Source organism: Tachypleus tridentatus, chromosome 5 (assembly GCF_004210375.1).
Source record: "Tachypleus tridentatus isolate NWPU-2018 chromosome 5, ASM421037v1, whole genome shotgun sequence".
Taxonomy (NCBI): Eukaryota; Metazoa; Arthropoda; class Merostomata; order Xiphosura; family Limulidae; genus Tachypleus; species Tachypleus tridentatus.
In genome coordinates, this window is record NC_134829.1 from 41,896,734 (window position 1) to 42,040,912 (window position 144,179).

At 35.6% G+C, this 144,179-nt stretch overlaps 1 protein-coding gene across 2 annotated transcripts; it reads left to right on the plus strand.

The window, feature by feature from the left end:
* The first annotated feature begins 36,044 nt into the window (after positions 1–36,044).
* On the plus strand, positions 36,045–114,905 carry LOC143251008 (uncharacterized). Of its 2 annotated transcripts, none has more exons than XM_076502283.1 (2): positions 36,045–36,110; positions 112,470–114,905. In XM_076502283.1, the coding sequence occupies exon 2, from the start codon at positions 112,485–112,487 to the stop codon at positions 114,264–114,266; it is 1,782 nt and encodes a 593-aa protein (XP_076358398.1). In that variant the 5' UTR covers positions 36,045–36,110; positions 112,470–112,484; the 3' UTR covers positions 114,267–114,905. The 2 variants fall into 2 exon arrangements, with proteins under 2 accessions (XP_076358398.1, XP_076358397.1); XM_076502282.1 differs by lacking the exon at positions 36,045–36,110 and adding an exon at positions 36,123–36,437.
* Positions 114,906–144,179: the final 29,274 nt, after the last annotated feature.

A 144,179-nucleotide genomic window follows, 5' to 3' on the forward strand; every position in this document is an offset into this window, starting at 1 on the left:
CCCAAGAGTTGGCGGTGAGTGGTGATGACTAGCTGCCTTTCCTCTTGTCTTACACTGCTAAATTAGGGACGGCTACCGCAGATAGCCCTCGAGTAGTTTTCGCGAAACTCAAAACAAACAAAGAAACATGCTGTTTCTCCGCGTGTTGCGATTACTGCTTTTTATAATCGTTAGGTGAGGTTCTCGAAATTTTAGTTGACAACACTTTGTATATTGTTGATTCTTACAATCGAGTATCTTCTACGACTTTAGTGAACAGGCATTTAACAGTGTAAGTTACACAAATATCTACATATATATTTAACTAAAACAAACCTCGATATTAAAATAAATAGTAAATCTATCTGAGTTTTGTTGAAATTTTCCTTTTATCCACTGTACTAGGCAGAGGAAGGATCCACACCGGAACTGTTAATAAAGATAAGACACTAAATTTAGTCACGTTGTAATGTTCAGTTTGACTTATTGCTGTAATCCTTTACACGCGCTCCAGGAAGGCTAATAACAATCATTTCAAATAATTTTGTCAGTGGCATCAAAATATGAAAAAAAAATCACGCTAATTATTAGTTTATATTTTGCAAGCTAGATGGCAGTAAAAAAACTTTTATGCAGGAGTGTTAATTAACGACTAGTTTATTTTAAAACAACAGTAACAAACGATGTTATCAATTAATCAACTTGAAAGTATGTTATTGATTTGTTTACGTTTTTCGTCAGAATACATTTGTGATATTCCTGTGTCAAATTGTTGATGTTCATGTAGTATTTCTAAAATATTTTTAAGTATCTTGAATTAGTTATTTTCCACTCTTCTAAGCCTAACGCTTCAGTATCCAAAAAAAAAAAAAAGCATTAAAAACTGATACTTGTGAATTCGAGATGGTTTTCTGACAATACCACATCAATGTACTATAGTCTAAATGAAAACAAATGCATTTCATTTTATATTTTTACATCTGGAGAAATACCTTCAAGTTTAGTGAAAATTTATATAACTTAAAAAGTTGTTATTCCACTGAGTAATACAAGAGAAAGTTTGTTTATTTTGTTGAATTTCGCGCGAAGCTATACGAGGGCTATGTGCGTCAACCCTTCATAATTTTGCGGTGTAAGATTAGAGAGAGTGTGTTTGGGTTTTCTTTCAGCAAAGCCACAACGAGCTATCTGCCAACTCTTGGGCTACTCTTTTACCAACGAATAGTGGAATCGACGGAAACATTATAACGCCCCACGGCTGAAAGGACGAAAATGTTTGATGTGACGGGGTAGTCGAAACCGCAACCCTCAGATTACAAGTCGAGCGCCTTAACCACCTGGTCATGCTGGGCCTACAATAGACAGATATATTTGGATTTAAAATCAGTGATGCGGCGTCGTCTATAGTTCTATGTGTCTTAATAGTACAGAAAAACAATGTAATTGGTATATTAACCTATTTTTTCACAGAAAATTACTGAATAGCAGTTATTATTTGTACAAGACGATATATGAAATTATTTAAAATGGAAATATAAGAATAAATGAAAAATTTGGCAAACACGAAATGTCGTCAGTAAATATTAATAAAAATAAAGCTGTAATTTAGCGTAATTTAAAAAAAATAATGGTGTTAAATAAAAAAAATTCACTGCGTTTAAAAGAATATTGGTTCGATAAATTCTTATAGGTTTAAGCCTGCCAAAATGTAACATATCTTGCTAAATTAATGCGTAAGTTAGCTGAGAGACAAATAAACCACGAAAGTTAAGGCCTAGTATCCGAGTTTTACAGCATCAGAGTAATGCCCGTTTCTCACATAAGTTCACACCTGCTCTCGTGGTTAAAGTCAGACTAGAGCTTTATGAGATTGTAGCTAAGTCAAACAACGCCTGGTGGCAGATGTTTTAAACACGAAGTATGTGGAAGAACCAGACAGAAGCCTAGATTAAAGCCACGTATTGCAGTGCCAGTAATTGTGTACGCTGTTTTTTTTTTTAATGATACTTTTTATGAGGCCTTTCTATTTTTCAAAACATTCCTCACGTGCACGCCACGCGTCAATTCATTACTGTGAGTTACGCGAAAACTTATGACGCACGTTCTTGTTTCGAGAAACTGTTATTTACCATTAACATAAAGATTTGATACAGTGACTGCGTGGCGCAGCTGTTTTTGTTTTTCCAAAATACGTGAAAATAAAAATATTACACGTGTTTCTCTTTTGTAATATATCAACGTTCGAGTCGTTTTCTATGTATGTTCAAACAAAGATCCTTCCAGGAGGTCAGTATTTCATTAGAAACATAAAAAAATATGCATTTTCATAAATAAATCTGACGTCATCCACAAAATAAGATGAAGTTTATTATTAAGTTAAATTAGTAAAATTTTTTATACCAACTGAAATTACCTTTCAAGAGATTTTGTGACCCCCAGTGGCATTTTTACGGACTCAGATTGGTAGAAATTGGGTTTTAATATCTGTGCTTAGTAGGACATAGATAGCCCGTTGTATAGCTTTGTGCTTAATTCCAAACAAACAAACAAGCAAGAGATGGGTGTTGTTGACCACATGTCTTCCCTCTAATAAGGGATGGCTAACATATTCATCCCTCAAGCATTGTTTTTGTTTGTTTTTGAATTTCGCGCAAAGCTACACGAGTACTATTTGCGCTAGTCGTTCCTAATTTAGCAGTGTAAAACAGAAACCGTGTTTTCAAACCCGTGGTGGACAGATCACAGATATCCCATTTTGCAACTTTGTCATTGATTCCAAAAACAAATAATCTTCCACGCTTTGTTTCTCCTGAACAGTTAACTATAGAAATATGTTTGTTAAAACGTTTCTTTTCGTTAGTAGGTTACAGAATGATTATCAGTTTTTTTTCAATTCCTTAAATTTCGTATCGATATTAACATTTATACATTAATTTTAGTATTTGATGAACAACTCAAAAATTGATTAAGAACAAACACGTTTCTTTTCGTCTGTGAACTTCGCGAAAGAAACCCAAATAAAACGGGACTTTCTTCCGCCTACTGATTGGAACAAAAATATTTCGAAGATATGAATACAGATGAAGAAAACGTATATGTAAAGGAAAGTGTTTTTGTATGTATTTTATTGTTGCCGATACGCTGTGCTTGAAGTAGGATCGAACCAAGTGTGCAACATGTAAAATACAAATTACAATCTCAAAGACACTGCAAATAATATGTAAACAAAACTTTATAAACACTTTACACACGTTGCTGCATAATAAACAAATCAACTGCAGTGTAGCGAGCCACCGAAGCACTTGAAAAAGTTGATAGTTTGTTTGTTTGTTTTTGGAACTTCGTGCATAGCTACTCGAGTGCGCTAGCCGTCCCTAATTTAGCAGTGTAAGACTAGAGGGAAGGCAGCTAGTCATCACCATCCACCGCCAACTCTTGGGCTACTCTTTTACCAACGAATAGTGGGATTGACCGTCACGCCCCACGGCTGAAAGGGCGAGCATGTTTGGTGCGACGGAGATTTGAACCCGCGACCCTCGAATTACGAGTCGAACGCCTAAACCCACCTGGTCATGCCGGGCCAGAAAGTTGATAGAGTAAAAACACACTTTACAAAATCAATCCGACTAACGTTGTTGGAGAGACATAACTCTCTTCTGCCTTCACCTTGCGTAAATATAAATGCACATTACTGAATTACACTACCTTGAATGAAAGCATATTTCTTAGTTTTACTTATAACTTTCTTAAAAGAGTAACCACTGTGAGTTACCCCTATATAATGTGCAGGTGTACAAACACTTGTACACATGTCCAACGTGCAGTTTTATCAGCGAGATAAAAAAACGTAGTTTACGTATATTCTCTAGGTTTAGGTTCTGACTGTGACCTAGCCTTTGAAAGTGAATTTTTCGGTTCTATACATGTGACTCGAATGTCCTATGTTGAATAAAGTAATTCTATCACAGCAGTCAATGCATTAGACGCGATAATCCTACGTGAGGACGAACATTACCACTGCCGAATCTGGCACAGCTTTGCTGGATCGCTCTGGACTGAAAACAAGAATATTAAATTGTATAATTTACCTCAGCATCGCTTCAAATAAGTTTGATCTATTGACAGCTAATGTTGTATTTGAAACAGTGTGGTTTTTAAAACATGCCTTTCAACGAAATACAACAAAAAAAAGTAGAAAATCTTATATTAGTCACCTTGAAAAGTTTTTATCCCAGTGATGAGATCATTCTATAATAATAGAAATTAGGGTAGAAACAGTAATGGTGAATATTCGAACCAACTCTCAGGCAATAATCCATCTAAAGAAAGAACAACCACTGTGGCTAGATGGAAGAACAAACTATAGCAATAATATCAGTGAAAGTCAAGAAATATCGTGATATAGCTTTAAGAAAGTTATGAAAAGGATAAACCTGGAGTCTAGTTACTATCAGACTTAATGAGAAGGATAAACCTGGAGTCTAGTTACTATGAGACTTAATGAGAAGGATAAACCTGGAGTCAATTTGCTATCAGACTTAATGAGAAGGATAAACCTGGAGTCTAGTTAATAAGAGTTAATTAGAAAGATAAACCTGGAGTCTAGCTGTTATGAGACTTAGTGAGAAGAATAAACCTGGAGTCCATTTACTATCAGACTTATTGAGAAGGATAAACCTGGAGTCCAATTACTATCAGACTTAATGAGAAGAATAAACCTGGAGTCCAGTTAATGAGAAGGATAAACCTGGAGTCCATTTACTATCAGACTTAATGAGAAGGATAAACCTGGAGTCCAATTACTATCATACTTAATGAGAAGGATAAACCTGGAGTCCATTTACTATCAGACTTAATGAGAAGGATAAACTTGGAGTCCAATTGCTATCAGACTTAATGAGAAGAATAAACCTGTAGTACAGTTACTATCAGACTTAATGAGAATGATAGACCTGGAGTCCATTTACTATCAGACTTAATGAGAAGGATAAACCTGGAGTCCATTTACTATCAGACTTAATGAGAAGGATAAACCTGGAGTCCATTTACTATCAGACTTAATGAGAAGGATAAACCTGGAGTCCATTTACTATCAGACTTAATGAGAAGGATAAACCTGGAGTCCAATTACTATCAGACTTAATGAGAAGGATAAACCTGGAGTCCAGTTACTATCAGACTTAATGAGAAGGATAAACTTGAAGTCCATTGCTATCAGACTTAATGAGAAGGATAAACCTGTAGTCCAGTTACTATCAGACTTAATGAGAATGATAGACCTGGAGTCCATTTACTATCAGACTTAATGAGAAGGATAAACCTGGAGTCCATTTACTATCAGACTTAATGAGAAGGATAAACCTGGAGTCCATTTACTATCAGACTTAATGAGAAGGATAAACCTGGAGTCCATTTACTATCAGACTTAATGAGAAGGATAAACCTGGAGTCCAATTACTATCATACTTAATGAGAAGGATAAACCTGGAGTCCATTTATTATCAGACTTAATGAGAAGGATAAACTTGAAGTCCAATTGCTATCAGACTTAATGAGAAGAATAAACCTGTAGTACAGTTACTATCAGACTTAATGAGAATGATAGACCTGGAGCCAGTTACCATCAAGACTTAATATATAAAATAAACTACGATACAAGAATAATAATTTTTTAAATAAATAAAATTAAGAAGGAGAAATGAGAGAACTAAAAAGCGTGGAAACAAGGTGGGAATAGATGGGATAACATTACAACACTTGATGGTCTTTATTTTACTTTGATTATTGATCCAGCCACCGATTTGTATTGAGTCTTATCAGAAGCTAGTTCTTTCTAAATACTGATCACATTTTAAGACTCAGCTGTTTTGATTCATTTGATGCAACCCTTACCAGTAGTCTGGACATAAAAATGTCTCCCTTAAGCAAAGTATGATTATTGGAGCTTCCTGTCTGACTTTTGGTGTCAAACACCACCCTTATGAAGTCATGCATTTCGTTAGGGTCCCATAATTTGGTTAAATACACGTACCTATACGTGGTTTGAACGATGGCCACACCCACTTTGAGTGTACCGTGTCAAAAACCACCAAGCGTAATAAAATTATCCCGTCCATTCCTATCCTGTTTCCTTATTTGTGGCGCTCCCATTCCACTTCCTGATCCTTATTTATGGGTTTATCATACATTGTCGAATAAATCGTTTTAAATGGAAATGGATATCTTCCCTTTAACACTTTTTATAGAAATAACAACAATCAAAAAGTGCTCATTTCGGTAGCCGTCTTTTTTGGCGCTCAGAAAACAACAAGGAACGGTGGCATCTAGCGAAGAAAATTCCCACAGCTACTTAGCGAACCTAAAAACTTTATTGTGTTGAATGTATCCATTGCATCGATACCCAAACATTTCTACCAACAATGTATCGTGTGCAGTCTCCTTTCATATTTATTATATATTTATATACACGTTTTATATATTTATTCATCACTATTTTTAGGAAAATTTCCGTTGAAATGTTTCAATAGACGTCTATTGGTATTATCATAATCAGAGCTGACGTGGTTCTGCCCGAACATTCAAAACGCTACAGGTAAACGAAATCTCTGACTGAAAAAATATTTCTCAAAAACATTTTCGCTCCTGATTAACCGTCTTTAATGTGAAAGAGATCTTTCTTCAATAACTGATGGTTTCAGTGTTAAATTTTCAGAAGTTTAGAAACTTTGCTGTTTTTACAAGACATGAACGCCATTCTGTTATTGTGTTGTAATTCACCATTTACAGAAAAATAAAATTCACGCAGGATGTGACATACCTGATAAACAGTACTTATATTTACTGGTATAGAGCATCAACGTAATAACATACTGACCCTGAAGGTTCAGTTCACATAATCTGTGTTTTGTGTGTGTCTGGAAATATATATATTCCCAGGTATAAATATATATCCTTCTTTTCTGATTTTGTGCTCTCAAGAAGTGATCAAGTCATTCCGCTGAATGGCATTCGCAAAATGTTTCTAGATTTTTGTAAAGTCCGCCACAGATGAACAACAACTTCGCTATTTGCTTGGCTTGTCATCACGTTCTGGCTCTCGGTCAGAGAGATAAAAATGAAACCGACAGCCTGTTTGTTGCGCCAATCTCAACTTGGGTGTTAAAAAAGAAAGAAAGGGCACGATGTTCAACACCAACTCTGTGTGTTACGACAGCCACTTCTAAAGCTTCCTAGATGGCGTAATTCTAATGTGGGATATGAGAACTTTTGACAATGTAATGCATCGTGATACATATTGAAAGGAAAGGGAAAAAAATACTGGGGTGACGTGGAGTTGTGAATTCATATATAAAATGTGTGTATCGATTTTGAGAACGTGATCTATTTTATTTGGGTTGTAAATGATGCTATACTGAGTTTCTTCTGATACTGTCCCGGTAAAACTGTACTGATTAACCCTGAACGAGATTTATTGTAAAGAGATTTAATTAATAGAGATAATTTTAGACAGTAGCTAGATGGTTGAATATTATTGGCCAAATACATTAAGGAAATACATTGAAATCTTGTACAATCTAAATCACATGTTCTTTCAATTTCTCGTACAAGAAAACAGTTTTAGCTTCAGCATCTTAGCATTCTACTCCGTAAACCATAAAAGATGCATGTTAAAGATGATACTATGGTTTTAGAACTGAGGGACAGAAATTCAAAATTTTATAAAATGTAATTATTAGATATTTAGACACGTGTATCCAGTCGCAGGAAACTGAGCCTGACTCACTTTAAATTTGTTTTTTAAGTTTGCGCAAAGCTACACTAGGGCTATGTACGCTAGCCCTCCCTAATTTAACAGTGTAAGACTAGAGGGGAGGCATTTGGGTGGGTAGTGATGACTAGCTGCCTTCCCTCCAGTCTTACACTGTTAAATTAGGGAGGGCTAGCGCACAAAGTCCTAGTGTAGCTTTGCGCAAACTTAAAAAACAAATTTAATAAAGTGACTATCAATCATATTACGGCTGAAAAGATAAGCATGTTTTGTACAACGGGGATTCGAACCTGCGACCTTCACCTTACGAGTCGAGCACTAACTACATGGCCATGCTGGTGCAGGTCGTGAAAGTTTAGATCTGTGTTTAAAATGTTATTTTTGTTATGAACTCCAATTATAAAGCGACCTGATCATACAACCTTTTATGAGCAAAACTAGTCACGAAAGGTATTTATTTAGTAAATTGCTTTAATGATATCCGAAAATATTTTAAATTACAGGTGAAATAGATTTCCTTTCATAATAAACTTCACATTTTTTTATATTCTAGCGGTGTTTTAAAATAAGCTTGTAAATTTATCAGTTTAAAAAAGGAAGCCTTAGAAAGTCTTAATCAGAAAAGGCGAAAATAGTAGAAACAAACATCCGAACTGATTATGCGTGAAACGTATATTAGGACTTAGAAAAAGTCGAATGTTTCGAGAAATAAACACCTAATTAAACTTGGATTTCCTGTTTCGTCTCTATAGTCTATAAAACACATTTCTGTAGAATATTCTAATCTAGCAAAATCTGCGCAACGTAATACTTAATCAGCTTTTCAAGAGGACTCGCTTCGTTTCGAACAATCATTTAGCTTGTCGTATTTTCAAGATGTGCAGTGAAGTCTTACATTATAACGTCAGCAGCACAATTAGGAGGCCCAACAGAATCGAAGTATGCTGTTATTACAGGCAAGTCCAAAGTGGTACATTTACACTCAAAGCTTACTGTCAGCTCCCGGAAGAGCAAAGAACTGTTATAGTTGAAGATTTAATCTTCTCTCAGCCCTATTGTTGTGAAGCCTCAGCTCGTGACTAAAACTGATTACGTGTTAGGCCTCGTTCTTGTAAGGAACAGTGAATGAGCATGATCCTGAGTCTTGGTAGAAGAGTATTGATTTAGGCCTAACCAAATGAAGTCATCAAACTATACGAATTATCAATTTGTCCGGTTCTCGAAGTGAGACTTAAAAGTCGATAATCGACCAGCGCACACACATTTCACAAATTTTACTGTAGTCTTCGGTCTTAAGCCTTTTATCCTTTCTATTAAAATCGACAGCCCCCCCGTCTCGAAATGTCACGTAGGATAGTAATAAAATTTAGAGACAGTTACTATTTGGCAAAGAACATTACTGTTAACCATCTGTGTGTGTGTGGATGTGAGAGCCGCATCATGGTTAACTATCTAGCTGTGTGTGGATGTGAGAGCCACATCATGGTTAACTACCTGTCTGTGTGTGGATGTGAGAGCCACATCATGGTTAACTAGCTACCTGTGTGTGGATGTGAGAGCCACATCATGGTTAACTATCTAGCTGTGTGTGGATGTGAGAGCCACATCATGGTTAACTATCTAGCTGTGTGTGGATGTGAGAGCCACATCATGGTTAACTATCTAGCTGTGTGTGGATGTGAGAGCCACATCATGGTTAACTATCTAGCTGTGTGTGGATGTGAGAGCCACATCATGGTTAATCACCTAGCTGTGTGTGGATGTGAGAGCCACATCATGGTTAACTAGCTACCTGTGTGTGGATGTGAGAGCCACATCATGGTTAACTATCTAGCTGTGTGTGGATGTGAGAGCCACATCATGGTTAACTATCTAGCTGTGTGTGGATGTGAGAGCCACATCATGGTTAACTATCTAGCTGTGTGTGTGGATGTGAGAGCCGCATCATGGTTAACTATCTAGCTGTGTGTGGATGTGAGAGCCACATCATGGTTAACTATCTAGCTGTGTGTGGATGTGAGAGCCACATCATGGTTAACTACCTAGCTGTGTGTGGATGTGAGAGCCACATCATGGTTAATCACCTAGCTGTGTGTGGATGTGAGAGCCACATCATGGTTAACTATCTAGCTGTGTGTGGATGTGAGAGCCACATCATGGTTAACTATCTAGCTGTGTGTAGATGTGAGAGCCACATCATGGTTAACTACCTAGCTGTGAGTGGATGTGAGAGCCACATCATGGTTAACTATCTAGCTGTGTGTGGATGTGAGAGCCACATCATGGTTAACTATCTAGCTGTGTGTGGATGTGAGAGCCACATCATGGTTAACTATCTAGCTGTGTGTGTGGATGTGAGAGCCACATCATGGTTAACTATCTAGCTGTGTGTGGATGTGAGAGCCACATCATGGTTAACTATCTAGCTGTGTGTGGATGTGAGAGCCACATCATGGTTAACTACCTAGCTGTGTGTGGATGTGAGAGCCACATCATGGTTAATCACCTAGCTGTGTGTGGATGTGAGAGCCACATCATGGTTAACTATCTAGCTGTGTGTGGATGTGAGAGCCACATCATGGTTAACTATCTAGCTGTGTGTAGATGTGAGAGCCACATCATGGTTAACTACCTAGCTGTGAGTGGATGTGAGAGCCACATCATGGTTAACTATCTAGCTGTGTGTGGATGTGAGAGCCACATCATGGTTAACTATCTAGCTGTGTGTGGATGTGAGAGTCACATCATGGTTAACTATCTAGCTGTTTGTGGATGTGAGAGCCACATCATGGTTAACTATCTAGCTGTGTGTGGATGTGAGAGCCACATCATGGTTAACTATCTAGCTGTGTGTTGGTGTGAGAGCCACATCATGGTTAACTATCTAGCTGTGTGTGGATGTGAGAGCCACATCATGGTTAACTATCTAGCTGTGTGTGGATGTGAGAGCCACATCATGGTTAACTATCTAGCTGTGTGTTGGTGTGAGAGTCACATCATGGTTAACTATCTAGCTGTGTGTGGATGTGAGAGCCACATCATGGTTAACTATCTAGCTGTGTGTGGATGTGAGAGCCACATCATGGTTAACTATCTAGCTGTGTGTGGATGTGAGAGCCACATCATGGTTAACTACCTAGCTGTGTGTTGGTATGGGTATGAGAGTATGATAACCAAACTAAAATATACATATATATATAATTATCTGTCTTTTTCTCTCTAAATATTTTAAAATATATTTCTCTGAATGCCTGTGATATAAAACCAGGTAAGACTGGTTCGTATTTGTACAACGTTGATGAAAACTCACATTAAAAAAAGTCAATCTATAATATGACCTTTGACTGTTTCGAATTTCGCGCAAAACTACACGAGGGCTGTCTGCACTAGCCGTCCCCAGTTTAGCAGTTTAAAACTAGAAGGAAGGCAGCTAGTCATCATCACCCATCGCTAACTCTTGGGCTACTATTTTACCAACGAACAGTGAAATTGATCGTCACATTGCAATGCCCCAATGGCTAAAAGAACAAGCATGTTTGATGTAAATAGGGATTCGAACCCACAATTCCTAGATTGCGAGTAGAGTTCCCTAACTCATATAACACTTGATCAAATCACGTAAAACACAAAAAAACTATTTTAAAAATAATACTTAACTTATTAACTTAACTAACTACTTCTTAACTAATAGTTTCTGGTTCATCAGTTAATAGTACTTAACTAATTAACTTAACTAACTACTTCTTAACTAATAATTTCTGGTTCATCAGTTAATAATACTTAACTAATTAACTTAACTAACTATTTTTTAACTAATAGTTTCTGGTTCATCAGTTAATAGCACTTAACTAATTAACTTAACTAACAACTTCTAAACTAATAGTTTCTGGTTCATCAGTTAATGATACTTAACTAATTAACTTAACTAACTATTTTTTAACTAATAGTTTCTGGTTCATCAGTTAATAGTACTTAACTAATTAACTTAATTAACTATTTTTTAACTAATAGTTTCTGGTTCATCAGTTAATAATACTTAACTAATTAACTTAACTAACTACTTCTTAACTAATAATTTCTGGTTCATCAGTTAATAATATTTAACTAATTAACTTAACTAACTATTTTTTAACTAATAGTTTCTGGTTCATCAGTTAATAGTACTTAACTAATTAACTGAACTAACTACTTCTTAACTAATAGTTTCTGGTTCATCAGTTAATAATACTTAACTAATTAACTTAACTAACTACTTCTTAACTAATAGTTTCTGGTTCATCAGTTGATAATACTTAACTAATTAACTTAACTAACTATTTTTTAACTAATAGTTTCTGGTTCATCAGTTAATAGTACTTAACTAATTAACTTAACTAACTATTTTTTAACTAATAATTTCTGGTTCATCAGTTAATAGTACTTAACTAATTAACTTAACTAACTACTTCTTAACTAATAGTTTCTGGTTCATCAGTTAATAATACTTAACTAATTAACTTAACTAACTACTTCTTAACTAATAGTTTCTGGTTCATCAGTTAATAATACTTAACTAATTAACTTAACTGACTATTTCTTAACTAATAGTTTCTGGTTCATCAGTTAATAATACTTAACTAATTAACTTAACTAACTACTTCTTAACTAATAGTTTCTGGTTCATCAGTTGATAATACTTAACTAATTAACTTAATTAACTATTTTTTAACTAATAGTTTCTGGTTCATCAGTTAATAGTACTTAACTAATTAACTTAACTAACTACTTCTTAACTAATAGTTTCTGGTTCATCAGTTAATAGTACTTAACTAATTAACTTAACTAACTACTTCTTAACTAATAGTTTCTGGTTCATCAGTTAATAGTACTTAACAAATTAACTTAACTAACTACTTCTCAACTAATAGTTTCTGGTTTGTCAGTTATACACTGCTGAGTGATTGCGTGTGTCTTTGTTATAGCAAAGCTTCCTCCGGCTGTCTGCTGTGTTTGCACCCCGCTAGTACAGCGGTAAGTCTACGGATTTACAACGCTAAAATCAGGGGTTCGATTCCCCTCGGTGGGCTCAACAGAGCAGGTAGCCCGATGTGGCTTTGCTATAAGAAAAACACACACACACACATTGCTGTGCTTATTGAAGTCGATCGAATTCTTGATTTTAGCGTTGTAAATCACTAGGCTTACTGCTATTCCACTATACGACCGCGGTAATTTAACGTATACCATATCGCATCAAATAATATCATGTCCACGTTGACTTAGAGTTATTAAGACATTACTAAAATCATACATGCGAGACCCCAACATACATTTGGAAACACAAACATTCATATATACAATAGACCACAACGTGATTCTACAATGTGATTGTTCCATATAAGTGTTAAATTATTCCATTAGGTAAGAGTAGTTTGAAAGTGATAAAATACGCCACAACACAGATGAGTTATTTGATTTCCGCATGGAGGAGGGTACAATTTTAAACTACGGGTTATGACCCAACACGAGTGTGTGTTTTTTTTCTTGTAGCAAAGCCACATAGGGCTATCTGCTCAGCCCATTGAGGGGAATCGAACCCCTGATTTTAGCGGTGTAAATCCGGAGACATACCGCTGTACTAGCGGGGGTCAACCCAACAGGCGATCACGAGTGATTACAAAGTGAGATCGCGTTCGATTTAATTGAAAATCTAATACAGAAAATTTTTTTTAGGCCTATTTTTATTTTGTAAAAATAAATCTTGTAACAATTATTAGAGATGTGATTCTATTGAATGTTCGTAACGATTATTAGAGATATGGTTCAAATGAGTGTCGTTGCTTCCTGGCATCTCCCTAATGGTTATGAGAAACGTAAGAAACATAGATTAGTAATATACAGGTACACAACTGATGAAACAAGTAATTCTGGTTTATTTAACTTAGCTACATTTCTTACTGGGTATGTTCAAAGTTCTGACCCGCATAGGTAGCTTGCTTTAATGAAAAGTTAATACGTCATCTCACTGGGACACTGAGTATTCTTTACTTCTTAATAATTCTAAATGAATTAACTTATAATAATGTTACTAAAGGGAGCCATAGAGTCGTGTTTCTTTTGTTTGTTTGTTTTTGAATTTTGCACAAAGCTACTCGAGGGCTATATCTGTGCTAGCCGTCCCTAATTTAGCAATGTAAGACAAGAGGGAAGGCAGCTAGTCATCACCACCCACCACCAACTCTTGGGCTACTCTTTTACCAACGAATAGTGGGATTGACCGTCATATTATAACGCCCCCACGGCTGAAAGTGCGAGCATGTTTGGCGCGATGGGGATGCGAACCCGCGAACCTCAGATTGCGAATCGCACGCCTTAACATGCTTGGCCATGCCGGGCCCCCGTAGAGTCGTGAGATCTCCAAGTTCTTTTCTGTTTCTGGCTTTTAAAGATTGTTTAAATTATTTTCGTTTTGCAGTCCACTCTGTGTTTGTGTTAAGTGAGAAACACTGTTCTCCTGTTTCAAGCATTTCTTACCAATAGCAACAAAGTTTTCTGTGGTTTACGTGTGAAAACATAATTTTGTTGATTGGCTCAGACAGTATCATTTTCGTGGATTCGATTCCCCGCCACACCAAACATGCTCGCCCTTTTAGCCGCGGGGGCGTTATAATGTGATGGTTAATCCCACTATTCGTTGGTAAAAGAGTAGCCCAAGAGTTGGCGGTGGGTGGTGATGACTAGCTGCCTTCCTTCTAGTCATACTCTGCTGAATTAGTGACGGCTAGCGCAGATAGCCCTTTTGTAGCTTTGCGCGAAATTCAAACCAAACCAAACCAGTCTCAGTTAAATAAATAGTATCAGTATTATCATATTTTTAACATAAAAATGCTTGAAAGAGAAAGTTTTCGTTTAGATTTATTACCTTTCCCACGAGGGATTTTCTTTAAAAAAATAAACACAACTACGGCAGTCACTTAGCCTATAATACGTTAATATGGAAATTGCTTTCGTAAAATATTAACATAGTTCCCAGTTAACTGCAGCTTAGTTGTAATGTTAAATCTTTTTAACATCGAGAATTGCTCATTAACTTTCGACTTCAGGTCGTTATCGTTTGGTCACGCGTGAAATTTAAAAACATTAATTTTTTACAGAGCAGTTAAAGACTAAATTTACTTGTATTATGGCTAAAAACGAAACGTATCAAAACGTATTACGCTGTGTGCATGCATGGTGGCTAAAGAGACAGTATGGTTCTTACAGTTTGGTTGATCTGAACATTGTGATTCTTTGGAGTGATTTGTAAGACAACATGGTGTTGCTTTCCACTGATTACTGTAAACGATACTATGCGGCGCCACTATAGAAGTTTAATAGTATTATCACTGTGATTTTCTGTCGCCGTGTTTGCCTAACAGTATATATGTATAGGGTGTTATATTACGTAACACACTTTTAGTATTCGTCAAAACCGTAGTGATATAGTGATAGCTAAGTCTAGCGAGAAACCTACGTTTTCTGAACTCTTAGTAGTCAGTTGGGGTGAGTCAGAGGTGGCCAGTGTCTAAACGTTTTAAAAATACTAGCTCAGGGTCTGGTTCTTTACAGTTACCTTCATTATAGTGGCGCCTCTAGTGTCGTTTCCAGATATTATTAGAATGCTGCAACCGTGAGTCATGGTACATGTATGTAAACTATTCGACCCCTTTGTTCAAAGGTACAGATTTTTTCAAACATCCTTACTGATTCTTAATCACCTCAAACGTGCTTATAACGTTACTTTATAGATAGCAGCTCCACTTAGCTGAGTCACACTTTAAAGAAATTAAAATCTCAAGGAAGAAGTAAAGATGATTTCTACTGTTTAGTGAAAAGTTCTTTTGCGATAACTCTAAAAGAGAAGTACAGATAAGTTATTTGTTTTCAACATGAAGTCACAAATGAAATATTTGTTTTTAGCATGGAGTGTCAGATGAGTTATTATATTTCAGCATGGAGTCTCAGATGAGTTATTTGGTTCCAGCATGGAGTCTCAGAAGGGGTATTTGGTTCCAGCATGGAGTCTCAGAAGGAGTATTTGGTTCTAGCATGGAGTCTCAGATGAGTTATTTGATTCCAGCATGGAGTCTCAGATGAGTTATTTGATTTCAGCATGGAGTCTCAGATGAGTTATTTGGTTCCAGCATGGAGTCTCAGATGAGTTATTTGATTCCAGCATGGAGTCTCACATGAGTTATTTGATTTCAGCATGGAGTCTCAGATGAGTTATTTGATTCCAGCATGGAGTCTCAGATGAATTATTTGATTTCAACATGGAGTCTCAGATGAGTTATTTGATTTCAGCATAGAGTCTCAGATGAGTTATTTGGCTCCAGCATGGAGTCTCAGATGATCTATTTGGTTCAAGCATGGAGTCTCAGATGAGTTATTTCGTTCCAGTATGGAGTCTCAGATGAGTTATTTCGTTCCAGTATGGAGTCTCAGATGAGTTATTTCGTTCCAGCATGGAGTCTCAGAAGGGGTATTTGGTTCCAGCATGGAGTCTCAGAAGGGGTATTTGGTTCCAGCATGGAGTCTCAGATGAGAAATTTAATTCCAGCATGGAGTCTCAGAAGGGGTATTTGGTTCTAGCATGGAGTCTCAGAAGGGGTATTTGGTTCTAGCATGGAGTCTCAGAAGGGGTATTTGGTTCCAGCATGGAGTCTCAGAAGGGGTATTTGGTTCCAGCATGGAGTTTCAGAAGGGGTATTTGGTTCCAGCATGGAGTCTCAGATGAGTTATTTGGTTCCAGCATGGAGTCTCAGATGAGAAATTTAATTCCAGCATGGAGTCTCAGAAGGGGTATTTGGTTCTAGCATGGAGTCTCAGATGAGTTATTTGATTCCAGCATGGAGTCTCAGATGAGTTATTTGATTCCAGCATGGAGTCTCAGATGAGAAATTTAATTCCAGCATGGAGTCTCAGAAGGGGTATTTGGTTCTAGCATGGAGTCTTAGATGAGTTATTTGATTTCAGCATGGAGTCTCAGATGAGTTAATTGATTCCAGCATGGAGTCTCAGATGAGTTATTTGATTCCAGCATGGAGTCTCAGATGAATTATTTGATTTCAGCACGGAGTCTCAGATGAGTTAATTGATTCCAGCATGGAGTCTCAGATGAGTTATTTTATTTCAGCATGGAGTCTCAGATGAGTTATTTTATTCCAGCATGGAGTCTCAGATGAATTATTTGATTTCAGCATGGAGTCTCAGATGAGTTATTTGATTTCAGCATAGAGTCTCAGATGAGTTATTTGGCTCCAGCATGGAGTCTCGGATGATCTATTTGGTTCAAGCATGGAGTCTCAGATGAGTTATTTCGTTCCAGTATGGAGTCTCATATGAGTTACTTGTTTAAAAAAGGGAGCATTAAAAGCTATTTGATTTTAGGTATAAAACTACGCCTAAGATTTTATTTTTAGAAGAGCAATACAATGAAGCCATTCAGTTCAGGAACAAAACATAAAAAATGTTTTTTTTTTCTATGAGGAAAATGTTTGCTTTAAGGAGAGAAACGCAGGAGCGTTATTTGGTTTTAGAACTTTAGGAAGGAGGTGCAGTTGAGTTATTTGGGTTAAGCAGTGAAATAGATGAGATATGATGCAGTTTTATTTTCAGTTTGCTATTTCGTGTTTAATCATTTTTTATCCCCTTAGAGGAAAGCTTAGTGGCTTCCAACGCTAAAAATCGGGTTTCGATGCCCCAGGTTTGCAGAAAGCAAATAGTTCAATGTGTAACTTGGCGCTTAGCAACAAATAAAACAATATTTTTAAGGTATTATATTGTTCTGAAGATGTCTGGCTATGCTAGTAGTGTGAAATTAAAGATAATATGAATCTAATTATTGTACATGTTTCATAGTTTCTTTTCTGTAGACACGTTTGTTTGTTTTTGACAAGGAGTAGTGTAAAGGAATGTAATAGTTATGATATCACAAAAGTTGCATGGATGCTATTAGCCTACGGTAGAGAGATTGAATTATCTAAAAACACTATATATATATATACAGAGAGAGAGAGCTACAAACTTATCAACTACTGACATACAACATACTTGCCGCCAAAACAATGTTGATAAGGAACTTTATAAGAAAGATTAGGAAAGGCCAAACTATCAAGTACTTCAGCTGTGATAACTTTTTTTTTTGTTCATATTCAAATAGGGGTGCCTAATGTTTCACTTCGTCATCTCATGGAAACAATGCTCGAAGTTGTCGTTGTTATTTATATGTTTTCACTTAACACTCAGAATCGTGTAACATTTATTTTTCACGATTATCAAAGACATTTCGTCGTATTCCATTGACGATAAAACGAGTGGGTAAAGTGTCACTCAGTATTTGCTCAGTGATTATTTTTATAATCAACTTTCGTGAGTCTCTTCTGAGACTCGACACATTATTACTTATTCACTTGCTGCTCATATGTTATGATTTTAAATCGCATTGGAAGCGTAAGACGAATTAAATCTATAACACTACGTAACACAAATTTTATTCCTGAATAGTATGTGTTACTTCTTCATTGCTTATGTTGAAAAAGTACAGAAAATGGCCATTATTCCCTTCAAACTTTGCTTTTGTGACTTGGATAACAAAATTTAGAAATTAACCTATTTTCTATGTAAAAACGGTCAAATTTGCACATTTTCATTTATATAAGGTCTGAATAAAACAACATATGAGTCAATATTTACATGTATTTATACTAATGTTATACAAAATGAACAAAAATGTTTAGAAGTGAGTAGTTTTTTGAGATTTGCGACTGTAATGTAAATCACTTTCACGTATCAGCCCCCAAATATAGTCTCCCATCATGTTTTCGTTATATGTTTCCAAAACACAAAAGCAAAGTTTGAAGAGAAAAATAGGTCTTTTTCATTTACTTTAGGCATAAGCAATTGGGAAATAACACTTTCTGCCCAGGAACAAGAAAAAGTAAAAATATTGTAACATAGTGTAACAATTAAAAATATCGATTATAAGTTAGCATTTGGGACTAGGGTTAAGACAAGCCAAGGTTCAAGATGTGAAGCTGTTGAACACGCTCAACACAGTCAACTGTAGACGTTTTATAAAAGTAGCAGTGAATCTCACTTTTAACTCCAAGGGCCAGAGAAAGCCCTTACAATGACTATCTCTGCTGGCTGTGTTATCTCTGAAGGGATGGCCAGGTGGGTTAAGGCGTTCGACTCGTAATCTGAGGGTCGCGGGTTCGAATCCCGGTCGCACCAAACATGCTCGCCCTTTCAGCCGTGGGGGGGGTTATAATGTTACGGTCAATCCCACTATTCGTTGGTAAAAATGTAGCCCAAGAGTTGGCGTTGGGTGGTGATGACTAACTTCCTTCCCTCTAGTCTTACACTGCTAAATTAGGGATGGCTAGCGCAGATAGCCCTGGAGTAGCTTTGTGCAAAATTTAAAAACAAACAAACCTCTGAGAGGTACATCAATATTAGAAAGAATACCTTTAATCGTAAGGGTTATTGATCTCGTTGTTTACTTTACATATGCATATGGTTCTGTAAGGTTGAATATTCCAACTAATTATTATTTTTTAAATATAAAAGTAGTTACAGCGTGGGTTAGGTTGAGACTGAATTTACATGATACAATCTTCCAATTTCATAAAGAATGTATAGTAATAACAAAAAGTAAAATATCAGAATATACAGACTCAATATGTAGGAAAGGTTTGTTGGTTTTTGAATTTCGCACAAAGCTAGTCGTTGCATTGCATCATGTTCCATACTTGTTGAATTGAAAAGTTTGAGTGAACAAAAATTAGGTGAGATGATTCTGAATTGAATAGCTAATGTGTAATCCAGATACTTTGGAAGAAGGCCTTTCAAGGATATGAAATTTGTAGTGTTTGATAGAAGTTTGTAAGAAACCAATAAGCTGTCTCACAGTAACTTTCTTAATGATATGAAATTATCCTCGTGGTAAATATCCGAATAATTAATAATCTGTCTCATTAGTAATTTTTAATAATATTATCTTTTTGGTATAGCTATCTGTACAATCAATACGCTATTACCTTCGTAATGTTCCGACAGCAGTAAGTCTATAGATTTACAATGCTAAAATTAGGGGTTCAGTTCCTCTTGGTGGACACAGCAGATGTCCCGACCAAATTCTGAATAACCAAATAAAATATAGGCATAGCAACATTCTGAAAGAAAAGAGAAACAAACGAAAAAATTACCCTCATCAATCATCTCTGTCTTGTCGCTCATACTACGTCTGAACAAACACCTGCCTTTCGACTGGTAACCACTGACCTGATACCGTGGCTGCCGTTAATCCTTTTATTAAAATTCATAGCCTGCTTTTATCACGCGCCATCTAGTCATCACTAGCAGTTTAAACAAGAATAAAGATAAGGCAACAGCAAGGAGAGATGTAAAATATTCTTGGACTAATTTGTTGTACTTTTACGTCATACTTTAATTACTTGGTTAATATCTTGGAGTAACAACGTGCACGATTATGTTTTACGTACAAGAGAGGATGGAATTTTAATTCGCCTGGCCAAGATATAACGTGTAGTGTAGGTAATAACCCTTACAACAACCTTCACGATACTAGTAAAGAATCTCCAATTTATATGACATCACTTATTATGCTTGTTACACGATGATTCGAAGTGTCAAAATTAATGAGTTAAATAAATGTGACTTATTATATTATATTATGTCTATTTATCAGTTTTTATAGCATATAGTTTTCAGTCGAAATGAATTGTTTGCCCAAAGCAACCACTCCATTTTCTAGAATGTATAGAACAAGATTTGCTTGCAGAAAGTTTCGAGATTACATTGTATAATATAAATGGTTTTAGGCTTCATTCTAAATGTATAAATCTCAGTATGTTTCAAAGAACACAGAAAAATTATAAAATTAGAACCAGTTTAACCTAATGCTCGATCCTTATTGGTTCAACACTAAACCTCAATACCGTGTTTCTCCGATAATAAGACCTACCCATACAATAAGACCTAGTGTGATTTTTGGGGATAGTTTTAATATAAGCCCTACCCTTAAAATAAGCCCTAGTTAAGAGTGGCAGGAAGAGGAAAGAAATAAAAAAAATAATTTATTAATTAGTTTAATAGTTAGTTAATTAGTTTGTTTAAGTATTAATCAGTTAGTTTAATAGTTTATTAATAGTTTATTTTAAATGGTTAGTTTAATAGTTTTACTTTGTAACTTCATTTTTTTAATATATCAAAATAAGACATCCCCCGAAAATAAGCCCTAGTGTCATATTTTGGAGTGAAAATTAATATAAGCCCTGTCTTATTTTCGGAGAAACACGGTAATATTATTCTTAATTACTCAAGTCGAAGTTAGAGCGTAATGCAAATCGACTTGTATTTTATTCCTAAGCTAATTAATAGTGGATTCATCCTGATTATGTTTTGGTCTTGTAGTTTCTCGAAACATTTGACTTTTGTCCGTTTTTTTTACCCACTTTTCCAGATGTGATGGATATTGAAGTGTGTTTGAAATTTAGCTCTGGTATTAAAGCCTTGATAAATATATTTTGTTTAACCCTAAGCGTCCCGTCACAATAAGCTAAATTCATGTCTGAAAACTCGTTGTTGTGAACAGGAATACTACAATTTCATGTGTGCTCTTGTACAGACGACAGCAAGTAGACCGTATTTTTAGTCTTCTTTCATCTGCGTCTCAACAGTTCGAACTTAAATGCCAATTAAGTTACCTTTTTTACGGTCACAAAAAGTATGTTGAGACAAAACTGAAACATAACACGTGTTATTTAAGAGATTGCGTGTGTTATAAGGTAAATTTCCAAGGTGATATGTTGAGAAATGTGTTTGTTTGTAGCAAAGCTACACGAGGGCTATCTGCGCGAGCCGTCCGTAATTTAGCAGTATAAGACTAGAGAGAAGGCAGCGAGTCATCACCACCCACCTCCAACTCTTAGGCTACTCTTTTACCAACGAATAGTAGGATTGACCGTCACATTATAACGTCCCCACGGCTGTTTTGTTGTTTGTTTTTTAATTTCGCACAAAGTTACTCGAGGGCTATCTGTGCTAGCCGTCCCTAATTTAGCAGTGTAAGACTAGAGGGAAGGCAGCTAGTCATCACCACCCACCGCCAACTCTTGGGCTACTCTTTTACCAACGAATAGTGGGATTGACCGTCACATTATAACGCCCACACGGCTGGGAGGGCGAGCATGTTTGGCGCGACGCGGGCGCGAAACCGCGACCCTCGGATTACGAGTCGCACGCCTTACGCGCTTGGCCATGCCAGGCCCCCCACGGTTGAAAGGGCGAGCGTGTTTGGTGCCACGGGGGGAAGAAATAAGTAAGTCAAGTCAAAGTGATCATTTTCGCGTCTCGAAAGGTGCATAAGACCAGCGTTTATCCTTGATTTCCTGTGGCACAAACGAATGGCGGAAGTGATAAACATTATGTGGATAAGGTGCCAGTCCATCATAACCCTCATCTACAAGCTGATAAGTGGTATACAACTGGATAGACTCAGAGGCATTTGGGGTGAAGTGTCTTGCTAAAGAACAGAACACTTAGCAGGCAAGTCTCTAGCTCACAACCTCTTGACTACGAGATCAAGACACTCACGACTCGACCACGATGTCTCCATTCAGAAATATCTTGTCCCAGAAACAATGAGAAAGCGATACTAGAATGACAGCAATTATAGATAAAACTCACTGAAGCTTTTATTTTTAAGAAAGAAGACGACTTTTAGTTTTTTAAGGTTTTTCTCTAAGCTTCATCATGAGGTTAACACTTCATCGGCTTCACTGAAGAGTCAGAACGATTGGAAAAGTAGCGAGGCGAAAAGTTAAATAATAAAATGTATTTCTCTATGCTACTATTTGTTTTCTTACGAAAGCAAAATTTGTATTCCAGTAGCGAGAAATAGCGAGATGAAATGTTTTGTTTATTCGTTTGTATTGAATTTCGTGTAAAGCTACACAAGGGCTATCTGCGCTAGCCGTCTCTAATTTAGTAGTGTAAGACTAAAGGGGCTACTAATAAATTATAATTTGATGACGATATGGTATTTAATAATAAAAAAACGAGTTTCGTTCTGAATAAAGCTAAATTAATATGTTCTTATATTCTGGGCTCACTTTGTGGAAAAATCAAACGTGAAGTTTACAAGGCACTGTTTAGTGCGAGTTCGATGTCATAAAATTGTTACACATAATTTCTTTATTTTACTTTTACGTAGCACTAGCAATGTACAGTCACTTGCCTTTTTCGAAAACACGGCTTACTCTATCGAAGCCTACAATGGTATGTATGTATTACTTGCAACAAATCATGGTCTACTCATTTACCAACGAATAGTGGGATTGACCGTGACATTATAATGCCCTAACGGCGGAAAGGGCGAACATGCTTGGTGTGACGGGGATTCAAACCCGTGACGCACATAGTGCGAGTCGAGCGCCCTAACCACCTGGCCATGCCGAGCCTGGTGAAATACTAAGTAATAAAATGTATTTCTCTGGATATGCTACTATTTCCTTTCTTATAATACAAAGTTTATATTCCAGCATAAACTATGTTGTTGAATCTGACTCTATTTGCTTATTAGACTTTTGATTTATACCATATTTTTTACCTTTAAAGATCAACATCAAATAATAGGCCAATTGAAACAATTTCCAGCACGTTGGAGGCCTGGCACAGCCAGGTGATTAAGGCGCTCGACTCGTAATCCGAGGGTCGCAGTTTCGAATCCCCATCACGCCAAACATGCTCGCCCTTTCAACTGTGGGAGCGTTATAATGCGACGGTTAATCCAACTATTTATTGGTAAAAGAGTAGTCCAAGAGTTGGCGGTGGATGGTGATGACTAGCTTTCCCTCTGGTCTTACACTGCTAAATTAGGGACGGCTAACGCAGATATCCCTTGTGTAGCTTTGCGCGAAATTAAATAACAAACAAACCAGCACGTTGGAGAGTTCCTTGGAAATTTATTAGATTTTGAAGTGAGAAAGAAAAAAAACTACTGTTTTCACAAACTCTTTATGAGTTACAACAATGGCAAAAATTATCAAAGTTTGCTGTAGCACCAATATTCTCCGACGTCGTATCGCACCAAGACGGCTGGACACGGCCCAATTCGCCGTCGAGTAGCGGGTTGAAAGATTATACGCTCAAGACGTGAAACAACTAAACAGGTTCACACTTTGAACTGTGGGTGAAATGAAACAGTGACAGTCGCTCCATTATTCGTTTGAAAGAACTTTGTAGCTGCGGGTCTTGCTGGACTGCTTTCCTCTCTATAGTCGCTAGTTCAAAAATAAAGACAAATATACGTAAACTTTAGGAGTTTCTGAACTAGCCATTAAGCCTACTTGCGAATAAAATGCCGTTTAGGTTGAAATAAAACTTAAATTTCTAGTAAAAAACTTAGACATTTAATTCTTAACCAAGACGTAATTCATGTGCCACACCGTTTAAAATTCAGTTTCAAATATACACATCCAAAGACAAAATTAAACGTGAAACGATTATATGGAAACGATGGTTATATAAAGCAGATCATTTGAATTTAAAAGTATCCAATTTCAAAGTGTTTTACTTTTCAGAGATTTTTGACAAAAATGTATGTATGTTTAAATTCTCAAGAGGTAAAGTTTCATCATTTATCGGTCGTTATAAACAAATACCGGAAGATGCTTATAACTTGAACTAATTTTAAAAATGTAAGTGCTTTGCAATATTGAATGTTTAACATGAAATATATCAACCGATGTCCGGAGAAAGACGAAAAGAAGAACCTCTTACCTACTAATGACAGAACGTTTTAAACACAATATTAGAAACTATACTTTTTGTAAAGTGTTCTAAACACAATATTAGAAACTATACTTTTTATAAAGTGTTCTAAAGACAATTTTAGAAACTATACTCTTTATAAAGTGTTCTAAAGACAATTTTAGAAACTATACTTTTTATAAAGCGCTTTAAAGGCAATTTTAGAAACTATACTTTTTATAAAGTGTTATAAGACAATTTTAGAAACTATACTCTTTATAAAGTGTTCTAAAGACAATTTTAGAAACTATTCTTTTTATAAAGTGTTTTAAAGGCAATTTTAGAAACTATACTTTTTTATAAAGTGTTTTAAAGGCTATTTTAGAAACTATACTTTTTTATAAAGTGTTTTAAAAGCAATTCTAGAAACTATACTTTTTATAAAGTGTTTTAAAGACAATTTTAGAAACTATAATCTTTATAAAGTGTTTTAAAGGCAATTTTAGAAACTATACTTTTTTATAAAGTGTTTTAAAGGCAATTTTAGAAACTATACTTTTTTATAAAGTGTTTTAAAGGCAATTTTAGAAACTATACTTTTTATTAAGTGTTTTAAAGGCAATTTTAGAAACTATACTTTTTATAAAGTCCTACTGAATAAATCGGTTGTTTTACGTATTACGTTATTGGCTATACATTTTAAGTGTTCATCCATTGGGCACTACTTCATTACTGTTGGTCTCCAAATTTATATAACAGATATCTCCGCAGATCATTCCCATACAACTCTCATTGTAGCAAACTGAGGATGTAGAAGTGTGAGGCTAGCAGCGCAGCCTGGTGGCAAGTGATGTTAGTTATGACCAACAATAAAAGAAATATCTTGTTCAATAATTTGTTGTTGTTTTTTCCTTGTATTTACAACTTTTCATGAAAAGTTGGTATTTGTTGATACTGTTAAGAAACTAGAAATAACTAAAGTAAAAATACTTAAATATTTACTGAATATTAATTATTCTATCTTCTAGATACGTGGTTTTAAATACTCTCATGACCCAGCCAGTAGCGCAGCAGTATGAATGCGAACCTATACCACTAGAAATCGGGTTTCAATACTTGTCTGTGATGGGCAGAGCAAAGATAGCCCTTTGTGTAGCTTTGTGCTTATTAAATACATATAAAAACAGATGTTTTATTATTATTTTATTACATCACTCTGTTTTTTACAACTAAAACGTAACTATGGTATGTATTCTAAAGACGACTGGCAAGGGAATTAGAACTTTAATCAAAATACAGTACAGAATGACGTTTCAACCTTCCTGGATCATCTTCAGGTTAACAAATATGATATATTTAATTATAATGCATTGAAAACCACACAATTTTATAGAGAGTTTTTTTTTTTTGACGTTCCCTTTAGTGTTCGTTCAATAAACAAAATCAATGTGTTCTTTTTCTTTTGATCAAGAGAAGGGCTGCCACAAACTCAATTCTGTTATGGTTCTATCTTGTGTAATATACCATCCCCATCTAGAGACACTGTTTAAATATAACACTTCAACATCTAGAAAAGTAACACGTCAAACGTTAGAAAAATACTATCAAACAGTCGTCCGATATAAGTAAGGAAATTTGTCAGTTGTAAAGTAAGATAGATTTTGCAATTAAAAAAACCATTTATCGTAGTACATTCAACAATCTAGAATATAAAACGATTTTATATGATAAACATAACTCAACAATGTAGAAATTAACTATTTAATTACTTTGGTTTTTACACTTTCATGGTTGTGAACATTTTAAAATATTGTGACATGTGTGTTTCTCGCAGAGCTCTATAGAAATTATTCTAAAAATCACATTTGATTACCTCACAGTTTTTATCTTATTAACTAAGTGAAGGTGAATATATTATTATTTTATCATAGAAAGAAATATTTCTTCTTTGAACTCTAGAAAGTTTTTAATTTGTAGTTTCAGCTTCTTCGTAAAGAAGCCTCCCAGTGGCTCAGCGGTAGGTTTGCGGACTTATAACGCTAAAACCGGGTTTCGATACCCGTGGTGAGCAAAACACAGATAGCATGTTTACGAACTCACAAACAAGATATATGGTTTTGATTCCCGTGGTTGGCGGAACAAGGATAGCCATTTGTGTGACATTGTGCTTAATTTAAAACAATATCTTCGCTTTTATGCCGATTTGATGACGTAACACCAAGTTTTATGAACATTAAAGATGGAAAGTTGTTTATTTGGTTTATTTTCACAAATTTACATAAGGACTGCCTTTTCCACCTAGTTCTAATTTTAAGCTAATGGATTAGAGGAAAGGCAAGTTGTCACAAACACTTACCGCCAACTCTTATCAAATAAAGGAATTTGACTGCAAATCTTATAACGTGCCCAGGGCCCCAGTTATTTGGGAGATATTTTGCTTCAACGAAATACGAACTATGGATATCCAGATTAATAATCCTGCATTCGAAAGACTAGGTCATATCCTGTCCAAGCTACTAGGTTGAATCGCTATATAGGAGAGTGGCCTGGCATGGTCAGGTGGTCAGGGCGCTTGACTCGCAATCTGACGGGCGCGGCTTCGAATCCCCGTCACACCAAACATGCTCGCCCTTTCAACCGTGGGGGAGTTATAATGTTATGGTGAATCCCGCTATTTGTTGATAAAAGAGTAGCTCAAGAGATGGAGGTGAGTAATGATGACTTCCTCCCTTCCGTCTAGTCATACACTGAAAAATTAAGGACGGTTAGCGCAGAAAGCCCTAGTGTAGTTTTGCACAAAAGTAAGAGAACAGACAATCCAAAAAAGTGATTTTAACTGAACAGCAATTTAAATAAAAACATATCTCGAGTAGGTAAACTGTTTATTTTGAAAATAATATTATATTATTTATTAAAATTTTTTCGTTGAAACGTAAGATTTATTTAAAAATGTACAATGGAGTTAAGCTTAGAACACCCCGCTTCAGAAATGTGTCAGTTGATAAACGTTTGAACTTTTAATATGTCTTATTAGGCCCGGCATGGCCCGGTGGTTAAGGAGTTCGACTCGTAATCTGAAAGTCGCGGGTTCGAATCTCCGTCGCACCAAACATGCTTATCTCCTTCAGCCGTGGGAACGTTATAATATTATGGTCAATTCCACTATTCGTTGGTAAAAGAGTAACTCTAGAGTTTGCTGTGGGTGGTGATAACCACCTGCCTTCTCTCTGATCTTACCCTGATAAATTAGGGACGGCCAGCGCAGATATCCCTTAAGTTGCTTTGCATGAAATTCAAAACAAACCAAACTAATGTTGTTTATGGCTACCAGTTGCCATTGACTGCATTTTAATTTTTTTTGCTTTTTTATTATTTTATAATTAAAGACAATCAATATTCCTTAATACGACACTTACATTATTGTGGTACATGAACGAAAGGAAAATAGTTTTTATAGTTCTTATGTGCTGATTTTTTCATAATATGATTACTTAATGTTAAACATCGTAATAACCAAATATACTCTTAAGATATCCTATTTCATAAAGCAGATTATTCAATTTTACCCATTCTTATTAATTATGTCTTACGTCATTCTTGTTTATGTTTCATTTATGATAATTCATCCAATTCAATCCCGTCATGTAATAAGTTTACGAGCGTAAAAATATGCTCTGACTTATTATCTTGAAAATTGAAATTCAAAATGTACCTCTGTGTTAAGCAGGAAGAAACAACAACAACTTGATAGAAACACCAGAAATTCGGGTCGATGACCCCTTTACCCTAATTCCTGAGAGACTGACTGACTTTTCATTTCTAAGAAATGGAAGAAAAAAATAATCGAATATTCCTTCCGAGCGCGTGCTTGCTATTTTATATTCTCGTGCTCACATTACTCAATAAACAGAAACAATTTCAGATCTGACACAAGTAAAATTGGGCACTAATCGAATTTGTGTTGCATGACTTTGACCTTTCAGTCCAACAAATTGAACAAGAAGCTCATATCTATTAGTCTGGTGACGAGAGTTGTAAAACTGTTGAGCCTTTTAACCATCCGACCTATGAAACATCGTAAGAAAAAACAAATGTAAGAAAAAACAGGCAAAATAAATCTGTTTTCTTCATGTATTATACAATTAACAGATAAATAACGTCTTGTGTTTTTTTCATTAAAAAAGACGTCTTAATGTCTGGGAGCAATTCAACAATTTTCCACTTTTCTAAGTCAAAATGTTCACCGGTTGCGGTGAAGTGTTAGAGGTGGACAGATTTCATCCCTCTACGATAAACTACCAAAAGTTTAAGTCAGATGATGAAAACCGTCATTTCGGTACCGTGTAGTTGAATAATTATAGAACACATTAGTATGATTGAGAAAAGTCCCCTTGAATTTTGTTTTGTGAAAAAAGCAGAGAGATTTGCTGTCTAACTATTAAAACTAATCACTATATTCAATATCTTCATTTAACAACAAAATAACTTATTTTTTCTAATCTAATACTTTCACGATTGTATAACATTTCTGTACAAGTAAATCCAATCTATTTCTTATTTATTTGTGTTTTTTTAACTTTATAGGTTACAAACAGTGTCGTAAGTACAACAATAACCACTTGAAATTCCTGTGCCCTTTCCTTCAGTACTTCAATATTCATTTTGAATTTCGTGTAAAGTTACAAGAGGGCTACCTGAGCTAGCCGTCCATAATTGTAATATTAGAAGGAAGGCAGCTACTCAGTATCACCCAACGTCAAGTCGTGGTGTGTATTTTATTAAGGGATAGTGGGATTCACCATTACTTATAACGCCCACACGGCTGAAAGGACGAGCATGTTTGGTGGGACGGGGGATTCGAACCCACGACACTCAGATTACGAGTCAAGCACTCTTTCCTATTTGATCTTTATTTTTGCCTCCGTTCTAATTATGCGAAAAACATTCTTTATAGATCCTGTCAGTTCGTCAAGCACTTCACAGTTTTTTAATTGATGGGAGTTGAGATTCACTTTATGTAACAACTTCTCGTTTATTATATACTTTTCAAAACAAGAAACGCAAAAGGGATATTTTTGTTATTTTAAAGAGAAATATATGTAATAATGTTACAAGCTCAGAGTATGTGATGTTACACGTGTTAAGGCACTGATTGCCAGACCAAAATGACAATAAAAGTTGTGCACTTTGAAAACGGAGGAAAACATCAGATTTTTCGCCAAAACGCATGCGTGTCCAATAAATTTGTTTGAGAGATCTGCATGTTCTGCAAGTGCAACATGTGCAAAATCCCTATAAAAGTGACGGGTTCTCGGTTTCCATAGCTCAGTGTTAAGCCACCAACACGCAATACAGTTACGCTAAGACTGACTGAATCACAACGCAACAACGTCATTGGTCGCTTGGAAGCAGGCGAATCTCGATCAGATGTTGCCAGAGCTGTGAATGTCCACCTGAGCTCCATCACAAGGCTATGGAATCGTCACCAACAACATGGATCAACTCGTGACCGTCCACGATCTGACAGACCTCGTGTGACCACGCCCGCACAAGATAGCAACATCCGGTTACATCACCTTCGGGATAGGACCATCACTGCGACGTCTACTGCCTCAACCATACCAGGGCTGCGTAGGATTTCCGATCAGACCGTACGCAACCGTCGACGAGATTCTTAGGCCCCATGTGCAACCCATCATGGTGAACGTCAACGACGTTTTTCAACATGACAACGCCCGTCCTCACACAGCCCGACTCACCACTGTCTTCTTGAGACACCACAACATCAACGTTCTTCCATGGCCCTCCAGATCACCAGATTTAAACCCCATCGAACATCTTTGGGACGAGTTGGACCAACGTCTGCGACGGCGACAACCTCAACCGCAGACTCTACCTCAGCTTGCAGCAGCTTTACAGGCTGAGTGGACAGCCATTCCACAGGATGTGATTCGTCATATCATCGCTTTCATGGGCAGGAGATGCCAAGCAGTTATTGATGCTCATTAGGGGCATACTCGTTATTGACGTTGAGTGACGTTAAACTTCAACTAGTGAGCGTGGACTTCGCCTTTGCAGACTTTAGATGTTCAGCAGTGAATGTGCAAAGTTTCACACATGTCATACAGAACTACCCTGAATAAACTTGTTAACAATTTGTCTCATATTTTGCCTTTTGCGTTTCTTTTTTTGAAGAGTATATTTGTGTTCTATAACTTATGAAAAAAAAAGAAATTTATAGTCAATAAAGATACGTATTATTTCCAGTGATCTAGTATTGAAAGATCGTGATTGAAGTAAAACAGGTGACCAAGGCAGGGCCAGGTGGTTAAGGTATTCGTGGTGTTTTATCCCATAAATGGTTTTTATTTCTTTAAAATAGGACTTATCAATATTTCCACAGTTGATGGGAAGAAGCACAGTGACCGTCACAATAAAATCTTATCCTCTCTGTTATGGCCCGGCATGGCCAAGCGTGTTAAAGCGTGCGAATCGTAATCCGAGGGTTGCGGATTCGAATCCCCGTCGCGCCAAACATGCTCGCCCTTTCAGCCGTGGGGGCGTTATAATGTAACGGTCAATCCCACTATTTGTTGGTAAAAGAGTAGCCCACGAGTTGGCGGTGGGTGGTGATGACTAGCTGCCTTCCCTCTAGTCTTACACTGCAAAATCAGGGACGGCTAGCGCAGATAGCCCTCGGGTAGCTTTGCGCGAAATTCCAAACAAAACGAAGTAAAACAAAGATTTGTTTAACAATTACTTTCTTAGAAAACAACTGCTTGGCTGTAGGAAATCTTACCACTAATTATTTACATTATTAATATAGAAAAAAAAAAAGAAGACATCATTTAACCTCAACCTACCAGTTCGTCACAGTGAAATGAATTAAACAAAAATAGAAGTTTGCCACATCACTTGATATCCACCCTTTCCGCTGATTCCGTGATGGAATGTATGGTAATTTATTTGTGAGAGTCATTTGAGGTCTGGTTTACGAAGAAAAAAAAAAGTTTGAATTAGTTTAAAATGTGAGAAGAAAAACGGAGCAAAACAATGCGAAGAAAGAAACAGAAAAGTGAAATTCAAATAAGTAAAGATTTATCAGTTTTGTTTTAATAGTTTGTATAACTCTATGTAATAGAAGCAACATTAGTCCTCTGTTAAAACATCCTTCTACCATAAGTACATCCCTTTTTACGGTTTGGTTTGGTTTTTGGAATTTCGCACAAAGCTACTCGAGGGCTATCTGTGCTAGCCGTTTCTGATTTTGCAGTGTAAGACTAGAGGGAAGGCAGATAGTCATCACCACCCACCGCCAACTCTTGGGCTACTCTATTACCAACGAATAGTGGGATTGACCGTCACATTATAACGCCCCCCACGGCTGGGAGGGCGAGCATGTTTGGCGCGACTCGGGCGCGAACCCGCGACCCTCAGATTACGAAGCGCACGCCTTAACGCGCTAGGCCCCTTTTTACGGAAGCACAAAAGTACCACAGATTAAAGTTTATAATTTTATTGTCAGCCATGAGACATTGTAAGTTGATTTACAATCATGATCAAAAAGCTATTTCGTTTTACACGACCGTTATGATCAAGTGGTTAGGGCCCTTTACTCCCAAAATGAGGGGCATTGGTTCGAATTCTCGTCACACCAAACGTGCTCGCCCTTTCAGCCGTGGGGCATTATAATTTGAGGCTAATTCCACTATTTGTTAGTAAAATATTACATCACAAATTGGTGGGTGATAATGACTAACTGCCTTCCATCTGATCTTACACAGATAAATTAGGGACGGCTAGCGCAGATGGTTCTCATGTAGATTTATGTGCAATTCAAAACAAATCGTTTCACGAAATGTGTAATATTGCATTTTCCACTGAATAAGAAAAGTTATAACGTGTAGAAACCACAAACTAAATCTTTTATTACTTAATATATGAACATAAATATATTTGTATTCATATATAACTGTTTAAACGGTTTTTAATTCACCCAGGTTTTTTATTCAGTCCTAAATGTACATAATGTGTTCATTCTAGGATTATGTCTCTTTTGTTAACGCTCAGAACTTTTCAACCTCACATCTGGATTGCTCATTTGATACTTCCTGTAGTGGGTCTTTAAGTGTTATCCAGGACGTCGCTTACACGTGAAAATAAAATATTTGGAAATTCTGGTCACTATTTTCTGTTAATGTGACTTGGCTAACGACGAAGCATAGAGTTGAATGCAACTCTTAGGAAAGTTATATCTCCTAATGTCTGTCAAGTAACGTTTACCCGATTGTCTGGCCAACAACTGTTAATAAATGTTAGGAGTTGACCAATCGTCATATTTTATTTAAGAGTTTATTTTACTAGTGTAGCTTACACAAAACTCAGATAAATAGCTTATTCTCTACTCGAGATAAAGGCAGTGACGAAAAAAAAAAGATATAGGCTGGAAAATAACCTAAATAACTGATAGATGCTTGATTGCTGGTCACGATATTTTCTGAATGATTACAGAAAAATTCACATCACGTAGAATTGTAGACTTCCACAGTTTATGGTTTAATAACGGCACAAAAGAGCAGACTCTTTCTTAAATGTCCCATTACAGAAACTACCGAATCGTGACATGCACGCTCTGTGCGTGAAAGAAGTAGAAACGGTAGCATAATAACCAACTTTATAAGAAAAGCCTCTAATATAACCTTAAAGTCAGTTTTTATGTAGAAGACGGTAAAAAGAAGTAACAAAATGAGGAATATTTACTGGAAATTATCACATATAATTAGGGCGTTTTAACAATTCCAAAAGGTTTTATTACACCAAATCTCGTAGCAATTGGAGGTGTGCTTTTTCCATTCTCGGAATGAACCTGACACAGGAGCTGTTTTTGATTTAACCGCCAGTTCAACTGGTTTAGTCCAAGTGTTTTCGTACTAGCTCAAGTTCTATTAGGTAACTTTGTTTACTGTTATTGGAATGGCTCTCTTATTTGTTGTTCAATTTCTATCTTTGCAAGAATTTTAACACTGTGTCAATGTTATTTAACACTATGCCAACTTACCTTAACATTTTGATAACATTTTTTTAACACTGTGTCAAATTTGCCTTAATAATGTGTCAAAGTTAATTTTAACATTATGTCAAAGTTATTTTACACTATGTTAAAATAATTTTAACATAGTGTTGAAGTTACCTTAACGCTGTTTTAAAGTCGTCTATGCCATGTGAATGTGTAAGAGGTTACTTATTTATCAAGGTTCACCTTGTCAGTAAGATATAAGGGATTTACATTTTAGTATTTCTTTTCCATTCACTATTAATTTTGGAATACATATCACGACTTTTATAAATTGGAATCTTTGTTCAATTACTGCTGACAAGCTCGATAGCCTTAGTCCAGTCTTTGTTATAAACTAGAAGTTCTGCCTAGAAACTACTGAAAAACTTTGTAACTTTAGCGCAGTATTTGTTATAAACTGGAAGGACTGTTTAGAAACCACTAACAAACTTGATAGCATTAGTCCAGTCTTTGTTATAAGCTAGGAGGTTTTCTCGGTTTCTGCTCACAGACTATTTGTTATATGTCATTTCAATCCTGATGTAATATACTAAAGTATGAAATCGTCATTATTGCTAGAAATACAGAATGACTTTCTCGCGCAGCTTCAAGAGCACCCATTCAGTGAAACGTATTAATCAAAGTGGTAATAATTATTTTCTGTAGCACTTAATAACTGAACACAAGCTCATTGAAGTCCATTAAACACGTCTACACAGACATATAGACAGTTATGTCCAATTACAAAACCAAAACCTTTACTTTACCTAAAATATACGCTATTTAACATTAACAATTAAGAAGCTTGTGAGAACATTTAACGAGATTTTCCTTTAAGAAAAAAGAAGACTATACAGGATATATTTTTATTCCAGCTTAACCGTAACTTCGATTTAAGAGTCCTAGTGGGTTTTTGTTTGTTTGTTTTGAATTTCGCGCAGAGATACACGAGGGCTATCCGCGCTAGCCGTCCCTAATTTAGCAGCGTAAGACCAGAGGGAAGGCAGCTATTCATCACCATCCACTGCCAACTCTTGGGTTACTCTTTTATCAACGAATAGTGAAATTGACCGTCACATTATAATGTCCCCACAGCGGAAAGGGTGAGCATGTTTGGTGTGACGGGTATTCATACCCACGACCCTCAGGTTACGAGTCGAATGTCTCATCCACTTGGCCATGCCGGGCCTTGAATTATCTGATTGACTTTTCTTTTATTAATATTATTATAAAATACAGCTGTCACGAGAAACATTCCTTAAAATCTTGAATAATGTACTTAAAAGACAATGGTTGTTGATAATTGTTATTGTTATCACTATGACGAACAGCTAAACATAGAGAGAGAAAACAATAGATTAATCACGAATCTTTTAAAAAAGCAAATTTAAATTTATATTACAACTCACTTAATTCTAATCGTAATTTGGATCGATTAATGACATGCACTTATTTGCATAAATTTTGAGTGATTCTTAGGGTAACATTTCATGTATATAAAAACATGTTCATTTTCATCATCTTTTACCTTAAAATATATTTAAAAAATGTCTCAGCTCTTTTCATGTCACTAACAAGATATTTTGTCTTGCTAAGTAACCTGTTAGATTTCGAGGTTTAACATGTTACACTATTTGACAAAAGACAGTGAGTTCGTGCCCGCTTATAACTGGCGAACAGTTAGAGCAATTGTCACCAAACCTGGAATGTGCGCTCAGAGTTATATGGATAGTGACAAAGAGTGGTTGTCGTTCGGATAAGATCCCATTAAGTTTATCTTTGGGTCCCGGTATTTTTACCGTGTGTTTGTGTTGAACGGATACATAAGTGTCGCATAAACGTCTGGAATATCCTTGGAGTTTTTGAATGTGTGTTACCGGGTTTGTTTGAAGTAATATATGTTATATTTAATAACAATAACAGAGAGGAACGGGCTATCCGTTCCTAATTTAGCAGTGTAAGACTAGAGGGAAGGCAACTAGTCATCACCACCCACCGCCAACTCTTGGGCTATTCTTTTATCAACGAATAGTGGGATTGACCGTTACATTATAACGCCCCTACGGCTGAAAGGGCAAGAATGTTTGGCGCGACGGGGATGCGAATCCGCAACCTTCGGATTACGAGTCGCACGCCTTAACACGCTTGGCCATGCCGGGCCATAACAGAGAGGATAAGATTTTATTGTGACGGTCACTGTGCTTCTTCCCATAAACTATGAAAATATTGATAAGTCCTATTTTAAAGAAATAAAAACCATTTATGGGATAAAACACCACGAATACTATTTACAACCTTATCTAATATTAAGTATAGAAATATGTTATTATTAAGTCTGGTTACAATAACTTGATGTATTTGTACTTTCGTCGTAAATAATTCCTTTTACCTAAAAACCACCGGTAGGTGGCTTACTTATGTGTTTTTGTATTCGCTTTGGAACTCGGCCGAACCTTTCCAAATACTCCAGTCACCAACACTGAGGAAAGAGGGAGACCCTTTCAAATACATCACGTGAGTACTATGCGTGAGCGCGTGCGTTCTTGTTCAGATGTGATAGCACACGTACAAGAGTTTGATATATCTACCTTCTTCAAACTGTGGCTCCGCCGCGTGCGTTAGGAATTCTCGCAGGCTGAGGAGAGAAAATCCTTACGTTCTAAACTTATTGACAACATAATTTCACGTATACTGCACTTCCGGTAATATCGTCCTGACGAATAGAAAATAAGGTCGTCTAATTGTTAATAAAAACTATTGTAAGTGAATTTAAAAAGTAAAAATAAGAAAGCACTTTAAAGATCTGTTATCGTACACAACCGAAAAGGAAAAAAAGAAACGGTAAGTTTGTTTATGATGTGCTACTTTAAGGTTTAATGTGCTTGATACATAAGTAACAGCTGCATATTTTAAACTGTAACAACTAATTTATAATATATTTAAATAGATGTTTTAGGTTAAAGTGAATGTGAAATACAGTTGCAGCTGTTCGCTTATTTCTTTTTGTCTTTTAAGTGAATTAAATTAGTACAATATGTTGTTTAAACAGAATATTTTGTGAAGTGAAATTCTATGACACACTGACCGGAAAGATTAAATAGCTTTTGGATAAAATCTTAAGATAAATTAACTAATACATCTAAACACTTTAAAATAGTCTACTGGATCAATCTCGCGGATAAACTGGTGATTCTACGAATTAAAACTGAAGGAAATATTGACTAGTAAGATTAAACACTTTAATTTAACTTGTGGATAAAAAAATTAGATAGACGAACCAGTAACGCTAAACAGTTCAATTTAGTTTGTGAGATAAAACTCAAAGGTAAATAATAGGTATGACGGAACAGTTTAAACTAGTTTGTGATATAAAAACTAAGTGATATGGTTCACTAAACGTTCTTGAAATATCTTGTCAGAAATAAAATTGTCACAGGAACCATGTATCTTATTACGGACAGTTTAAAACAAATAGTGATTCAAACATTTGGAGGAAATAGGGCTACTCATGTAATGGAAATTTTTTTAGTTAATACAATATTTAAGGACAGTAATCATTTTTAAGATACTCGCATAATAATGTTTTTTTGTGAACTGTGAATAAAATGTTTGTTGTTAAAAGTGACAGGTACCTTTAATGTTTGTTGTTAAAAGCGACAGTTACCTTTAATGTTTGTTGTTAAAAGCGACAGGTACCTTTAATATTTGTTGTTAAAAGTGACAGGTACCTTTATGTATCAGAAATATGTTTCATGTTAAGCATAACATTTTATCCCACGAAAATTGTGACAAACTGTTACACTTATTTGTCACTATCTTAACTTGCAGTTTTAATATTAACTTACAAAAGATATGTAAATAAAATTTCTATAAATAATAAATAAATTATTTTCATCATGAAACCTGTGAAATAACAATACATATCTACAATAATATATCTAAACGATTCCAGTCTCAAACGGTTCGATCGACCATGTCTGTCTATGCAGGTATAATGATAAAAGAAATTATGTCATCCACTAATTAAGTTACTGAGAGAGCAGTTTTGATCAACGAGAATTCTAGCATCGATCAATTTCCTACACGGTAAACTTCCAATGGATCTGCGTTTCAACATTTTGAGAAATAAATACAAGTTATAAAGACTGTTAAAGGTTATTTTTAATATCCTCTGAGGTCTGGATATTAAAGCTAATGCATCGCGTCTCGCCCCTCACTAGTACAGCGATATGTCTCTGGATTTACAACGCTAAAATCAGGGATTTGATTCCCCTCAGTGGGCTGAGCAGATAGCCCGATATAGCTTTGCTATAAGAAAAACACACACACACACGCTTCGCGTTTTCTACCATGAGTATGCACTAACAAGTAGTGTGTGTGAGTAAAAATTGAAATTATGTCGCCTAATCCGTTGTTTTGATCTGTGGATGATGATTTTAAATAGGTTGATAATTATAGAAGTTTATTTCTTGAAGTGCGTGAAAAACAATCAATCAACACGTTTAATTTTAACGATTTGTGTATCAAAATAACACTATGTAACAAAATTTTTACTTTTTTTTTGTTCCTGGGCAGAAAGTGTTATTTCTCAGTTACTTAGGCCTAAAGTAAATGGGAAAGACCATTTTTTTCTCTTCAAACATTGCTTTTGTGACTTGAGAGCGTATAACGAAAACATGATGGAAGACTATATATATTTGGGGGCTGATATGTGAAAGTGATTTACATTACAGTCGCAAATCTCGAAAAACGACTCGCTTCTAAACATTATTGTATAACTTTAGTATAAATACATGTAAATATTGATTCATATGTTGTTTTATTCAGACCTTATGTAAATGAAAATGTGCAAATTTGCCCGTTTTTACATAGAAAATAGGCAAATTTCTAAATTTCATTATCCAGGTCACAAAAGCAAAGTTTGAAGGGAATAATGACCATTTTCTGTACTTTTACAACATAAGCAATTAAGAAATAACATATACTGTCCAGGAACAAAATTTGTGTTACATAATGTAATCAACTTCAGTAAGATTATTTGTTTGTTTGTTTTGGAATTTTGCTCAAAGCTACACGAAGGCTATCTGCGCTAGCTCTCCCTAATTTAGCAGTGTAAGACTGGAGGGAAGGCAGCTAGTCATCACCACCCACCGCCAACTCTTTGGCTACTCTTTTACCAACGAATAGTGGGACTGACCGTTACATTGTAACGCCCCCACGGCTGAAAGGGCGAGCATGTTTGGTGTGACGGGGATTCGAACCCATGACCCTCGTATTAGGAGTTGAACGCCTTAACCCACCCACCCATGCCGGGCAACTTCAGTGAGAAAAGCTATAATTTAGCTGTATACGTTATTAGTAGCTGTATAAATACATGTAAATTTAATATATTGTTTATTGAATTATTCTGTTCTTTCATAAATACAAAAAAGTGTTTCCAATACCAGGAATAATTGGAATGACATTTAACGATCGTTAGTCAAACATTCACATTCGAGTTTTTAATCAAACAGACATTTTTAATTTCGAAATTATGAGTTTTCTGATACAAATATTCCAAATAAGTTTCGCCCCACGAGTCATTAGGTACAACAGAATTAGTTCGATATTATAACACCCGCTCTCTCTGTTCACTAGCAACCTTTTCCCTACTTGTTACAGTTCATTTAACTTTGAAGCAAATTCAACGTTGCTTACAAGTCTGAAGATTTTACACTCCACAGGGAGCTTTTCTGAACTATCATACCTACATCTAAAAGTCGTATTTAGTTTAACTTTCAGTTAAAATCACGAATAATATTACTGTCCGCTAGTATATATTTATAGTACTCACAGAATCTCATTATATTACTTTATATATTTGACTAAGGTCTCTGTATGTTTGTTTGTTTTTTGAATTTCGCACAAAGCTACTCGAGGGCAATCTGCGCTAGCCGTCCCTAATTTAGCAGTGTAAGACTAGAGGGAAAGCAGCTAGTCATCACCACCCACCGCCAACTCTTGGGCTACTCTATTACCAACGAATAGTGGGATTGACCGTCACATTATAACACCCCACGGCTGAAAGGACGAGCATGTTTGGCGCGACGGGGATGCGAACCTGCGACCCTCAGATTACGAGTCGCACGCCTTAACACGCTTGACCATGCCGGGCCTTTCAGAAAATAAAAAAACAACTTTCAAGATGCTAAATATAAACCAAAAGAAGTGCTGGAAGTGACCGCCTTTTTTAGGGGAAATGGGGTATATACCTTGATAAACTCTCCCACTCTCGAACCGAAATTCTGGATATATCCCTGGTTGAACTACCCAACTTTAAATTACACACCAATACCAGTAATAAATGGTCAAGCATGCAGTTATAATTAAAAGTGATATGAGATGGATATATGCTGTTACTATCCGTAGTCGGATTGATATATTAATTAAACGCATATTTTCACATTCGGGATATCCAGAACCACTTTTTCTTTCTCTCTTTTTTTAGTATTTTAAAGAACTTATTTGAACGAAGATCCTAAATTACGATAGCAACGAGCTCATAAATAAGTCAAACTCGTAGCAACACGCTTGGCCAAGCCGGGCCATAAGATCTCTGTAAGACTATTAATTATTGAACATATACTGCTTAGAATACTTTATTAATTATTAGGTCAAGCTGCCCCCCCCTCCAGTGGCACAGCAAAATGTTTGCAGACTCACACCGCTAAAAACCAGGTTTCAATACCCATGGTGGGCAGAGCATAGACAGTTCACTGTGTATCTTTGTGCATAAGACCAACCAAACCAAAACCAGGTCAAGCTATTACTGTATCCAATTACTTTTTTTTTTTTTTATCATAACCTTAACTTATTCCAAAGCTTTGTGTTATCGGTATATTTACATTCGTTGATGAACTTAATCGTGTGTGTGGTGTGTCTGGTAACTTGTGTTATTTAGTATATTCTGTTGTATAACATTGACTAATTTCATTATAATTATTACACTTTGTTAAACAAATACTTATTATTTCTTTAAATATACATAAATGTAAATTTTATTCAGCTTTAAGTGCCATATCTACTGTTAAGTAATGCCGGAGATAATTTATCTTTAATTTTTGGTAAATGTTACTGTTTATAGTAATTAAAATAATTTTTGATTTTAAAAAGATATATACTACATTTATAAACGATAATGGCTCGGCATGGCCAGGTGATTAAGGCACTTGACTCGTAATCCGAAGGTCGCGTGTTCGAATCCCTGTCACACCAAAACATACTCGCCCTTTCATCAATGGGGGCGTTATAATATGGCGGTAAATCCCACTATTCGTTGATGACAGAGTAGCTCAAGAGTTGGCGGTTGGTGATAGTGATTAGCTGCCTTCCCTCTAGTCTTGCACTGTAAAATCAAGGACGGTTAGCGCAGATAGTCCTCGTGTAGATTTGTGCAAAATTCAAATCAAACCAAACTAAACGATATTTTTCATTGTTCGCTTAGTATATGGGTATAGGACTAACTTATATATTTTAAGTTAAGGTATTATTGGGATTGCGGCCGAAAATACCGTCACAGGCTAAATGAATTCTAATTAAACAGTAATACACTTCATACTGTATGATAAGATGTTATGAAATAATTAGTTAGTCGCAAAATGACAAAATAAAACAAATATCATACTTTTCTCAATATTTCTATGAAGAATATACGTTGGTATTATTATGCTATTTCAATTCAACGAGTGCAGTGTGACACTAGTATCTGGAGCAGTTTGACTTGTGTCAGTGATAGTAAGAATTCCAATCAAAAGTGTTTTACCGATTTGAAGACGAAGTTGTTACCTTTGTGAATTCATTTCAGTATTATCCTCACTTCATTCATCAAACATGTCAACTGTAACATTCTCGTGTCAAATAAGTGGTTGACATAAATATAAAATCGAGCACTCAAACCATAATACATTTGTTTTATGTCGTTTTTTACATGTGACTGATGAAGAAATAGAATTTTCTGTACGAAGATTGAAATGGCTGTACTTCTAGTTTTCAATTTCCCTAGTAGAGAGGTTTGAAAACATAATCTGTTGGAATATCTGCGTGAACTGATGGTGTGTGGTAATTCTTATCCTTGTGAATTTTGAATAGAATGTGCGGTTGCGTAAAAATTTTCTTTGAAAATCAGTGAAATAGACGATAAAGAAAATTCTTAACCAATCACGCAATTGCACGTACAGTATGAATGCAGTTTACAGTTCTCGAGTTGGGCAGATACGAATTTCACGGGTTGTGATAGGCTAAACAAAGTGGTTCGCTCTATCATTGTCGTCCATATATTAAAACAATGTGTTATTATGCATTGTATTTATGATGGCGAGTTGTTAGCGAAAGACAAATAGAAAAACGGACATATATACATATATGTAAGTAGATGGTAATACATTAAACACAAAGGATGCACGAGAGCGACAACTACATTATAAACAGATACAAAACTAATAACACTTTACATATTGCATGGAAAGATAGATAAAAAGATAGACAACAGGAAACTGATCTCCTCTTCAAAAAAAAACCAAACAAACAGAAACAGCTAGTCATCACCACCCACCGCCAACTCTTGGGCTACTCTTTTCCCATAGAATAGTGGGATTGACCAAACATTATAACGCCCCCACGGCTGATAGGGCGAGCATGTTTGGTGACTGGGATTCGAACCCGCGACCCTCGGATGATGAGTGGAACGCCTTAACACGCTTGGCCATGCCGGGCCCAGGAAAATGGATCGAAAATAAAACATTCAATATCGATCACATGTAAATATTTTATTTAAAATTGGAATTTATTAAGTGACAAAAATACACAGGTGTGTGTACATAACAGAGAGAGGGAAAACCTTAGAAGCATTTTTTGACATCGAAGGTAAAACCTATCTGTAAATATTTTCTTATACAGAGATCAGGTTAAACATACAAGCTGCATAACAGTGTTATGCTCTACGACTATAAAGTGTGCACAGAGGTGTTTGATTGAATTCATGCCTCACCCCATGACATAACGGTATGTTCGTGGGCTTACAATGCTAAAAATCGGGTTTCGATATTCGTGATGATCAGAGCACAGATACTTTTTGTGTAGCTTTGTTGTGCTTAACTACAAACAAATAAACTGCTTTAGTAACACAAGCACAGAATGATTTTTTTCCAACATGTAGCCCCCAGTGGTTCAGCGGTATGTCTGCGGACTTACAACTCTAAAATCCGGGTTTCGATACCCGTAGTGGGCAGAGCACAGATAGCCCATTGTGTAGCTTTGTGCTTAATTCAAAACAACAACAACAATCCTACATGTATCTCTGTGTTTGTTTTCCTTAAGCTCTTGTCCAATTCCGCCCCTTCCAACAGGATGCTCCAGCCGATTCAGTCCTAAATATCTTACACCATACCAAGGGACTACACCGAGGGCTAAATAAAAACAACAACAATAACTACACATCTACATTACACAATAAAAAATATTCAACCTACAGTGAAATATTAATGTGAAATAACAAAGTATTTTCCAATAAACGTGTCCTCTTCCGGTGTCCAGGAGGTAACGCCGAAGATTTATAACACTAAAAATCGAGTCACGATACACACCGTGTGTACGACAGAGTTAGCCCATTGTATAATTTTGGGCTTAACAAAAAACAAACAAGTAAACTCTAACATTTCTCTTGCAAGCCTCGTTGTTGTTATAACTTTCGTTTTGAAAATTGTATTGAAGTTCTAAGTGTGACATATTAGGGTTCTGGTGTTTGATTACAGTTCTAAGTGTGACACATTAGGGTTCTGGTGTTTGATTACTTGAATTGGATACTTTGTGCCTAGAAAGTAAATGACGCATTAGGATTTTACTGTTCGATTCCTTGGTTTGGATACTCTGCATAATTAGTTTTAGTTTATGTAAACACTGAATGACACATTACAATTTTACTGTTTGATTCTTTGGTTTGGATACCCTGTGAAATTGGTTTTGTTTTATGTTAACACTAAATGACACATTACAATTTTACTGTTTGATTCTTTGGTTTTGGTTTGGATGCCCTGTAGAATTGGTTTTGTTTTATGTAAACACTAAATGACACATTACAATTTTACTGTATGATTCCTTGGTTTGGATACCCTGTAGAATTGGTCTTGGTTTATGTAAACACTAAATGACACATTACAGTTTTACTCTTCGATTCCTTGGTTTGGATACCTTGTAGAATTTGTTTTATGCCCATGAAAACTGAATGACACATTGTGATTTTACTGTTTGATGAGAAAATTTGGATATCTTGTACAATGAGTTTTGAATTAAATAAAAACTGAAAAGTCGACATAACTTTACAGCATTTGCTTATTTAATTTCAATTTTAGCGAAATAGTAATAGATAACAACAAATAAACATTTCCATAAGTAAAGATGCAAGTTATTTGTTATTTATAAACTCTTTATATTTTCAGCCGCGGTTGAGCGGCTTTTACAACGTCTCTCACTTTGTTTTGTTTTTTGTTTTTTCAAGTGCGAACTTTTAGCTCATAGTTCAGTCATCTCTTGACAGATTGAATAACTAATTACAGTTTTGGACTCAGAAGGTCAAACCATTTCGATTGATATATTTGCACACGTTAAATGTCTCATAGATTAGTTTGTTCTATTCCTTCCTAAAACAAATTTCAGTTTGTGTTGTTTGTTTTGAATTTCGAGCAAAGCTACTCGAGGGCTATCCGCGCTAGCCGTCCCAAATTTAGCAATGTAAGACTAGAGAGAAGGCAGCTAGTCATCAGCACCCACCGCCAACTCGTGGGCTACTCTTTTACCAACGAAGAGTAGGATTGACCGACACATTATAACGCCCCCACGGCTGAAAGGGCGAGCATGTTTGATGCGACCGGGATTCGAACCCTGAACCCTCGGATTACGTGTCGAACGCCTTAACACACTTGGCCATGCCAGGCCATTTCAATTTGAGGGTAGGCTGGTAGAGATCCTGTGAATAATAAAATCTGATCAGGTATATGCATGCTCCTTGACTGATATTGCTGGCGCCAGAAATGTAGCTAATAAAAAGGAAAAAAAAAAAAAGTTAAGAATTAGATTCATTTGCTCTAATCCTGCCTAAAAGAATATCAAAGTGCCGCCACTATCGAAGATTTCCTTTTGTTTTTTTTAGATAGTTTTCTAAATTCTTGTTAGATGAGATTTCCTGTATTGTTTCAGATACCTTGTCAAGAGAGTCGACCTTCGATAAAATTTCATAAAATATACGTTAAGAGTACATAAGATATCACCTATATTTTCAAAGGCATTAGTCTGGAACATACTTTAATTTAAGACGTTCATTTCCGGATGTTTACACTTTCTGAACGAGAGATCTTAGGTTTAGTGGGGCTCATAAACTTATGCAGCTAAAATAAGCCCAGTTAATGCTTGTGATAAAATCCAGGTACTCCTGTTTGTATTGAGGAAGAAATCCGTTACGCCCTCGTCATGACGCCTTCAGAACTTTAATCTGTCCGTCCTGTTTAACGATAAGAAACGGTTCTTAAAACCCTGCTTTACGGCCAAGTAGATAACACAGAATATAAGCTGCATACGTTTGTCAAGGTTTGTTCACACCCGTTCGTTATCGTCTGTTCATTTCAAAACTTGCATTTTAGAACTGTATTAGAAAAGGTTTCGGGTTTAAAAAAACAGCAACAAACATAATTTAGCATGTCTGGGTTCTGTCCCACCGCCAAGAATGTCGCCTACATTCTTTTGGGGCTGTCTCCTTGCTAATTATAGTTATAAGAGAAACGCATGTCGATTTATCTACTTATTAAATCTAATACTTGTGTTTCTTTAAAAGAAAATAACAGCTGGTTATTTTTCCTGCAATTATATAGATTTCGCAGTGAATCATATGATTTTTTTATATAAAATATGAGAAATAGCAAGCAAATATGCCTGAAACGCTCATTTTGATAGAAAGCCCAAGTTCCTAAAGAGTTAAATGGATCTGTAACGCCAATCACTTGTATATAAACCAAACATCTGTAGAATCACCTCCGTGTCTCAGCGACATAAACGAATACTTTATACCGTTAAATGTGGCCCGGCAGGCCAAGCGTATTAAGGCGTGCGACTCGTAATCTGAGGGTCGCGGGTTCGCATCCCTGTCGCGCCAAACATGCTCGCCCTCCCAGCCGTGGAGGCGTTATAATGTGACGGTCAATCCCACTATTCGTTGGTAAAAGAGTAGCCCAAGAGTTGGCGGTGGGTGGTGATGACTAGTTGCCTTCCCTCTAGTCTTACACTGCTAAATTAGGGACGGCTAGCACAGATAGCCCTCGAGTAGCTTTGTGCGAAATTCAAAAACAAACAACGTTAAATTTTGGTTTCAAGAGCCACAGAGGGCATAGCACAGATAACTGGTTCTATGGTTTAGTGCTTCTCAGTGACACAACGGAATGCCTCGAACTTACAACACTAGAAATCGAGTTTCGATATCCGTGGTTGGTAGAGCACAGGTAGTTTTGTGCTTAGTTGTTACAAACAATCTGCAGTTTAGTTCCTAAAAACAAATAACGTAAAATATCACGACAAAACTCCATAATTTTACTTTGTTTTAATTTACTATAAAACATCAATGCCAACTTTTATCTAAGATATATAGATTGTTTATAAGCTTCTACTGTACAATGACTACAGTTGACGTATTACTGGCAACTATGCGATTCCACAGTTCAAAAGTTCAGTAGAAGTTGTAAGAACATTCCCCTTATTTAGCAAATCAGAAGCTGTCTGTTGAAACGTTGTCTTAACCGCGTAAAAAAAGGTTCCAGTTTCGGTTTCTAGTGACTAAATTTAGATACACATTTAACGTATTTTTCATCTTCCAAATGCTCCTCTTCACATGTTATTCTATCCTCTACTTGGATGATTACTCGTAATGACTGATCTTGTTTCGTTTTATGATCTTTTATAATCAAATTAGGAGAAACAGAAATAATCAAACACACATTATTTAGCTATTTAGTTTACTCAGGCTGTAATAGAATATTAAAATAATAGAACAGTTGACGTCGAATATTTTGATGAGATACCGTGTTGAAAAGCGTTAATAACGTCCAGTGAGATTTACGTTCCTTTCTGATGATCAGTTTCGCTTTTTCCATCTTTGAAATCAACGCAGTCCTTTTTGTACTGATAATATTCTGGTGGTACCCGCTAAGAAAGTTCAAAGTCCATAAAATCAATGTTAGAAAATGTTTATCCTTCTTCCTCTTTCTCCAAATAACCTACAAATGTCATCAACAACCAAAACACGTGCTAAATAACCTACAAATGTCATCAACAACCAAAACACGTGCTAAATAACCTACAAATGTCATCAACAACCAAAACACGTGCTAAATAACCTACAAATGTCATCAGCAACCAAAACACGTGCTAAATAACCTACAGACGTCATCAACAACCAAAACACGTGCTAAATAACCCACAAATGTCATCAGCAACCAAAACACGTGCTATATAACCTACAGACGTCATCAACAACCAAAACACGTGCTAAATAACCTACAAATGTCATCAACAACCAAAACACGTGCTAAATAATCTACAGACGTCATCAACAACCAAAACGCATGCCAAATAACCTACAAATGTCATCAACAACCAAAACACGTGCTAAATAACTTATAGACGTCATCAACAACCAAAACACGTGCTAAATAACCTACAGACGTCATCCACAACCAAAACACGTGCTAAATAACCTACAAATGTCATCAACAACCAAAACACGTGCTAAATAACCTACAAACGTCATCAACAACCAAAACGAGTGCCAAATAACCTACAAATGTCATCAACAACCAAAACACGTGCTATATAACCTACAGACGTCATCAACAACCAAAACACGTGCTAAATAACCTACAGACGTCATCAACAACCAAAACGCGTGCCAAATAACCTACACATGTCATCAACAACCAAAACTCGTGCTAAATAACCTACAAACGTCATCAACAACCAAAACGAGTGCCAAATAACCTACAAATGTCATCAACAACCAAAACACGTGCTATATAACCTACAGACGTCATCAACAACCAAAACACGTGCTAAATAACCTACAGACGTCATCAACAACCAAAACGCGTGCCAAATAACCTACACATGTCATCAACAACCAAAACACGTGCCAAATAACCTACACATGTCATCAACAACCAAAACACGTGCCAAATAACCTACACACGTCATCAACAACCAAAACACGTGCCAAATAACCTAAACATGATCAACAACCAAAACACATGCCAAATAACCTACACATGTCATCAACAACCAAAACACATGCCAAATAACCTGCACATGTCATCAACAACCAAAACACGTGCTAAATAACCTACAGACGTCATCAACAACCAAAACACGAGCTAACTAACCTACAGACGTCATCAACAACCAAAACGCGTGCCAAATAACCTACAGACGTCATCAACAACCAAAACGCGTGCCAAATAACATACAGACGTCATCAACAACCAAAACGCGTGCCAAATAACCTACACATGTCATCAACAACCAAAACACGTGCCAAATAACCTACACATGTCATCAACAACCAAAACACGTGCCAAATAACCTAAACATGATCAACAACCAAAACACATGCCAAATAACCTACACATGTCATCAACAACCAAAACACGTGCTAAATAACCTACAAACGTCATCAACAACCAAAACGAGTGCCAAATAACCTACAAATGTCATCAACAACCAAAACACGTGCTATATAACATACAGACGTCATCAACAACCAAAACACGTGCCAAATAACCTACACATGTCATCAACAACCAAAACACGTGCCAAATAACCTAAACATGATCAACAACCAAAACACGTGCCAAATAACCTACACACGTCATCAACAACCAAAACACGTGCCAAATAACCTAAACATGATCAACAACCAAAACACATGCCAAATAACCTACACATGTCATCAACAACCAAAACACATGCCAAATAACCTGCACATGTCATCAACAACCAAAACACGTGCTAAATAACCTACAGACGTCATCAACAACCAAAACACGAGCTAACTAACCTACAGACGTCATCAACAACCAAAACGCGTGCCAAATAACCTACAGACGTCATCAACAACCAAAACGCGTGCCAAATAACATACAGACGTCATCAACAACCAAAACGCGTGCCAAATAACCTACACATGTCATCAACAACCAAAACACGTGCCAAATAACCTACACATGTCATCAACAACCAAAACACGTGCCAAATAACCTAAACATGATCAACAACCAAAACACATGCCAAATAACCTACACATGTCATCAACAACCAAAACACATGCCAAATAACCTGCACATGTCATCAACAACCAAAACACGTGCTAAATAACCTGCACATGTCATCAACAACCAAAACACGTGCTAAATAACCTACAGACGTCATCAACAACCAAAACACGAGCTAACTAACCTACAGACGTCATCAACAACCAAAACGCGTGCCAAATAACCTACAGACGTCATCAACAACCAAAACGCGTGCCAAATAACCTACACATGTCATCAACAACCAAAACACGTGCCAAATAACCTACACACGTCATCAACAACCAAAACACGTGCCAAATAACCTAAACATGATCAACAACCAAAACACATGCCAAATAATCTACACATGTCATCAACAACCAAAACACATGCCAAATAACCTGCACATGTCATCAACAACCAAAACACGTGCTAAATAACCTGCACATGTCATCAACAACCAAAACAAGTGCCAAATAACCTACACACATCATCAACAACCAAAATAACTTATATACTTAATTAGGAATCCCTTAGTTAGTAGTGTAAGATTAGAAAGAAGACAGCTAGTTATCATCACTCACCGCCAACTCTTCGGCTACTCTTTTATCAACAAATAGTGAGATTGAATGTCACATTACGACTGAAAGCACAAAGACGTTTGGTACAACCGGAATTCGAATCCGCAACTTCCAGATTGCGAGTCGAACGTTCTGACAATCTGGCTCTGCCGGGCCAGCAGGAAGTTGATACAAGTTTTAGATTATCTTATATGCAATGTCTTTTACATTATTCTCAAAATGTATAGTTAGTTATGTTTTTTATTAAGGCATGAAGTTGATATAAGTGTTAGAATCTATTATATGAAATGTCTCTTATGTTATTGTCAAAGTGTTTAGTTTCATTAGGTTATGTTTTTTAGTCATGCAGGAAGTTGATATAACTTTATCACTCTAACTTAACTTTGATATTGAAATATTTACATTTATGAAAAATGAGTGTTTTAGGATCACAAATCAGAGGTCCGTTATAAAGTCACCTTAAATACTACGTAATACGGAATTGTCCTACACTTTATAATTTTTCTTTTTTCATATACAAACTCATGAATGATAAGTTTGTGATTCATGGTTGAACAACTGATTATATGAATTGCACCTTTTGTAGACCAAAGAATGATAAGTTTTCGAATAATAAAATATTTTGAAATGATTGTGAAAAGCCTATTACAAACACACTTGGCTAAGATATGTGACAATTTCAACTTGTTCGGAACCTTCGGACCACATATGCTGGTATGCCATGTCAAAGGGTTAGTTGCCCGACAATTCAGTAGCATTCTCCACCCACGTTTCTACTTGAAGCCAAATAGCAGTATTAGCTATCACAATGTGACTCGAACCTCGGATGTTCCGATGCGCAGCCTGCACTCGAAGTACTAGACTACACATGGTTGTACACTGTGAAGAACATATAAACAGACATCTTAGATGTTTCAAAATGTATGATATTTATCTCATACAAAGTGGACGTTTTTAAAGAAATAAACCCATACATCGTTGCTTGTAGAAGTAACCAGCACTTTCCTTTCTCTGTTTTATTTATGTTTTAAACTCAGCAATGAAGAAGGTGATTTTACCACATAGGAGTTTCATTGTGTTATTTGTTAAGAGAAAACAATGAAAACATCAGAGCCAACAGTTTCAATAATTCTCTGAACTTATGTATAAAAACTATTTATAGAGTCCAACGATTGATCGTGGGCTCTTATTACAAATAGATAGAGTTCCATTGTTCAAATAACAAAGAATAAATAAATAGATGATTGAAATCTCTAGATTACAAACTTCCGTTGTGCTAAAATCTGTGTAACAACCAGTGTCAATTGTATAAAACGTGGTGTGTAACTATGTAATTATTTAACAAGGTTAACTTTCCAACAAAAGTGGGCATGAACTAAACTTTACACGGTAAACTTGTGCTGACGTTTGTTTCTCACGAGGTATTATTATTTGTGCGTTATAATAACTTTGTTTGTAAACCATGTGGGCGGAAAGTCGTCACGCCAAATCATTCGAAATGCGGTAATTATATATTTGCATCATTAAACTGTTATTTTACGAATTCTCTTAACTGCATAGTAACAAGCAATTGTTGGAATACGCTTTGCTTTCATACTAACAAAAGTAAACGAAATAGATTGCTTAACATGAAAACCTCGCAGGAGAATGTAGTTAAAATTAACAATGATTACGTCAAAAGTGTTTGTTTCGAATTTCGCGCAAAGCTACCTGAGGGCTATCTGTGCTAGCCGTCCCTAATTTAGCAGTGTAAGACTAGAGGGGAGGCAGCTACTCATCACCACCCACCGCCAACTCTTGGGCTACTCTTTTACCAGTATATAGAGGGAGTGACCGTACATTATAATGCCCCCGAGGCTTAAAGAGCAAGCATGTTTGGTGTGATGGGGATTCCCTCTAGTCTTACACTGCTAAATTAGAGACGGCTAGCGTAGATAGCCCTGGTGTAGCTTTGCGCAAAATTAAAACAAACAGACAAACAAAGCCAACAAATTATTCTATAAATACGTTTTAGGATGTAATTATCAAGCACATAATACCTCATGGTGCATCGTAGTCCAGTATAGTTTTTATATCTTTCTAGAGAATGTATAAAGCCAGTGAATTATCGCCAGCTTACGAAAAGCAACAAATTGATTGCACCATTCTGTTACTATCCATTTTTTTTCTTAATTCCACTTACACTAAGTTTTTCTTTTTTCGTGGGAATTAGAATCAACATTGAATAAGTTTCAATAGAAAAGTTTTAGTTTTCCAACATTTCTTGTGATTAACAAAAGTAGAATTTATTTCAGAAACCACGGTTTCCTCTAATGAAGAAAGAGATTTTCTTTCCTTTCGCTCATGATGCATTAAACGCACGTGACAGTTGTGTTTACTTTCTATCAAAAAATTCGCTCGCTTCCATCGACAGTTATGTCTTTATTCAAAAGGAGTATTAGTTAACGCTGCTGTGGATTAAAAGATGTATCAGTAAATCTACAGAATGAATTGAACAATGATTCCAAAATTAATTGTATTAAGTTGTTTTTCTTTACGTTTTTAGTAAAATCTGAGACCAAAAACTCACTCGGTGTGGTTATTGAGTTCTGAAAATATTAAAAGCGTTAGGGCCCGGCATGGCCAAGTGTGTTAAGGCGTGCGACTCCTAATTTGACGGTCACGGGTTTGCATCCCCGTCGCGCCAAACATGCTCGCCCTTTTCAGCCGTGGGGGCGTTATAATGTGACGGTCAATCCCACTATTCGTTGGTAAAAGAGTAGCCCAAAAGTTGGCGGTGGGTGGTGATGATTAGGTGCCTTCCCTCTAGTCTTACACTGCTAAATTAGGGGCGGCTAGCACAGATAGCCCTCGAGTAGCTTTGTGCGAAATTCAAAAACAAACAAACAAACAATAAAATTGACTTGAAACTAAAACACAATTATAATAAAATATCTTAAGTCATATTTGGGCATTCAGTAAGAGTGTGTGTGTGTTTTATTTTAGTAAAGCCACATTAGGCTATCTGCTGAGTTCACCGAGGTGGGTAGAACGCCTGATTTTAGCGTTGTAAATCCGTAGACTTACTGCTGTACCAGCGAGGTACTTCAGTAACATAAATGGTGCATTTGTGGTAAGATAACTTTCGTCAAACGACCCATCTCAAAACATTAATAGTTATAGCATTCATATTTAATCATAAGGTTTCATAATCATTATGGTTTTACAAGCGTGTTTCTTATAAGATAATTTTTTTTTAAATTATCGTCAGAAATAATTTTTATGGAATATAAAAAGCTAGCTAGTTAATAGCACCCACCGTTGTCGCTGGAACTACCTTAATCGATAAAGGGATTTGAACCCCGGCCCCAAAGCTCAGAGTATGAGTTTTGCTGCAGTGGTTTTTGTTCCTTTGTAGTTAAGCACAAAGCAATACAATTGGTAATTTGTTTTCTATTCGCTACGGGTAACAAAACTTGATTTCTTGGGTTATAAGTCAGTAGACGTTCCGTTGTGCCACTGGGGCGCAGCAGTTGGCCTCGAATTATAAAAACAAGCTCACAGTCCAGAAAGTTTATTCCTTCGTCACACCCTCAACTAAACACTGCGTAAACGACTGGGAATATTAAATATGAATATGTCTAATATAATTATTTAACATGAATTTGTCTCAACAAGTTAGGTACCACGTTCTGCAACCGTTTGGTCACAACCGACTTTTAATTATGGACTGCGTGATACACCGCTGGGTCTCATGTGAGCTAATTAAGCATAGCATAGTAACCAATGTAAATATTAGACACGTGGGTTGGTTGAAAGAAAATAAAAATAAACGTGCGGCTGACACTAGCGAAGTAGCAATAGTAAACGTATTAATGTATACTTTCTTAAAGATTGTAAAACGTCTTTCACACCGTTACTTAAAAATATATTTTTATACACTAAGATAAAATAATAGTAATTACTAAATAGGAACATTCATACACACATATAAAACTGAAGCGTATGCCAAAGGTTTTTGAAAACAAAACAAATAATCAGTCTCCAAAAGAAACCAAATAAAAAATCTTTATAATAACAAAATAATAAATGTTATTATTCATAATAAGTGCCATTCAATATTATTCGCTTCATATTTAATGTGAAAGTTTACTCGTTTATAATTTAACCTCTTGAAATCAGAACATTTATCCTAAGGTAAGGAAACATTTTTCGGAACCTCACAATTAAGTCCTTAAAGCTAGTTCAAGAGGCTTAACTTAAAATTTTCCTACCGAAAGTTCTCCTTTGTTAAGTTATACCAACTACAAATTAAGGAACACAAAGTTTTGAGATAAGTTCACTTTAATCTGTATTTTTTTCTTTCCATTTTACAGTAATAATTTTTTGTTTTGGCTCGGCATGACCGGGTGGTTAAGGCACTCGACTAGTAATCCGAGGATCGCATGTTCGAATCTCCGTCGTACCAAACATGTTCGCCCTTTCAGCCGTGGGGAGTTATAATGTGATGATCAATCACATTATTCGTTGGTAAAAGAGTAGCTTAAAAGTTGGCGGTTGGTGGTGATGACTAGCTGCTTTTCCTCTAGTCTTACACTGTTAAATTAGAGACGGCTAGAACAGATAGCCCTCATGTAGCTGTGCACGAAATTCAAAAACAAACAAAAAACAGTTTTGTTTTACCTGGGAGAAGGGGTAGAAGGGTCAGTGAAACATTATGATTTCTAATAAACAGAATACTGCCAGTAGTTTATAAGGAGTGAATTTAAAATTGATACTACAAGACAAAACTCCTCCTCCAAAGCTGTGACTGACTGATTTAGAGTTGGTTTACTCCCTTTTTTACGTGGAGATGATGGGGGGAGTACAATAAATTAGTGATTGACAAATATGTCTCCTCTAAGTACGTTGTACGGAGTTGGTTTAAGCGATATTTGTCTTGTTGTTGTTTTAATAAACATGATTTTGACCGACCAAAATTTTCTGGTGACTATTACTAGTAATCTCTTATGAGTATAGCTAAAATATTTCTAATTTTTTGCAAGGTGCCTTATCGTACTCGTTACGGAAATTTACAAAATATACCAAATAACACTGCACAACAATGTGTTACGGGAATTTACGAAATATACCAAATAACACTGCACAACAATGTGTTACGGGAATTTACGAAATATACCAAATAACACTGCACAACAATGTGTTACAGGGAATTTACGAAATATACCAAATAACACTGCACAACAATGTGTTACGGGAATTTACGAAATATACCAAATAACACTGCACAACAATGTGTTACGGGAATTTACGAAATATACCAAATAACACTGCACAACAATGTGTTACGGGAATTTACGAAATATGCCAAATAACACTGCACAACAATGTGTTTCGGGAATTTACGAAATATACCAAATAACACTGCACAACAATGTGTTTCGGGAATTTACGAAATATACCAAATAACACTGCACAACAATGTGTTACGGGAATTTACGAAATATACCAAATAACACTGCACAACAATGTGTTACGGGAATTTACGAAATATACCAAATAACACTGCACAACAATGTGTTACGGGAATTTACGAAATATACCAAATAACACTGCACAACAATGTGTTACGGGAATTTACGAAATATACCAAATAACACTGCACAACAATGTGTTACGGAAATTTACGAAATATACCAAATAACACTGCACAACAATGTGTTACGGGAATTTACGAAATATGCCAAATAACACTGCACAACAATGTGTTACGAGAATTTACGAAATATGCCAAATAACACTGCACAACAATGTGTTACGGGAATTTACGAAATATGCCAAATAACACTGCACAACAATGTGTTACGGGAATTTACGAAATATGCCAAATAACACTGCACAACAATGTGTTACGGAATTTACGAAATATGCCAAATAACACTGCACAACAATGTGTTACGGAATTTACGAAATATGCCAAATAACACTGCACAACAATGTGTTACGGGAATTTACGAAATATGCCAAATAACACTGCACAACAATGTGTTACGGAATTTACGAAATATGCCAAATAACACTGCACAACAATGTGTTACGGAATTTACGAAATATGCCAAATAACACTGCACAACAATGTGTTACGGGAATTTACGAAATATGCCAAATAACACTGCACAACAATGTGTTACGGGAATTTACGAAATATGCCAAATAACACTGCACAACAATGTGTTACGGGAATTTACGAAATATACCAAATAACACTGCACAACAATGTTTTTGAAAAGTTTTGCTTCCTGAAAAGTTGTTGCTGATTGTAACAGGTACCTGGTGGGTATGAACAAATATAGTTTTGGTTTTGCTTCATCACGTAGGAACTCTGAGTAATAGACAGTTAACTGTTTACCGGCAATAACGTATTTAATTGCGTGTATGTTTCTAATACGCTATTAAGTTCAAAGTAATTAAATGTGTTTTGCTCCTGATTTTCGTTTGTATTCAATGCCCGGTGCATCACGTTGCAGTATCCAACAGTAGTCAGCAAGCATTGACGGATTCTAGTTGCCCTGATATCGTTTTTCCATTGTAGCAATGTCCTGGTGAAACTGAAGATTTCGATGAAACGGTACGTGATGGACAAATTTGGATGTGATTTTCGTGATCAGCAGCCAAACTTCTATAAGGAACACCAACAGTGTTGTGCAGTGTTATCTTATGCATACTATACAAGTCTCATGATGAAACTAAACAAACCACAGGATCACTTCTATGTAATAACCAGCACCTTATTAAAACTACGAGGGAGAAATAATTTACTTTTTATACATTTACAGCTTCTAAAAGGAAGTTCTTATGCATAAGAAAAACAAAATCCATTCTCTTACACGAAATGGAAAATTAGTTCTGAAACTGTTTCATCTCTCCAGAGTTATCGTATATACCTGTATAACTGGACGCTCTAGAAAGGCTTTGCATTTGTATATTAAGTGATGTTTTGAACTTTTCTATTACTTTTAGTTTTTCTAGGAAGCTTCAATCTATTTTTGTCTGAGAAAAATTAAAATAATTATTTAACTTACTACTCACCAGAGGGTACGAGGGTAGAATGATTAATTTTATATTGGACAGATAGGCAGCAACTCGAAGACACGACTCAAAAGTTATCGTATCCTGTTTCGAATATTTGATTTGATTTACAAAAGTAAAAGAGAATTTGACATATAATAAATGCAACGTAGTTTCTCGTAACGAAAGTGACTTTACAAGAAACGATGAAAGTCCTTTGTTTTCATTTCAGAGATTTCCAATTTTAATAAACATCCGAAGGTCGCATCTCTATTGATTATAAATTGCTGTAACATTGAGCAAATACGGTGGCGCTGTTTGATTTGTTATCCATGATTCCTTGTGTTTATGCTGTGAAGATACGTTATGCCTGGTTATTAATGTTTAAGCTATGATATCAAATTAACTTAGATTGTTTGTTTGTTTTGAATTTCGCACAAAGCTACTCGAAGGCTATCTGTGCTAGCCGTCCCTAATTTAGTTGTGTAAGACTACAGGGAAGGCAGCAAGTCATCACCACCCACCGCCAATGAATAGTGGGATTGACACCACATTATAACGTCCCCACGGATGAAAGGGCGAGCATGTTTGGCGCGACGGGCATGCGAACCCGCGGCCCTCGGATTAGGAGTCGAGCGTCTTAACCACCTGTCCAGTTACAAAGTGAAGTAGTTTTAGATTTTAATGTTTTAAAAACATTAGCATTACTATGGTTTCCTCTGAAATTACACCTGATCTACGTTGTTAGGCGGAACAATTAGTCTCCTGATTGGACAGCTGTTAGTCTTCGGAGTTACAACGCTGAAATCAGGGGTTCGATTCCCCTCGGTGGAATCAGCAGATAGCCCGACGTGGCTTTGCTGAAAGAAAAAAACACACACACACACGCAGAACAATTAATTATGTTCGAGTCTTTGCACATTGTTAACTTGCATAAGTCGTCGAACAGATAATTTTGGTATTGTTTTAAGAATTATGCTTACATTGTTATTCTGTATGAGTAGTCGACATGAACATTTTGAAATAACAGAGTAGAACGATGCGGTGTTTTAGAGACTCGATTTGTTTGACCAATCTGGTAAAGAAAGTAATTATTATTATAAAGTTAAAAGAAACGTGATATAATCATCGAAAGGACGACAGGCGCATTTTTTTTTTTCATGTAATGAATGAGAAAAGTCGAACTTTCGTTTTTGTTGAAGAACATTATGGAATTAAATCGAAATTAATATGTTTATTTTGTGAATATACAAGTGTTTAGTTACGTACAAATAACAATGGAATCACTGTGATAAATGACGGACAGAATTAAAGCACAAATAAAGACAACTAATTACTTTGATATTTGAAATGATATTATAATTAGCTTAAAAGGTTTTGGTTTGGTTGTTTTGAATTTCGTGCAAAGCTACACGAGAGTTATCTGTGCTAGCCATTCCTAATTTAGCAGTGTCAACTCTTGGGCTATTCTTTTACCAACGAATAGTGGGATTGACCATAAGTTATAACGCCCCCACGGCTGAAAGGGCGAGCATGTTTGGTGGGACGGAGATTCGAACCCGCTATCCTCGTATTACGAGTCGAGTGCCTTAACCACCTGACCATGCCGGGCCAGCTTAAAAGGTAACAACGAATTTTCGCACGGGTCATCAGAGCTATTTGGACGTTTCACAATAAATTTCATGCAACACATTCAGTGTCTACAGTTCATGCAAGTTTAGGTTTAGGACACTTGTTTGAAATAATGTGTATTTTCCAGATATCCTTGGATAGCTTGGTCTGTGGCTACTGCTCTGAACTGAGGTCCGAAACGTCTGTGTTGGAGCCTACAGTAGTATGTTGTTGAAAATACTTAGCACTCCTAAATATGGGCGCGCTATGAAAATAACAGTCAGTCACGCTATTCGGTAAGGAGTAGTCGTGTACGTGGTTTGTTTGTTTGTTTTGGAATTTCGCACAAAGCTACTCGAGGACTATCTGTGCTAGCCGTCCCTAATTTAGCAGTGTAAGATTAGAGGGAAGGCAGCTAGTCATCACCACCCACCGCCAACTCTTGGGCTACTCTTTTACCAACGAATAATGGGATTGACCGTCACATTATAACGCCCCCACGGCTGAAAGGGCGAGCATGTTTGGCGCGACCGGGATGCGAACCCGCGACCCTCAGATTGCGAGTCGCACGCCTTAACACGCTTGGCCATGCCGGGCCTCGTGTAAGTGGTGAATACTGTTAAGTGGAAAAAATTCTAAATTAGAGACAAAGAGACCCTATTTTTGGGTTCAGGACCTGACTGGTTTGTTGTCGCTCAGGTTGAAATTATCCAATACGAAATTGTCCAGACCAGTTGAAATTGTAACTTTAAATGATTATAGTACTAACATCCAGAATGAATTTGGACATTTATTCCTAAAAACAGAAACTAGGAACTCCATCTTCACATTTTAGTTTCTTTGGTTACATTGGTGACAAATACATCTAGTAGAGAGATCATTTTCTTTTCTGAAATTAATAACCCATTCAATATGGCAGACGGAGTATTGAATTTCAATGTGAAAGTAACAGGAGTAACAAAGAGACTATTGGTGGAACACGTTTGAGGGTTAAAAGTAGAAGTCAAAATGTAACTAGTATTTCGGTAACTAATCTCCTGTCCTTATTTCCTCTGTCCCTTCTATTGATCATTGAAATGACTAGTGTCGTGTAGCTTCAGGCGACCAATGTTGTTTTGCCTAATATGACCTTTCAGCTTTATTATATTCGTGATATGAATGTGCATTAATATCCTTGTTGACGAATAAGAATCAACTTAAGCAATCTGGGAACAGCATCAAGAAACATGATGAGGATTCAGATTTGTGTAAAAAACAAAACACTTTCGAATATGTTTCTACAATGTTATAAAATAAACTATACCGTAGAAAAATATGGTTCTGTTTATTTCAGTTTTGTTCAGAACTTTTGCAAAATCTAAAGTAAAAAATTATTTAACCGAGACAGAGGACATAAGGTTGTGAACCATGATATTCTATAATCTGTGTATATTTCTTCAACTATAAATCACAGACTCGTCAAACGTACTTTAAAATTTTCGGACGTGATTAAGTTTGCTCATTCAAAAGAATAACTAGGTCTTAGTTAGATAATATTCTGATTTAAGAGGTTTGAAACGTACATTGTACAAAGCTGCTCTTCAAACGGATGTAGCAGTTGGGTTGTTGAAAAGGAAACTAACTGGGAAGCTCTTGCTGCTTTAGCTGACTTAGCAGAACCCTCACCTAGTGTGAGAGGAAGTACACACATAACGAGAAAAACAGATTACCACACCTACTGATAAGACAATGGTTTGAACTTCGTAAGAGTTACAGTATCTTGTTTTCCTAACTAGAACAAAAGCGCATAAAAACACTATAACAACGTTTTATCCATCATGTAAGTTTTTTTCTTGTTCGAGATTACTACGATAATTTACTGTAGAAATCAAACACACGCAAGAGAAATTATACAGGAAGTGACGTACATCAAATAATTTCTGACGTCAATACTCTATATCAATAGAGTTCTGGTCATCTTATTTTTACCGCGTTATTATTACTATTATTATAGTTTTGACTGCAGATGGTAACAGTAAGGTTCCTTCTACCCTTAGATTGCATATATGTCACTTAATCTTTAAGATAATCTACTGATGATAAAGTTATATTTTGCAAGACTTTTTCGTGTTGTTTTTGCCATCTTATTTTTCATCGCAAGAAGTAGACAGATAAATGGCGAGCGTCGCTACAGATTACAATAAAATTCTGGTAATTAGAGAAATTTAGAAGTTTACAAAATATCTGATTGATAATAATAATAATAATGGGTTTGTAGTTTCAGGAATTTACCTATTTGTTTGTGTTTTTCAACGTAAACTTTACCTTATGTAATGCATGGCCTAAACAACCAGATTAAATATTCCAGGACTCAGACGTAGCCATCTCTAAGATAAAACTACAGGCGCCAGGGGTAAGTCAGCCAGTTAGTAGCAGCCGTCCCCACTGGTGCACAGGTAAGTCTACGGATTTACAACGATAAAATCAGGGATTCGATTTCCCTCGGTGGACACAACAGATAGTTTAATGTAGCTTTGCTAAAAGAAAACACACACACGCAGTTTCAGTACCCACAACCGATACGACTGAATTAAATTTCGCATTTAAAACGCTTTTACAGGTGAAAGTGCGCAACGTATTCAATGGCTTTTCGCGACTCGATCTTTGGACCATTCGATACGCAGCTCAGTACGTTAACTACTAGACCACGCCTGGCCGGCCTTTTCATAACAACAGACAAGTTCTAAGTCCATGCGGTTTTATAAACTATAATGATGATAAGATTATTTTAACTATAGTATGAGGAAATATTTCATAACAGTTGCTTATAAATTAAGGAAATTATAATAGTATGAAAAACGAAGGTAATTTATACTCCGTAATTATAGATTATGCCTTCAGTAAATATTAAGTTCCGATAACTTAATATTTATTAGCCGGTTGATTATATCACTACTAAATAAACAATGTGGGTGTCGTAAACGCAAAGCTATATAATGGGCTGTCTGTGCTCTGCTCACCAAAGGTACAGAAACCTGAATTTTAGCGCCGTAAGCCTGCAAACTTACATCTGAGCCACAGATGTAAATAAATAAGTAGAATCAGCTAATATTTTCATTGTGATTCACAAGTACCAATTGTTTGCTGATTGATTATATATACGTGAATATTAAACTACTATGTATTAACTGTAGATTAATACACCTGCAAATGTTGAATTAAAATCGGATTTCTTTTTGCGCGTAATGAGCAAATACTAAGTTAAAGTTCAAACTAATGGACTGCAGATGGTGTATCACGTTTTTTTTTTTAACTTCGCGCAAAGCTACACGAGGGCTAGCCGTCCCTAATTTAGCAGTGTAAGACTAGGAGGATGGCAACTGTCATCATCACCCACCGCCAACTCTTGGGCTAATGTTTTTGCCAACAGATAGTGGGATTTATCATAACATTATAATGCTTCCACGGCTGAAAGGGCAAGCATGTTTGGTGTATGGGTAACCAAATTTGCAACCCTCAGATTGCGAGTCGAATGCCCTAACCACCTAGCCACACTGAGCCCTCATTATTATTTTTTTTTTTTTTGAATTTCTCACAAATCTACTCAAAGGTTATCTGCGCTAGCCGTCCCACTATTCGTTGGATTGACCGCACATTATAACGCCCCGACGGCTGAAAGGGCGAGCATGTTTGGTGCGACCGGGATTGGAACCCACGACCCTCAGATTACGAGTCGAACGTCTTAACCCACCTGGCCATGCCGGGCCCGCATTATTATTAAGTTAAAGTTAATAATGGCTGAATGTAAAAAAGTACATCACGGTTATCATGAAGGTAAAATAGGTTGACTATTTATTGTACAACAACTTTAAATGTTGAAACAAAACCTGTTAACAATAAATTGAAAGTCAAGTAAATATGAAGAGATATTATTATGAAACTTCTGATTCTACAGCCTAAAAGGAATAATAATATTTTGCGATTGAAATATAAAAACAAAGTATACATTTATGACTCAGTCCCTTATCGAAGACTTCTATCTTCTCATCACCTTCTTCGGTCTCTCCTAGTTATTGGATATTCTTAAGCTAGAAAGCACACACACATATATATATATATAGTTGAGATAAACCGAAAAGTGAACGCCATTATTCTTCGGGCCTCTTGTCACTTTACATAAATGAATAAATAAGTAGATTTTGTCAGTTTTGAACACTGAAGTTATTGAGATGTTTAATAAGAATTACCACATTCAACCGGCAGTGAGGGTAAGGGTGATGTAGCGACAAATGTGATTTGAACTAGTAGCTGAGATTGATGGTGTAAGAACACTGTGGTATCTCATTTAAATGATGATGTAGCACGCTTGATAAACGAATTTTCGGGAAAAAACTCTCTTCTGTTTTTTCTTGCATTAAAGAAAAAAGGGTTTTGTTTAACAAACGATCTTTCAAATCCATTTTCTGTGTATGGGTTTGTATGAAGAAAAAACAACACGTTAACAGAGTTCACATCTGAACATGGAGTGAAAGAGAGAGACTGAAGTAAGTTTCATGTATATTTTAAGTTTAGGAACGAATGTGAATATAGTCGTGTGCAAGAATGTGTTTCTAGTGTAATATTTTTTTTGCTTTATTCAAGTCGTTTTGAAACAAGTGTGGTGCGTCACTTAAAGCACGAGTTTTGTTTTGTTTTTATTCTTTTATTCTTTTGGCTAAACGTGCATTGCGAATGTTTTAAAAGACTGCTTAACCAATCTTGTTTTACACCGAATGAAGTCAATATTTTGTGTCACCAAGCTATCGTTTTCATGTTTTTCTTTGTTTAAAAGTTGTGTATCTAACATTTGTCGAACTCTGATATTTGTATCCAATCAGCATGGTTTATGCGCGATGAAGATTCTTTATTCCAAGCAACAACAGGAGCGATATGTTTTTTTTAACGTTTTGCTACCACAAGCCCTAAAAGGAACTTATCCAGAGACACGTGGTCTAAAACATCCATCGAGTGTAGTTTAAACTAAATATCTGTGCGATAATGAAGTCTTATATGTATATTTTCACTCCTGTTTCGTTCAGTTTTTTTAATTGTAACCATTAACTGGATTGGATTCGTATATTTAACCTGAGGGTTACCTTATTACATGCCATCAGTTAGAGCATATGTTAAGAACATTTATAGGGCATAACACTAGAAAAAAAAAAAAGCATTTCAACTGTAAAATTTACATACAAAAATTATCCCTCAGGAGACGCCCCCGTAAACAAACTATAAATTGGACATCTTACAAGTGAAACGTTTAGAAAGATCGTTTCTTTCTCCAGTGTTCTTCTATATATTTGGGCCTGGCATGGCCAGGTGGTTAAGGCGCTCGATTGACATGTAGTTTCGTTTATCTTTTCTCAGTTGACATCTGAAATTTCAAGACGCATCTGCAAACTTTCACGATTTGGTTGTCTGTTTGTAATTAAGAACAAAGCTACATAATGGACTACTTATTCTCTGCCCACCACGGGTATCGAAACTCTGGTTCTAATGTTGTTAGTTCGCAGGCATGTCCGCTGTGCCACTAGGGGCGTTCCTTTAACGACCTCCACCACCTATCGAGTGAAATATTTCTTTCAACATTTTAGATAAACATCTACTTGCATAGGTTTGTGAAAGCAAAGAAAAAAATCTTTAAATAGAAACACCAAAAACTCAAATTATCTGTTATGTAAATTTTTATGGTAAAAAATGCTTTTTAATGAAAGTTCTCTGATTTTTAAATAAAGGTAATAAAAATGAGCGTGCATATTTTTTCTTTCAATTTATATCTTGTGAGGTGAATTAGAATTTTCTTAATTAATTAAAGTAAATACTGAAAAATATAGGTAACTAAACATATCGAAGAAAAATATAGTCCATGTTATCAGAACTTTAAAATTATATATGTATATGTTGCTTGAACCGTACATACCTGGTATTGTGTAAACATCGTTCTGTGAAATTGTGTGGTTTGTTAATTTTTTTGTTTTGAATTTCGCGCAAAGTTACAAGTGGGCTATTTGCAATAGCCTTCCCTAATTTAGCAATTTAAGACTAGAAGGAAGGCATCTAGTTATCACCACCCACCGCCCACTATTATCAACGAATAATGGGATTGACCGTCACATTATAACGCCCCCACTGTTGAAAGTGCGAGCATGTTTGGTGCGACCGGGATTGGAACCCACGGCCCTCAGATTACGAGTCGAACGTCTTAACCCACCTGGCCATGCTGGGCCGGTTTGTTAATTTCCAACTTAGTTTACTTTTTAAACGAATTCATTATTAACCAAAAGTTCTGAATTTTATTAACACTGCACGTGCTGGAAACTGTTATTTCTTTCTATAAATTCACCACCAAAAAAAAAACAGAAAAAAAAGAAGTTTATTCTTACTTCAGAGTTAAGAAAAGAAATTTTGAAAAAAAGGATCAGAAAACGTAAATGAGCCAAAAAAAGACGAAACTGTCTTTCAGGTGGTGACATAATAAAAAGGTTTGGCTTGAGACGCCTAAGCCTAGTTCTTGTTCAAAAGGAATTGAAACCAGAAGGCAGACGGACTGGTATTGTTAGGTCTACTAGCTTCACCAGTTGCGACTATTAAGTGTCAACCATTTCTCTACACTGTCTTATTTTTCTTCCTTTTATGGAACGCACCCAAAGACGTTCTGACTCATACACACATATATAAAGACAGTATAATGTCATTTTACTTATTTTCGTGTGTGTGAAGGACTCAGACTACCAATAGAGTGAGTCTAAGAATATGCTATTTTCTGACTTGTTTTGAGACCATCATATATTTTACTTGTTTTCTTTCAGTGCGTAAATGTAGCTTACGAAATGAAAACAATCCATGTGTTAAGTGTTAATTTGTGTTGTGTTATTTTACTGTCAAAGATGTCACACACAGAAACACAAGGGCGTATCTGGGAGAGGAAGAAGTCACCCCAATATTGTAAACAGTCGTAAAGGTTCTCTCTGTCTTTTGAATATTTTTAATAAACGCCTTTGATGTAAGAAACATAATTTTTATATATAGACGAAGGTCCATAATTTTTAATTTAAAAAGGCATTATATTCCACTCTTTTGTGCTAGGCACGCTTCCTGTCACATTCATTTATATCTATCAATTAGTCCAGAGATTTACAGATTCGTTTTTTAAGGTATCGTGTAATTTAATGTCAGATATCATACGCCAAAAGAAGAAAAAAATCATGAAAGTTCTTAAGCCTAACGTCCGTGTTAGAAATTATGCTTGAATATTGAAAAAGAACTGCTATTTAATTTTGTTTTTTGTACATAAATGTAAAGCCACACAAGCGCTAACCAAACCTAAATTTGAACTCGTAGATTGGAAAGAGTGCAACTAGTCAGAAGCATCCAACGTTAACTTTATTATTTCCCTCAACAAATAGTTTGATTTGGCTGTTATTCTTGTAACGCATTCACAGCTGCAAAATGTTGTACGCAATTTTTTCGATAACAAGATGCAAACCATGGACCCTCTGAGTTCATAGTCTGTCACGCTAACCACTAGACCAGTTGTTTGATCACAAACAATAGGCCTAATCGTTTGCCTTGTTTGTAAAATAAATAGGTAATATTGCACGTAAAACTTTGCTTGGCTTCTTGGGCGTCTGATACGTTTAGCATTTCTAGGTTGTTTGTTTTTTGAATTTCGCACAAAGTTACTCGAGGACTATCTGTGCTAGCCGTCCCTAATTTAGCAGTGTAAGACTAGAGGGAAGGTAGCTAGTCATCACCACCCACCGCCAACTCTTGGGCTACTCTTTTACCAACAAATAGTGGGATTGACCGTCACATTATAACGCTCCCATGGCTGAAAGAGCGAGCATGTTTGGCGCGACGGGGATGCGAACCCGAGACTCTCAGATTACGAGTCGCACGCCTTAACCCACCTGGCCATGCCGGGCAGGCATTTCTAGGTATACTACATGTAAAGTATCTTATTCTTCCACCATTTGGACCGTGTAAAATAATAGTTTCGTCTTGCGTGTTGCATTAAAACCTATGCAGAAATGTTTACGTTTTTCACCGTGCGTATTTCAATCGTTATTCGTCCTTCTGAAACGTTAAGTGTTTGTTTGAGGATCTAATTTAATAAACACCGGAAAACAAAATCAATATCACAATCAACTGAAGTTTACGTTGAAATTTTACCAAATCAGGAATTCCTATATCATGGAAAAGAGTAAAACGATCTTTTAGAATTATAAGGTACAAAAAAAACACAACAGAAACAGTCGCCTGCCTTATACATACTGCAAGAACAATTACTGTAAAACAAAATGATTGTCACAAACTTAAATTTGAATGGACAGTCCAGAGAGGAGCTAGAATGGATGAAACATTAAATATCTTCCCTAAAGTGCGTAATCTTTGTCAGTATTCTCTCTTCTCAAAATATTCCATCAGATCCTCGTCTTGACGACGATAAACTATTGTAATATGTTAACAAAGAAAGAAATTAATCCGTTTTGTAACAGGCGGTCAATACAGCAAGAACCAAGTGATCATTAGTCGTTGTTCACAACATTTCCTACGCGATCAGAGAAATAGTTACGTGTGAAAAGTAGAGAACTATAATCAACATCATACAGATTAGACAGTTCTTATTATCAATTGCACACTCATACGTGCTCTCATCATAATTATAATAATAACAGTTCCTCCTACTTTCTGTGATTAAGGTTATTTATAGGCTGGAGATAAACTGAATTATTTACAAAACATATTTGCATGTAATACGTAGATAGTCGGTTGAAAATCAGATTCTCGTGACATATGGATAACTAGTGGTGGCAATTTCTCGTGCTTCTCGAAACGTGGGAGGTATTCCTTCTGACTTGAATGATAGAATTAATCTATAGGATAACAGTCATTTAGATGATAAATGAGGGAAGACATATTCGTAAGATATGAATTTAATTATACGAAGAGTTTTACGGCGTTTGGTTTACGATTGCAAAATACTCCAACAAATTTGATGCTTCTCAAAATACTTAAAGGAAATCGCGTTATCTTTGTTTTGAATTTGAATTTCGCGCAAAGCTACTCGAGGGCTATCTGCGTTAGCTGTCCCTAATTTTGTAGTGTAAGACTAGAGGGAAGGCAGCTAGTCATCACCACCCACCGCCAACTCTTGGGCTACTTTTTTGCCAACGAATAATGGGATTGGCCGTCACATTAAACGCCCCCACGGCTGAAAGGGCAAGCATGTTTGGTACGTTGGGGATTCGTACCCGTGACCCTCGGATTACGAGTCGAATGCCTTACCCACCTGGTCCTGCCGGGCCTCACATATATCTGCTTGATTTTATACCTTTCGCTATTGGACGATCCATATGTTGCAACACAGTCAGTAATTTTATGTTTTGCCTGTAACGATACATAATACCAAGAACAGAGCAAAAAGCTACACAATGGAAATCTGTGCTCTGCTCACCAAGGGTATTTAAACCTGATTTCTAGCGATGTTTGTCAGCAGACATACCACTGTGCCACTGGGGTGCACAGTTGGAAGAAATCTTTAATTTTCTATGAGAAAATGTTTAGGTAGTCAAACACTAATTAGAAGAATTAATTACGAAACAAACACAAAATTGGATAAATACTTTAGAAACTTGTTTTACAAAGCCGATTGGACCTCTTACTTAATTATACAATAAAGCTAATTTCTAACGTCTCAAAATAAGGCTTAGATATGTAAAAGTAGACAAGTGTACTGGTTCGATTAGCAGGTATTCAGTCTTTGGACGTATGTTTGAAGAGGTATCTGTAAATTCTTAACTTATCCAATCCCTGCCACAATGACTTAAAATCTTGAACTAAGCGATGCGCAGAGAAAGAACAACCGTCCTCCCAAACAACAACTTAATTAATAAGGTGATAACTAGTTCTTATTAGCTGTAATAAAAGATATACTGAATTGGTAGAATGAAAGATAATGTTCATCACCAATTAAAAGCAGAACAGAGTGTCTTGTAGAACTAACTAAAAAAACAAATAATAAGCAAGATTTAACCTCAATTGTAAACTCAGTGTTATGTAGAACTAACTAAAAAAACAACCAATAAGCAGGATTTAACCTCAGTTGTAAACTCAATGTTTGTAAAGCTAACTAAAAAAAACAACCAATAAGCAGGATTTAACCTTAGTTGTAACCTCAGTGTTTTTGTAGAACTAACTAAAAAACAACCAATAAGCAGGATTTAACCTCAGTTGTAAAATCAGTGTTTTTGTAGAACTAACTGAAAAACAACTACTCCGAAGGATTTAACCTTAATTGTAAAATCAATGTTTTTATAGAACTTGTCGATTGCATAGATTTAATTAACTCTTTTTCTTATATTGAGAGTAATGCTCCTCCTGAGTGTTAAGGTGCTTAGATTATGTTCTAAAAGTGGTACACCCTGAGCTCACGTCTGTTTCACGAAGGCCGATCTAAATCTATACATTTGACAAAGTGTTTCAACTACACCGTATAACACATGCATTTTAAATATCCGAGATTTTTTTCATCGATAGGTGAGAGCTTATTAGGTATTAACTTGTAACATTATAAACAATGTGCATGAATGATTACTTAACATTTCATATGTTTCTAGAGGACACCGTTGTCCCGAGTTCCTGAGGAATATGTTTTCGAAGTGTATTTGACTCGATAGTAGCCTATTGGTGAACAAACTATATCTCAGTTGATGTATTCACAAACCAGTTAACCCATAAATATCTATGAATGCGTTCCACTTACCATAAGTCAAGGCCCCAATAAAACTGATAATACAACCTACCTCTCGGACTGTGCCAAAGGTCAAGCATTATGGATGGTTTAATCAAAAGACGAATCCGCTTGGTTGATAATTCTGGACAAAAGTAAACCATAAAATATCTTGCATCTTGTTTATTTAACTCAGATTAAAATTTATTAATTTCTAAAGCAAATAAAAAGAAATGAGTTGATCTATGATCTAGTTTTCAGTTGAAAAAGAAATGCAAGTAAGTTATAAGTTATGTCTACTTCTGGATGTTTAGTTATGTGTTGACCAGCGTATAACCGTACACCACATACTTACTAATGTGCAAAATCATTCTAAATGTTTTATCAACGTATAAAATCTCAAGAAAGAACGATAAAACATTTGAAATATTAAATTTTTCATTTATATTTTCGTTATTGTCACTTCGTAATCACCAAAGTGTCTTATGACACAAAGGTTCCCACCACGGTGCCACTAGAGTTACTATAGCAGAACAGTTATCATTTTTACATAAACTAACAAAGATAGTTTACATGTCTCTGAGTGACAGTATAGTGCTTATGTTATTTTATTCATCGTGGGAACTAGTTCTTAATGCTTTAAGAAGTAGGTTTAATCTGCTATAAGTTGAGAAGCTTTAACGTAGATGTTATCTAAACAACTTTAAACAGCGTCATTGTTTCTGCAAGGTTATCACTCCCTAAGCTGTTTATGTAGAAAAGAGACGCATCCTTTCGTGGAATATATTAAGTAGCGTTTTTTTCTCACTTTAATTCCCATTAAAAATGAAAAAGAATACGGATGTTGAGTATCTTGAGTTTGTCAAATGGATTTTGGATGTACACCATGACGTTACAGTCCATGCTATCAAGTCCATCCATTCTGTATCTGACGACGCTTTATTTTAACAATAGCCCAGCCCTGCAGCGCCGTGTTTATTTCAAGAGATTTCGCCGTAAGGCTAACAAGTGTGAAGCACATCTCTCCTTGCTTGCGTTCCCTGAGCCATATACTATACGAGGACTGTAATTTCTCAGTGCCAATTTCACCATTCCAACAGTTTAGAAATTCATAGAATTTGCGTCAGATAACTTGACCAATATTTCATCCTGAGACATTGGACGAATATTCGTTTCATATTCCATCTTTTTCAGTTATATGACGGTTGAACGCACATATCGTGGAAGAAAATTGTGTACACGTGACATGTGTCGCTTGTCCAGATGAAAATCCTTTTCAATTGTGTTGTGTTCTGGTGTCTGTGGTAGGTGGACAGCTTTTACGATTGACCTTTGATTTTGTAGATTCTCAGCTGCTATACAACATTGTAATTGACTTATCACAACTGGTGTACGACTTGTTGCAGACCTTTCTCTGGATGATCCTTGTGTCCCAAATTGATCCACATTCCTTTATTTTACAATCTCATTAAATAAAAGAGATACATAATCTTTAAAATATAAATTACTGGTCTCTTTACTTCTTTATGATACACATTTAGCATCAAAAGAGCTGTTGCACATTCTTCTTCAAAATAACCAAATTTGGGCACCTCTACACCGAATTTATAAAATAATGTTAAAAACGTAATTCTGATATAGAGCGTTCCATTCCGACTTTATATCGAAAGTATGTGTTATATGACCTCCTAGTCTGCGTTTTTAAAATCTTTTAATACAATAAACTCAACCTTTTGCATTAAAAGTCTCATAGTTACCTTTGCTTCCCCCGTGGCACAGTGTATGTCTACAGATTTACAACGTTAGAAACCGGATTTCGATACCCGTGTTGAGCAGAGCACAGATAACACAATATGTAGCTTTGTGCTGGACTGCAGATAAACAAACAGTTACCTTTTATACCGATCTAAAATTTAAAAAAAATGGTAAACTTCATTTTTTTTTTACATATAAACTGATGAGCCATTCGGCCGCGGCAAAAAGTAGATAACCGAAATTAAACGTTTTTGTTTCTATCTTCTCTCCAAATTTTAAAAAGTTCGACCTAGGGTTATTTTTTGTTAATTCACTGGACTGGTTTCGTTTGCTCTTGATATCCGGTTAATTCATTCCAGAGAATAAAATCAGGTGGAAAGGAAGTTCTCAAGAGGAACATGTAAGTATTTTAACTACAAAAAATTAACTTATTACTTCTGAAGTGACTTAGAGGACTTGTGGTTTAAAGGAAATTACTACCTCGAGGATATTAGTTGTTGAACTCTTAAAAACAAACTAGGAAATCGGCATAATGTTTCAACTAAAAACTACATTTTCATGTCCCACAAGTGACATCTTCAAACTGAAAGACATTTTATGTGATACTCGTGACTGATTAATAACGAAGTGTTCGCATGACTAAGCCTAATCTAGAACTACTAACTAGATTGATGGCATTCAGTCAGCAGAACCCGTTGCCTGTGAATTTACTCTTAACCAAATAGTGGGATTGACTGTTACAGCTATAACGCCTCCAGAGCTTAAACTACAGATTCCGGTAAGCAGTTCATTAAGGTGTCTACTGGGTCACGAGCGGCATTCTAAAAAGTATAGAGTTAAAACAAGAATAAAAATTTCAAAAATTTGAAAACGACAATATTTGATCATGTCGTTATTAGAACAATTAAAACCAAATGTCTTAATTTCTACAGAATGTTTAGAATGAACTTCAGATTTATGCACGAGATCCTTATGTGTTTGTCTAACCTTATATCTGGACAATTCTTTATTTTATACATGGGTTCCAATGGCAGCTGGAAGATATATAGAATATGACGTAAAAAAGCAGATTTTTTAAGAAAAGAGAAACAACAACAAAAGCAATGTCTGACATTTCAGAATTTGTACAAGTCGACGGAACTATGATAATAGTGTTTAGGTTTTCCTGCGGTAGATGTGACGTACTTTAACTTGCTACTGTAGGCTGCCAGAAACCAGCACGAGGGGGCTTTCTGCACGAGCAGCCTCGTCCATTACCGTAGCAGGAACGAATTGTATATGCTCACTTATCCAGATGAATTGGTAGAATTGGTTGCAAAGTTTTCTGTGATCAGAAAGTTGATGGTACCAAACTGTATCTACAACCTCGTGCAGTAAGAAAGTGAAGTAAAAAGTCTTTGTTAAAATTAGAAAGACTGTTCCTTCTAAGAAAGTGTCCATCAGTTTTTGAAAGGAATCTGACTTAAACAAAAGAAATACGATCGTTTTTGTATAGTACACATTTAAACCTAATCTTGGCTTCTACTTTGTTAGTTATATCTAAAAAACCTTTGGTGACTTTAAAAGATTTCATTAAAGATAGTATTTTTTTTTTTTTTTGAAGCACAAGGCTCTGCCCTGCCCACCACGGGTATCGAAACTCCGTTTCTAGCGTTGTAAGTCTGCAAACATTCCGCTATGCCCCTGGGGGAAAGTTAGTGGGTGTTACTTAAAGTGACTTAATGATAAATGTTGAAATATAAATTTATTTTCAGTTTTTGAGAACAAAATGAATTCCATAATAATGAAATATAGCTTTTAGTCAAATAGATAAATATGTCAACAATGGTATCCGTGTTATTTTCATTTGCAAAGCTCACACTTTACGATTAAAAAATAAACAGTATAACTGCTTTACGTATATGTACAGATGATACACACTATTAAACAAGTACAAGGAAAACAGCATTAGAAATTATTTAGTTTTTTTTCTGTTTGGAATTAGGCACAAAGCTACACAATTGGCTATCTGTGATCTGCCCACCACGGGTATCGAAACGCGGTATATAGAGGTGTGAATTCGTAGACATGCCGCTGTGACATTGGTGGCTATAGAAGGGACAACCACAATTACTTCCCCTCAGTTTATTGGTTGTGACTTATGCGTTTTATTTTCAGTTATGAATTCTAAAATGCAAATGATTCAACATTAAGCCCTTGTTATCTATCATAAACAATAAATTTGAAAAATAAAAATGATTGAGGGAAAGGAAGGCCAAAACGTACAGAAACAAGGTAGGGATAAATACACAAAGCCATACAAAAAAAAAACAAATCGCTACATAAACAGCCAGATCGTTCCAAGAATAACTTTTATCTACAACTAAATGTCGAATTTTGTTCAGTAGCATGACTTTAGGTTTGAATAAAAGCATTTAAACTGAATAGTGCTATGGTGTCTTACAGTAGCTATTAGCGATAAGCTTGTAAGTTTGACAGAGTGGCTACTGGGTACTTATGTAAGGATCTTTGTATGGGTTTGTGTGTTCACCCATATCTTGTTTTCGTACTTTTTGACATTGTCATCCTTGTATTATTCTTACTTAAAATTTATTTATTGTTCAATTACTCGTTGCTCCAAAGTTAGTTAAATGTTTCTACACACCCCAGGTTAAAATGCGATATTTAGGCGTGTAAATCAACACATGTTCAAACATTGGCGAGCTAACCCTTCTGACGTCAGAATCAAAATAACCAGTATAATAATTGGTTGCAACACTACTGGTCGGTTCTCTACTTTGTTTGTTTAACTAACCTGAAGATTCTAGTAGCTTTTCAGAACATCGAAAACCTGGCCTCTCAGTGGCACAGCGGTATGTCTGCTGACTTAACAACGCTAGATTACTGTTTTCGATACCCGTAGAAGGCAGAGCACGGAGAGCTCATTGTGTAGCTTTGTGCTTAATTACAAATAAACAAACAACTCGAAAATCTAAGTTCGGGTTTTTTACTTTGTTATAAGATAGATTTGAGCTATGATGAGCAATGCTTAGTATGCGGCGGCCATGTTTCTCCTGGCTCATCCACACATACTAAGCGCCATCGCGTTTAGTAACAGTGATTTTACAGAATTTTGATTCGCACGCAAAATTTAAACCACGGAGTTTAAGCTGTTATAAAAGTCTACACTGTTAGAATTCAAAGAAGAGTGGTGGAACATGGAGTGTAAAATGACAGCCACTCACAGCAGAACGAATTGATTACAAGTGTCCTAAACTGTCGTTTCCGCGATGTAGAATAGCTAGTAGGAACACCAGTACAAGATAGATAATTATCCCTAATACGAGCAGACTACCTGCTGCATGACTGAATCAAATGTTCGCAGCGTCAGAGCACAAACGATGAACAAAACCTTCACAAAGCTTTCTTTGTGCAAAATTTCCAATGAAATGCATTATGCTCATATCAACACGCCCTCCTCCCGCTAGTACAGCGGTAATTCTACGAATTTACAACGCTAAAATCAGTGGTTCGATTCCCCTCAGAGGGCTAAGCAGATAGCTCGAAGTGGTTTTGCTAAAAGAAAATACTCCCTCATATCAACGCAAACCACAGGTCGTCTACAATACTATGAAGAATACACGCAGTTGACCAATGAAGGTGAGGCGGAACTATTGTTTCGTGAAGGAGTTTCACTTTACAGAACAGCCAGGCGGTAATAAACGAATACTGAATCAGTTCCAATCCTATTTTCGTGGTGTGGAGTGATACATATGGCAACAAGGTAATTTATAGTGTGATCGGGTATAAACGTCAATTTACACAAAGTGTTCTACTTCCTGTGATATGATATTTTAATGCTATACATTATAATGACCACATTATAATGACCACATCCTATGACTCTTTGTGCTGATGCAATTAGTTCACACTCTAGCCTAATACACGATAACGCCCTTCTTAACTGTACTAAACTGGCAAACACATTCATTAAAGGAGAAGAAATTACAACAGTTGGGTATGTGGTCTGCTCGTTCACCGGTCTTCAATCCCATCTAGCTGGAGCCTTATCAACATCATGATATCAAGCACACAATACTTCCTTTGTATTAATGGCAAACAAGCTTAATGGTGAATTGAAATCTGTTCAATCTCTGTAAAGATGAAAGCGAAGTCTGAATGAGTAATCAACATTTCACGGTTTAACAGATTTTTATGTAAATTACCTGATGGGTGGTGATATTAACTTATGGTATTGGTTTTGACTAGTCTTATTTATAATATTATAAATTTCAATTATTTTAAATGTTTTTGTGCAGCGTATGTGCCAGTGTCAACTGATAAAGAATAAATTTATGGAGTTATGTCATATAATATTAGCCAGAGTTATATAGAACTTGTCAGATTTACATAAAACTAGTCAAAGTTACATAGAACTATTCAAAGTTATGCAGACATAGTCAGGGTTAGACGGAGCTAATAAAAGTTACATTGAACTACAGTCATTCAGAACTTGTTAAAGTTAGATATTTAAATTGGGTAAGAAAGAGATAGTTGTAGTGAAACTTTAAAATTCGAAATATTTTTTTGCTTTTATAATTAAGTTTATTTTTACGTAGAAAAAAATGTACATATTGTTAATTTCCCTGTGCTAGTATTTCTGTGTAAAGCATTACATTACAAATGCATTACACCGTCTAGCCACCTTCGTTGTTCAACTGAACTAGGGCAGTTATTCTTTAACAGATGGGGGTGACAACTGTCGTTACCTTCAAGCAACGAGTCATCAACTTGATATATGCAGCCCCTCATCGGCACAGCTGCATATTTGCGAACCTACAAAGGCAGAAACAGGGTTTTACTATTCGTGGGCAAAGTACATATAGCCCATTATTTATCTTTGTGCTTAATTACAAATAAAACAAAAGCATTTGTGGAGAAGACAGCTAGCCAAGAACACCGACCGCCAAGTCCTGGGACACTTTTATCTGACCAAATAGTTGGATTTGACTGTCACTCTTTTAGTGCACCCAACCCAAAGTGCGGAGTGAGATGTAACAGTAAGTCCTGGCACACTAACTACTGGGAAGACCCAGTTTTACATTGTTTAAGTAAATTCACTAAACTTTATAGAAATATACGATATTTGCTTAAACGTCACGAGGACTATGTGCGCTAGCCGTCCCTAATTTTGCAGTGTAAGACTAGAGGAAAGGCAGATAGTCATCACAACCCATCGCCAATTCTTGGATTACTCTTTTACCAACGAATAGTGGAACTGACCGTCACATTATAATACCCCCACGACTGGAAGAGTGAGCGTATTTGGTGTGAAGGGGATTGCAACCCACTACCCTCGGATTACGAGTTGAGTGCTTTAACCACCTGGCCATGCCTGACCCTCATAAGAGGAATGACGTATATGTCTGATTGAACAGCTATCGCTCTTCCAAAGTCTTGGAACTTTTGAATAGGTGAAGTTTTCTATCAATAAATTATTGTTCCCAGCATTTTACTTTGATAAACAATATTATTTACTCATACGATCTACTACAATTGTCCCCCAGTGGCTCAGCGGTATGTCTGCGGACTTACAACGCTAGAAACCGGGTTTCGATATCCGTGGTGGGCAGAGCACAGACAGCCAATTGTGTAGCTTTGTGCTTAATTCAAAACAACAACAATCTACTACAATTTAAATATGTATATAATTTTTTTTTTCCTTTTAAAGCAAGGTAATCCCTAGCTTTAGTAATTTTCCAAATGTACAAGAATAAAGACGAAATAAGAGATAATAATAGTGAAAAAAAAAGGCACAATGCAAGATTGGTTGCAATTACGTCTGGCTTTTGTTGGCGGTGGGTGATGTTTAGAGATAAGAATACAATGAATTTAGGTAACGCCCTCCTTTTTGCCAAACGAAATATTTGAGTAGCGGGTCATGTGGGTTTTAAGTTTTGTAATTTATGTAGCATAAGAATTTTTATTCAATGATTAATACTGTTTGAAAATGGTTTCCTTTGACAAAAACGCTCAACGAATTTCTTTGTTTTGAATTTTGCGTAAAGCTACTCGAGGGTATCTGCTCTAGCCGTCCATAATTTAGCAGTGTAAGACCAGAGGGAAGGCAGCTAGTCACCACCACCCACCGCCAACTCTTGGGCTACTCTTTTACTAACAAATAGTGAGATTGACCCTCACATTATAACGCTCCCACGGCTGAAAGGATAAGTATGTTTGGTTTAATGGGGATTCGAACCCGCAACCCTCGGATTACGAGTCGAATGCCTTAACCCACCTGGCCATCCCGGGCCACCTCACCAGGATGGATCAAAAAAACTTTGACGCTGTGATTCCTCGAGAAGTTCAGGGAACAAAAATTCTATTAGTAAACTTACTTAACATGTAGGCCCGGCATGGCCGAGCGCGTTAAGGAATGCGCTCGTAATCTGAGGGTCGCGGGTTTGCATCCGAGTCGCGCTAAACATGCTCGCCCTCCCAGCTGTGGGTGCGTTATAAAGTGACGGTCAATCCCACTTTTTGTTGGTAAAAGAGTAGCCCAAGAGTTGGCGGTGGGTGGTGATGACTAGCTGCCTTCCCTCTAGTCTTACACTGCAAAATTAGGGACGGCTAGCACAGATAGCCCTCGAGTAGCTTTGTACGAAAATTCAAAAAACAAACAAACAGCTTAACATGTAAATAATACGTTATTAATATTTACCTGAAAATCTGATTTCTAAATGGATCAAATAAAGTCGGTATTAATCACAATTAACTGACTTAATTGCGTTCAAACCATAACTGTTGCTGTTCATGAATGTTCGTGATCTGAGTCAGCGGTTCCCAGAATCTTTCAGTCTGAGGACCCCTAGACGCGAATAAAAAAGTCCGAACCCCCTCAACCTATATCTGTAGCATTGTGATTGAAAAACAGTAAAAACAATATCTCCTTTCGACACCTCGTGTAGCTTTGCGCAAGATTCAATACAAACCAATGTTAATGAATACTACATTATTATGGCATTTACTGTAAAAGCTAATATTTATACGAAATTTATGTGTAACATAAAACAAACAAATAAAAATAATATCAATTTGTTCGTTTCTTTGGAACTTTATTACCTTTAACGGAGGTGAGGCAGGAAGGTTTGCAAAAATATTCTCATATTATGTTAATATGTCCAATCATTATTACCAATGTTCTGGAAAGTTTGAAAATCAGGCCTAGTAAACTAGTTTTACAAAACATGTATTTATCGTGTATTTTAGCATTCATAAACAATTCTAAAATCACGGAAAGCCTTAAGTAGTTGTCCTGTGCTGGGACAGCGGGAAGTCTACGAATTTAAATTGTTAAAATTAGGGGTTTGATTCCCCTTTGTAGACACAGCAGATAAGAAAAAGAAATTCAAACTCAACAAAATATCATTAAAATAGGTCAATTTATCGAACTATGTATCAGAATACAAGATTGGTTAATACCCATTCGTCTCACATTTGTGACTTTCTTATCCTGGATTTTACAAATAAAAATAAGACGTTTTCAGATACTTAAAGCTTTCAATCTGTTTGCTTGTCGTTAAGTGATAAGCTACCCAAAGTTCTGTCTATTCTGTTTTTACCTCGGGTATCGAAACCCGATTTTTAGCGTTATAAGCCTTAACACTTAAATTATTTTAGTAGATTATGTCTTCATTAACTGCATGCGTTTTTAAAATGTTTTTTCTATACCTTACTGGTATTTTTACAAAAGTGCGTTCTTCTTCACTTTGCAGGCCCCAACTAGCACAGCGGTAAGCCTACGGATTTAGAACGCTAAAATCAGTGGTTCGATTCTCCTCGGTGAATACAGTAGACAACCTGGTGCGGCTTTGCTATAAGAGAAACACACACGCTTCTACACTTTACAAGTATATTGAAATTAGGGTGCTGAACTGTGGATCTAAGGTCTTATGGTTATCGTCTCGTTACTGCCCCACACATAATATTGAGCTCCACACTTTGGAGCCGTGTGTGCGTTGTAGGAGTGACGGTCAAACTTCTCTGCTCGGCCTACCAAGAGTAGACCACGAGTTGGAAATAGGTGGTGTTGACTAGTCGCTTTTCCTTTATTTCAAGATTTGAACATCCGGGACAGCTAGCACGGATAACTCTCGTACACTTCTTCATGAAGTTGAGCAAACAAACAAACAAATTTAATATTATGTTTGACATATTAATTTTCGTACATAACGCGAGAGGCCATTATGAATACCTTTGTATATCTCTCCTCTTATTCATCGCTGATCTATTTTTCCAATCCATCTAAGCCGTAGGTTTGAATAGAATTTTACGCTTGCACGATTGCTTGTCAACTGTACTAACATCAGTCTTCGTTCCGAGCGAATTTCAGCCTGTGTTGTATCAGAAATGCAGAAACCCGAAATTCACGGACTCGGGTTTGACCGACAACAAATCTGATTTGGCAGACTTCCTACCGTGGTACCTGCGGTGCATAAAAAAAAATACCCTGTTGAATACACATAAAGGTTTAATACGTGTTTCCGTTTATAAGACGTGAAAAATGATCTTTCTCTGGTTGTAGATTCTCTTCAAGGTTGTCGGTGATACTGTTAAACAGACGTGATTTAAGAAGGATTGAGTGGCTATTTCTTATATATGCAGCATTTTCAAAATATGTACGTAGCATTTCTTCTGGATAACCTCTGAATGCTTTGATTTATAGCCCAGTATTCATTTTCAAAATGCTGCCAAATGGTGAATATTAGTGAAATTTATTTTTAAGTTCAGAAAACACTGCAGTATATCCTCACTGGCTTGACAGTTAGTGACAGACGTCTCGTGCGAACACTGTTGCACCAATGAATTCATGAACTATTTACAGCTTATGGAGACAACTTTAACAACGCTGGAATATTTATGAACATATTTCGAGAATTCATTTATTTACTCGATAAATCTCCAAAGTCTAAACTGAAGTCTTAAGAATTCTGATACTTCGTCAAAATGTCAAAGGTTATTATAGTTTGTCGTCATTATAAGCTTGTCGTTCAACATGCACATACCTGAGTGTGTGTGTGGTACCAAAATGATAAAAAAACACGTTACTGTATATAACTACTAGATAAAGAGACAGACAGATGGACACAGTGGTAGACAGATAAGAACAAAGTACAAACAACATCATTTCATAATGTTTTTAGAAAGCTATTATTAGACATCTATGAAATACTATAAAAAATAATGTATCTCAGAACGGCTGGTTTGTATTGTTTTTTAATTTCGCGCAAAGCTACTCGAGGGCTACCTGCGCTAGCCGTCCCTAATTTAGCATTGTAAGACTAGAGGGAAGGCAGCTAGTCATCACCACCCCCATCGTCAACTCTTTTACCAACGAATAGTTGGTTTGACCGTCACATTATGACGCCCCCACGCCTGGGAGGGCCAGCTAATTTGGTGCGATCGGGATTCGAACCCGCGACACTCGGATTACGAGTCGAACGCCTTAACACGCTTGGCCATGCCGGGTCCCAGAACGGCTGGTATAGGTATTAACATTTTTACTAATAAAGCAGAGAACAATGTTTCGACCTTCCCAGGTCATCTTTAAGTGAAGAAAGAGAGAGCTTAAATGTGAATGTTGAAACGCTGTTCTCTGCTTTATTAGTAAAAGTGTTAATAGTCATACCATTCTGAGATACATTTTTATTTCAAGTGGGTTTCTCGTCATCTAGAAGTAATAGTGTCCTTTACACATGTCGATATTTCGTCTGTTTGATCAATGACTGAAAAATGAAACAATTTTGAAGAAACGTTTTACAAATGTTCATAATGAACAGAAGGGAGGTACATCAACCCTCGTATCTCAACTTTAAGTAACGTTTAACAAATGTTATATCATTCATAATGAACAGAAAGGAGGTACATCAACCCTTGTAACTTTAAGTAACGTTTAACAAATGTTATATCATTCATAATGAACAGAAGGGAGGTTCATCAACCCTCGTATCTCAACTTTAAGTAACGTTTAACAAACGTTATATCATTCATAATGAACAGAAGGGAGGTACATCAACCCTCGTATCTCAACTTTAAGTAACGTTAAACAAACGTTATATCATTCATAATGAACAGAAGGGAGGTACATCAACCCTCGTATCTCAACTTTAAGTAACGTTTAACAAATGTTATATCATTCATAATGAACAGAAGGGAGGTACATCAACCCTCGTATCTCAACTTTAAGTAACGTTTAACAAATGTTATATCATTCATAATGAACAGAAGGGAGGTACATCAACCCTCGTATCTCAACTTTAAGTAACGTTTAACAAACGTTATATCATTCATAATGAACAGAAGGGAGATACATCAACCCTCGTATCTCAACTTTAAGTAACGTTTAACAAACGTTATATCATTCATAATGAACAGAAGGGAGGTACATCAACCCTCGTATCTCAACTTTAAGTAACGTTTAACAAATGTTATATCATTCATAATGAACAGAAGGGAGGTACATCAACCCTCGTATCTCAACTTTAAGTAACGTTTAACAAATGTTATATCATTCATAATGAACAGAAGGGAGGTACATCAACCCTCGTATCTCAACTTTAAGTAACGTTTAACAAATGTTATATCATTCATAATGAACAGAAGGGAGGTACATCAACCCTCGTATCTCAACTTTAAGTAACGTTTAACAAATGTTATATCATTCATAATGAACAGAAAGGAGGTACATCAACCCTCGTAACTTTAAGTAACGTTTAACAAATGTTATATCATTCATAATGAACAGAAGGGAGGTACATCAACCCTCGTATCTCAACTTTAAGTAACGTTTAACAAACGTTATATCATTCATAATGAACAGAAGGGAGGTACATCAACCCTCGTATCTCAACTTTAAGTAACGTTTAACAAATGTTATATCATTCATAATGAACAGAAGGGAGGTACATCAACCCTCGTATCTCAACTTTAAGTAACGTTTAACAAATGTTATATCATTCATAATGAACAGAAGGGAGGTACATCAACCCTCGTATCTCAACTTTAAGTAACGTTTAACAAACGTTATATCATTCATAATGAACAGAAGGGAGGTACATCAACCCTCGTATCTCAACTTTAAGTAACGTTTAACAAATGTTATATCATTCATAATGAACAGAAGGGAGGTACATCAACCCTCGTATCTCAACTTTAAGTAACGTTTAACAAATGTTATATCATTCATAATGAACAGAAGGGAGGTACATCAACCCTCGTATCTCAACTTTAAGTAACGTTTAACAAATGTTATATCATTCATAATGAACAGAAAGGAGGTACATCAACCCTCGTAACTTTAAGTAACGTTTAACAAATGTTATATCATTCATAATGAACAGAAGGGAGGTACATCAACCCTCGTATCTCAACTTTAAGTAACGTTTAACAAACGTTATATCATTCATAATGAACAGAAGGGAGGTACATCAACCCTCGTATCTCAATTTTAAGTAACGTTTAACAAATGTTATATCATTCATAATGAACAGAAGGGAGGTACATCAACCCTCGTATCTCAACTTTAAGTAACGTTTAACAAACGTTATATCATTCATAATGAACAGAAGGGAGGTACATCAACCCTCGTATCTCAACTTTAAGTAACGTTTAACAAACGTTATATCATTCATAATGAACAGAAGGGAGATACATCAACCCTCGTATCTCAACTTTAAGTAACGTTTAACAAACGTTATATCATTCATAATGAACAGAAGGGAGGTACATCAACCCTCGTATCTCAACTTTAAGTAACGTTTAACAAATGTTATATCATTCATAATGAACAGAAGGGAGGTACATCAACCCTCGTATCTCAACTTTAAGTAACGTTTAACAAATGTTATATCATTCATAATGAACAGAAGGGAGGTACATCAACCCTCGTATCTCAACTTTAAGTAACGTTTAACAAACGTTATATCATTCATAATGAACAGAAGGGAGATACATCAACCCTCGTATCTCAACTTTAAGTAACGTTTAACAAACATTATATCATTCATAATGAACAGAAGGGAGGTACATCAACCCTCGTATCTCAACTTTAAGTAACGTTTAACAAATGTTATATCATTCATAATGAACAGAAGGGAGGTACATCAACCCTCGTATCTCAACTTTAAGTAACGTTTAACAAATGTTATATCATTCATAATGAACAGAAGGGAGGTACATCAACCCTCGTATCTCAACTTTAAGTAACGTTTAACAAACGTTATATCATTCATAATGAACAGAAGGGAGGTACATAAACCCTCGTATCTCAACTTTAAGTAAAATTAACAAATGTTATATCATTCATAATGAACAGAAGGGAGGTACATCAACCCTCGTATCTCAACTTTAAGTAACGTTTAACAAACGTTATATCATTCATAATGAACAGATGGGAGGTACATCAACCCTCGTTTCTCAACTTTAAGTAACGTTTAACAAATGTTATATCATTCATAATGAACAGAAGAAAGGTACATCAACCCTCGTATCTCAACTTTAAGTAACCTTTAACAAATGTTATATCATTCATAATGAACAGAAGGGAGGTACATCAACCCTCGTATCTCAACTTTAAGTAACGTTTAACAAACGTTATATCATTCAAAATGAACAGAAGGGAGGTACATCAACCCTCGTATCTCAACCTTAAGTAACGTTTAACAAATGTTATATCATTCATAATGAACAGAAGGGAGGTACATCAACCCTCGTATCTCAACTTTAAGTAACGTTTAACAAACGTTATATCATTCATAATGAACAGATGGGAGGTACATCAACCCTCGTATCTCAACTTTAAGTAACGTTTAACAAATGTTATATCATTCATAATGAACAGAAGGGAGGTACATCAACCCTCGTATCTCAACTTTAAGTAACGTTTAACAAACGTTATATCATTCATAATGAACAGAAGGGAGGTACATCAACCCTCGTATCTCAACTTTAAGTAACGTTTAACAAATGTTATATCATTCATAATGAACAGAAGGGAGGTACATCAACCCTCGTATCTCAACTTTAAGTAACGTTTAACAAATGTTATATCATTCATAATGAACAGAAGGGAGGTACATCAACCCTCGTATCTCAACTTTAAGTAACGCTTAACAAACGTTATATCATTCATAATGAACAGAAGGGAGGTCCATCAACCCTCGTATCTCAACTTTAAGTAACGTTTAACAAACGTTATATCATTCATAATGAACAGAAGGGAGGTACATCAACCCTCGTATCTCAACTTTAAGTAACGTTTAACAAACGTTATATCATTCATAATGAACAGAAGGGAGGTACATCAACCCTCGTATCTCAACTTTAAGTAACGTTTAACAAACGTTATATCATTCATAATGAATAGATGGGAGGTACATCAACTTTCGTATCTCAACTTTAAGTAACGTTTAACAAACGTTATATCATTCATAATGAACAGAAGGGAGGTACATCAACCCTCGTATCTCAACTTTAAGTAACGTTTAACAAACGTTATATCATTCATAATGAACAGAAGGGAGGTACATCAACCCTCGTATCTCAACTTTAAGTAACGTTTAACAAACGTTATATCATTCATAATGAATAGATGGAGGTACATCAACCCTCGTATCTCAACTTTAAGTAACGTTTAACAAACGTTATATCATTCATAATGAACAGAAGGGAGGTACATCAACCCTCGTATCTCAACTTTAAGTAACGTTTAACAAATGTTATATCATTCATAATGAACAGAAGGGAGGTACATCAACCCTCGCATCTCAACTTTAAGTAACGTTTAACAAATGTTATATCATTCATAATGAACAGAAGGGAGGTACATCAACCCTCGTATCTCAACTTTAAGTAACGTTTAACAAACGTTATATCATTCATAATGAACAGAAGGGAGGTACATAAACCCTCGTATCTCAACTTTAAGTAAAATTAACAAATGTTATATCATTCATAATGAACAGAAGGGAGGTACATCAACCCTCGTATCTCAACTTTAAGTAACGTTTAACAAACGTTATATCATTCATAATGAACAGAAGGGAGGTACATCAACCCTCGTTTCTCAACTTTAAGTAACGTTTAACAAATGTTATATCATTCATAATGAACAGAAGAAAGGTACATCAACCCTCGTATCTCAACTTTAAGTAACCTTTAACAAATGTTATATCATTCATAATGAACAGAAGGGAGGTACATCAACCCTCGTATCTCAACTTTAAGTAACGTTTAACAAACGTTATATCATTCAAAATGAACAGAAGGGAGGTACATCAACCCTCGTATCTCAACCTTAAGTAACGTTTAACAAATGTTATATCATTCATAATGAACAGAAGGGAGGTACATCAACCCTCGTATCTCAACTTTAAGTAACGTTTAACAAACGTTATATCATTCATAATGAACAGATGGGAGGTACATCAACCCTCGTATCTCAACTTTAAGTAACGTTTAACAAATGTTATATCATTCATAATGAACAGAAGGGAGGTACATCAACCCTCGTATCTCAACTTTAAGTAACGTTTAACAAACGTTATATCATTCATAATGAACAGAAGGGAAGTACATCAACCCTCGTATCTCAACTTTAAGTAACGTTTAACAAATGTTATATCATTCATAATGAACAGAAGGGAGGTACATCAACCCTCGTATCTCAACTTTAAGTAACGTTTAACAAATGTTATATCATTCATAATGAACAGAAGGGAGGTACATCAACCCTCGTATCTCAACTTTAAGTAACGCTTAACAAACGTTATATCATTCATAATGAACAGAAGGGAGGTCCATCAACCCTCGTATCTCAACTTTAAGTAACGTTTAACAAACGTTATATCATTCATAATGAACAGAAGGGAGGTACATCAACCCTCGTATCTCAACTTTAAGTAACGTTTAACAAACGTTATATCATTCATAATGAACAGAAGGGAGGTACATCAACCCTCGTATCTCAACTTTAAGTAACGTTTAACAAACGTTATATCATTCATAATGAATAGATGGGAGGTACATCAACTTTCGTATCTCAACTTTAAGTAACGTTTAACAAACGTTATATCATTCATAATGAACAGAAGGGAGGTACATCAACCCTCGTATCTCAACTTTAAGTAACGTTTAACAAACGTTATATCATTCATAATGAACAGAAGGGAGGTACATCAACCCTCGTATCTCAACTTTAAGTAACGTTTAACAAACGTTATATCATTCATAATGAATAGATGGGAGGTACATCAACCCTCGTATCTCAACTTTAAGTAACGTTTAACAAACGTTATATCATTCATAATGAACAGAAGGGAGGTACATCAACCCTCGTATCTCAACTTTAAGTAACGTTTAACAAATGTTATATCATTCATAATGAACAGAAGGGAGGTACATCAACCCCCGTATCTCAACTTTAAGTAACGTTTAACAAACGTTATATCATTCATAATGAACAGAAGGGAGGTACATCAACCCTCGTATCTCAACTTTAAGTAACGTTTAACAAACGTTATATCATTCATAATGAACAGAAGAGAGGTACATCAACCCTCGTATCTCAAATTTAAGTAACGTTTAACAAACGTTATATCATTCATAATGAACAGAAGGGAGGTACATCAACCCTCGTATCTCAACTTTAAGTAACGTTTAATAAACGTTATATCATTCAAAATGAACAGAAGGGAGGTATATCAACCCTCGTATCTCAACTTTAAGTAACGTTTAACAAATGTTATATCATTCATAATGAACAGAAGGGAGGTACATCAACCCTCGTATCTCAACTTTAAGTAACGTTTAACAAATGTTATATCATTCAAAATGAACAGAAGGGAGGTACATCAACACTCGTATCTCAACTTTAAGTAACGTTTAACAAATGTTATATCATTCATAATGAACAGAAGGGAGGTTCATCAACCCTCGTATCTCAACTTTAAGTAACGTTTAACAAACGTTATATCATTCATAATGAACAGAAGGGAGGTACATCAACACTCGTATCTCAACTTTAAGTAACGTTTAACAAATGTTATATCATTAATAATGAACAGAAGGGAGGTACATCAACCCTCGTATCTCAACTTTAAGTAACGTTTAACAAACGTTATATCATTCATAATGAACAGAAGGGAGGTACATCAACCCTCGTATCTCAACTTTAAGTAACGTTTAACAAATGTTATATCATTCATAATGAACAGAAGGGAGGTACATCAACCCCCGTATCTCAACTTTAAGTAACGTTTAACAAACGTTATATCATTCACAATGAACAGAAGGGAGGTACATCAACCCTCGTATCTCAACTTTAAGTAACGTTTAACAAACGTTATATCATTCACAATGAACAGAAGGAAGGTACATCAACCCTCGTATCTCAACTTTAAGTAACGTTTAACAAATGTTATATCATTCATAATGAACAGAAGGGAGGTACATCAACCTTCGTATCTCAACTTTAAGTAACGTTTAACAAACGTTATATCATTCATAATGAACAGAAGGGAGGTACATCAAGCCTCGTATTTCAACTTTAAGTAACGTTTAACAAATGTTATATCATTCATAATGAACAGAAGGGAGGTACATCAACCCTCGTATCTCAACTTTAAGTAACGTTTAACAAACGTTATATCATTCATAATGAACAGAAGGGAGGTACATCAACCCTCGTATCTCAACTTTAAGTAACGTTTAACAAATGTTATATCATTAATAATGAACAGAAGGGAGGTACATCAACCCTCGTATCTCAACTTTAAGTAACGTTTAACAAACGTTATATCATTCATAATGAACAGAAGGGAGGTAAACCCTCGTATCTCAACTTTAAGTAACGTTTAATAAACGTTATATCATTCATAATGAACAGAAGGGAGGTACATCAACCCTCGTATCTCAACTTTAAGTAACGTTTAACAAATGTTATATCATTCATAATGAACAAAAGGGAGGTACATCAATCCCCGTATCTCAACTTTAAGTAACGTTTAACAAACGTTATATCATTCAAAATGAACAGAAGGGAGGTACATCAACCCTCGTATCTCAACTTTAAGTAACGTTTAACAAACGTTATATCATTCATAATGAACAGAAGGGAGGTACATCAACACTCGTATCTCAACTTTAAGTAACGTTTAACAAATGTTATATCATTAATAATGAACAGAAGGGAGGTACATCAACCCTCGTATCTCAACTTTAAGTAACGTTTAACAAACGTTATATCATTCATAATGAACAGAAGGGAGGTACATCAACCCTCGTATCTCAACTTTAAGTAACGTTTAACAAATGTTATATCATTCATAATGAACAGAAGGGAGGTACATCAACCCCCGTATCTCAACTTTAAGTAACGTTTAACAAACGTTATATCATTCACAATGAACAGAAGGGAGGTACATCAACCCTCGTATCTCAACTTTAAGTAACGTTTAACAAACGTTATATCATTCACAATGAACAGAAGGAAGGTACATCAACCCTCGTATCTCAACTTTAAGTAACGTTTAACAAATGTTATATCATTCATAATGAACAGAAGGGAGGTACATCAACCTTCGTATCTCAACTTTAAGTAACGTTTAACAAACGTTATATCATTCATAATGAACAGAAGGGAGGTACATCAAGCCTCGTATCTCAACTTTAAGTAACGTTTAACAAATGTTATATCATTCATAATGAACAGAAGGGAGGTACATCAACCCTCGTATCTCAACTTTAAGTAACGTTTAACAAACGTTATATCATTCATAATGAACAGAAGGGAGGTACATCAACCCTCGTATCTCAACTTTAAGTAACGTTTAACAAATGTTATATCATTAATAATGAACAGAAGGGAGGTACATCAACCCTCGTATCTCAACTTTAAGTAACGTTTAACAAACGTTATATCATTCATAATGAACAGAAGGGAGGTAAACCCTCGTATCTCAACTTTAAGTAACGTTTAATAAACGTTATATCATTCATAATGAACAGAAGGGAGGTACATCAACCCTCGTATCTCAACTTTAAGTAACGTTTAACAAATGTTATATCATTCATAATGAACAAAAGGGAGGTACATCAATCCCCGTATCTCAACTTTAAGTAACGTTTAACAAATGTTATATCATTCATAATAAACAGAAGGGAGGTACATCAACCCTCGTATCTCAACTTTAAGTAACGTTTAACAAACGTTATATCATTCAAAATGAACAGAAGGGAGGTACATCAACCCTCGTATCTCAACTTTAAGTACGTTTAACAAATTTTATATCATTCATAATGAACAGAAGGGAGGTACATCAACCCCCGTATCTCAACTTTAAGTAACGTTTAACAAATGTTATATCATTCATAATGAACAGAAGGGAGGTACATCAACCCTCGTATCTCAACTTTAAGTAACGTTTAACAAACGTTATATCATTCAAAATGAACAGAAGGGAGGTACATCAACCCTCGTATTTCAACTTTAAGTAACGTTTAACAAATGTTATATCATTCATAATGAACAGAAGGGAGGTACATCAACCTTCGTATCTCAACTTTAAGTAACGTTTAACAAATGTTATATCATTCATAATGAACAAAAGAAAGGTACATCAACCCTCGTATCTCAACTTTAAGTAACGTTTAACAAACGTTATATCATTCATAATGAACAGAAGGGAGGTACATCAACCCTCGTATCTCAACTTTAAGTAACGTTTAACAAATGTTATATCATTAATAATGAACAGAAGGGAGGTACATCAACCCTCGTATCTCAACTTTAAGTAACGTTTAACAAACGTTATATCATTCATAATGAACAGAAGGGAGGTAAACCCTCGTATCTCAACTTTAAGTAACGTTTAACAAACGTTTTATCATTGATAATGAACAGAAGGGAGGTACATCAACCCTCGTATCTCAACTTTAAGTAACGTTTAACAAATGTTATATCATTCATAATAAACAGAAGGGAGGTACATCAACCCTCGTATCTCAACTTTAAGTAACGTTTAACAAATGTTATATCATTGATAATGAACAGAAGGGAGGTACACTCAACCCTCAACTTTAAGTTTTAGAGTTTATAGCGCTAAATATTGGCGTTCAATACCTGCTTTGGCTTTGCCTTAAACACAAACAGGCAAAACAACAGTGTTGTGTTGTTATAATTTGAAGGTGGATGCATTCGATCACTGAAATAAAAAAAATATTTGTCAATTTACTGTTCTTAGAATGATTTAAGTTAAAAATATTAGAAAATTCAAATATGTTTAAATTGAGATTCAGGTTATGAAAATAACCCAGCAGTACAGCAGTACGTCTGTGAATTTATAGTTGTAGAATACTGGTTTCGACACCTATGGTGGGCGAATCATATACAGCCTATTGTGTAGCTTTGTGCTCAACTACAAACAAAGAAATTTTATAAAAACTGAAATATTAGAACACAATTTAGGCTTTCCACAATGTTGTTGTGTTCAGTAATAAATATTTTCATAATTAGAAAATACTAAATATTACTAAATATATGAAAATACATCAATTTGTACTTGCAAGTTTCAGGTTAAGAATTTTAAAATGGTCCATAAAAATGTTCTTCAGTCATGAAAACTTACAACTCAACGCAAGTTTCGTAAGTGGCACTTGGGGATTCTATCCTTTCTTTAATAGTTTACTTATTTAGTTTTAATTACGTACTTTTCCTAAAGGTTCTAATCCTTTCACTTGGGTAAAGATTGCTTACGTCATAGGCAAGAAACTCATTATTTCTGTTTTGTGTCTGTCTGTTCTTTCCCTGTCCTCTTGAAGGTGTGTGCACAACTTTTGGTGTGACACAGATGTTTGTACAAGTTGGTACAAGTGTGAATGTTTTTCTTTCCTGTAAATATTCTTTGAGATAGTCGACAAAGTATGCGACGTTAGAGTTTGGTATACCGTACTTTTAAATTTTATATGAACGTGACGAGATAAGCCAGAATTCCGTTTCTATTCGACTTGCGCGGACGCACGAGAAATGTTTCTGTCTTTGTTCTGTGAGAGGACGTGAGTAGAATAGACTTTAATTCTATCATCCAGTGAGAAGTCATTATACGGAATAGCTAGTAAGTCAGAACAAACATACACAACGATTATGAATAAAAGATTTGTTCATGTGGGTTAGTTTCTTTCCTTTGCTGTCCGTGTTCAAAATTATTCCCTGGGATACACTTCCGGAATTTTAGCTCTTACGGATACTCTTAAATTTATTTGCTGGTATAAGTGTTGCCCAATACCATAGGAAGGTTAGTGTTCCAAATGATGGGAGTTGAATTTTGAATTAAAAAAGGCCAGGGCAACTCAATTAAGAGTAAACGTTTTCTTTTGATAGTGATAAATGCGAATGACAAGAACCTAAAAGAATTGGTAAAACAATGACACTTTGTCTTATAACTGTGTATAATAAGCATAAGTGCTCGACAAACAATAGATCTATTATTATTCTTTCAGCTGTTTTCACTATTGTTCTTGTTAACTTTGTAGAGAATCACTTATTATTTTTATAGTCACTTATTCTTTGTAGAGTCACTTTTCATTTTTACAGTCACGTATCATTTTCACAGTGACTTATCCTTGTACAACTACTTATCATTTTTATAGTCATTTATCCTTTACAGAGTCACGTATAATTTTTACAGTCACTTATCTTTTGTAATGAATTATTATTACAGTCATTTATATCTAATGAGTTGTTATTAGATTAACTTATCATTCATTCCAACCAGAACGCTAGAAACCGTGTTTCGATACCTCTGGTGGGCAGACAACAGATAGTCCACTGTGTAGTTTTGTGCTTAACTTAAAAAAACAACAAAATAAATCAAACCAGAAAGACAACTTAAGAAGACGTGTCTGTGCATGAATTCACAAATTAGCAATTCGTTTGGAACAAGAAAATCATACAAGGTTACTTACGGTATTACTCATATAAATATACTAGTGGTATTAATTATGATAATACATAATGGTATCACTCATACAAGGATACTAATGGTATTACTCATAAATATAGTAGTGGTATTAATTATCATAGGCCTGGCATGGCCAAGCGTGTTAAGGCGTGCGACTCGTAATCTGAGGGTCGCGGGTTCGCATCCCGGTCGCGCCAAACATGCTCGCCCTTTCAGTCGTGGGGGCGTTATAATGTGACCGTCAATCCCACTATTCGTTGGTCCAAGAGTTGGCGGTGGGTGGTGATGACTAGCTGCCTTCCCTCTCGTCTTACACTGCTAAATTAGGGACGGCTAGCACAGATAGCCCTCGAGTAGCTTTTTGCGAAATTCCAAAACAAACAAAATTAATTATCATAATACATGATGATATTACTCATACAAGGATACTCATGGTATTAATTACGATAATACATAATGGCATTACTCATACAAAGATACTATTAACATTACCAACATATACTTTCAAACTAGATGGTTTAATTTAGTCATCTGTAATATGGATATACAACAATAAGTGAAAATAGACACCTCACCAGAGATAATGATACGTAACGAATATATTAATTTGTTAATTGGCAAAATTTCGTGAATTCGAATGACGAAATACATCAAAACAGTGGAAGAAGACACTTTAGTAATGAAGTTATGATGTACAATATTAAATAAATCAGTTCACGTTACAAAAAGAACTTTTATTAACTTCTTGCTGTGTTAGTAAAGAAAACAGTGTCATTCAGTTCTAGTGTTTTGTTACCTCTTCTGTCAAAGGTCATAAGATATCCTATTTTAAATTTTATTATTAACAGTGCTTTCAGTTTATAATGTTACATACTAAAATACAAATTCGTACATTAGTGTGTACATGTAATACTTCTAAACTTTCTCTTTATTGCCTGCTACAGGCAGTGAGTGGTTGGTAAGTGCTGAAAAAACACGAAAAGCGATATAAAAGCTCCACCTAAACATTAACTTCTGTTTTGCGATTCCTTTTTTCAAGCTGTGAGTCTGTCTAGACTTTTTCACTGTTATAATATTATACCCCTGCTGCTTATCTCTCTAAAGAAAATGCATCAAAGCGCGCTCAGCAAAGAGCCTGGAGATATAAGAAACCACTGCACTAGGTACTTCGCCGCTTTGAGACCACAAATAAATACATACTAGAACATACCTATGTCTGTATTATTGTAGCATGTAGCGACTACAAGCCTCATTGAATAACACTTTTCTGGTAAATGTGGTTGCCCGGAGATTTTCACCCCAATACAGTGCGGTAAATGAATGCTTCTAACCCAAGTTCTTGAAGTGACGTACCCAACCTACTCGTTTACCTGCCTGTCGTCGTGCTTTCATAAAACGATTCTGTATTTTTCTTCAAACATATGATAAATTACTGTTGTAAACATTCTTGTCAGGCACCCTAAATGATTGATTATATTAAAAGAAATAACGCTGTTTTTGGTTAAGCGTTTACCTACCTCGAGTATTTGGTATATAGGAATATTTTGTTGTCCAAAGGCCAGGAATATTTATTATTATCAGCTCTCGACTAAAGCAAGGTAACTATATAGAACAGAGCAAAACATAATTAAGCTAGTAATTAAGATAACTAATTTAACATACCGTTCTTACTTATAATGATCAGAATGTATTGGTTCATTATTTAAGTACATCTTACACTCGCATTAATGACATTTTCTGCCTTAAACCTCCGTTAGGACATCCTGAGAAAGTTTTATATTTGTGATGCCCTGGACCTCATGTCCTTGATCGGTACTAAAATAATGAATTTCGTGGTTTGTCAATAATATGAAATGTATGTTGTCCACGTGAATTCTGTTGGATACTTGATTAAAGCGAACGAGAAAAAAATATGTCCAAGTTTTACCGACTAAAATCAACCAATTTATATATAAAGAAACAATAACAATAGTACAAAGAAGAACCAGTTGACCAGAGAAAGTTAAATTGTTTATACTTTTGACTATAGTGGCACTTTCAGGCTAATAGTGAAACCAAACCTAATATTAAATTAAACACATTTAAAAGTTTGTTTTTTATTTGTTTTCAATTATCGCGCAAAGCTACACGAGGGTTATCTTCGCTAACCGTCCCTAATTTAGCAGTGTAAGACTAGATGGAAGGCAGCTAGTCGTCACCACTCACCGCCAACTTTTGGGCTACTCTTTAACCAGTGAATAGTGAGACTGATCGTCACATTATAACATCCCCAAGGCTAAAAGAGCGAGCATGTTTGGTGTGACAGGGATTCGTTAAACGCTTGTAAGGGATAAATGTTGTGAAAGCTATTAAAACTTACGAAGGATAGTAAAATCATAAAAGCTATGGACTGAAAATGAAAAAAATAATTATAATAGAGATATGAAAGAATCAGGTGAGAGTCATTTCTAGCCTGTTTAACTTACTTCAGTGATTTTCATATTAATATTTTGTCTATCCATGTTGATTGAGGGTTTTGTCTGTCAGGGCTTGTCTTTAGCAGACAGTAAGATAAATACACGCCGTTTATTGGATTTCGCACAAAGCTACTCCTTGGTTAAACATGCTAGCCGTATCTAATTCTAAAATGACAGACTAGAAGAAAGGCAGCAAATCAACAAAACCAGCCGCCAACTCTTGGGTTACTCCTTACCAACAAATTAGGGGGGATGACCCTGACATCATAACTCTTTCACGGGCTGAAAGAGCAATCTTTTATGGCGACAGGTTTCGATTCCGTAACTCGCAGATTGCGAGTCGAGCTTTCTAACGACTAACTAATGACAAATTTCAAATTGAAAAGAAGGAAAGACACCAAATAAATCGAATTTGATTTCATACCACAAAGTGAGAAAAAGTGACAAAGGTTCAGGAAGAAACAGCAAAAACTGATTAGAAATTATTGAAGCTTTTAACAGTCCAATAAAATAATTTTGAATGTATTTTTTTGTCAGATATTGAAAAAATGACGTTTTTCTTAGATGCAAGATAAAATGGTGATTAAAGACGCTCGTTTTAAAGGCGATTTAGTTATCTCCGAAGAACAATATCACACGAAGTCGTTTTGTTTGAGTCCAACTAGGAGAAACATGTAAAACCTCAGTGCCTCTGTTCTTCATACCAAATCTTTAACTGTTTCCACATTTAGAAATGTTTCATTCTATTCAACTGATATGTAGGTTAAACTAGAAATGTTCACAGGGATTTGGTAAATGTAATTTGGTTTGAGTATTCACTTGGTAAGTTGTTAAGTTTCTGCATCGGTTCTCGTATTGTTTATTAAAACCAAGTTCAATGGTTTGAAGCTTCTATGACTGAAGGCACTCAGCTGACGAACCGATTTGGTTGCTTGCTGTCTTGAAACCGATTTAACTAAACTGTAATTAGGTTTATGCATGGTTAAAGTTTGTCCATTGCATTTTAAAGATTTTTTTTTTTTTGGAATTTCGCACAAAGCTACTCGAGGGCTTTCTGCGCTAGCTGTCCCGAATTTAGCAGTGTAAGACGAGAGGGAAGGCAACTAGTCATCACCACTCACCGTCAACTCTTGGGCTACTTTTTTACCAACGAATAGTGGGATTGACCGTCACATTATAAAGCCACCACGGCTGAAATGGCGAGCATGTTTCGTGCGACCGGGATTCGAACCCGCGACCCTCAGATTACGAGTCGAACGCCTTTCCACCTGCCCATGCCGGGCATTTAAAAGAAATGGGTAGGTTGTCTAACTTATTGTTGTTGTTTTTGAATTCAGCACAAAGCTACACAATGGGCTACCTGTACTCTGCCCACCACGGGTATCGAAACCTGTTTTTAGCGTTGTAAATCCGCAGACATACTGCTGAGCCACTGGCTCCTTGTTATTAATTTATTTATTCTTTTAATTTATTATCTATTTTAATTTCTTTTTAATATACTTGTTTATCTTTGGTGATTTCTCAGCATTACTTTCGCACGAAAACAAACAAATACAAACACAAAGGTTACTCGAATTTCATAACAGACATTTCCAAGAGAATACAAACAGCGTTCAATGCAGAGTGAATACATTAAATACATCATCAAACCATCTTCACCGTCATTTTTTTTTCCAGTATTGTTTTCCTTCATTACAAGTATTGTCAAAAATAAAATAAGGCCCGGCATGGCCAAGCGTGTTAAGGCGTTCGACCCGTAATCCAAGGATCGCGGGTTCGAATCCCACCGCACCAAACATGCTCGCCCTTTCAGTCGTGGGGGCGTTATAATGTGACGGTCAATTCCAAGATTGGTTGGTAAAAGAGTAGCCCAAGAGTTGGGGGTGGATGGTGATGACTAGCTGCCTTCCCTCTTGTCTTACACTGCTAAATTAGGGACGGCTAGCGAAGATAGCCCTCGAGTAGCTTTGTGCGAAATTCAAAACAAACAAAAGTAAGATACCTTTCCGTTCCCCTTTTTTTTTTTTTTACAAATTAAAGAAACGATGTGACATTATCAAGCTAATGATGATGATACGTGTCTGCAGAGAACTAATAATGTAGTACATTGATAATACCATAATAGCTGATACTGCTTCTTAAATATTTTTTAATGTTGTAAAGAAAATTTTCCTGACTGTATCGTAAAACTTCATTGGATGATTTTAAGCGCGTGCGGTGCATAACGTAATTTTTCTTGTCCACTGTATAAATATGTTTTGACATAAAACAGCTCAGTGATTATAGTGCAATCAATCCTATTTGATATATATATACATATAGTTTTGAATATTTTAAGAAAAATGTTCCGAATGTATCGTAAAGCGCGTGCAGTCTGAAATGTAATTTTCTTGTTGATGGTATGAATGTGTTTTTGTATCCACAGAAGAAAATTGTAATAGTTTAGGAAAATGTTCTTCAAAATTTTTGATTGGGATACAATCGTAGATTTATGTCTCGAGGTTTCTCAGTGTTTAAGAAATGTGTGTAACCGTTGCACGAAAGAACTTTAAAATAACGGACTATTTTTAGCGTAAGAATATATTATTAATGGAAAACATTCATCATTTTTATTTGGAAATGTATTCATATATCTTTGTAAGCATATGAAAGTTTCTGAAAAACAAATCATAATCAATAGAAGTGCCTAAAAATGTAGATATATGTTTCATGTAGATTCCTGTGACGATAAGTTAAGACAAAGCGGTGTGTTTCTAATATAATGGTAAAATAAGCCTACTTACTATTAGAAAAGATAATTCAGAAATGATCCTTGCGGTAAATTTTGGTGTGTTTTGAACATCTGTAGTTCCATATCACTAAATATATCTTTGTTTTGTCAGTTTGGATTTCCACTGTATCTTGTAAGTATCTACTTCTTTTCGAAGTTTATTATTATTTTGTTTGTTAGCCTAAAGCTTCTCAATTGGCTATCTGCACTCTGTACACCGCAGAGAGTCGAACCATGAATTTTAGTATTGTAAGACCATGCACTTACGTCTGACCTACCGGTAGCCTTATTATTCTATTAGCTTCTGCGCACATATGATAACCTTTGCAAGTTTCGAAAGTATAAACTACCAAAATCGTATTAGTTTTGTTTTATCACGTTTTAACTCTTCTGATGCATTTAGAAAATAATAATAATAAATCATTTCAAAACGTGACGAAACTTTTCAATGCGAAATTGATTCACTGGTTTGTTTAGCAAGTAGTAAGCCTTTTTCTTGTTGTCGTTTCTTTTCTTGTTGTCTGATCAATAGAATGGAGACCAACCCTGGCTTCAACTGCCGTTCCATAAATCTTGAATTGTGTCGTTAGATCCTAAATAAGAAAAATAATTCTGTCTCATTAATTGTTGACTGTTGTGTACTAGAATTTACCAGACAGCTCGTGCTTGTCAGTTGTTACTATGAGATTAAGACATTCACCATGAACATGATAGTCCAAGATGGATGAACACATTACCTTGAAAGAAATTACAAGTAGAGAACTGACGTGACAACAGAAAAAAATATAATTTAACTTTAGTCTATTAAAGTTCAGATTAAAATTCTTTCACTGTAATTTTTTACCAGTTTAATTAATTCTCTAAACCAAAAACAAAGCAGACGATTTTTCAGCTAAAACAGTTTTATGTCCGCCTACTTTATGTACATATTTTATTTTCTTAAAGATATAGGAAATTTGATTTTATTCAAAGATAAAAAAAGTTTCGCTTTTAAGTCTTTAATTTTTGTGTTGAATAATTTTTTTCGGGATTTAAAAACGATTCATGAAAAAATAGAATTTTTAAAGAGGTTTTGTTTAACGATTTTATTAACTATTCAGTGGTGATAGGCCCGGCATGGCCTGGTGGGTTAAGGCGTTCGAATAGTTATCCGAGGGTCGCGGGTTCGAATCCCGGTCGCACCAAACATGCTCGCCCTTTCAGCCGTAGGGGCGTTATAATGTGACGGTCAATTCCACTATTCGTTGGTAAAAGAGTAGCCCAGGATTTGACGGTGGGTGTTGATGACTACCTGCTTTCCCTCTAGTTTTACACTGCTAAATTAGGAACCGCTAGCTCAGATTACCCTCGAGTAGCTTTGCGCGAAATTCAAAAAACAAACAAAACAAACATTGGTGATTGGTCTACGGAACAGATGAAGTAGACGATGTACGAAGAAAAGTCACAAACAGACGTTTTCTTTGACAAATCCGTGAAACACAAACACCGCCTGGTTTTCACAGTTTTTTTTGTAAATTGCTAATATCAATGAGGAAAAACAAAAAGAACCGAAAGATATCATTTTGAAACTTATTTGAGAAACGAAAGAAAGCGTTTAACCTCTCACAATAAAATATTGAAAATGTTATTGTTGACATGTGTGGTAACAATTTTAACACTTAGCTATCATCATGTTTGTTTATTTGTTTTGATTATGGCAAACCTTCTAAGACTGTCTGTTGCTACCTGTAATTTTGAATTATCCACCACAGGGTAGATGACCAGTCAAAAGCGTCCTCCAGCTACGTTTGGGCTACTTTTTTAGTAACGTATAATAGATTCACTTTTATGTTATGACGACACCCACAGCTGAAAGGACGCGCATGTTCAGCGACAGGTTTTGATCCCGCGAGTCCAGAGTTCTAACCACTTGTACATGGTGGACAATATCGTCATGATGTGCAAAAACTGTTACTGCTGACAAGTGCGTGGAATAAATTAAGCATTTAGTTGATCACCATGGGTTACTATAGCAACTTTTCATTTTCGACTCGGCGCGTGTTTTCTTTTTATTCGTATGGAATATTATTGTTTATTTGTTGTTGTTTTTTTTCTATCAAGGCATGAGATCCAGGTGATAGCTTCGGGTATCGCCACATGCATGTCACTGATACCTCCTAAAAAGCGGCGTTTATGGTACGAATTTATAATGTGGTCGACTGTTTTCATTCACACAGGTCTTTAACCTACTATTTATGTAGCAAATGGATGAATCCTGCTTTATTACGCTGGAAATCAAATCCTGGGACCTCTTTTGTTTGGGTCTTGGAAAAGGTGTCGGTTTCTAACGTGGTTGTAGACAACTTTAACTATTCGATCCACAATAACAAAGAATTAATATCTGTTTTTATTGAGACATATGTGAAACAATTACAACATTTAGTCGGTCATTATGTATCATGAAACAATAAAATAATCTAAACCACAATCTTAAATCGATAGTATGTTTTATTTGGACGAACGATTTCTAAAGTGAAAATGATTTAAACATTTATTACCATCATAAGAACCTAAGATACTTCACACTTAAAAGTCGGTGTAGGTGAACACACTTCAATTATTGTGGGTGTTTATTATACTCTAAAATAACACCTCCGTTCTGGTAATGGAGAAAAGAGATACTGGACCGTAGTGTTATTTTTGCAGAGTGAATACGTGGTTAGTTTTGTTTGCATTTCTGTTGCCCCTGTGTTTTCACACACAAGTTGAGAGTTTTTTTCTCTTCCATGCTCTTTGTTTGAGTGGATGAGCAGATACAATCGGTTTATGTCGAGAGTTCCGCTTCTGACAAGGTCCTTCCTCCATGATGTCAAGTGTACTTATTATATATTCTAGGCCTGAGTAATGTTTTGTTTTTCTAGTGCTATCTGCTCCTTTCTAAATCAGATTATATTCAGCGACACTTGTTATTCTCGACTTCTGAATTTCATCTCATCTTCCAAAACATTATTTGTAAACATTTCTGTTCAGTTTTAATAAAGCTCAGATAATTAGGTTAAACAGATTAATATTTGCGAGTTTTCTTATATTAGTCGATCTAACCTACTTATTTGAGCATGTTTACATCGTAGGAATATTGTTTTAATAAAGCTGAGACTGGTAGGTTAGAGAACTTAATATAGTAAAACCGGTAAACATGGTAATAAAACTGTTTTAATAAAGCTGAAACTGGTATGTTAGAGAGCTTAGTACAGTAAAACCTGTAAACACGATTGGAAAATTATTTTAATAAAGCTATTTTAAATAGGTAAGACAAGTGTTTAAATAAAATTCTCGCAGACAAATTGTAAACATTGTTCTAGAATAATGATACCCAATAGCAGTGCCTGAAATTGGATCAATTAGTAAAATCGGAAGTCAGGCTCGCTATATCATTCTTATAAGTTCAGTACGTTGGTTTTAAACTCAGTACATTTACTGAAATAACTAATTTTGTAAACCATAAAGGAAACTATGAGACATTTCTGTTCATTACAACTAATAGGAACTGTAAATGTTATGGTCGTCCAATAAAGCTATGTCAGTTTCATTCTGTCGTCCTTTATCTGAGGAGTTGTTTTTCCATTAAACATTTATGTAGTCTTAACACTGGTAGTTGTCTGCTCTTGGAATTCACAAATGTGGCATTATTATTCGAAAGTAGGTTATTATTGTGGTAAAAATATGTGATGGAAATGGGTACATTAGAATAGTATAAAGGTAAAAAAAATATGGACAACAGAAATGTCAAAAGGAAGAGTTTCTTGTCGAGGTCGTAATCAAGAACCTCGGAAGGAAAAATCGAACGTCTTTCTCGTCTTTCCAACGAAGTGCTTAGGATCACAGCCTCTTTGTCTACCACCATATATCCACAATACCAATCAATATCCTAGCAAACTTTGAAAGAAACTCCCTTGCTATAGGTTTTTCGAGCTTTGTTCATTAGTGTCTAGAAACGTATGGTAATTAGAAGTTTCCAGAAAGGGACGTCATATGAGCAACAGCGTTCCTCTCTCCAGTTTAGTCTATAAATTATTACTATTTGTCCAGTGTCTGCTTCGATTGGATGATAGTTGTTGGAAAACTAGGAGTGCGTAAGAGATAATGGTCCTTTGAAATCACAAAACATTTAGGCCCAGTATCACCCATTTCAGCTGAGATGTTTTTCTTATGAATACAAAATGCATGCGTTATGTTGTTCAGACATCACAGAATAAATAAAAACAATAAAGAAAACTTCGAGTATTACTAGTAACAGTCACTTCCACATCATAACTATAATGTAATTTGTTTTTTTATCTTAAGTATTGGATTCTTTTGGAATTTCAACCAGCGCGTGACTATATGACAAGTCTCATTTAAGTATTTTTAGTGGATGAATAGCAGTGAGGTCAGCAGTAATTCATAAAGAAGTACTCTACTTATCCATCTGTTTATCTAATTATGCGTGTGTTTTTATGATACATAACACTGCACTTCAATAGCATAGTATTTTTAGGATATTTCTCCTGTGCTCTGTTTGACTATCTTTATAACAATAAAACATGAGGATAACACATATCTCAACCAGATAATTAGGTCGAAAGTAACCAAGTTAATAAAGTGACCAGACTACAAATCTTGTATTGATGGTTTGCATCCCACTGCTCCAAAAAAACGAGATTATATTTTGGAGTGTAGGTTATCTGTAAGAGTATTCCGTTAAGCAAACGTATCTCGAAAGCTGGTAGTGGATTACAGTTGACTGGTTCCTTTCTCTAGTATATCAGTTGAAAATTAAAGGGAGGTATGCATAGATAGTTCTTTTACGTGTGTGTGCTTCTGCGCAAAATTACTAGGCCAAACAAACAAACAAACAAAGTATCTCAGTGATCAGTGATGACGAGAAACCCACTTGTTGAGAAATTTATATGCAAAAAACGGCTCGTTTGGGCTGAAAACACTTTACATAGAAGAGCGAACAACGTTTCGACCTTCTTCGGTCATCGTCAGGTTCACAAGAAAGAGGTAACTGACCGGAAGCTGACCACATGTTTGAAAGGGTTGTGTAACTGTGTCGAAATGTAGAGGGCGGTATTAGATGTTTGAATATATAATTTTATTTATTATTTTAATATAGGTATAAAGGCGTTCCTTTATATTGGTTTATTTTATTTAAGTTGTTATTGTATAAGTAAGGCTTCTTTAATTTTACGTTTGTTTATGTTTGTTTCTTTATTTAGTATTTGAGTGTTTTCTATGGTTATGCTGTGTTTATTCGACTTGCAGTGTTCGAAAACGATGTGAAGGTGACTTTTATGTTCTTTGAATCTGGTTTCCATTTTCTACTTGTTTCTCAATATAGAAGTCGTGGCAGTTATCACATTGTATTTTATAAATAATGTTGGTGTGGTGTTTGTCAGTGTAGTTTTTACATAGTATAGACCTCAGTTTTGTGCCGGGTTTTGAATAAATTTGGTATTAATTGAATGTCATATTTTGTTACTAATTTTGCCAAATGTTGGTTATTTGTTTGCTGATGTCGGGAATATATGGTATACAGCAGTATATGGTTTCGTGGTTTTTTGATTCGTGAGCTGTTTCCTCCACAAACCGTAGAAAACATTATACGCACACACCTAGACAGAAAGCAAAATCAACCAACTAAAGTAAATACAGCTCACGAATCAAAAACCACGAAACCATATACTGCTGTATACCATATATTCCCGACATCAGCAAACAAATAACCAACATTTGGCAAAATTAGTAACAAAATATGACATTCCAATTAATACCAAATTTATTCAAAACCCGGCACAAAACTGAGGTCTATACTATGTAAAACTACACTGACAAACACCACACCAACATTATTTATAAAATACAATGTGATAACTGCCACGACTTCTATATTGGAGAAACAAGTAGAAAATGGAAACCAGATTCAAAGAACATAAAAAGTCACCTTCACACGTTTTCGAACACTGCAAGTCGAATAAACACAGCATAACCATAGAAAACACTCAAATACTAAATAAAGAAACAAACATAAACAAACGTAAAATTAAAGAAGCCTTACTTATACAACAACTTAAACCCAAAATAAACCAATATAAAGGAACGCCTTTATACCTATATTAAAATAATAAATAAAATTATATATTCAAACATCTAATACCGCCCTCTACATTTCGACACACAGTTACACAACCCCTTTCAAACATGTGGTCAGCTTCCGGTCAGTTACCTCTTTCTTTGTGAACCTGACGATGACCGAAGAAGGTCGAAACGTTGTTCGCTCTTCTATGTAAAGTGTTTTCTCAGCCCAAACGAGCCGTTTTTGCATATAAAAAACAAAGTATCTACTTCATTCTGCATTCATTGCTAAGTATTGTACCACTGGTAACAACTGTCATTCTTTGTTCTTATTTCTGCTGCATTAGTGTATAGGAGTTTCTCACTAATGGATGAAATAGACAAAAATAAAAATGGTTCCTCCCTTAGGTTTAGGTTTAGAATATTGTCACGCGATAATACACATGTGGCTCGTATAGTTACATGACTTGAAACGAGCATGTGATATGTTTTATGATGATGTCCTCGATATAATAATACATTATATTTTGGATTTTTTATATTATATTTAGAAAATAATTATGTAAATTAAACTTACTATAATGGTATCGTAGTAAATTTCAAAATTATTGATTAATTATTAAAATATACGTGTCTTTACTACTCAGTTTACAGATGTGCATATGCACCACCGAATGATAAAAAATTCGTAATAGAAAATAATGTGGTTTTTTTTTATGTCACACCCTAACTACGGTGTCTCTTTACACGTTTCTTTGTTGTTAACCAAAAGCTACACAATAATCTATCTCTGATCCGACCACCACGGGTATCTAAACACAAATTTTAGTGCTATAAGCTGTGGGACCTGCCGCTGAGGCACCATGTTAGTGTTTCATTAGCTGTATAGTTTCCTTTTGTCAAATAATTAGTTGGAATGTCATTAATCTTGCAAGTGATCCTGTTGTGACGTCATATCAGTGGAGCACACTCTGGGTACGAGACTTGTGAAAATCAAGATGATATAAGAATGTTGCGTCATCTTGTAATGAAGTTTGTTTTCTTTTACCGATGCCAAGACGCAATTTACTATTGTTTGTTTGTTTTTGGAATTTCGTGCAAAGCTACAAGAGGGCTATCTGCGCTAGCCGTCCATAATTTAACAGTGTAAGACTAGAAGAAAGATAACTAATCATTACCACCCACCGCCAACTCTTGGGCTACTCTTTATCCAACAAATAATGGGAGTTACCATCACATTATAACGCCCCACGGCGGAAAGGGCGAGTATGTCTGGTGTGATGGGGATTCGACCCCGCGACACTCGAATTACGAGTCAAGTGTCTTAATCACCTGGCCATGCCGGTGCCTCACGGAGATAAAAAGTAAAAAGTATCTCTTAAATTTCGCATTTGAGTCTTCATAAAGGCCTTTCACCTGTATGAAAAACAGAAATAACTACGAATGTAATCAACCAAAGTTAGAATGTTCCCTCCTTATTCAAAAATCCTCGTTACACCAAACATGATCGCCCCGTGGGGGTGTTATAATGTGACAATCTATCCCACTATTCGTTGGTGAAAGAGTTGGCGGTGGGTGGTGATTACTAGCTGCCTTCCCTCTAGTCTTACACTGCTAAATTAGGGACGGCTAGCGCAGATAGCCATCGTGAAGCTTTGCGAGAAATTCAAAAACAAACAAACGATATCAAAACGGTTTCAATAAAGTGTTATAACTCTTATATAATGTGTCAAAGTTTTCTAACATCATTTTAATAAAGGTAATAGATGTAAACTTGAAATTCGCGCTAACGTTTCATATAATTTAAACATTGTATTAGTAGTGTAACAAGTACTTTGCTGCGTTATTGTGTAGCCGCCCGTGAATTCAATGTTACAAACTGAGCGCCAAATCTCACGTAACGATGGCATAATTTATCAGGTTTACGATCTTTGAAGGAACAAATGAGCATCAGTGTCTTATTTGTTAGCGAATCTTCGAAAGAAGCCGGAATGAAGAGCGAAGATTCACGACGTCATATTTTAATTTGAAGAAGTAGATTCGCACAGTAATGTACTCTGTTTTTTTGTTTCTTTTTACTTTGATAAAACTGCTTACAAGTGTTTTGAGAGCTCTGGTTGAACAGTCTGACATCACACGTCTTTAAAACAGTGTTCCGATAGATTAACTTATGTTTGCTATATATCTTTTACTGAATTTCGTCAACTATTTTCCTTCTAAGAGATTGAATGAATGTGCTACTTTGATACTTTTATCTCCTGGAGATAAATTTATGTTCAAAGATGTTCAGTCACATTTAGAAGTCACAGTCGACCTGAACAAGCAGGAATTTTTCTTATTATGTATCAAGTCTTTACAATAAATACCCATAATTTCCATCACGGGCTATAAAACCCGTAGGAAACGGTATATATATATTTTTTTTTTTCTGGCAAATATAAGTAAAATACAATCTTGAAAGTAAGCTGAAATGAAACTATTTTTCTACAATTTTGTGTCATTTCGCTCCTCATACATTTTTATGACGTTTACTCCAAAGAAGGTTTTAAGACATGATTTTTATAGATTTATTTTTGCTATAATAGGTTGCAATCATGTGAAAAATTAGAGAATTTTATTACAGTAATCAAGATAGTTAACATTCATCCTAAATTAGTTAACCATATTTATCAGTACGACACGACTACTAATGTCAAACAGAAGACTAGATAACTTACAATTACTGGATTCAAACAGTGATCATAATTCTAAACTGGATAACAATATTCACTGGATTCAAACAGTGATCATAATTCTAAACTGGATAACAATATTCACTGGATTCAAACAGTGATCATAATTCTAAACTGGATCACAATATTCACTGGATTCAAACAGTGATCATAATTCTAAACTGGATAACAATATTCACTGGATTCAAACAGTGATTATAATTCTAAACTGGATAACAATATTCACTGGATTCAAACAGTGATTATAATTCTAAACTGGATAACAATATTCACTGGATTCAAACAGTGATCATAATTCTAAACTGGATCACAATATTCACTGGATTCAAACAGTGATCATAATTCTAAACTGGATCACAATATTCACTGGATTCAAACAGTGATCATAATTCTAAACTGAATCACAATATTCACTGGATTCAAACAGTGATCATAATTCTAAACTGGATCACAATATTCACTGGATTTAAACAGTGATTATAATTCTAAACTGGATAACAATATTCACTGGATTCAAACAGAGATTATAATTCTAAACTGGATAACAATATTCACTGGATTCAAACAGGTGATTATAATTCTAAACTGGATAACAATATTCACTGGATTCAAACAGTGATTATAATTCTAAACTGGATAACAATATTCACTGGATTCAAACAGTGATTATAATTTTAAACTGGGTAATTACGCTCACTGGATTCAAACAGTGATCATAATTTTAAAATAGAATACGTACACTGAATGGATCTAAACAGTGATCATAATTTTAAAATTGGATAAGTACACTCAATGGATCTAAAAAGTGATCATAATTTTAAAATAGGATACCTGCACTCAATGGATCTAAGTAGTGATCAAATTTTAAAATTGGGTAAGTACACTCAATGGATCTAAACAGTGATCAGAATTTTAAAATTGGATATCTACACTCACTGGATTCAAACAAACATCTCTAGCTTACTCCTTTTTGTTTTCTGTCGTTATACACATAAAAGTACACATTGATGTTTCGAACTCTCATTCAATTAGGTGTTAAATTACAGTAAGGGTCAACCGCGATTTATAAGAACAATGGTCTAGGTCTCTTGCTGCACGTGCAACTAATTTCCCCATCGTTTATCGCACTCAGTCTGGTGAACGTGGTCTCCGAACACCACAGTTTATATTATAACAAGCTTCTGACATTGACAACAGTGACATTGCCAGACAACACATTTTGACAAACCTTCCACAGATTGTCCATTTTAGGTAAATGATGGTCACCAACATTGGAGCTGAATCGGTAAAGTTGACTGTTAACCAGCCAGCAGGAATTGTATCTTATTCCGCTGGACACTACAGATTTCTTTAACAATCTGAGACTACGAATTTACTCCCTTTATACAGGATTGTGATGTATTATATAACCACAGTTTCCTCTAATGGAGTCGTACTGTCGAATTATCAAGTATCTGCTAGGAATCAAACATGTTTCACGTACACCACATATTACATTATTGGCGACACGTCATTGCTTTAACAAATCGTTCTTATAAAATACGATTTATTTCCTGCAACATGTTTAATAACTCCATAATGCCCCTATTTGTACACCTGTTAACTAAAGATATTTTCTAATGTGCTAACAGTTGAGATTTACTATCGAACAGCATATGTAAGCGGTATCACGAGTATGTAAATATTGTACTAACAGTTGTACCTTAGTAATTAATATAAAACATATTCTCTCCCCCAGTGGCACAGTGGTATGTCTGCGGACTTACACACTAAAAACCGGGTTTCGATACCCGTGGTGGGCAGAGCATATATAGCCCATTGCGTAGCTTTGTGCTTAATTCTAAAGAAACAAAATGAAACAAATTACGATTAAATTGTTTGTTTTTGTTTTGAATTTCGAGCAAAACTACACGAGGGTTATCTGCGCTAGCCGTTTCTAATTTAGCAGTGTAACACTAGAGGGAAGGCAGCTAGTCATCACCACTCACCGCCAACTCTTGGGCTACTCTTTTACCAACGAATAGTGGGATGGACCGTCACATTATAACGCCCCTACGGCTGGGAGGGCGAGCATGTTTGGTGTAACGTGGATTCGATCCCGCGACCCTCGGATTACGAGTCGAACGCCTCAACACGTTTGGCCATGCCGGTCCCAAATTGACTTGCAAACTAAAATATAATAATTTGATAACCTTTTGTTTGTTTGTTATAGTTTAATAATTTTGCTATTGCAATTCAATAAAAAACACATTATACCTGACATGTTCTCAAATGTCGTTCTTGAATAAATGTTCTAAAAGTTGAATAAAATATGGTACAAAGATGAAATTTTCTGAAAACGTTTGGATTAATCGTTATGTAAGTGAGTCCGAAGAAGAAGAAAAAAGACGAAGGAAAAGTGATAAACATTGATTTATAAAATTACGTTAATTGTTTGTTTTTGAATTTCGAGCAAAACTACACGAGGGTTATCTGCGCTAGCCGTTTCTAATTTAGCAGTGTAACACTAGAGGGAATGTAGTCAGTCAACAACACTCACGCCAGTGATTGGGCTACTCCATTGCAAAGGAATAATGGGAGCGACCGTCACATAAAACGCTTCGACGCGTGAAACGGCGAACAAATGTGGTGCGACGAGGATTCGAACCTGCGACCTTTTTATTACGAGTCAAGCTCCTTAACCATTTAGCCATGGCGGGCCTGATTAGATTCATAGATAATATATTTTAAAATTAAAAATATTTACGTATGAATTGTTATTTTTTGAATTTCGCGTAAAGGTACACGAGGGCTATCTGCGCTAGCCGTCCCTAATTTAGCAATGTAGGACTAGACGGAAGGAAGTTAGTCATCACCACTCATCGTTTACTCTTAGGACGTATAGTGGGATTGACCGTAACATTATAACGCCCCCACGGCTGAAAGGGCGAGTATGTTTGGTGCGACCGGGATTCCAACCCGCGACCCTCAGATTACGAGTCGAACGCCGTATGAACTGCTTCATAAAATTAAACTGAAAACAGTAAAAATTTATATAATACGAGCTTCTTACATACCATTCTTTAATAATCGGTTTTGGAATGAAACCCGAGAACTCTAAAAATTACTGTTTCCTCGAATAACATTCTTTAATAACTGGTCTTACTGTAAAGGATAAAAAAGTTTTAAAATATCGACTTCTTTAATAAAAGTGTATGTATGACACGACTACAAGTCTTTAAACATTGGATAAAATATTCGAAGATTTAAATGAGATAAAAGGTATCTCACAATAACGATTTTTCGAATGATATTCCAATAAATAAATAAATAAATATTCTGATGAAACAAAGAAACGTTCGGTATGACTAGAGACACGTTAAAACACAAAGTAAACTTTGTAGAATATATTTCTGCTCAAGGCTATTTTCTGTGATAACGTTCTTTGAACGTTATTTTCTAATGCTATTAAAACGAGCTCCACAGAGCGGCGGCGTTGTGATTTATCATGTTAGCAGAAAGTTCCCACGAGGAAGCCAACAGAAGCTGAAAACAGACGATAAGCTAGGGTTAGATGCAAAGCTCCACGTGTTTCTTGTAAATCTCTTCCGATAGCAGAAACAGCTTAGCTCCAGTGTGTATCTTCTCTAGCTAAATCCCCTGCTCAGTTGGGTTCCTTAGCCATTCTATTCTTTAAGTATGTGTACACTCTAACGAAACCAGAGAAGATTACAAGATGAAAGGAAAAGTTAAGGAATTCCATCTGGATATCTGTTTCTGGACTTGTAAATATGTTAGTTTAGTATCTAAGAAAGTGGATAAAGATGTGTGAAAAATGACCAAAATTCGTTCCAATAACTCGGTGTTCTTCTGTTATTTATTTACGAATACTAATCTTTAATAAGTAATTATTTGTGGGAAAAACTAATTTTATTTATAGTTAATTGTATTAATTATTATTTTTTATTAATCTTCTGAGAATTATTATCATTTCAGGGAAGTGACGAAATAGTTCCTGAAATAACAAAAGACGAAAAGTAATATAACATGTAAAAAATGATGGCTGAGCATCACATATAAGCTGTATACAAGTCACATATTTCTGCTTACAAAGCGAATGAAAATCAAAATTTGAGGAGGAAATCCTTTTTACACTTGTCCCTTATTCACAAGTACCGCCACATTAAAATATTCAAAGACACAATCTCATTTCGCCAATATTTGATGAGGTAAAAACAGTACTGATGATCACGACTTGAGACATCTGGCTTGTTACGGATTTTTCTGACAGTTTAAAGAAATTGATTTCTCAAAAATTGTGACTGTTAATGGTGTTTGATATCTACTCGACTCGTTGAAACCAATTGAGAGACATAAAAGTCATTTACGTGGTGAATTTTAAGATGAAAATTGCCGCCAGCACTGTCTGTATTCTCCCTCTGGGTCTTACAGACAAGGTTTAGAAATTTTGAATCAATTTTTCGAAAACTCTGCGTCTGATGAGGGCTGCTCGTGCTGGCACATGGCGTGATAACATGCCATAGATTGTTGAGTAACGAGCTTTAAGTATCAATCGTCTTTGGCGTCGAAACTGATTTCGAAAACGTTATGGTTCTATAAAGAGCCCTAAGCATACTTGCAAACAGCCATCCTCTGCAAGGAGATTACGAAACAAGGCCACTCTCGAAATAAACTTACACAGGATCATCATAAAGTATGTTGTCAGTTACTATTGCTGCTTAGCTGGAATGTTCGAACCACTGGAAGAAACAGAAAATGTAGCTTAGAAAACTGGCTTTTTATTATTTTTTAAACTTAAAAGTTTTAACTAGAATGTTTTGTGGTGTTTTTTGTTGTTGTTCTTTTTCTTTACACGAGGAGTGAGATGTTCAAGAAATGATTTGGTTTGGTTTGAATTTCGCACAAAGCTACTCGAGGGCTATCTGCGCTAGCCGTCCCTAATTCAGCAGTTTAAGACAAGAGGGAAAACAACTAGTCATCACCACACACCGCCAACTCCTGGGCTACTCTTTTACCAACGACAGTGGGATTTAATATCACATTATAAAGCCCCCACAGCTGAAAGTGCAAGATGTTTGGTGTAACAGAGATTCGAACCCGCGACCCTCGGATTACGAATCGAGTGCCTTAAACACCTGGCCATGCCGGACCTCAAGAAATGATCTGCAACGCGTACGACACCGAAACATTGATGGCGTGATTCTAAACAGACAAATACTGAGGTGCAACTAGGTGAGCTATAGTTACTAAAGAGGTGAATATTCGTGTGATGTCTTCGTCAGCCGCACTAAATATTAAAAACTCTTTATTTAGTTTTGGGAGAGACAGGCTGATCCTATAGTAACGCTCTAAAGGCGGGTTGGTTTCGGGATGATGATTCAGAGTTGATTCTGTGATAGAAGTTTGGAGGCGAGCTGGTCCTGCGATATAGCTCGTATTTGACTCAATATTACAACTATATCACAGCTTTGGATTTGATCCTGTGATAGTACCATAGAGGCGCGCTGGTCCTGCGATATAGCTTTAGATTTTACTCTGTATTACAACTATATCACAGCTTTGGAATTGATCCTGTGATAGAACTATAGAAGCGAGCTGGTCCTGTGATATTGCTTCGGATTTGACTCTGTATTACAACTATATCACAGCTTTGGAGTTGGTCCTGTGATAGAACTATAGTGGCGAGATGGTTCTGTGATATAGCTTGGGATTTGACTCTGTATTACAATTGGATCATAGCTTTGGAAATGCTCCTGTGATAGAACTATAGAGGCGAGTTGGTTCTGTGATAGAACTACAAAGGCGAGTTGGTCCTGTGATAGAACTATAGAGGCGAGTTGGTCCTGTGATAGAACTATAGAGGCGAGTTGATCCTGTGGTACAGCTTTGGATTTGACTCTGTATTACAACTATATCATAGCTTTGGAGTTGATCCTGTGATAGAATTAAAGAGGTGAGTTGATCCTGTGATAGAACTATAGAGCCGAGTTGGTCGTGTGGTACAGCTTTGGATATCAAAGCCACAAAACTAATTTGAATCCATATGATACCACAAAATATTCCTCGCAATTTATTTTGTGGGCGGATTATAAGGGTGGGGTCAATCTCTTAGCATCGACGGTAGGTGGTGGTGTGTTTCTAAGTAGTTGCATTCCCTTTGGTAAGTAGTTCAAATTTTTCGACGCCAGCAGGCAGCCTCAGTAGCTTAACCACAGATGTAAATGTTTACTTCTGGCTTAAAATCATAAAGGGTAAAGCAGTACATGATCAAACAATAAAACATAGTAACAAAACGTTAGGATTTCCTGCTACTTAGTAGTATTACGATACGATTATATTCAGTTACAGAAAAACCTAGCAACTGTAGTTGTTATCTGAAAACTAAGCTTCTTGATACAGAAACAGCTAACAACTAGAAACTGTAGTCATGATATGAAAACCACGATTCTTAATATAGAAATAGCTAACGACTAGCAACGGTAGATATTGTTTTTCATTTTTCTGGCCTATCAAACATTCATTATCACAAAAAGTAGAGATTATACAAATTAATGTCTTTGCATAACCATCATTGTAACTAAAATTTTAACGACAAATGGTGTTTGTGCTGAAAAATCTAACGCTTCGTGATACAAAGGCTGAATTTGATGTGGTTCTCATTACCGTGTTATTCAATATCTTGATTGGTTATGTAGTTAACCAGCATTTCTTTTTTTGTTTCAGATTAAAGGCTGGAAGATGTTCATGGGAGGACAAATGTTTTTAGTAACGGTTGGGATGTTACTGGCTGTAATTCTCCAAGTCTCCGGTAGATGTCCGGAGTCTTGTAGATGTGAGAGACAACGGGGACGTAAGACTGTTATATGTGATAAAGGAGGAATGACAAAGATCCCCACCAATACTATGGATACTGACACACAAATTATTGTAGTATCTGCTTCTCCTAATAATCCGAACTTCCTGACCATTGGCAGAATATTTCTGGATTTCACAGTCTTAGAGGAAGTGTACATCATGCATTCATATGTTCCTGCTATTGGACACAGTTCTTTCTGGCCCGGCACAAACTTGCGAGTTTTGAATCTCGGTCATAACAACATCAGTCAACTTCATGATTTCGACTTCAACGGACTCACCAATCTTGAAGTTTTAGATTTGAGCGACAATGTCATCAGTGCAACACCTTCAGCACCATTCCGTTTTCTCTCCAACCTCACCACACTCTCACTGGCAAGAAATAAACTCACCCGTCTAGTTCCAAGAATCTTCTACATGTTGAAAAAGCTGGAACGTCTAGACTTGAGTAGTAATCCCCTAGGAGACATTGATCCAGAGAACCTTAAAGACCTACGACCTTTGAAAAGCTTAAGTCTAGCTAATTGCAGACTGTCTCGTCTCCATTCTTTGATTTACCAGCATTTACCAAATTTGGAGGAGCTAGACTTAAGAGATAATTTCTTTAACTACTTCGCTCCTGAAGAGTTCCGTCATTTGAAAAAACTGCGCATGCTCTATCTAGACGGAAACGAGATGAGCGTTATAGTGGACAAGGCATTTAATGGACATTACTTTGATTATCTGGGTCTCTCTAGAAATCAGATAGTGAGTTTAGATTCGTGTGCCTTTTGTAATGCCAGTATCAAGAGCCTTAATATTTCCAGAAACCAGTTTGCCTCTTTAAAAAGTAACATTTTAAAAGAAGTCACGTTCAGTCTCCAAGCGCTAGACATTGGATTCAATAACGTGGCCGTCAACACAGTCGCAAGCGTCATCCAGCCTCTACATCGCCTCAGACGACTGTCACTCTCGGGACTAGCGCTAACCACACTTCCGCCCCAAATTTTCCTCACTAACAGAGACTTGCGTGTTCTTGATTTATCACAGAATGAGCTATCCACTCTTGATCCTGAAATTCTCAGACCTTTGAGTAAATTGGAAGAGCTGAATTTGTCTGGTAATCTCTTTCTAGGACTACAACCACAACTGTTAGACCAATTCACCAACATGACCAGACTCTCTAACGTTTTGCTTCATTCAAATCCGTGGACTTGCGAACTGTGCCACATTCTTCCTACTCTCAGGTGGCTCAATAGGTCCCTAGGAAACAGAAAAGTCTGTCGAAGGGACCAGTCGTGTTTCACGTGTGTTCATCCCGAAAGGCTAGCTTTTAGAGAGGTTCGATCTCTTCGTGTAAGTGAAGTTCCCCCATGTGGTGGTCCAAAAAGCCAATTCCGAATCTTCAACTCTGGTTCTCAGATTGGAATCATTATTGCTGTAACTTTTCTGGTTATTTTATTGCTGGTTGCCATAATTGTAATTCTTATTTATAAAAGACAAGGCGCAGTATATTATACGCACGAAGAAGAAAGAAATGACAATTACTTCTATGACACCACTTTGGTGGGTGATATAAATGGCGGCCACAAAGATGAAAAATCATTAAGATTTATCGCTACACTCGATAAAATCGAAGAAACACGTGATGATTACACTAGCAAGTCAAAAAATCGTATTACCTGAGGACATGTCGTTGTCTGGGAATACGCGTTGACTTGATACCCTGCGTAAAAACTGGCAAAAAGTGCCTCAAACTGAAAGGAAATTAAAACTGTTATCACCTTAGTTGTGATAAATCTTCGAAGAAAAATCAACATAATGGATATAAAGGATGTTATCGATCACCGTACAGTTTGAAGAGATGGATATCTCGTAATCATATCATTTAGGTGAAATATGTACGTGCAAACACAGTTTTTTTTTGTTATGATATTCATCAATCATGGCGACGGATCGTTAATAACAGTAATGCATTTTGTGGTTTAAAGAAGACATCGTCGTAGTTGGTTTAATTAGGAGGTATGTAAATGAGATGACGAAAGTGTATTAACTAGGCTAGGCTCGATTTTTTAAAAGTATTATATATTTATATATATGCAGTGAAAAGAACAATCATCAAATAGTTTGCAACTGTTATAAGAAACAAGTGTAATATAAGCATTGTTAAATTTGTTTCATCAGAAAAAGTATGAGATTTGGTTAAATTTTACTAGAAATAGGACAATCACTGATGTGTAATATGTCAGTATCCAAAATGGTCAAATTAGAATTTTACACCATAAATCCTGTACATTCATTTGCAAATGTATATTTTATTAGAATACTGGTCACGTTTTAAATAATCTATGGAATGAGGTTGTCAAAAAAACCCACAAAAAACGACAAGGAATAGTTACACTGCACAACAAAGTTTTTGCTACTTGAACACTGTTGGGTGTTCCTTATAGATTTTTGGCTGCTGATCACGAAAGTCACATCCAAATTTGCCCATCACGTACCGTTTTATCGAAATCTTCAGTTTCACCAGGATATTGCTACAATGTAAAAACGATATCAGGGCAACTGGAATCCATCAATGGTTGCTGACTACTGTTGGACACTGCAACGTGATGCACCGGACATTGAATACAAACGAAAATCAGGAGCAAAACACTTTTAATTATGTTGAACTTAATGGCGTATTAAAACATAAACGCACATTAAATACGTTATTACCGGTAAACAGTTAACTGTCTATTTCTCAGAGTTCCTACGTGATGAAGCAAAACCAAAACTATATTTGTGCATACCCACCAGGTACCTGTCACAATCAGCAAAACTTTTCAGGAAGCAAAACTTTCCAAAATAATTGTTGTGCAGTGTTATTTGATGTACATGAAATACTTGAACGTAAATTCCTCTTCAATGAATGTTAATCCGTTACACTACAAATCGTCTACTCTAAGCCATTAAATATTTACCAAGATTATTGTGTCTGTTTGAAAAGTTATAAACTACGAATTCTAGAGACTTAAGAAGAAGAAAAAGATCGAAGATAAATTGTTAGAAACTTTTTGTAATAGTCGCATGTTTTGTGAGGATGCGACTAAACAGGAAAAAAAAAAAGAGTTCGATTATTTCTTTATCATAATCTATATTTAGTAAGAGCAATTATTAACAGTTTCTGAAAAAACAAAACGTAAACTTACAAATTAAAGCTAAGATGTGACTTGCAGGTTACTGCGGGTGAATCTATACAAGAAACTCCCCAAACGTATTTACATACTGTCAGAAATTAGTTATTTAATGATTAATATGTTTTGTTGCTCTTAATCATAAAGCCATACAATGAGTTACCTGTGTTTTACTAACCACATGTATCGAAACCAGATTTTTGACGTCATAGGCCCTCATTGTTATCGTTGGGCCAACTGGGGGCTTAATTCATTGGAGTATTGGTTTGTTACCCCGCTTTTAACAGTATTTTTGGAGGCAATTCCAAAGCTGATTTCGCTCCCCAGTGGCACAGAGGTATGTTTGCGGATTCACCCTTATAGAAACTGGGTTTTGATACTCGTGGTGGGCAGAGCACAGATAGCCCATTATTTAGCTTTGTGCTTAATTCCAAACAAACAAAACAAAGCTAATTTAATTATACATTGTCTATAGTTTTTTTTAGCAGCGACACGGCCAGGTAGTTAGGGTATACTGGACTCGTAACCTGAAGGTCGAGAATTCGAATACCTGTCACACCAAACATGCTCACATTTTCAGCCGCGGGGGCTTTATATTGGTAGTCAATCCCATTATTCGTTGGTAAAAGAGTAGCTCAAGAGTTGGCGGTGGGTGGTAATGACTAGCTACCTTCCTTCTAGTCTTACACTACTAAAATAGGGACGGATAGCGCAGATAGCCCTCGTGTAGCTTTGCGCAAAATTCCTAAAAACAAAGGAACCATATTTCTTATGATCACAGTTTCTTGTCTTTAACAGCTTAAGTGAAAAATAATCTCATTAAAAATTCAGTCCAGAATTTTCCTGTGTTTTTACACAAGCTTCAATACTGTTCCATACGCTAAGTCAAGCTGTACGATTCGAGTTTATAGAACTATGAACCACAAAATGATACGAGCTCAACATAGTACGACCATCAGTGAATCGTTACAAGAATATTAGATTTCTGAATCGTGTACATGTTTTCCTTCAAACCGAGCAATTTCCAAAAGGAGGGGTGGAGGGGTAATTTAACCCGGGACCCACTAAAATGGGTATATTGAGCTGATCGTGGAGTTAATAGATTATATCTAGCACAACTACACTCTGATATTTAGACATTGAACTGCGTCTAGTATCCGTTTTATTTGAACGAAAGTTTTTTATTGATAAAGTGAACTGCGTGCACTTGTTTCATAATTCCAGGAAGCATGAGCAATTCCTATTTATTCTCTCCCTTAGCTTGATAAAGTTTATTACAAATGACACGAACACCTTACACATAAAAATTTCTTTTAATGTAAAACTCAGCAAAACCCATATAAAACCAGGTTTATATTTAATATAGAACTTTCTCCACAGACATTTAATACAGAATTTCCCCATATATGTTTAATATGGAATTTTCCCCACATATGTTTAATATGGAATTTTCCCCACAGATATTTATTACATGATGTCCCAACATAGATATATATAATATTGAACTTTCCGCAAATATGTTTAATATGAAACATTCGCTACAAATATTTAAAACAGAATTTATTCACATATGTTTAATATAGAATTTTCCCCGCCTATGTCTAATATATAATTTTCCAAATAAATATTTAATACAGAATTTTTCTCACACATGTTCAAGAAATCAGAACTAAAATCTTGTTTCTTTGTTTCTGAATTTCGCGCAAAGCTGCACGAGGGCTATCTGCAATAGCCGTCCCTAATTTGGCAGCGTGAGACTAGAGGGAAGGCAGCTAGTCATCACCACTCACCGCCAACTCTTGGGCTACTCTTTTACCAACGAATAATGGGATTGACCGTTACATTATAACGTCCCCACGTCTGAAATGGCGACCATGTTTGGTGTGTAGGGGATTCGAACCCGCGACCCTCATATTACGAGCCAAATGCTTCCGTGCTGAGCCGAGAACTAAAATAAGATTGTATTTTATTACATTTCGTAATATTAAATTATTTAAAGTATCTTTGTTTTATTTTTGAGCGTTTTTATTACTAATTTCTAAATATAAATCAGTTGGAAATTAGAGGCTCAGCCAAGAATATACGTTAAGTAACAAAAATGTAATTTTTGAACGAGTAATGTGGAAGCTTAATGTGCTTCAAAGAGAGTTAGACAAATGTGTGGTTGAATTATTTCATGAAACACATTCTCTTATCACCATTGAAACAGTTCAAATCCAAAAGATTGAAATGTATTTTCTAACTATAACTGTCCAATAAGTGTAGGATTTTATGTGGTACGTTTCTTGGAAGAAAGCAATAATTGACAATACATTGCACAATGAATGCGAATGCAATGGGACTTTTGTAAAAAAAATAATAAAAGAACATGATCTTGAATAAGAAATCCATTACAGTTAATAATCATGTGGTAATTATTTATTCGCCCCTATAAGTGTGTTAAAACTGTCGCCACAGTGATCCTTGGGAAACCTTGTAAACACATGTTTCGTTACATTTGTTCACAGGGATTAGAACCTTGTCTTTTTGTAAAGCCATCATCTGTGTTTAGTCTTGGTTTTTCGATATTAAAAATCGTTGTTTTTGGAAAAGTTTTACAAGATGCAATAAAAAAGTCCCCATCACTTATTTAATTTCTGACATAATTCAACGTAGTTGACATGCAAGTATTGGAAGATGCTTCAAACTTGAAAACCTCTTTAAATTCCAAAGAACTTCTGGAGAATGAAGAAGCCATTATGTGGAGAAAATAACACACATGTTAAATTATTCGCTGGTTTTTTATCATACAGTCTTACAAAATACAAGGATTCAGAGATCGTTTTAAACATTGTTGTGTTCCTTATTAGCATTCACATTGTTACATTTTTTACAAACTCCATCAACACTTATATTATTTTTTAATGATTTATGTCATTAACACCGTTATGTCCTATTTGAATTGTTAGCATCATCAATATTATTACGCACTTTTCTAATTAGTGGTGATGTGGTTTATTTTATTTTATTTTTTTTTTAATTATTTGTATTTGTTTTTTCCGTTTTTATTGTTCAAACATCAGTTTACCTTTTTTAGTTCATTAATATAAATGTCATCAAAACTCTCGGTAGAAATAATAAAACTTTTATGGATATTAAGCAAAACTCCAAAGTTCTTATATGGCTAGTTACTAAACACTGTTTAACTAATTTTTGAACAGATAAAAATGAATAGTAATATATTGTAATTTCTACTTACAAAAAGCAACAAATAAACATCTCTGCAAACAATATGATTGGTCTAATTTTCGACCTAAATATGATGATCGTTCTTTACAATTGTGCTGATAAACGTGATGAAGAGAAGAAGGAATATTTTCTTTCGCGTGCAGCTCTGTTGAGACAAACGGAGTAAAATATTACAGTACTAGTTGTATTTTCACGGGGTCTCCGAAAGTGTTACGTTTCAAAAATAAATAAGACCGAAATTAAGAGTAACAAATATTTTAATTACTTGCTTTCGGAGATCAATTGTCATGATGTGTTGTATAGCCTACAGAGTGCATAATTCTTCTCGTGATTCATGGCATGCTCACGTTTTAATGACGTTACGACAGCAGAAAGTGCAAAGTTAAATATCCCTTGTGTGACGTTATTTTAGTGTCTACTGAGTGACTAACAGACAATACACTACTGCATACTGGTGCGAGTGTTTAAACCCGGTGACCCCTGAAGGCTGCCTTTTTGTAGAAAGAACTGAAAGTGTTGAGATCATTTGAGCACAGTAAAGTAGGCATTACACAGAGAAAAGTGTTACCGCTAGAGTGATCCTCGGGGAACCTTGTAAACATGTTTCATTACATTTGTTCACAGGGCTTAGAAACTTGTCTTTTTGTAAAGCCATGATCTGTGTTAAGTCTTTTTTTCGATATCAATCATATTTGTCACAATGTATTTTATCGTTTGAGCACAATAGTTGATATATCTAGAAGTACAATATTGTTCTTCTTTGTATTTCATTAATAATGACTTAGTTCTAAACAGGGTACTTAACTGGCATACATTTTTTATATTAACAGCCCCCAAATATGAAAAATAACAGAAACACGAGCTACTAGAAAAAAAGAAAAGAGGGTAGATAGTGATAAAGCACTAAATTTAGCGACATCTGGAAACTGTTAATAAAAGAAACAGTTTTTTTTATCAGGTCCTCGTCTCAGACGGATCAGAGCCCATAAATTGTTTCTTGCCCTTTCTTATTTGTTTCACATTTTTTATGAGTTCTTCTGCAAACATCCACTATATGAGAATAACTCTAAAAATTCTCTTCGCTTTATGAAGGACTGATTGATAATCTGTATAATTTTGTATGATGACGTAGTGTTTTAAATAAATGTGCTATCCTCTTTGTTAACATATAGATTCATGTACCTAAATGGATATTTTGTGTACGATAGCTATACGTGTATTAATAAAACTACTTTATTGTAGATACAGTTTTGACTGATCGTTTTTATATGTACTGATCTCCTATCATTTTTTTACTATACGAAATTCTTACAGATGCACCCTAAATATTTTATTTTACAAAACTTGGGCCATATGCTTGTCTTTTTTTTCTCTCTCAATCACCTGAACAACAGCTAGTACATATAGTATAATTTACAGTCCACTTTACGTAGTTCTGAAAGCACCAATCTGTTCGTTCTGTTTCTGGCCTTTTTTGCTCCCAAGTTTCTTACACGTTAAGTTCGTGTTTTTTTTTTTTAATTCACGTGGTAACATTCCAAAATATCAAACAAGTTATATACAATTCAATTTATAATAAAATGTATAAGTACCAACGACACGAACACTTTAAAACATATATATCTATATAACTTAGTTTACTAGATAGCTTTTCAAGCGCACGTGCTTGAAAATATTTCTCGCCAGCTGCGTATCAGATATTATAACATTCTATCTGTATAACACTATATCGTGTTAAATATAGTTGTTACGTGCATGTGGTTATCTTGTTATCACGAGCCTAATAGTTTTCACACAAACCACGTGGCGCCATTAACGTATATTTTAGTGGTAATCAAAGTATATCATATTGATCTCTATTTTAGTTTTTTCTTAGTGATTTAAGACAAAGATATAAAGTTAATTTTCCTTGTATTTATTTTAATATCTTGAAACGTGTTAGTAATTTTCATCAAGCTGTATTAAACACCAGTAAGGACAAATACACTACTGAGTTCGGTGTGTTCTCGACGCTAATTCCACTTAAATTGATTTGCTATTCCATAGATAATTAATTACCTTCACAAGCTTTGCTGGCTACAAATCCAACCACGACGTAATGTTGTTTGCAATAAAGTTTTATCGATGACATGAAAGCTTAGGCGCTTTGAGGCATGCTGGACTACTGTATTACAAGATTACACACCGAAATGTTGTTCTCGGGATTTTCGTTTTGGTCTTTGCAAGAATATTCATTTACTTTTTTATTTGTCTTGTAATTTTATCCCTATTATTATTATGCTTTTTTGTTTTGTCAACAGAAACAACAAGTTAAAACAGGGCTGGAATTTTATATTGAAATTTCAATAAAGTATGTGAATCTTCTAACTGTACTTAAGGTAGACTTTGATTGTAGATTAATGCTAGGACTATAGCGTATCCAAGTTCAACATTACTATTTAGAAAGTGAGAAAAAATCTGAAAATAAATTTTAGGTTTTGACTAAGTTACAGCCTTATCGAAACACCTTTAATTAATACCGAAAAGGTAATATACGCGTGGACATAGAAAACTCGATAGATTGTTGCTCATCATATTAACAAGGCTCCAAAACATTTACCCGTTCAAAATAAAAATATCGACATATAATTCAGCTTAACCCTTTCAATACTGTTTAAATCCTATATTTATTTTACTGATTTTACTTCCAGTGATAAAAACTTCCGCCTCCCGCTAGTACAGCGGTAAATCTACGGATTTACAACGTTAAATCAGGGGTTCGATTCCCCTCGGTGAGCTCAACAGATAGCCCGATGTGGCTTTGCCATAAGAAAACACAAACCTAAAAACTTCCAGAAATGATACATAAATACAGGACAGGGTTGGAGAGTATTTTCTCAATCAACGCTGCTTTGTTTCTCATGCTTTACAGAAGGCCCGACATGGCCAAGCGTGTTAAGGCGTTCGACTCGTAATCCGAGGGTGGCGGGTTCGAATCCCGGTCGTACCAAACATGTTCGCCCTTTCAGCCGTGGGGGTGTTATAATGTGACGGTCAATCCCACTATTCGTTGGTAAAGAGAAGCCCAAGAGTTGGCGGTGGGTGGTGATGACTAGCTGCCTTCCCTCTAGTCTTACACTGCTAAATTAGGGACGGCTAGCACAGATAGCCCTCGAGTAGCTTTGCGCGAAATTCCCATACAAATTCTTTTCTTATCCACCTAGAAAGGAATGTTCGGTTTCTTTAATTGCTATATAAAAAATATGTACGTCTTACTAAGCTTTAACTCCTTTGGCAAAGTAAAATATAGTTATATACATTATGGAAGAAGTATTTGTAATAGATTTGTTTAGATAAATACTTAGGTATTCAAGTATTATAAGAAAAAATGCTCGTGTTTATCTTCTGAATGGAGCAAAATATAGAAAACTTACTGTGACTACAAACATGTTGCATGGACTCCTAGTAATCTGAGGAAATATAAATATACCAGGACTTTTCATAATAACCTCAGGAATCAGATATTCAAAGATGTCAAACACACACCATGGTTTCTTCTGGTTTTACTGATCAACTTCTTTATTTCTTTTGCTACTTACAACTTTTACAAATGTTTGTTTAGAAAGGTGCACAATTTTTAACGTCAATGGAATTATTCTCGAAACCTGTGTTTGAGACTGATCGCAATGAGCGACTGAATCGTTGTGCCTTTTTAAGTAAAAATTCTCCCCTACTGTTTGGTTTGATTTGAATTTCGCGCAAGGTTACACGAGAGCTATCTGCTCTAGCCGTCCCTAATTTAGCAGATGAGACAGCTAGTCATCACCACCCATCGCCAATTCTTGGGCTACTCTTTTACCAACAAATAGTGGGATTGACCGTAACATTGTAACGCCTCCACGGCTGAAAAGGCGAGCATGTTTGGTGCTACCGGGATTCGAACCCGGGAACCTCGGATTATGACTCGAGTGCCTTACCCACCTGGCCATGCTAGGCTTTCCCCTATTGTGAAAGCTCTAACTAGTAACAAAATAATTAAAATCTCCTTCAAACCCCTTTTAACACTTCAATTGACGTAGTTTGGTTCATCGACCACAAAATATATCTGTTAATAAAATTTGTTAAACTATTAACCAGTAAATGGTTTGTTTTTTTAATATCGCACAAAGCTACTCGAGGGCTATCTGCGCTAGCCGTCCCTAATTTAGCAGTGTAAGACTAGAGGGAAGGCAGCTAGTCATCACCACCCAACGCTAACTCTTAGGCTGTTCTTTTACCAACGAATAGTGGAATTGACTGTCACATTATAGCGCCCACACGGCTGAAAAGACGAGCATGTTTGGTGCGACCGGGAATCGAACCCGCGACCCCCGGATTAGGAGTCGAACGCCTTAACACACTTGGCCATGCCGGGCCGAGAAAAGAATTATCTAAAGTAACAGATAGACCAAAGCGCACGTACATTTAGTGATATTAATTAAAATTATCTCTTCTTGTTTTTTGTCTTTTTTTTATAACTGATTGCGTGCTATAACCAGTCCAAGAATAATGTAATTTGGGTGTAAATGGAACAACGTTTGACGCTTTTGTCAGGAAGTAATTTCCTTTATTAATCATTCCCTGATCTCAAAATCAAGAGCATGTGGAACTTGTGTCAATACATTGGTACATGGATGGACGGATGAAATAGACAAAGTAAATTACAGAGTTTTGTTTGTTGTGATTAAACTCACTCACTCTGATATGTTCTAACAGAAAAGCAAATTTAAATATATAGAGTTGATATGGGCTATAGAAACTTAACAAGAACTAATTTCAGAACGCCCGCAATATCGCGTGGAGGAAGAAGACACTAGTATTATTCATCATTTCGAATGAGGATATTTTGATTCAATTTTTAAGAGTTTAAAAAATCGTGATTTCATAAGAAAAAACTGAAACCAATATCACAAATGAACTTACTCTACAACATTTTGCCTTCTTCAGGTACAGTTTAGAAGTAACAAAGACAGTTGGATTTGAACTGAGTAAACTATATATGGTGAAAAATTTCTCTTTTCTTATTGGTTGTAATGTTGAATAAAAACTGAAAAAAAAGTAAATAAATTTTTGGCGCGAATGACTCTGTGGCAAAAGTCTGGAATTCGAATGTGATACAAGCATCATTATAAAAGTCAGAACGTCGTTTTCCTTTCAACAGGCACTTGAAGTCTGTTAAAGTTTTCAAATCTGGATGTTGCATTCTTCTGTTAGATATAGATTTTGGTAACCTTCTTTGCTGACAAGAAGTTGTGCGATTTCTACGTGTCTATATGATTATCGATTTTCTTACATTTCTCAAGAAACCTGTTTTGAATCAGATTTTATCATTTATATTCATGACTTCAATAATTGCTATAGACAGAGAGAAGAGAGTTATCGCTTTGAGGTCCGGGCAAATGGAATACACATGAATTAGATTAAGGATTGCAACTAAAAATGATTACGTATTTTACTGCTATTACAAATAGGATAAAAAAAGTGTCATAGCAATCAACAGTCCGGATAAAGAGGGTCACTAACTGTCCTGTCTCCTGTAGAGGGTCACTAACTGTCCTGTCTCCTGTAGAGTGGCACTAACTGTCCTGTCTCCAGTAAGTATCATTAAATATCCTGTCTTCAGTAGAGGGTTACTAACTGTCCTGTCTCCAGTAATTATCAGTAAATATCCTGTCTCCAGTAAGTATCATTAAATATCCTGTCTCCAGTAAGTATCATTAAATATCCTGTCTCCAGTAGAGTGTCACTAACTGTCTTGTCTCCAGTAGAATGTCACTAACTGTCTTGCCTTCGGTAAAAGGGTCACTAACTGTCTTGCCTTCGGTAAAAGGGTCACTAACTGTCCTATCTCTGGTATAAGGGTCACTAACTCACCTGTCTATGGTATAAGGGTCACTAACTGTCCTGTCCTGGGGCCAGGAATTGTTACCGATAGGTCTAGTAAAAGAGTGTTAATCTGACTTTATTCAGAATGATATGATTTACATACGTTAATATAATAGATTATATTATAAACTGAGATTCTACAAGCATGTTTACCACCTATTTATTTACGAAAGAAAAAGTCCCGGATCCCATAACCTATTGTGATAAAGCGGGGCATATCTTTTGGGATTGGTAGTGTAATTATGATTAAGATTTCCAATTCATTTCTTAAACTCAACCTCTGTTATTATGAGATTGATGACCAAAAAAAAATTTGGATTCCATTCAACCACAAGACCGTCAAATCCTCCGTCACAGGCTAGTACTTACGTGAATTTGAGCTTTTTAGACGTACAACCTTTGAAGTCAATATCCACATACAGTGAAGGGTTTGTGCTGTGAAAAGTTTGCAAATGTGTGTGGTACGAGACAAACCTCATTGTCTCCTTGCTGTAGGAATTAAAAATGAGGGATACAGGACAATGGTGCACGTTCGTGGACACCAACTGGAGCACAGCTGACGATGGCGAAAATAGCTCCAAGAGTAATTCCAACATATTACACACTTAGATCTTACAACAAAGGTTTCAAAAGGACGTAGTTTAATGTTCTTTAAAATGCCAGGTAGGAATGATTCGAAGTGACTCTAACCAAACGAGACTTCGTAAAGTCAAGCCAGTAGAGAATGAGTTTTATTGTGAGGTTAAGCCTAAACAAAACAGTGCAGTGCTTGTAATTCTTGCAAGTGTAGCGTCATAATAATCTGAATGCTCGCCCTTTCAACCGTGAGGGCGTTATAATGGGACGGTCAATCCCACTTTTCGTTTGTAAAAAAGTAGCCCAAGAGTTGGCGGTGAGTGGTGATGAATAGCTGCCTTCCCTGTAGTCATACAGTGCTAAATTAAGGACGGCTAGCGCAGATAGCCCTCGAGTAGCCTTGTGCGAAATTCATGAAACAAACAAACTTTTTACTAGGTTTGTGTTTGTTTCAATTTAACACAGACACGTTATGTGGACTGAGAGTCCATTACGTTTGAAAAAGGGATGTCGTTTATTTTGGATAGTTCAAAACCACAGTTTTTTGTGACACGTGGTTTCGTTGACCGGCGTTGGTAGTCACTAAAGTGATATGATTTACATATTGTTTTGAAATATAGAAACTAACAAGTTTACAAGAATCATGGTACATCGCGCACGTTTTTTGGTGACTGGGGAGAAAAATGGCTCCACATGAGAAACTGGCTGTTGAAAGTCAAATTTCAAAGTTGCATTCTGTACGGTTTCCAAGAGGCCTGATAAATTAAAAAAGGCAGTTGTTGAATAAGTTTATTACGCCCTAAAACTCACACCCTCAGTACGTTCACTTACGTTCTAACGCAAATGATTGATGAATATTTATTATACTTACGTGACATTTTCAGATTATGACTTGTAACTTCAAGTTAAATAAAGTTCACCTCTTGAGGTTACGTTGATTATCTGACAGATCAATTAGATGTACCCGTTACTTTTATTACAAAAAAATGCATGTGTTTGCACAACTCGTCAGCTGAAATACATTCGTAGCCAATGACGTCGCTTGTGTTATTAGTGAACTGAGCACAGAGTGGCTTAAACATGATGGAGATTAATTTTTTTTCTTAGCATTCAACAACAATCTAATTGAAGCACCGTCCTACGGATTTCGAGTTTGAATATTGCATCGGTCGCCATAGAAACATATTAGTTTTCTGTTTTGTCTCACGGAGAAGATCAAATGGTATTATGTTATGAAATCCATAGAATCACGTGTAAGCTGTGACGTAATAAGTGACGTCTTGTAAGAAGATAAGTTACAGACGAACCTGCTAGAAGAGGCTGAAACAGCTGTTGCCAATGTCGCAGGACGCTAAAAACATAAAAAGAATCAATATACACGTTACAGGGTCGTTTTTAATGTGCAAAAGTCGCATAATGTCCAACTGAACTAAAATCACCGATCCTAGTGTCATATAGAAATATAATCTGACTAAAGGACCATGTATGTACATATGTTAAGAAGCGGAACTCTGAGCTAACAAGAATTTATCGTCTAAAGCCGAAAACAAAACAAAACAAGTACGTTACTTTATATTAATATTGTAGTTTTTCTTATTAGAAAATGTGATTTTTGAACGTTAATTGTATTTAAAACTAAACAGTCCTTCAAGCACTTTTGAAGTAAACTTATCGATCCAAGTTAACGCAGTATCTGGAATGATCACGTTAAATTTGTTCAATTTTTAGCTGTCTTTGGCCCATTTACGAAGCAAAAATCACAATGGTGAACGTATATTCTTGTGCATGGATTTCCGTCGTTACACCAGATTGAAGTTTGCAATGCGTTACATACGAGCTTGTTTTGACACAGCTCCAAATCTTGTCGTCAGCTTTTGTTGGGATGAGGTGACTCGTGCTGAGATCTTTTCTTTTCAACGTCTTCCTTGTGAAGAAACTTCATCACCGACTCCCCTCTTCTTCTTCCGTCTCAGACAATCGATCAGTTCTTTTGAGTCCGTTTCTAACAATTTCAGTGGAAAAATCCCGTCTCGTATCACACCTAAAACGATTACGTGAAAAATTTAGTTTTGTTTGTTTGTTCCATAAAACATTTAAGCCTAACGTATACCTAAACAATACCTAATGATAAACCCAATTCCGTGCTAGCTGAGGTGCTCACGTGCGGATTCCAGTTATTCTACGCATGTGCAAGATCTACACTTTAAGTAGTTATTTCGAGATACTTCTTCAAATTGATATGGTTTTTCATTAATTTGTATTTATTAGTTTGTCAAAATTTACACAAAGCTACTCGAAGACTGTTTCTGCCTCTTTTTTTTTCTCTTCACAAGAAAACAATTTAAGAGTTCCAGAATAAATTATAAAATTCATGCGTTGCTTTCCGTCTATAATTGTTTACAAATTACCAAGTATAATTATTTGTTGAATATTGCGCAAAGATACTGGATGGATACCTCCGATATCCGTTCCTAATTTAAAAGGGATAGACTAGATGGAAGGTAACTAGTCAACGCCCACTGCCAACTCTTGGGCTGCTCTAATTAAACAGTGAACTGTATAGTGGTGAAATATTTCAAATGCATGGCCAGAGCTGAAAGGAATCATTATGTTTTAGATATCATATCTTGGAAATGAAGATACCTCCGATACCCGTTTCTAATTTAGAAGTGATAGACTAGAATGAAGGTAACTATTCAACCCCCACCACCAACACCTGGGCTACTCTAACTAAACAGTGGACTACATAGTGGTGAAATATTTTAAAGACATGGCCAGTGCTGAAAGGAAACATAAAGTATTAGGTATCATATCTTACAAGTATCGAAGAAGTAAGACTACAATAAATGAATCATTATTATAGTTTTATTGTATTTAAACAAGAATCGTATTGTCTCTCATCTTGACACTACGAACTCGACTTCTTTTCACTAGGGATTGGCATTAGCTGGTATTGAGGCGCTCGACTCACAATCTGTAGGTTGCAGGTTTGAGTCCCCTTAAACGAACATATCACTGTCAGTTGCGGGAGCGTTATAATGTGATGGCCAATCCCATTGTTTGTTAGTAAAAGAGTACCTTAACAGTTGGGAGTGAGTGATGCTTTCTCTCTAATTTATCATTGCCAAGTCAGGAACGACTAGTGCAGACATCTATCTCGTGACTTTGTGCGAAATGTTTCACTACAATTTTGCAATACTAACTTTACCGTTAGTAAAGTATTGGCTTTGTTAAACTGTTCCCTTTTATATCTAAACTTAACAACTAGAAAATCAGTCACTGGAGAATTAAATATCCGATATTAGCCAAACAGTGTCGCCCTCTACTTATTCCAGTGAACGTTCAGTTACATACAATATTGAAATCAACTTCAACGTGTATTACGTTGGTTCGGTTTGTTTTGAATTTTGCGCAAAGCTACACGAGGGCTATCTGCATTAGCCGTCCCTAATTTAGCAGTGTAAGACTAGAGGGAAGGCAGCTAGTCACCAACATCCACTGCCAACTCTTGGGCTACTCTTTTAACAACAAATAACGAGATTGACCGTCACATTATAACGCCCCCACGACTGAGAGGGCAGCATGTTTGGTGTGACGGGGATTCGAACCAGTGACCCTCGGATTACGAGTCGAGTGCCTTAACCACCTGTCCATACCGGGCCTTCAACGTTTATTAATTAAACCATATCTGTTAAAAATAGGGAAAGGTTTATGTTTCCTTTTGAACGGATAGTAAAATTATCAATTTGACAATGTAAATATCATTGTTCAAGAAAAACAATACGGTTATGAATCGCTAAGACTAATGCATATACATTCAAATATACTTATGGGTGGAAGCTAAGAGAGTATCTCATAGACTATATTGATGCATATTATAATTCTGTATTAATTAGAACTAAGGCGTAACTACCATTCCCACCACTGACCGCCTACAGTGAGCGTATCGTTAACCTTATATTATATACAGCTAACATACACGAAACCAATCTCTCTTTGATGTTTATTACACAGGTAGACACTCCAGTTCTGTAGTTCTATGCTGTTTTGTCCAGGCAAGAGTCTTAATAACCCATAGAATTACTATTGTCGATTCCATCGATTGTACAGTGTTACTTTTTGGTAACTTATCCATCTATAGCCTATCAAAATATATTTTACAAAATAGACTGAATTAAGTAAAAAACAAAACATCTTCCCACCGAACATTCATAATGCGTGTAATGTAGGGTTAAGGGTTAAAGTATTTATAGGTAAGAGCACCTGGTTCACATCCGCTACCTGATATATCAGTTGGTTTGCCATTGTCAATATAGTTGTTTATCTCCTCTGAATGGATGGATAACTGTAAAGAGGAGGCATCCCCGCGGGTGACTGGATGAATAATTGTAAAGACAATGTATCTATGCAAGTGATTGGATGGATAACTGTAAAGACGAGATATTGCCGCAGGTGATTGGTTTGATAACTGTAAAGACGAGATATTGCCGCAGGTGATTGGATGAATAACTGCAAAGACGAGATATTGCCGCTTGTGATTGGATGAATAACTGCAAAGACGAGATATTGTCGCAGGTGATTGGATGGATAACTGTAAGGACGAGATATTGCCGCAGGTGTTTAGATGGATAACTGTAAAGATGAGATATTGCCGCAGGTGATTGGATGGATAACTGTAAAGACGAGATATTGCCGCAGGTGATTGGATGGATAACTGTAAAGACGAGATATTGCCGCAGGTGATTGGATGAATAACTGTAAAGACGAGATATTGCCGCAGGTGATTGGATGGATAACTGTAAAGACGAGATATTGCCGCAGGTGATTGGATGGATAACTGTAAAGACGAGATATTGCCGCAGGTGATTGGATGAATAACTGCAAAGACGAGATATTGTCGCAGGTGATTGGATGATATCATTGATTTCATAAAACTTTGCCATAAGTAAGGTACTGACCGTGGCCAATTGTTCCCTTTCATATTCAAATTTAACAATTACAACATCTGTTGCTGAAAAAACAAATAGATCCATCTAACCAAACAATATCGCCCTCTACTTACTCCATCACAACGTGACTATTCCTCAGTTCTCTTAGTTAACTAAAACAGTGCAGATGAAAAGCAAGAAGATGAACAGGATGATAGAGTGCGGGATGGTCCTGTGGTAGAACCCTAGATTTCAAGCCTGGCGATTCGTGGTTTAATCTATGGGGGCGTTATGGTAATGGAATTCAATCTGGATGGTGGGTGATAAAATACTGCTGACTGGGTTTCCTTCTCTTTTGGTAAGTGGATCAAAATTGGGAACGATGGTAGATAACATTGGCAGCTTGACCATAAATACAAATATATATATATAGAAAGTGTTCGTACATCTGCGGTGGTTTTTTGCTCATAACTTAAAAAGTATCACGATTAGGCTAATAGACGTATAGTGTATTATAAATATTATACTAATACACATTTACATAAATTGTTATGTAATTTAAACGACAAATAAACTGTTTATAAACAAATAACCAAAAATAGGAGGAGCAGAAAGTGTTCGTACATTTCATAACGTGTGAAAAAAATGATATTCCCGGAAAAAATTTGTTTAGTTTGGCGAATAAACTACACTATACCATTTCAGAAATAGACACTGGGTTCATAATTATTGGAATTTAGCCAGCAAAAAATGTACTTCCGGCAATTTAGCGCCGTCTCCGTCATTATCTGCTTGGTCATCATGGCGAACAGGAAACAACTGTCCAGTGATTTAAAAACCGAATTATTGTAAAATGCAAGTCTCGTGTGCCTCTTTCCGGTATTGCTATACAACTTAATGTGCCGAAATCTACTGTTCAAAGCATAATTACCAAGTTTAAGCTTACAGGATTAATTGCTAACCTTCCTCGTTTCGGACGCCCATCAAAATTCCAGAGAGAACCAAGAGAAAGGTTCTCAGAAAAGTTAGTAGGAACCCTCGTTTAACACGTAATGACATACAGAAACTGATAAGGGAAACTTGGGTTGAAAAAAGCAACTCTACAGTTATGAACATATTAAGCTCTTCTGGGTTCAAAGCATGCCGTCCTCGTAGAACTCCATATTTAAAGCCTGTTCATTTAGAAGAACGATTGAGGTATGCAAGAAAGCATGTAGATAAACCCTTTACCTATTGGAAGAGTATTCTTTGGTCAGACGAGACTAAAATCGAGCTTTTCGGCCACAATCATGTTCGCAATATTTTCCATAGGAAAGAGAAAATAAAATCTTCCATCGAACACCGTCCTTACAGTAAAACACGGATGTGGTTCGATCATGTTATGGGGTTCCTTCAGCTCTTCTGGTGTAGGCAGTCTTCACCGCGTCAACGGAATCATGAAAAGAGGAGAGTACGTTGATATATTAGGCACTTGTATCAAGAATGATGCTCGGAACTTGCGACTTGGGCGTCGTTGGATCTTCCAGCACGACAATGAGGAACTTGCGACTTGGGCGTCGTTGGATCTTCCAGCACGACAATGAGGAACTTGCGACTTGGGCGTCATTGGATCTTCCAGCACGACAATGACCCTAATTACACATCGAAATGTGTGCAATCCTGGTTGCAGAGGAACCATATAAGCATTCTGTAGTGTCCATTGCATTCACCCGATTTCAACCCAATTGAAAACGTTGGCATGAGTTGAAGACCAGGGTTCAGCAGCGTCATCCGAAAAACTTGGAAAAGTTGGAGGCCTTCTGTAAAGAAGAATGGAAGAAAATACCAGTCGAGCACTGTCAAACGATCATGGAGAGCTATGAGGAGAGATTGCGCCAAGTAATTCACCTGAAATGCTACACAACTGACCATTAAAGTAGACACACGAACATTTTCTGCACCTCCTATGTTTGGTTATTTGTTTATAAACAGTTTATTTGTCGTTTAATTTACATAAAATTTTTGTAGATGTGTGTTATTATGATATTTATAATATACTGTACTTTCATTATCATAATCATGATACTTTTTACGTTATGGAAAAAACTACTCACGACGCAGGGGTATGAACACTTTCTGTAGTAACTGCATTAATGAACTTAAATAAATACATTTAAATGAAGTTAAATAAGTAAACAAAATCATGAAGAAGGATTGCATAAAAAACAGCAAATCCTAACCTTTTATTAATTATTTTATAACTAGAATTTTTAAGCCAAAACATAACACATTAAAATTAAACAAAATATGCTACATTTTTTAAAGAAAGATCCAAGGGTACAAGCTACAACGTGGGATTATAAAATGTATCCTAGGTTTTGGAGGTAACTATAGAAATAAAACCCACATTACGGTGGGGATACACCGTCTATTAGTCTTGACCTCCAATTCGCTAGTTTCACGTAAGAAAATAGACACAATTGACAAGAAATTAGGAGAGTGAGATGTGGGTGCTCAAGCCCACAACGTCCCACATCTATATCACCCTTCACTGCCTGCAGACAGTTGTAGAAAAGTGACTGCTCTCCCAAGTTAAAATAAGAATAAGAAAAGAAAAAATATAAACATAAAAAAAGATAAAAATAAAAGATAAGGGAAATAAAGTACTGACATCTGGTGGTAAGAAAGATAAAACTTACCTCTTGAAGTTAGCATTCCTGTCCCTAATATGGTAGAGGCACTAATTAACACGACATTGAACCACATCAGTATACTAAGTTTACTGTGACTGTCGTGCTTTAATGTGCAGCTCAAGGTGTACATCCGCATAAAGAAGTGCCAAGTTCTTAAATGGCCTTATTTTTAACTAGAAACTAGGATACACTTTATAATCCCACGTTGTAGTTTGTACCCTAGAACAGTTTCTAAACAATGCAGCGTATTTTGTTTAATTTTAATGTGTTTGGTTTTGGCTTAAAAATTATGGTTAAAAATTAATGTGTTTATGTATATTCTAGCCATAATTTTTTAAGCAATAAACAAAACACATTAATATAAAACAAAATACGTTGCATATTTGTAAAAAGGGATCCTAGGGTACAAAGTACAACGTGGGATTATAAAATGTATCCTAGACTTTGGAGGTGTCTGATGAAATAGGACCCACATTGCGATGGGGATACACCATCAATCAGTCTTAACCCCCAATTCGCTAGTCTTACGCAAGAAAATTAGAAATTAGGAGAGCGAGATGTGGGTGCAGAAGCCCTCAACGTCCCATACCTATATCACCCTTCACTGCCTGTAGACAGTTGTGGTAAGGTGACTGCTCTCCCAAGTTAAAATAAGAAAAATAAAAATAAAAATAAATAAACAATGAAAATATACATTTCTATAAAAGATATAAGAAAATAACATTGTGTGTAAGTACTTGTAATCACATCATTAAACTGATCACAAGTTTAAGTTTTCATATTTATATCTTTAAATATAATCTAACGTCACAAGCTGCAACCGCCAATAGTACACAACCTTTCATATTAAAAGTTAGAAACTTCCCTAAAGTTCAAGTGACTCATGCTAGTTAATAACATATTGAAAGTAAAAAAAAAAAAACAACTACCTACTTTCTTGGAACTTATTTTCTTTGGAACATGAATATTTATTTAGTTTGCTTGTTTGCAAAACGGGCAATGTGAGCTTGTCTTCCCTGAGGATCGAGCCACGAACTTTAGAATCATAAGCCTTTACTCTTGACACAGGGTCATGCGAAAGTATTTATTTAGTATATTTATATATATAAATTAATTTAAGATTTGAAACAGTGTTTTTTTTCTGGTCTACGTAAATTCAAGACCATTTATTTTGTCTGAGAACATAAATATAGACTTATGTAACCGAAATCGAAGTAAAATACTAAGAAACTGAATAACAACACGTTGTGTTAAAAATATAATAAGTTTAATTCTTAAGCCTAATAACAAACGTAATTAATTGTAATCATGCTTTGCCAACTTATGAGAGGCGTTCGTTCATACCATAACCATGAGAAAAAAGAAAAGAAAAAGATGTGGGTACATTGATACAAACATATATTTCGTGGAATAGGATATCTTGCCATGTGAACCCATTGTTCTATCAGATTTTCTAATAGAGCAGTGACAGGAGTCAATTTCTAAAGAAAATAAATTATTTGTCTAAATGCTATTGGAAACAGACGTGGATTTTATCAAGCGGCCCTCATGAATTTTAATGAAGATGATCATTGTGGTCATGAACACTGCGACCATGATGGTCTTTGCTATCGTTGAGAGACTGTGATAAGCCGAGTCCTCGTATTACACAATGAGACGAGAAGTTGGCTCTAGTTTATGATAAGATGTAGCAGACTCTTTAGAGATTGTATTATTTGATCAATATTACACAAAACCGAACTGAAGTCAACACAGATGAAGACCCGACTATTTCGTGTGTATATATATATATATTTTATCTAACACACACTTTGAGCGAAATTCAAAAACAAAGAAACATACAGTGAACATATTTTTCAATGTTCAAGTTATTTTTGTCTTGTTATCATTTGTATAAATATTCAAGAATTAAGTTTTTAAAACAATTTACGGGTGGAAAATCATAAACATGCATTTAAGTATATTTCTTTAAACTTATATTAATATATTAAAATACATGAAGAGAATAAACGTGTTACCTCATAAGGGAGACAACTGTAAAACAACAAAGGTAAAAACTATAGACTTTTAAATGTGGCGAGAATGGCTTAGATACTTAAGTATTGATAGCATTCAACGGTAAACAGATGTTAAGAAACTTAACAACAAAAAGTACTGAACTGTTGTAGTACCTCTGTTGCTAACTTCTGTTTATGCACTTTCATTAATTAACTTAAAAATAAAACATAGACATCTTCATTTATATGAGTAAATTAAGAATAACCAGTTTTGTGTAAAGTGAAGATATAAATTAAAAATAACCAGTTCTGTGTAAAGTAAAGATATAAATTAAGAATAACCAGTTTTGTGTAAAGTAGAGATATAAATTAAGAATAACCAGTTTTGTGTAAAGTGAAGATATAAATGAAGAATAACCAGTTTTGTGTAAAATGAAGATATAAATTAAAAATAACCAGTTTTGTGTAAAGTGAAGATTTAAATTAAGAATAACCAGTTTTGTGTAAAGTAGAGATATAAATTAAGAATAACCAGTTTTGTGTAAAGTGAAGATATAAATTAAGAATAACCAGTTTTGTGTAAAGTGAAGATTTAAATTAAGAATAACCAGTTTTGTGTAAAGTAGAGACATAAATTAAGAATAACCAGTTTTGTGTAAAGTGAAGATATAAATTAAGAATAAGCAGTTTTGAAGAATAACCAGTTTTGTGTAAAGTGAAGATATAAATTAAGAATAAGCAGTTTTGAAGAATAACCAGTTTTGTGTAAAGTGAAGACTTAAATTAAGAATAACCAGTTTTGTGTAAAGTGAAGATATAAATTAAGAATAACCAGTTTTGTGTAAAGTAGAGATATAAATTAAGAATAACCAGTTTTGTGTAAAGTGAAGATATAAATTAAGAATAACCAGTTTTGTGTAAAGTGAAGATATAAATTAAGAATAAGCAGTTTTGAAGAATAACCAGTTTTGTGTAAAGTGGAGATATAAATTAAGAATAACCAGTTTTATGTAAAGTGAGGATATAAATTAAGAATAACCAGTTTTGTGTAAAGTAGAGATATAAATTAAGAATAACCAGTTTTGTGTAAAGTAAAGATATAAATTAAGAATAACCAGTTTTGTGTAAAGTAGAGATATAAATGAAGAATAACCAGTTTTGTGTAAAGTAGAGATATAAATTAAGAATAACCAGTTTTGTGTAAAGTAAAGATATAAATTAAGAATAACCAGTTTTGTGTAAAGTAGAGATATAAATGAAGAATAACCAGTTTTGTGTAAAGTAGAGATATAAATTAAGAATAACCAGTTTTGTGTAAAGTAAAGATATAAATGAAGAATAACCAGTTTTGTGTAAAGTAAAGATATAAATTAAGAATAACCAGTTTTGTGTAAAGTAGAGATATAAATTAAGAATAACCAGTTTTGTGTAAAGTAAAGATATAAATTAAGAATAACCAGTTTTGTGTAAAGTAGAGATATAAATGAAGAATAACCAGTTTTGTGTAGTGTGAAGATTTTTTTTTAATAAGAAGTTTTTATATCTGTTGGAAGAAAACAAAATGTCGAAACTTAAATTAAGACAACCAGAAGAGAAGCATATACTTATTCTGTAGCACGTCTAGAAACCAGAAAAGAAACTTATTCTGTAGCACGTCTAGAAACCAGAAAAGAAACTTATTCTGTAGCACGTCTAGAAACCAGAAAAGAAACTTATTCTGTAGCACGTCTAGAAACCAGAAAAGAAACTTATTCTGTAGCACGTCTAGAAACCAGAAAAGAAACTTATTCTGTAGCACGTCTAGAAACCAGAAAAGAAACTTATTCTGTAGCACGTCTAGAAACCAGAAAAGAAACTTATTCTGTAGCACGTCTAGAAACCAGAAAAGAAACTTATTCTGTAGCACGTCTAGAAACCAGAAAAGAAACTTATTCTGTAGCACGTCTAGAAACCAGAAAAGAAACTTATTCTGTAGCACGTCTAGAAACCAGAAAAGAAACTTATTCTGTAGCACGTCTAGAAACCAGAAAAGAAACTTATTCTGTAGCACGTCTAGAAACCAGAAAAGAAACTTATTCTGTAGCACGTCTAGAAACCAGAAAAGAAACTTATTCTGTAGCACGTCTAGAAACCAGAAAAGAAACTTATTCTGTAGCACGTCTAGAAACCAGAAAAGAAACTTATTCTGTAGCACGTCTAGAAACCAGAAAAGAAACTTATTCTGTAGCACGTCTAGAAACCAGAAAAGAAACTTATTCTGTAGCACGTCTAGAAACCAGAAAAGAAACTTATTCTGTAGCACGTCTAGAAACCAGAAAAGAAACTGATTCTGTAGCACGTCTAGAAACCAGAAAAGAAACTTATTCTGTAGCACGTCTAGAAACCAGAAGAGAAACTTATTCTGTAGCACGTCTAGAAACCAGAAAAGAAACTTATTCTGTAGCACGTCTAGAAACCAGAAAAGAAACTTATTCTGTAGCACGTCTAGAAACCAGAAGAGAAACTTATTCTGTAGCACGTCTAGAAACCAGAAAAGAAACTTATTCTGTAGCACGTCTAGAAACCAGAAAAGAAACTTATTCTGTAGCACGTCTAGAAACCAGAAAAGAAACTTATTCTGTAGCACGTCTAGAAACCAGAAAAGAAACTTATTCTGTAGCACGTCTAGAAACCAGAAAAGAAACTTATTCTGTAGCACGTCTAGAAACCAGAAAAGAAACTTATTCTGTAGCACGTCTAGAAACCAGAAGAGAAACTTATTCTGTAGCACGTCTGGTAGGTTAAGACAGCCAGAAGAGAAACTTGCACTAAATTTGTAGCTCGTGAAATAAGGTTAGACAACCAGAAAAAAAAGAACCTTTACTGCTTCTGTAACACGTCTAATATGTTTAGTTCTGTGGTAATTTAATGGTGATTTTAAAGTTAGCTTAAGTGGCTTTGAAACAGAACATTAAATTTAAGCATGTTTTAATTTGTTATTCATTTCTATTCTTGAGAAACAAAATACACAAGTGGTTAACACTAGTAGTTTAGCGTAATAAGTTGCTTCTTAACAGGAATGTTTCTAGCCGTTTTATCAAACTCCAGTTTTCTTGTTCTATGTAGAATTACACACTCAGTTCTATGTTAATAAAGTTTCAAGTTGCTGTATCAAAACCGTAAAGATATTCGAGCAGGTTATATTGTCAAAAGAAAAGGCCATCAATATAAGGTTTTGTAATTCTATAAAGAAATATCAAATAACAGTATTAATTTCAAGCTAAAAGTACTGAGTAAACCAAGAACTTATTGCGTCATCTATCTTTTCATGAATTTACAAAACGTTTTTTAAAAGATCGCTTGTTTTCGGAATATGGATTCAAAATTAATTTTAAGATCGAACATATTTAGTAGAATTCATTGTAGTTGTGCTCTTTCGTTTAATATAAAGGTTTATTTTTTTGTTTTCATGTTTTCTTGTTTGTTTACCATGTTATTTACGTAACAGTTCTAACACATTCAGTTTGTTTGTTTTGGAATTTCGCACAAAGCTACTGGAGGGCTATCTGTGCTAGCCGTCCCTAATTTAGCAGTGTAAGACTAGAGGGAAGGCAGCTAGTCATCACCACCCACCGCCAACTCTTGGGCTACTCTTTTGCCAACGAATAGTGGAATTAACCGTCACATTATAACGCCCCCACGGCTGAATGGGCGAGCATGTTTGGCGCGACCGGGATGCGAACCCGCGACACTCAGATTACGAGTCGCACGCCTTAACACGCTTAGCCATGCCGGGTTAACACATTCAGCTGAAGATAAAAGCAGATGGAGCACGTTAATGGGGTTCGATGTCATCGGAAAAAGAAAATAATTTCTTTGGAAAAAAGCCTTTAAAATGACAGGCATTATTGAAATACGTAACGAACACTGACCCAAAGTTCCTTTATCTATTTTCTCACATTGTTTGTTTTGGAAGTTAAAAGTCAGATATTACAAATGCCCTCGTTGCCAGATAACTTTATTAAGCGTAGATAACTACAACACTGCTGGGTATTACATGAATAGAAGTGAACTGTTTTCTAATCGGGTCTGTATTTCTAAGTAACGACATAAAACTAATTACATAGAGTAATTCAACTGTTATATCATAACATGAATAATAACGTGAAACTTTATGTTTTTTAGATATTTGAACATGTCTTTAGATATTGGAACATGTCTTTAGATATTGGAACATGTCTTTAGATATTGGAACATGTCTTTAGATATTGAAAGATATTAAAGAACGTGAACAGTCTTCAAACTTTATGTTGTTTAATATCTTTCAATATGTAAAGAACGTGAACAGTCTTCAAACTTTCTATCGTTTAACATCTTCCAATATCTAAATAACATAAAAAAGGCTTCAAACTTTCTATCGTTTAACATTTTCAATATGTAATATCTAAATAACATAAAAAACGTGAGGTCTTCAAACTTTCTATCGTTTAACATCTTCCAGTATCTAAATAACATAAAAAAGGCTTCAAACTTTCTATCGTTTAACATCTTCCAGTATCTAAATAACATAAAAAAGGCTTCAAACTTTCTATCGTTTAACATCTTCCAATATCTAAATGACATAAAAAAGGCTTCAAACTTTCTATCGTTTAACATCTTCCAATATCTAAATAACATAAAAAAGGCTTCAAACTTTCTATCGTTTAACATCTTCCAATATCTAAATAACATAAAAAAGGCTTCAAACTTTCTATCGTTTAACATCTTCCAGTATCTAAATAACGTAAAAAAGGCTTCAAACTTTCTATCGTTTAACATCTTCCAATATCTAAATAACATAAAAAAGGCTTCAAACTTTCTATTGTTTAACATCTTCCAATATCTAAATAACATAAAAAAGGCTTCAAACTTTCTATCCTTTAATATCTACCATGATCTAAAGAACGTCTTCAGTAAATATTGCCAAATTTTGGATGTTCAGGTATATTCTAGTTATTTGTGTTTCAAATTTACATAACGCCTTCTAAAACTCATTAAGTTTGGTCCATAACTTAACAATAATTTTGTCAATGAAATAGCATGATCTAAACATACTTATAGTTGTTGAATAGTCATCTTTTCATTGTAAACAATAGTAAATTTCAGTGAAGGTTCGCCTTTTCAATGTGCTTAATAACAAAGTTTATAAAGAAGGCCCACCTTCTCAAAATATTGAGCAATAAAGTTTCAAATGAATGTTCACCTTTTCAGCATATCTAACAGAACAGTTTAATAAAGGTTCATACATTCAACGTACTTTAAAGTAAAGTTTTAAATGAATGATAACCATACTAAATAGCACAGTTCCTATAATAAGGTTTCAAATGAGGGATCACTATACTAAATACTACAGTTTTCATAATAAGGTTTCAAATGAAATATCACTATACTCAATAATATATATTCAATGCATTTATTTCAGTAAAGACTCACTCTGTAAACATTGTCAAAGTCTGTCTTAAACAGACTAAATCTATTTTAATGAATCTTATTTTCTAAATGTATTATAAATGTGTTGAGAGTTAGCAGGAAACCTTTGAGTATCGAACGTTAACAGTTTGTGTTTAGCAAATGTGTAAATGTTTGGAAAATTTAAAACGGTCCAGTAAACTTTCGCTTTCTAAAACTCCCAACATAGAGGATAGCATGACACGAAATATTCAGTTTTGCCTCTAAGATCTTTTAATATATTCACAGCGTTGCATCACGTTGTCACAAGCTGACTTGAGCTAATTTTGTACTTTTGAGCTAATGATGTACTTCAGCATGTACATGTCTCTTTCTTCACGCATTTTTTTAATTTAAAATTATCAAAACTGCATGTATTATCAGTGATAATGGAAGTAAATTTTTACTGCTCTGTAAAATGTCTTTCATTTTAACGTCACTGTTAAACAAGGCGAACCGTAAGTGATTAACGTCTTCCGTAGGTTCCCAAGAGATAAAAAAAAACGATTGTTTAATTAGAGGGCGGTAACGTAATGGCACTGTGCAGGGGCGTGGTTGTTTATATAAAGCACAGAGATAACTAGGCAGGTGTTTTGCAATCTGGCTTCTTGGCGAAGTCGCTTTAGTTAAGTTCGACACACGCTTTACAAAAATTTATCTGTCTGTCTATCTGTGTGGGTTTTTCATCAGATAATAAGTTGGACAGTTGAGAAACTTCGACATTTCCGGTCACGTTCGTCAGTGCATGTCCTTTTTTGGCTAACTGTACATCAGTTCTCATAATCTGTACTACCCTAGAAGAAGTGATTGACTAAATGTAACTTTACGCGTAAATGCATCGGATCTTCTTCCTTTCGTTTCATCGATGCAGACAACTTGTACAACACAGGAAGTGAAAGAAAGGTGATCCATACATGTAAGGTTTGTTCTGTTTTTGTCCTGATAACAGAAAATAAAAGTAAAAGAAAAAAGTAAGTTATTGGTTCACTATTTTCATGCATGGCAACTCAACACACACCTTACAAGTATTACAAAAACTCACAAATCAGTAAACTCAACACACACCTTGCAGGTATTACAAAAACTCACAAATCAGTAAACTCAACACACACCTTGCAGGTATTACAAAAACTCACAAATCAGTAAACTCAACACACACCTTGCAGGTATTACAAAAACTCACAAATCAGTATACCAACACATACCTTACAAGTATTACAAAAACTAACAAATCAGTATACCAACACATACCTTACAAGTATTACAAAAACTAACAAATCAGTATACCAACACACACCTTACAAGTATTATAAAAATTCACAAATCAGTATACCAACACACACCTTACAGGTATTACAAAAACTCAGAAATCAGTTAACTCAACACACACCTTACAAGTATTACAAAAACTCAGAAATCAGTTAACTCAACACACACCTTACAAGTATTACAAAAACTCAGAAATCAGTAAACTCAACACACACCTTACAGGTATTACAAAAACTAACAAATCAGTATACCAACACACACCTTACAAGTATTACAAAAACTCACAAATCAGTATACCAACACATACCTTACAAGTATCATAAAAACTCACAAATCAGTATACCAACACATACCTTACAGGTATTATAAAAACTCACAAATCAGTATACCAACACACACCTACAAGTATTACAAAAACTAACAAATCAGTAAACCCAACACACACCTACAAGTATTACAAAAACTAACAAATAGTAAACTCAGCACACACCTTACAGGTATTACATACGTTTATTGAATGTTGTAAAATCATAAACTACATACTAGTGTGCGTTATTTACATATTTTCTCTTCGTTTCTTCGTTTGTATAATGAATTAGAAACGTAATATAATCCTTCAAAAGCTAATATTTTAATGTGTTTCGTACTTGGAACGTTTCTTTAAGCATAAGTTTAAAATTAAGTCCTACCTGTAGTTTTAAATGATATTTTAACATCATGTATGTTTTGTGTGGAGATTATCCGACATCAATTTATTAACAGCTGTTGGAATTAGTACTAACAGCAGTTGTAGCTAAGGTTGCACTATTGCATTGACCTTACTACAAACCCTGTAAATCTTATATTCCTAAACCCGATACAGTACTGTCTACTGTCATTACTACCAACAAATCTTATATTCCTTTATTCGATACAGTACTGTCTACTGTCATTACTACCAACAAATCTTATATTCCTTAACCCGATACACTACTGTCTACATTCGTGTACTACCAACAAACCTTATATTCCTTAACCCGATACACTACTGTCTACATTCGTGTACTACCAACAAACCTTATATTCCTTAACCTGATACACATTCGAGTACTAGTAACAAACCATGCATTTCACTCTGATTCAGTTTTGTATGCACTCGAGTGAGGGTAAAACATTACACAAGCCTCAGTCCAATACATGTTTAAGTATATCAAGTACATTACTGCTCTATCCAAGCCAAACTATTGACTCGAGTAACCTCCATAACATAAAAATGTTCATTTTTTTTATAATATATTCGATTAAGAAACAAGTATGTCTACCAAAAAGGGTTACAATGGAACCTACGTTTACATACTCAAAAACAACAACAAAAAAACATTTTTTATTTATCCATACACAATTATATATGGCCTGGCATAGACCAGCGTGTTAAGGCGTGCGACTCGTAATCTGAGGGTCGCGGGTTCGCATCCTCGTCGCGCCAAACATGCTCGCCTTTTCAGCCGTAGGAACGTTATAATGTGACGGTCAATCCCACTATTCGTTGGTAAAAGAGTAGCCCAAGAGGCGGCGGTGGGTGGTGATGACTAGCTGCCTTCCCTCTAGTCTTACGCCACTAAATCAGGGACGGCTAGCGCAGATAGCCCTGGAGTAGCTTTGTGCGAAATTGAAAAAAAGCACACAAACAATTATATATTAATATCTCTCTAATCTCTTACATCTAACACTTTTAACATTGATAATATTGAAGAAAAAAAATCTGTCAAGATGATGACCGAACTAATATTTTTGCTTTTAACATTCTTAACGTATTCAGTGTCGAAAACAAACCACTCATGTTCTTTGATGGTTTTGAATGAATATTTTAGAATGATAAAAAACACATAATGTTTTTAATTATCTCCATGGATAAACAAGTATGCAACGTTCGTCATTAATCTTTTCTGTGTGTGTGTGAATTACTTCTTGTCACAGTTAAGGCAAGCAATTTTATTGGTGGAGCATGATGAACTCGTGCATTGTGGTAGAGGAACCTACATAGTTATATAGTTGATTTATAATGGATGAACGAAAGTTTTATGAGTTCGATCAAGTAGCCACAGTAAAGAGTTTTTATTTTATTTTATGGACTGTTTTAAATTCAAAGTAAACAAGTTCTGTTCACATATTTTCTCAGAATTTGACACTTTTGTAATTCTGGCTACATTATAAACTGATTTATTAGATTATGTGTTATGTAAGAAAAACACTGTATTTGTTAAAAGTAAAACGTACTAACAAATGTGTTGAAATTAAAGATATATCACTAACTTTGCTCCCTCGTGGCTCAGCGGAAAGTCTGTGGACTTAAACAGGCAGAATGCCTTTTGTGTAGTTTTGCAATTATCAATAAACAAAGAAA

Coding starts and splice junctions, on each gene's coding strand:
- LOC143251008 (XM_076502283.1), top strand. CDS start 112,485: ATGTTCATGGGAGGACAAATGTTTTTAGTAACGGTTGGGATGTTACTG.